The 121,896-nt window shown below is 38.7% G+C and overlaps 2 protein-coding genes and 1 pseudogene across 8 annotated transcripts; 1 reads left to right on the top strand and 2 right to left on the bottom strand.

The window, feature by feature from the left end:
• Positions 1-19,216: 19,216 nt before the first annotated feature.
• Positions 19,217-20,728, top strand: GPR151 (G protein-coupled receptor 151). Its single transcript, XM_003404828.3, has one exon. It carries the CDS (start codon positions 19,394-19,396, stop codon positions 20,663-20,665), a length of 1,272 nt encoding a protein of 423 aa, XP_003404876.3. The 5' UTR covers positions 19,217-19,393; the 3' UTR covers positions 20,666-20,728.
• A 2,936-nt stretch (positions 20,729-23,664) lies between these two features.
• Positions 23,665-88,691, bottom strand: TCERG1 (transcription elongation regulator 1). Of its 7 annotated transcripts, XR_010319705.1 has the most exons (24): positions 88,572-88,691; positions 82,390-82,615; positions 79,637-79,789; positions 78,117-78,624; positions 73,397-73,639; positions 68,993-69,055; positions 67,699-67,899; positions 66,657-66,769; positions 65,592-65,680; positions 52,473-52,633; positions 51,102-51,158; positions 50,891-50,957; positions 49,687-49,737; positions 48,186-48,321; positions 47,281-47,370; positions 40,829-40,947; positions 35,849-35,999; positions 31,410-31,574; positions 30,814-30,996; positions 28,501-28,680; positions 27,734-27,817; positions 25,881-25,981; positions 25,010-25,103; positions 24,625-24,735 (listed from the first exon to the last, which is right to left on the bottom strand). XR_010319705.1 is itself a non-coding variant. In XM_064277846.1 (23 exons), exons 1-23 carry the CDS (start codon positions 88,628-88,630, stop codon positions 24,534-24,536), a joined length of 3,402 nt encoding a protein of 1,133 aa, XP_064133916.1. In that variant the 5' UTR covers positions 88,631-88,690; the 3' UTR covers positions 23,665-24,533. The 7 variants fall into 7 exon arrangements, 6 of the variants coding, with proteins under 6 accessions (XP_064133916.1, XP_064133924.1, XP_064133919.1 ...); XM_064277846.1 differs by lacking the exon at positions 25,010-25,103 and having other exon boundaries at positions 23,665-24,735; positions 88,572-88,690; XM_064277854.1 differs by lacking the exons at positions 25,010-25,103; positions 88,572-88,691 and adding an exon at positions 88,114-88,295 and having other exon boundaries at positions 23,665-24,735.
• Positions 88,692-116,843: 28,152 nt separating this feature from the next.
• Positions 116,844-118,391, bottom strand: LOC111751729 (heterogeneous nuclear ribonucleoprotein H-like; annotated as a pseudogene).
• Between the last annotated feature and the right edge of the window lie 3,505 nt (positions 118,392-121,896).

The following is a 121,896-nucleotide window of genomic DNA, read 5'->3' as shown; positions in this document are numbered from 1 at the left end:
TTCTCCTCCAATAATGCAAAAACCAGGTCAGGGGTTGGTTCAGGATCCAGCACTTCAGGCTACCAGTGCCCCCAGATCTCAACCTTCTACCCCCACTTGTCGCTAATACTACATTCTTCGCTTCTTCATTTGAAGCATTTCACTCCAATCCACTTGCTCAATGACCTTGCTTTATAGTAATTGTAACAATCAAAAACACCATTTTTTAATGAGCATTTACTATTTGCTAAGCATTTATCTTGCATTATCTCATTAATGAACTAATCACTGGATCCCTGACTCATATGTGGTAACTCTTGTCGTGGATTGAATTGTGTCCCCCCAAAATATGTGTCAACTTGGCTACTGATTCCCAGTACTGTGTGATTGTCCACCACTTTGTCATCTGATATGATTTTCCTGTGTGCTGTAAATCCTACCTCTATGACACTAATGAGGCAGAATTAGGAAGCAGTTATATTAATGAGGAAGGACTCAATCTGCAAGGTTAAGTTGTGGTTTAAATTAATCTCTTTTGAGATATAAAAGAGAGAAGCTAGCAGAGACACGTGGGGACATCATACCACCAAGAAAGCAGTGCTGGGAGCAGTTTGCATCCTTTGACCCAGGGTTCCTGCACTGAGACGCTCCAAGACTAGGGGAGGATTGATGACAAGGACCTACCCCCAGAGTAGACAGAGAAAGCCTTCCCCTGAAGCTGGCACCCTGAATTCAGACTTCTAGCCTCCTACACTGTGAGAAAATAAATTTCTCTTTGTTAAAGCCATCCACTTGTGGTATTTGTTATAGCAGCACTAGTTAACAGTCTTCATTAAACATTAGTGATGATGGTGTAGTGGGGTTACCATAACAATAATCCTATGAGGGATACACTAATACTATTCCTGGTTTGCAGATGACAACTGAGGCACAGAAATGTTGCTCGCCTAGCTCATAAGTGGCAGAATCAGAATTCCAACCCAATTCTACCTAAAGCTAAAGCCTATGGTCCAAACTCTCCTGACACACTGCGTGCCAGAGCTTCTAACGCTTTACTGCGCCGATGAACCAGCTGAGGGTCTCGTTGAAATGGAGATTCTGATTCAGAAGCTCTGGGTTGGTGCCTGCGATTCTGCATTTCTTACAAACTCCCAAGTGGTGTGATATCGCTTGTCCTCAGACTACACTACAAGAGAAGACTCACAGCTCCCCTCTCGCAGGCACCTTTAACCAGTTTTTATCTATGGGTTCATTTCACTTTGTCTATAAACATTCATTCTTATCCTAAGTTTTAAAAATGCCAATAGCACTGTCTATGTCCTTTACAATGAGCGTCCTTAGCTTTCATTCAACTTATACTTTTTTGTGATTCACAACCACCAACTGCCTTTAAAACACTGCATTCTGTCTTTTTTCCATCAGCCAAACGACAAGTATTTTGAGCTGTCACAAGGGGGCATTGCCTGTTAGCCAACAGTTCAGACTGCATCACAGGGGCTTTATATAATTGTGGAGCTGTGCAAGCACATGAACATATTATGAAAAATGACTAGAAATTGGGAAAATAAAATTACAGGTGGTGAAAGAAGTATGGATCTCAAACATAACAGACTAAAATAGCAATAGACGTTACTAAGCGTGCTGAAATGAAAATGAAAAATATTTTTGCCCTAATGAGGCTTTAAGGCAATCAACTATGTTTGTTTATGAAAGACAAAAACAAAATTAAGAACCTGTATGATTCCAGGGAACAGATCAAATATTAAATTTAAAGATACGTTATTATTGGGGATTTTAAAATATTTATGAGGTCACGGAGCTCTAGCTCATCTTCCCCCACAGGTCACCTCTCCGCTAAGAGAGATTTAAACAAGATCCAGAGTCTTATAACACCTAAAATGTGCAGGATACAATTGAAAATTACCCACAATGCCAAGTTAAAATCACGACTTGAATGAAAAAAAGACAACCAAGAGATGTCAACGCTGAGATTACATAGATGTTGGAATTATCTGGTAATAATTTTAAAGCAGCCATCATGAAAATGCCTCACTGAGCAATTATGAATGCACTTGAAACAAATTTTAAAAAATAAAAAGGCTCAGAAAATTAATAGAAAATGTAAAGAACAACCAATGGAAATTTTAGAACGAAATAAATAAACATCCAATCTTCATGGATTGGAAGACATATTATTACTAAGATGGCATTCCCCCCAGACTGACTTATGGATTCAACTCAATCTCTATCAAATTTCAGTAGGCTGTTCTGCAGATGTTGACAATCTGATCATAAAATTTATATGGAAATACAAAGGATCCAGAGTAGCCAAACCAATCTTTGAAAAGAAGAATGAAGTTGGAAGATGTGCATGTCCCAATTTCAAAATTACTATAAAGATACAGTAATCAATGTTTGATACCAACTGTTGTCAACACATAACTTGTCTTTAGACCAGGAAATTTGCAGATATACTGACTGGGATGGAAATGCAAATTCTCAGCGGGGCCGGGGGGAGGGGGTCAAACCAGAAAGAACTAGTTAAAAACCCTGCTTTAGACTTAATATTTGATCTATTTCCTAGAACCATACCAAAAAAAAAAACCAAATCCAGTGCTGTTGAGTCGATTCTGACTCATAGCGACCCTGTAGGACAGAGTAGAACTGCCCCATAGAGTTTCCAGGGAGCGCCTGGCAGATTCGAACTGCCAACCCTTTGGTTAGCAGCTGTAGCACTTAACCACTATGCCACCAGGGTTTCCCCTAGAACCATACAGATTCTTAATTTTGCTTTTGTCTTTCATAAACAAACATAGTTAATTGCCATAAAACCTCATTAAGGATAGACATATATTTTTTTTTTTTATAGATCACTGGAACAGGATAAATTCACTCACATAAGGTCAATTGATTTCTGACAAAGATCCCAGTCTATAAAACAAAAAATGTGATAAACTATTCTTCAAAATTAAAAGCTTTTGCACTTCAAGTGAAGCCATTAAGAAAATAAAAAGATAAAAGACTGAGAGAACATATTTGCAAATCACATATCTGATAAAGGACTTATGTCCAGACTATATAAAGAACTCTTACGATTTGATTAGAAAACCAACAATTCAATTTTAAAAAAAGGCAAAATATTTGAATAAACATTTTACCGAAGAAGATGCACGCTAAAGGCACATGAAAAGATTCTTAACATTATTAGTGGCTAAGGAAATGCAAATTAAAACCACACTGATACAGCACTTTACACCTACTAAAAAGAGTTGCCATCAAGTCAATTCCAACTCACAATGACTCCGTGGTGTCAGAATAGAACTGTGCTCCGCAGGGTTTTCAATGGCTGATTTTTCAAAGTAGATTGTCAGGCCTTTCTTCCAACATTCCTCTGGTAGACTCAAACATCCAACCTTTTTGTTAGCAGCTAAATGTGTCAACTGTTTTCCACCACCCAGGGACTCAAACACATCCACTGTTGTTGTTGTTAGGTGCTGTCAAGTCAATTCCAACTCATAGCAACACTATGTACAACAAAAGGAAACACTGCACAGTCCTGCCCCATCCTTATGATCATTGCTAAGTTTGAGCCCATTGCTGCAGCCAGTGCATCAGTCTATGTCGTAGAGGGTCCTCCTCTTTTTCAATGACCCTCTACCTTACCAAGCATGATGTCCTTCTCCAAGGACTGGTCCCTCTTAATAACATGTCCAAAGTACGTGAGAGGAAGTCTCGCCATCCTCACTTCCAAGGAGCACTCTGGCTGTACTTCTTCCAAGACAGACTTGTTCATTCTTCTGGCAGTCTATGGTATACTCAAATTCTTTGCCAATGCCATAATCCAAAAGCATAAATTCTTCTTCAGTCTTCCTTATTCATTGTCCAGCTTTCGCATGCATATGAGGTGACTGATAATACCATGGCTTAGGTCAGGCGCACCTTAGTTCCCAAAGTCCCAAAGTGACATCTTTGCTTTTCGACACTTTAAAGAGGTCTTTTGCAGCAGATTTGCCCAATGCAATGCATCTTTTGATTTCTTGACTGCTGTTTCCATGGGTGTTGGTTGTGGATCCAAGTAAAATGAAATCCTTGACAATTTCAATATTTTCTCCATTTATCATGGTGTTGCTTATTGGTAAACATATTGGTCCAGTTGTGAGGATTTTTGTTTTCTTTATGTTGAGATGTAATCAATACTGAAGGAAGTAGTCTTTAATCTTCATCAATAAGTGCTTCAAGTCCTCTTCACTTTCAGCAAACAAGGTTGTGTCATCTGCATAACAAAGGTCATGAAGGAGTCTTCTTCCAATCCTGATGCCCCGTTCTTCTTCATATGGTCCAGTTTCTTGGATTATTTGCTTGCATACAGATTGAATAAGTATGGTAAAAGGATACAATCCTGACACACGCCTTTCCTGACTTTAAACCACACAGCACCCCCTTGTTCTGTTTGAACGACTGCCTCTTGGTCTATGTACAGGCTTCTCATGAGCACAATTAAGGTTTCTGGAATTCCCATTCTCTGTAATGTTATCCATAATATGTTATGATCCACGCAAATGCTTTTGGGTAGTCAATAAAACACAGGTAAACATCTTTATGGTATTCTCTGCAATGATATCCCTCATTCCCTCCAATGATATCCTTCTTCTGAATCTGGCTTGAATTTTTGGCAGTTCCCTGTTGATGTACTAGGATGGCTATAATAAACAGGATAGGTAATAACGAGTGGCTTTTAGGAGAAAGAGAAACACCACCAAGGAAGGGAGCTAGAACCAGGTTTCATCCTACAACATAAGTTACAGGTATGAAATGACACCAAGGCACATTCAGCCAACACCCTCCCCTTTTATGGCCACATAGGGTGATTAGGAACTTCATAATGCTAACCCTAAAACATTGGACCTTCAACTAATTGAGGAAAGACAACTAAGAAAAGTGAACTAAAATATTCCGAAGAGATTTTTTTACATCAAGAGAAGAAACAAACATGCTTTTCCGAAGATTATCCACATTACCCTCTCTTTATATTCTAATTAAATTAGGTTTTTGCTATAATCCTGCTATAAACAGTTGAAGAACAAAATACAAAATTTTAAAAAACAAGGTTGAAAGCCAAATGTTTTCACTGAATAGTTCTTGGACGTTGGTTCCATTACTATCCTTGGTCTGTTTATTCCAAGCAAGGAAGGGTGGGGGCTTAATGGAAGGCCTGACCTGCGGCTGCTTTTTAAAGGAAGTTTACAGTGGAACATAAAAGGAGCCCATTCAAAATTCTACGTGTATATAATTTATTTGTAAATATGCAGAAAGATATCTGGAAGGGTATTCAGCAAACTATTAACTAATTAAATTGTTTTAAAATTCTTTTTACAGGTAGCAGGGCTATTGTTGAGAGGAGACCCCAGTGAGGAGATGCCTGGGTTCAAGTCAATATCAGAGGTGAAATAACCACTTCACATTACAAACACAATGTCCTATTATACACATAACTACCACTCGCCAATGGCTGATTGCATAGCTCCCTTTGATAACTCATTACCTAGTATTACAGTTATTGGAAAGAAAGTCTATTTTGGAGATAGGTTAATGCTTTGGAGCTCAAGTGCCAAAGTCAGGCCACTAACCTGGCTTCAAATTCCCGGCCTATCACTAGCCATGTGACCTTGAATCGGTTACATCACTGACTTCTTTTCATCTGTAAAACAGACACAATAAAAATGCCCACAACTTAAGGTTTGTGTGAAAGATGAATTTAAGGTACCTGACACTTAGTAAGCACTCCATAAATGTGGCCCTAGGATAATTACTATTTGAACAATAATAATTTTAAGAGACTGCTGAAGACCTGACTGCTGCTTATACAACCATAGATGCTGTTTTATTAATCACTTTGTTCAAGATTGGATGGAAAGAAGCTTGAATAGATGATGTGAAGAAATCAAGGAGTCCTTGTGCCCACATAACACATAACACAGGAAATGCAAAAGGCTGTAGCAAAACTTAAAGCCAATCCAGTGATCCCCAGTAACACTGGCGTTTACAGGCAAGGATGGCTCTTTCTAAAAAGTGGTTGCTCAGTCTGATTCTGGGTAAAGAATATACCCAAGTGTTACGGATTGAATTGTGTCTCCAAAAAAAGGTGTGTCAACTTGACTAGGCTGTGATTCCCAGTATTGTGTGATTATCCTCCATTTTGTGATTCAGTGTAATTTTCCTATGTGTTGTAAATCCTACCTCTATGATGTAGGATTAGAGGCAGTTATGTTAATGAAGCAGGACACAATCTAAATGATTAGGCTGTATTTTGAGTCAATCTCTTTTGAGATATATAGGAGAGAAGTGAGCAGAGAGGAAAAGGACCTCCTACCACCAAGAAAGAAGAGCCTGGAGCAGAGCACCTCCTTTGGACTTGGGATCCCTATGCTGAGAAACTCCTAGACCGAGGAGAAGACTGATAACAAGAACCTTCCCCCAGAGTTGACAGAGAGGGAAAGCCTTCCCCTGGAGTTGCCTCCCTGAATTTGGACTTCTAGCCTACTAGTGTGTGAGAGAACAAATTTCTCTTTGTGAAGCCATTCACTTGTGATATTTCTGTTATAGCAGCACTAGTTTACTAAGACACCAAGGTTGACTGGAATGGCTTGGCTTAGATCAGTGACATGACATCCTAAATGACACCTCTTCCTCCCTCGCCTACACCTTGCCCCCTACACACTTAAAAGAGAACACTTAGCCATTTTAAAGATATAAATACATCTTGATGACACAGAAAATTACTCGTGAGAATAAAAAGCAAATTTATAGTGGCATCTAGTAGGATTATTTCAAAATTATACATATGTATAAAACATATTTGAAAATATGTATATGAAGATACCTGGGAGATATCACATCTCACGTTTCCCATGCAGCCTTCACTGACAAACCCAGAAATTCCCCTGCCTCTGAGCTCCTAAATCCATCTCTAGATTCTTTCAATGTTTTGTACACCCTAGAATTTCAGGGAGGTACCTTAAGGACCACAACAGTAAGTAAAGCGGACCTCAGAGAACAGGACTGCTTCTACTGCAATTCTTGCTTTAAACCCTATTTTAAAAAAAAACACTACACCACCAGGGTTTCCTTAAACAGTATAGCTCCCTTTTTACCTGTTGCAGATATTGAGCTTTCGAAAATGAAAAGTTTTCCACAAAGTAAGAGTGAACAACATTATATGACTCATAATATCCACTTGGCATTTTCCTTACAATGTCTTCAATGGTACCCTCCCCCCACAAAAAAAACATTGCCATCCAGTCCATTTCAACTCATAGCAACCCCATAGGACACAGCAGAACTACCCCATAGGGTTTCTAAGGAGTTCCTGGTGGATTTGAACTGCCGATGGTTAGCAGCCATAGCTCTTAACCACTATGCCACCGGGGTTTCCTTTGATGGTATAGGGTCATGCATAATTACAGATAACCTTTTCACCAAAGCAATCCTGTCTCCCCAAACAGAGTAGCTTCAAAGACTTGACTGATTCATAGCCCACTTCCTTGATCTTCCCACAATTTCTAGAGTGGCTTCATAGATTTCCTTGAATGATTGAAGGGTTCTTCAACTTACTTGGTCAACTATCTTTCGGAGAGATTGCCAGACTTTAACTAAGACTCAATGGTGTACCAAATTCCCATTGGATCCTCACATAACACTTGGAATCCTGTTTTTAGTACTACCCTATTTTTTCACAAATAGTACACCCACGTAAATAATGCATACACGTATAACCCGAGGAAATGATGAAATCGTGTAAAAATATTCTGGCATAACCGCACCCATGTATATACTGCGCATGACTCATGACATTTCCAGAAGTGAATTTTGGGCTCATTCACCCTTATTCAATAGCTTGAAAATGTTTCTTTTTATCATATTTAAGTCATGGATCGAGTTTGGTAGTACTTCCAGTAACTGTTCAATAAACAATTGAAACTCTACATTTTTTCCTTTTAAGTTTGTAATTATACCCTCATCGTTTTTGAGTCATAACTTGGAACTTTGAACCTACTGAAGCCTGTCCATAAATTACACCATCAATTGGAAGCATAAACGAAGAGAAGCCTGCAAAGCCACTGATGGCAAGGGGTAGCTATCAACAGGAATCTCGATTCAGTCTGCATTGACGTAATTTTCACAGTCCTCTGACCCGGGCTTTTAATTGGAGGAGTAAACAAAGCAAAACTGATACTCGATTGCTCTTGGCTCAACAATTGGATGCAAAAACCTTATCAGATCATAAGCGAAACCGTTAAGCTCTGTTAGGTTGCTTGCTTCACAGTCTAATTATGTCCTATTAGCGCCAATGTCTTTGATCAATGATCGTAAGTCGCCTTAGTGATATGCTTGCAACCATATAAAAAGACCCTTGCTTCTTGTACACTTCACATTTGAATTTGCGATCTCTTTACTAGAACCAGCCAGTTATCAATTCTATTGTGCACATTTTTTTCAGTTTATAAATCTAAATCTCGTAACACCTTAGGATCATGGCAGGAATTAAATACAAGTCCCACACTGCCAACTTCAAACTGAAAGCTGTTGCAAGGGCAGGAGAAACAAGCAACAGAGCGGTAGCAAGAGAGTTCGAGATTGGAGAATAGTCCATTCGCTGATGGAGAAAGGAGAAAAAGGAGCCGGAGAAAATGAATTCCGGACAACACGCACATTACGGCCCAAAGCAAAACAGCGTGAGTTGGAGAACGAACGGCTTGAAAGAGTGGGTTTTCTCAAAGAGAAAAAAACCAAACTGTTTCTACTGTCGCAATTCAGATCAAAGTGAAGCTTTTGGCAAACGAAAAAGGAAATCTCAGATTTCAAGATGAGTTTCACCTAAACCTCTAAATTTATGAAAAGGAATGACCTTTCTGTGAGAATGACAATCACTGATGATGATAATGAATGAATAAACTAAAACGGCCTATTTTAAGATGAAAACAATTTCTTCTGGTGACTTTTATTTGTTAATTTCAAAGACTGATTATCAAAAGTTATGTTTCAGTTTAAGATTTATGAAAGCAATAAAATATAGCCAACATCTTTTTCTTGTAGTTTTAGGCCTATGATCATTTCTAACTAATTTCTAGCTCTACCTACATTCATACTCTTTGGTTTCAACATGGCATCCCATTCCCATCATAAGCCCATTCAGTTCACCATTGGTTGCACTTGATTTAGGAAAATACCTACCTTAAATGAAGTTTTCATGAGATCAGTTTTATCCCAGTAACATTAAATCCATTGGACAGAAAAAAAATTTGAAGTCAGCAACATGTAAAAAAATATTGGTATGGGGCACTTATGAAAACAACGTGTTGGGGGTTGCATGGTTTGCAAAAAAACATGCCTTATCTGCGTAAAAATACAGTATCTCCCACAACAAAGACATTTTTTTCAGAATTTTCAAAAACTTCCAACAACCATTCTTCAAACAACATTTGATACTAATTAATTGTTTCATTCTGTTGTACACAGGGTTGCTATGAGTTGGAACTGACTGGATGGCACCTAAAAACAATAGTTGCCAAATACTGTACTATGCTCAGAAGTAAAGGACTTCAGTTTCTTCATTTAATAAATAGGAGTAACAGGACTCCTTAGTATCGTCATGAGAATAAAATGAGACCATACATATAAAACTTCTAGCAAAGTGCTTCTCAAATAGTAAAGTCTCAACAAACCTAAATTATAGCAATATTATTTGTAAAGGTTCCAAGGACTCCTATTTAACTTTGTTTAGTTCAGCATTTCCTAAACTTACTACCACCAAACTTATTTACCGTATGTACAGACAGGACAAAGCTTCCCCATCCCCAAGATACGTGTTGTAATCCCTGGAACTTCACATGGCAAAAAAGAATGTTGTAGCTGTGATTAAGGATTTTGAGATGAGATCATCCTGGGTTATCTGGGTGGGTCCAATGCAATCACATGGGTCCTATAAGGAGGACACAGAAGGGTTAGAGTCAGAGATAGGATGATGGAAGCAGAGGTCACAGAGACAGAGATTTGAAGATGCTACCTGCTGATTTTGAAGGTGAGGGAAGAGGCCATGAGCCAAGGAATAAAGGTGGTCTCTAGAAGCTGGAAAAGGCAAGGAAACAGATTCTCCTCTAGAGCCTCTGGAAGGTACACAGCCTGTGGACACATTGATTTTAAGACTCTGACCTCCAGTACAATGATAAATTTGTATTGTTTTAAGACACTAAGTTAGTGGTAATTTACTTCCACAGCAATAGGAAAATAAGACAGAATGTTTGCAAATGGTCCATTGGGGGACTGCCCTGGTGGAAAGGTCTGGAACGGAAATAGAGTATCTGGGGTCTATCTCAGCTCAGCAACTAACCAGCTTTGAAACTACTAGCAAGTCACAAGCTCGGGGAGGTGGGGGTCTCAGCTTCTTCTATAAAATGATCATATTACTACCTCTATCTAACTTATAATATTTTTATGAAGGTAACAGTAACAGAGATACCTCATGAGAATAACTTCAAATTTGCATGATACTTCAATTACTCAATCACAGCTACAGATCAAAAGGACAAAATAATGCAGGAAAAAAAAACTCTTTGCCATCGAATGGGTTCCAACTCATATTGACTCTGTAGGACAGTGTAGAACTGCCCCCTTTGGATCTCCAAGGAGCAGCTCTGGTGGATTCGAACTGCCAGCCTTTTGGTTAGCAGCCAAGCTCTTAACCACTACACAACCTGGTCTCCAAAAATGCAAAAAGCAGAAAATTTTACAAGAGAAATTTTAGAGTAATTTCCTGTACTTTCAATGCTTTATAAAACAAGCATGTAACAAGGGGGCGGGGAACATGTTTGTTTTTAATGCCCTCAGCAGAAAGCTGGTTGATAAACATTTTGTACCCTGGTTGAAACATTTGAAATCAGGTTCTAGTCTCCTTCCCCTACCCTCAAAACATTTTGAAAACCCTGGTGACGTAGTGGTTAAGTGCTATGGCTGCTAACCAAGGGGTCGGCAGTTCAAATCCACCAGGTGCTCCTTAGAAACTCTATGGGGCAGTTCTACTGTGTTCTATAGGGTTGCTATGAGTCGGAATTGACTTGAGGCCAATGGGTGGGTGGTGAGGTGGGTCAAAACATTTTTTCTTTCAAGAATTTCGAGTAAGATATTTTCTTACGGGAATGTTAAAAACAAACAAAAAACAAACCTTCCCCCACTCCCTGAGGTAAATAAACATGAAAGACAAAGCCTATAGACCACAAGAGCTACCTTTCCCGTTTTAAAAAGGAATGGACTTGTGGAAGGCCGTGTGCCGCCCTTTCGTAGCATGACACCAAGAAATCAAGCTAGCACTGGCTCTCGGTACACATCTTCTCCTTGTTCATCCAGTCCTGGGATGTTGGAGACCTGTGTGAAGATGCCCTGCCACCTACTGAGTTTGGTAGGCATGGAAATAGCTCTCTTTAATCAGTGCTAAGGAGAACACCACAGCTACACCGGCCACTCAAGATGGGTAAGAATGTGAAAAGAACCCCTTATACAAAGCAGTAATGGCAACTGGAGCCTTGTTGTTTTTGTTTTTGTCTTTTTTTTAACAACTAGGTTTTCTGCTAAATAATGGATGGAGCAAGTCACTCAGGAAGGACCCACAGCAAAAGATACTCCACCAAAACAAGATACCTATGCCAAATCAAACCCGTTGCCATGGAGTCGATTCCAGCTCATAGTGAGCCTACACATCAGAGTAGAATGGCCCCATAGGGTTTCATCTTTCTCCTGCGGGGTGGCTGCTGAGCTCAAACCACCGACCTTTCAGTTAGCAGCTGAGCACTTAACCACTGCACCATCAGGAATCCTGCCAAGAGAGCTATAGCCAGGGTTCATTATGTTCAAAGCATAATTTTAATCATTCTGTGCCCATGTGGATATTTGAGTGCTTTATTTGTTGAAAAGGTTTTATTCTCCTAGGGCAATGTGCCCCCACAAAATAGTGATCCCTATCTTCCCTGGCGACGCAGTGGTTAAGCGTTTGGCTGCTAACCAAAAGGTTGGCAGTTCGAAACCACCAGCTGCTCCTTGCAAACCCTATGGGGCAGTTCTACTCTGTCCTATAGGGTTGCTATGAATCAGAACCAACTGGACGACAACAGAGAGAGAGATCTTCCTTTTAGATGCCTGGATGGTGCAAGTGGTTTGTGATTGGCTGCCAACCTAAAGGTTCGCAGTTTGAACCCACCCAGCGCTCCATGGAAAAAAGGCCTGGTGATCTGCAGCCATAAAAATTACAGCCAAGAAAACCCTATGGAGCAGCTCTACTCTGTAACACACAGGGTTGCTCTGAGTTGGGGCCCGATTTAGCCTCAGTAACAATAATGCATTGTGGTGAAATCAAGACTCAAGACAGTTCTTTCTAGGGCACTTGCATTACATTCTAATAAAAAAGCATAGATACAATGACAATTTACATTATAGCAATGAGAAAAGCAAACCCTTGCAAAGAAAAAAAGGAAGTAAAAGAAAATACATCAAAATATTAACCACGGTTGTGTTTGGTTAGAATTATGAGTAACTTTTTTCAAAAAAAGAAAGTTGAAAGTTCTACATAAGCTGGCAGTCAGCCACCTCCTTATGTTCTTATCATTCCTTTGCTTTTGAAAAAGCCCTCACATCTATGCCAAGATTTTATCCGCCACAAAGTCAAAACAGGCAGTTACTAACAAAGGCTAAATCAAAGGCAGGACAGTGCAAGACAGTGTGGAAAACAGAATCAACCTGGCAGCCAAAATTGCTAGACTTCATCCACCAAAAAACCAAGTAACCAAAGACAAGACATTTACACTTTCTGAGCATCTGTTTCCACATCTGGAAAATAAGGCTTTGACTGAGACAACCCCAGAGCCCCCTCCCAGATCTGACACTCATTTTCAGGGACAAGAGCTTAGAGTCCCTGACTCCTAGTACCTGGCTCTAACAGACCCAGTCCTGCGGCTTAAAATATACAGGGTGGCCAGCAAGTCTGGAAGCATTAGCAAATACATAATAAATGGCTTGTTGATATTACATAAGATGACAAAATAATAATCTTTGTTTCAAACTTTATAACTACTTTGTAACTCACAGCACCATCAGTCTTCTACCATCTTCCCTAACGGTGAGATGCAGTAGCTACATGACTGTATCATAGCAGAGTACTACAAACTGGGTGGCTGAAAACAATGGAAATTCACAGTTCCAGAGGCTAGAAGTTCAAAATTAAGGTGTGAGCAGAGCCATTGTCTCTCTGAAGACTCTAAGGGAAGATCCTCCTTTGCCTCTTCCTAGCTTCTGGTGGTCCTGGGAATCCTTGCCATTTCTTGACTTGTAGATGCATCACTCCAGCCTCTGACACCACCTTCAGGTGGCTGTTTCCCTCTGTGTCTCTCTCTGTGTTTCCTTCCTCTTTTATAAGGACACCAGTCATACTGGATTAGGACCCACTCTACTCTAGTATGACCTCATGTTAATTTAATTTATAACATCTTCAAAGCTCAAAAGCTCGCAAGTGGCCATCCAAGGCACAACAATTGGTGTGTATTTGCCTGGAAAAATAGAGGAAGAAGGAGAGTCAGGGATAGGAGGAGAATATGGAATGTGTGGCTAATTGTATCCGTGAACAATTGCCTCCTTTGCCATGAGACCAGAAGAACTGAATGGTGCCTGGTTACCACTACGGAACACTTTGATCAAAGATTCCACAGAAGAATTCTGATCAAAATGGGGCCAATGCAGAGAAGAATTTTAAATTCTCATGGGCTCCAGACATCCCGGAGCCATGAAGGTTGGATGAACCCCTGAAATTATTGCCCTAAAATAATCCCTAAACTTTATACTAAAAATATCTCCTGAAGCCATCTTAAAACCAAACAATAGTTTAGCTTAACTACTAGCAAAAATGTCTGCCTTGAGCATCGTGCTCTTTTAGGAACTATCTATATGATATCAAAGTGACAACAGCAATTTGGAAGATTAGATAGGAACTTTCCAGGGCAGTGAATTTATACTAATGGAGCAACTCAGAAAAGGAGGATGAGAATGGTTACACAACGTGAAGTAATCAATATCAATTGTACATGTAGACACTGTTGAATTGGTGTATGTTTTGTTATGTATATTCTCAACAATGGCAACAAAATAAAAATTTTTTTTTAATTAAAAAAAAAAAAAAAAGATTATAGCCAAGAAAATCCTATGGAGCACAGCTCTACTTTGGAAAAAAAAAAAAAAAGAACCACTGATAAAGACCGTCTTGGTCATCTAGTGCTGCTATAACAGAAGTCTTGGTCATCTAGTGCTGCTATAACAGAAGTACCACAAGTGGACGGCTTTAACAAAGAGAAATTTATTTTCTCACAGTCTGGTAGGCTAGAAGTCCATATTCAGGCATCAGGTCCAGGGGAAGCCTTTCTCTCTCTGTCAGCTCTGGAGGAAGGTTCTCCTGGACTAGAGCTTCTCTGCTCAGGAACCCTGAGTCCAAAGGTCATGTTCTGCTCCTTGTGCTTCTTTCTTGGTGGTGTGAAGTCTCCAGTCTCTGCTTGGTTCCCTTTCCTTTGATCTCTTGTAAGACAAAAGGTGGTGCAGGCCATACTCCAGGGAAATTCCCTTTACACTGAATCAGGGATGTGACCTTAGTAAGGGTGTTACAATCCCACCCTAATCCTCTTTAACATAAAATTATAATTACAAAATGGAGGGCAATCACACAATACTGGGAATCATGGCCTAACAAAGTTGACACATATTTTGGGGGGACGCAATTCAGTCTGTGGCGTAGACCATGCTCCCTCAAATAAGTAACAAAGGAGGAAGCTGAGGAAAAGAAGAGGAGAAAGGGGCCTGGTAAGCAACAACATGTAACAATGTGGATAGGGCACATAACTCCTGGGATACCACAATGACAGTGGCCATGAAAAAGATTTAAAAAATTTTAAAAGACCCTATTTCCAAGCAAAACCACATTCACGCATACCAGAGGTTAGGACTTCAACATATTTGGGGGTGGGGGAGCGGGGAGATACACAATTCAACCCATGATCATAAGCAATAGCAAAGAATGGGGACCTTTCTTGATGAGCAGACCCAATCAAACACTTACCTCAGAGATGGATTATCTGTCAGCTTGCACCTGCAGCCCAGAACAGCACTCCAGCACCAGACACTAAGTAATGGGACACAGTACCCAGTAAGGGCCACAACAAAAGGTCCTCCACAAAACCCAGAGGGCTCTAGTACAAAAAGGAGCCCAACCAAGGGACTGGCCGAAGGAAGCCACAGTGAAGCAAGGCAGTCAGCAAAGAAAGAAACACTAGCCATACATGAAGGCCTTTCTATTAATACTGCAGGGTGAGAGAGAAGGGGAGAGCAAAGAAAACTGCAAAACTGAGGTCTAACCTGTGCTGTGCCCGCGCAGAGAGGAGCTGAGCTTGCCACAACAAACTCGCCCACCTGCTAACGAGCTGCAGCTGGTCAGTGAAGCCCAGCCTGGTCCACTCTGTTCCACCTGGAGCTTAACCTGGAATTAACCTCTCAGAGACCTGGAGTAAACCAGGCTAATGTCTCCGATAAGAAGCAGCTCTTTTGTGGTGTGTTTAACAGGGACACTGTTATGGATTGAATGTTGTTGTTTTTGGGTGCAGTTCAGTCATTTCCAACTCATAGCAACCCAATATAACAGTAGAACTACCCCATAGGGTTTCCTAGGCTGTAATACTTACAGAAGCCAGTCGCAGGGTCTTTTCTTCTGCAGAGCTGCTGAGGTGTTCGAACTGCTGACCTTTCGGTTAGCAGCCAAACATTTAACCATTGCGCCACTAGGGCTCCTTATGGGTTGAATAGTGCCCCCCCCCAGCAAAATAAATATGACCCTGTTTTGAAATAGGTGTTTTCTTTCATTATGTTAATGAGATCATACCAGGGTAGGATGGATTCTAAGCCTTCTGAGTGGTGTCTTATAAAAAGAGTAGAACAGACACAAAGACACACACATACCTGGGGAGATGCTAGGTGAAGACAGACGCAGATGAATCTAGAAGCCCAAGAACACCCAGGGTTGATGATGGCTACTAGAAGATGACAGAGACAAAGAAGGACCTTCCCCAAGTCACACCCTGAATTCGCACTTCTGGCCTCTTGAGCTCTGAGACAATTGATTCCTGTCCTTTAAAGCCACCCATTTGTGATGTCTTTTATTATGGCAGCACTAGGAAACTAAGGTACTAAAGACACAGCAATAATGAGCTCCAAAAAGGCTGTTGCAGACTCAACAGCAAAAAATAAATTCCTTTAAAAAAAAGTCTTTTGCAGAGATGACGGGTCTCAGTTTAGGAAGGTCAGGAAGCCTTTGCCTGACCTTTCCCTGCACCCAACTATTGATCTGGGTCAAGTGAGCTTCCAGGCACCCATGACAGTCATCCTCTTGTAACTCTGTCATTGAAATTTCTTGCTTGTTTGTTCATCTCTTCCACAAGGCTGTATCCTCAAGCAAAGAGACCCTTGTACCTGTGTCTAGCACAGTGTTTGGCACAGGAACTGCCTCAGCATATATTCACTGAGAGAATGGTACAAGAGCTGTCCGCCTCTGCCTGTGTGCTCCTCAGCAACAATTGGCTTTTATCCACCTTTATACTCCCAGGACCAAAGGACTCAATAAATGTTTGCTGAACTGAACTATGCCAATTTCCCTATCTCATTGCTTAAAGAATAGTACTCCACATCTGCATGGGTTCTTGTTCCTTTAGTGGGACAGAATAGCACATGGCTTATGAACACCAGGGCTGGAACCCCATATCTGGAGTCAGATGCACAGGGGGTTCCTATCCGAACTTTGTCGTCTACCAGCCGTGTGAGCTTGGGCAAGTTATTTTATCCCACTATGCCTCCATTTCATCATCTGTAAAAAACAAAAAAAAATGGAGAGTAATAGGATCCCAAAGGGGAGAGTAGTAGGACCCCACAGCCCTGGTGGCACAGTGGGTAAGAACTCAGCCGCTAATTAAAAAAAAAGGTCAGCAGTTTAAATCCACCAGCTGCTCCTTGGAACCCTAAGGGGCAGTTCTACTCTGTCCTATAGGGTCACTATGAGTTTACAGTCGACTCGAAAATGGGTTTGGTGGGATTTTTGTTTGTTTGTTTGTTTAATAGGATCCTTTTTTTTTTCTTCAGAGGTTGTTCTGAGGATTCAGTGTTGGTTTTCTGGTCCTGAACTAATCTGTTCCACAGACATCAGGTAGAACTCTCTTGTCATCTATGATTTGCAAAACATCCATTTGCTCTAAGTGGCACTTAAAGATGTTTCTCTGCACCCTTTCCTCCCCTCCCCCCACTTTCTTCCTTAGAAGATGGTGTAGGTCTCTTCACCCCTCTCTCAAAGTGGTGCTGTTTAGTTTGAAGGATATTTCATTGCCTACACTAATTGGAAGACACTGTGCATTATTAAAAGGAGCCCTGGTGTCGAAGTGGTTAAATGCTTGGCTGATAATCGAAAGGTTGGTGGTTTGAACCCACTAGCCACTCTGTGGGAAAAACATGTGGTGATCTGCTTCTGTAGAGATTTACAGCCTTGGAAACCCTATTGGGCAGTTGTCCTTAGTCCTATAGGGCCGCCATGAGTTGGAATTGACTCGATGGCAACGGGTTTACGTTTTGTTTTGCTGGCGCATCATTGGGACACTTATAGTTAGGGGTGTAGCCTTTCTAGTCACATGGCATTGCCCCTGATTTTGTTTCATAGGTACAGCTACTTCCCAACAAGAAAGGGAAGGAAAGGAAAAGGAAAAAAGAAAAAATGACATCACCGACAGCTTTACCGATAACTATATCGGCCAGTAATTTTTTATTGAGTTCTGGGACTTTGAGGAATTTTTTAAAGTTTTAAAATTTTCAGAGAAAAATTGGTGAAAGTGGAATTCGTACCAGAATCCAGATGCCTGACTCCACCGTATCACACTAAGCCTTTCTAGCTCATCCACACTCAGAGGAGGACATGTCTTCGTTTAACCCACAACCCTTTCCCTGAACAATTCTAGCTCCTCTGATTTTCAGAGTGCCCACATGGAAACCCTGGTGGCGTAGTGGTTAAGTGCTACAGCTGCTAATCAAAGGGTGGGCAGTTTGAATCTGCACAGGCAGTCTTTGGAAACTCTATGGGGCAGTTCTATTCTGTCCTTTGGGGTTGCTATGAGTCGGAATTGACTTGATAGCAGTGGGTTTGGTTTTTTGCCACTGCCCCACTATAAAACTTCAAGACTGATCCTAGAGTCATTTTATCCTAGATTTTTTTTCTTTTCCCAACTTTAAAATGTCATTTTTCTTTAAAATCTCTTCAATGTTTTCCACATAGAAATTGATTTTTCTTTGATTTCTCGTCATAGTAAATCTTTTAGGAATTATTCTCCCTGAAAAGAAGCTTAATTCATCATTTGGTTGCCTTCATCACAGTCACATGTTGAAAAGTCTTATTAGTATGTAGGCCTGTTCTAATTCAGAGCTCGAAAATCACCTCTAAAAAGCTCACAACAGTCACCTATAATTAGATTTTTTTTTCTACGAAGACTTCTTTCCAGCTCTCTTTTTCATTATTCAGTAGTGTTTGGTATCAGCCAGCTGTTGATGGGGCAGGGTGGTGGTAAGGGTTGGGTACAAGAAGAGAGAGCTCGTCTCTGCAGAGGGGGAAAAAAACAGCATTGATTTAAATGTTTCTCAAAATGTAGTCTCCCTAACATCCAGCATCAACATCCCCTGGGGACTTGTTAGAAATGCAAATTTTCGGGCCCCATCCCACAAGTACTGGATCAAGCTATTCAGGTATTCTGATACATGTTCAAGTTTAAAGAACTTGGTGGCTCAGATGTAGTGTTTCCTGGAGTATGGACCCCAGTCAGGACTCTAGAAACAAGTGATTGAAAGTAATTCCATTTACTGGCTCTAGTGCCCTCCAAGAGTATATCCCACCTACATGTATATTTTCCTCATTTATCATTTATGGGTATACTGAATCCACCAGGCACTCCTTGGAAACTCTATGGGTGCAGTTCTACTCTGTCCTATAGGTTCACTATGAGTCGGAATCAACTGGATGGCACTGGGGTTTATTTGTGTTACTCCACAGGGCTGACAATTTGCTATTAGACTTGCTAATGAGCAGCAACCATGGGCTCCTGCTGTCATTCAGTGCAGTCACAGTGCACTCTCGCCTGTAGCAGAGAGCTTAGCATTCAACCTTCTTCCACATGCTGCTCTCAGGAACTAAGGGGAGGGTCCAGTGGCGTCATTTGACACTGACTGACGACAATACTTATTTCCTATGTAAAAGAGCTAAGGCAGGAAGACAAGCCTCAATAAGAAGCTAACTGTTATTAAGAGAAACTGGATGGAAAAGGTGATGTTGGCAGCTCACTTTGCAGACTTGAACTTCAGCACCATGAATGTGTCCTTTGCTCACCTCCACTTTGCAGGAGGCTACCTGCCCTCTGACTCCAAGGACTGGAGGACCATAATCCCGGCTCTCTTGGTAGCTGTCTGCGTGGTGGGCTTTGTGGGGAACCTGTGTGTAATTGGCATCCTCCTTCACAGTGCTTGGAAAGGAAGATCATCTACGATCCACTCTCTGATTCTGAATCTGAGCCTGGCTGATGTCTCTCTGCTGCTGTTTTCTGCACCTGTCCGAGCTATAGCATACTCCAAAGGCGTTTGGGATCTGGGCTGGTTTGTCTGCAAGTCCTCTGACTGGTTCATCCACACATGCATGGCAGCCAAGAGCCTGACAATCATCGCAGTGGCCAAAGTATGCTTCATGTATGCAAGTGACCCAGCCAAGCAAGTAAATATCCACAACTGCACCATCTGGACTGCACTGGTAGCCATCTGGGCTGTGGCTAGCCTGTTACCCCTGCCCGTATGGTTTTTTAGCACCACCAAGCATCACGCAGGCGTAGACATGTGCATCATGGACGTACCAGCTGTGGCCAAAGAGTTCATGTCTATGTTTGGTAAGCTCTACCCTCTCCTGGTATTTTGCCTTCCGTTACTCTTTGCCAGCTTTTATTTCTGGAGGTCTTACGGCCAATGTCAGAAACGAGGAACTAAAACTCAAAATCTTAGAAATCAGATCCGCTCAAAGCAACTCACAGTGATGTTGCTGAGCATTACCATCACCTCTGCTATCCTATGGCTCCCTGAATGGATAGCTTGGCTGTGGGTATGGCATCTGAAGGCTGGAGGTAAAACCCCACCACAAGGGTTCATAGCACTGTCTCAAGTTCTAATGTTTTCCATCTCTTCGGCAAATCCCCTCATTTTTCTAGTGATGTCAGAGGAGTTTAAGGCAGGCTTGAAAGGCTTATGGAAATGGATGATAACCAAAAAACCTCCAACCGCCTCAGAGTCTCAGGAAACACCAGCTGGTAACTCAGAGGTCCTTCCTGACAATGTTCCATCTCTGGAGTCCCCAACCTCCACACCAGGGAAAGAGAAACCTGGCTCTCCCTCCTCTGGCAACGAGAAAACTGAGAAAGCAGAGATTCCCATTCTCCCAGATGTAGAGCAGTTTTGGCATGAGAGGGACACAGTCCCTTCTGCACAAGACAATGATCCTATCCCTTGGGAACATGAAGATCAAGAGACAGGGCATTGTGATCAATAGATTGTTTCAATGCAAAAGAAATAGTGATTATTATCTTTACTTGTACTGCTGCTTATCAATATTGCTGAAATTACCGTATAAATGACAAAATTGTTAGAAACTACAAAAATGCTTCACATTCTGCATTTTCAATATGTGTAATTTGGTAAGTAGAACACTCTGTTAGGAATAATAACTGTTTTAGAATTATAATCTGGCTTTCCAAAGAATTCATTTTAAGCACTCTGTGTGAAACTACTTGTCATAGATGATTGGAGAGCCCACTATTTGTCACTTGTTCACAATGGCTATTTTATGAGGCTCCCTTAGGATCAGCCCTGTACTGGCTGGCGTGAATCTATCAACCAACATATTTTACTGGGGGCTGAACCCCTTTTCCATCAATTTCTTCCTGAGCTGACTAGCCCTACCTTCACCTAATTTTATTTTACATAACCAAAGCCCAAAACCTTCCACTTGAGATTTTCCAACACACTGATGAATAAATTTTAATGTTATCTTCATTTGCTTAGTGTTAATTTACTTAATAAAAATTCACATAAGATTTTTTATAACAGAAAGGCTGCAGAAATTGAAATTCTGGGTTAATTTCAAACCATAGCTATTTTTGGTTAAGTTAAATAAATTCAAACTCTTCTTTATGCTAAAGCCTGCTTTACTGATCTTTTTAAAGCCACCTCAATGAGTCTCCAATTTGAGGATTTTCTGACTTTCTAAATTCTGATTCAGAGAAAGAACTTTAAAACCCCTCTTTCTTCCCCAATAGCCTATTCTTCCAAAATGCAGTACACCATTCTTACTTTCCTACAAGCTGAAATCTGTTCTTCCCAGTTATCCCCTTTCTCTCAATATTCTAAGTTATGGTTAATGATAGAGGTTTTACTGACTGAAAGAAACCCTCAAATAGAAAAGTGGGGATGGAGATCTTTCTTGTCAGATGGTATTACACTTACCCTGAACACTGAACCTGAACTCTGCTCAGATTTTAGAATAATTCAGGCCAAGTTATAAAAAGGATCATGATTAATAAGAGAAAAAAATAAGATTAATATGGAAAAGAGGAAATTCAAATGGCTGTAAGACATAATTTGGCTAAAAAGAATAGAAAATAAAAAGTGCAAAGGCAATGCAGAAAGCAAACCAATAAAATAAAATTCTGTGCTCCCATACAGCAAAATTTGTGTAACACCCAATGATCATTTTCAAGCAAGGTAAAGCATACCCAGTAAAACAATGATGATAATACATTTCTTCCCCTACTAAAAAAGGTAGTAAGGATATCTATCCATTATCTCTGATTACTGTATAATGGACCTCTCGGGTATTTTCACTGAGAAGTTCCCTCGGAAGAAAATGCCTTTAGGGCAAGCATTGGAGAGTCTGAAATCTAAAGAACATGCTGTGGAAAGTCGTTTTAATGTTCAGTCTGTGAGCTTTTTTGGTTTACATAGTTTGCTTGTCTAACACAGAAAGTAGGACTTTTCTTTTAACTTGGTTCATTGCAAATTCTGAGGCTCACGAGATGAAATGAAGTACAATTTAAACCAAGTAACCAAAGTATTGTTTTCTGATGAGATACTTATGCATGGGGGTTACCTTTAAAGTTGTCTGTGATGAACTATTTGATTATAAAGATTGTTATGTTCACTATATATACTAAATGTAGAATGTACCCTGCCAGTGGTTAACACTAACTTGTAAACAAATAAAAACGCTTATGTGTTACTTCAGATGTTTTTGGAAGCTTAACACTGTCTTTGTCTTGAATTATCATCATCTGGCACAATGGGGAGGTCTGACCACTGGCCCAGGTCTCAGTGCAAGCTGAACCACGTATTTTCTAAGACTTGGGTAGTGAGCACCCGATCAAGATGCCGACGCGGGAATGCAGTGTAACTGCATTAACTCTTTCATTACGAACCTGATATACAAAGTCCTGACTTGATCCCTTAGAAAAACCTGCAGAGAAAAGTAGATTCATACCGCGTGTGAATAATCAAATCCAAATACTCTAAGAAAAAAGTAGGAAATTAAAATAGTTATCACTAAAGCCATTTTCTTCTCACTTCTCTACTATTTGAGACAGTACTGGCAAACAATATTATGTGAATCCAGGATAACAAGATAGGCATTCTAGAAACTGCACCTCTGTAGGACAGTCGTATGTCCGTAATAGCTGTATCCTTTTCAGCAAACACTTCAGTTTCACTCTTAATACAATTTAAAAATCACTCAATGAATTTGTAAAAATGAACTCTGAAAAAAGAAAAAAAAAAAACCATAGCCATATAATGTTAATTAGCAGTTTTACAGGTTAAGAACTTAAGTCTAATAATCAATTCCAGGTCTCTACACAGCGTTCATGTAATTTCTATAGCACTTGCTATATCATCACTCAGTAATACAGATGTGAACGTGAACGTGCCTCTGTGTGTAAAACACATACAGATTTGTTCATTATTCCCTCTTTCTAAAAGCTTTGTTGCAATCATAGTTATGTGTGACGTAAAAGGGAAAATAAATTATCCTATTAACATACATATTTTCTTAAACATTTTATTTATGTGGCACTCTAAAAGCAGGTATCTATGAAGGGATGAAATAGAAGTATCTTTTTTAACTGGGGAGGTAAGGTTGGAAGAACAACTTCAAAGGTAAGTTTCGCGGTGTGATGTGTATGGCACATGGAAAGGATGCAAAAAGGCACAAACCATCACTATTAATATAAACCACAAAAACAAGAAAACAAAAAAATCAGCATCTTCTTGCTATGAAGCAATAATATATTGCTAAGAGACTGAACACCAAATGGTTCTTTACAAATTCCTTCCCTTTTACAGTGCAAATAATTTATTATTATAGTCAAGTCTTTAAAAACTGTGCAAATATTCAAGACTTAAAGTTACCTTCCTTCGTGCAAAATGCATTTGCTACTTCTTTTAGGAATAGTTTTAAAATATTTTTATAAATTATTTAACAATAATCATATACAATCCACATATATAAAAAGAGTTGGTTTATTGTAGTTCAAATACATAAACTGAACATTCAAACATCTTAAACTTTAGGAACAAAAGTTTAACATTCAAACAGGAATATAGTAGTTTACAGGGAACACCCAGAAAGGTAATTTATTGTCTAATTCAGAATATTGATAAAGATCACTTAATGGTGAATAAAATGTGTTTAACCAGCAATCCTATTCTGGCCAACCTGTTAGTTAATGACTATGGTTCAATGCCTGAGAAGAAATTACTAAATAAGATCTTCTCTTAGGCTAAACAAGAAGATTTGGCCTGTAATTTAGAGGGAGTAATCAAAGCACATAAGTAAACAAACAAAATTCAACTGTTCTTTAGAGACAAAGGTAAAAGTATGTTCATTATAATCATCTTAGGCTCTGGAAGATAAGAATTCAATTTTCAGTGTCTTCCCTTTTACCCGCTTTAAAAAACAAAAAAGGAGGGGAAAAAAAACTCAGCTAAGGTTTTCTTGGAGTCTGTGGTATTTGTATCTTTCAAGTTCAAACCACAAATGCCTTTACATCTTGCATGTATTAACACTGCTAGAAGGAACGTCACCAAGTCACTGACTTCCACACCTCATAAAAGGATGATTTTTAGCTTCAAGAGTTTAGATTTACTAGAGACAGCCTATATTTGAGTATGTATGTCAGTCATGCCACACAAAGAAAAGCATAAATATTTCCAAAGTGTTCTCTGTTCAGACACTGTTCACAAATGCTTCTCCTTCTGTTCGTCAGATGGTTTTGCAACAGGTTGACTAATGTACATATACGTAAAAATCTGAAATTGGCTCATGCAAGCGTTTTGAATTAACAGATACCCCTGTGGAAGAGTATTCAGAATTATTTTGTTGATCGTCTTGTGGGCTCTGAGGCTGTGGGGGGTGGGGGCGGACCCCGGCGATCCAGGTCATCAACATATGCCACAATCAGTTTACGTCTCTCCTCTGGCACACAGTCCAGCACTAAATACCGTTTGTCGTTCTGCAAAATTTTTTCTACATCTTTCAGGTGCTGATCAGATTCTTGGATTAGCTTTTTAGATCTGAAATAAGAGAAAGAAGAACAAGAATTACTGACTGCTGTTCACAGGTCTTGCAGAAATGAGCTGGAAATGTCCATCTAGCTCCTAATTGTGTTTCCATTTTTTTTTTTTTTTTAAAGAAAAATTTCACTGCAGTGGTCACCTTTGTCAGTCGCCTCAGCAAAGACTCCAAGGAGTGAAAGGGCCTCAGAAGCTGAATTACCCTCCCACCCCTACTGGTGGTCCCTCCAGATCAGGGCTGAGGGTGGGTGGGTAAATCTTGCCCGTGCTGTACCTGTTCTGTGGATGAACAGAGGACTTCAGTCTGCAGGGCTGCCAATCCCAGCATCTTTCACAAGCTTTCACTTTCACATCTTTCACTAAATTAACTATAAAAATGTAGAAAGAAGTCTTACTTCACAACTAATTGAAAAGCCCAAGCTGATGCAAAACATTAAGGATCCTGTCCAAAAAATCCAAATGACAAAATACCTAAAAACCACACCCTCAGCACTATCTATCCTCCCATGCACATACGCTTTAGTAAAATGTTCCAAATTCTTCTTTTAAAGGAAGAAAAGCAGTAGCCTGAAACCAAACTGGCCCCTGCATACTGACTGGTGAGCGACGGGAAACTGTTTTCCTGATGATAAATTGTTGGGGGTCAAAAACTACTGGGTATGCTACAGAGAAATCTTAAGACTCATTTTATAATTAAAATTTTTTCAAGTACCCAGCACACTGATTTCCTCTGAGAAAAATGTTTTTGCTGAGCTTAAACAGATTATTTCAGGCTTTAAAATGGTTCAGCCACACTGAATACCCATCAAAGGAGGCAAAGGTAATTGACAGTGAAAAATTTTAAAAAGTCTCTTCATGAAATATAATTCTTAAACAGTTGAGGGTACTCCTAAAAAAGCAGTGAAGTAAAAATAAAGGTATGTTTAAAAAACTGGATGCGTGGGTAACACAAAATGAGAATTGACATCTGGGCCCTTTCTTTAAAAAAAAAAAAAAAAAGGTAGATATGGGGTGTACTTGGCTTCTTCTTATGCCTAAAAATTAATAATGTCAACATGTGTGTGAATGCAAAGTAGGCTTTGGCCATTAGAATAAGGACTAGTAAAGACAATGACTGCCATTATGAAACATTTCATTGCACACACCTGTATGTTATAAATTTGGTCTCTTTCAAAAGCGTCCTGAAGTCAGCTTTGGCGGTGATGTATTTGTCTCTGATGTATTCTTCAAACTCCCTTTGTTTTTTCTGCAAAAAGACAGTAAGATTAGGGGAAAAATCTACCAATTCCAAAATTAACATCAATTACCTACTAAACTGTCAGTTTATAAGTCATATCATAAAAAATTCAAAAGAAAACGCTGAAACGCACATCTTTAAGGCAAAAAGAAAGCAATGAGGAACTACACAACGTACTGCATTACTGTGTGCCGTCAAGCTGATCCCGACTCATAGTGACTCTACAGGACAGAGCAGAACTGCCCCATAGGGTTTCCAAGGCTATAATCTTTATGGAAGCAGATTGCCACATCTTTCTCCCACAGAGCGGCTGACAGTTTTGAACTGCCAGTATTTTGGTTAGCAGTCAAGCCCTTAACCACTGTACTACCAGGGCTCCATATAATGTATTACTAGTGGCTAAAACTTGAGGGCTTGCTTGCTATATGCTACACTGAGCTGAGTGTCTTCTGAGGGTCATCTCCTTTAATCTTCATAACAACCTCAAGGGGTAGACACTCTTAAAAAGTAAGGGTTAAGTGTTCAATTCCTTAAGACACTGTTGTTGTTAGGTGCCACAGAGCCAATATTCGACTCATAGCAACCCCACGTGACAGAGTAGAACTGCCCCACAGGGTTTTCTAGGCTGTAATCTTTTTGAAAGCAGATGACCAAGTCTTTCTCCCGGGGAGATGCTGGATGGGTTCAAACCACCAACTTTTTGGTTAGCAGCCAAGCGCTTAACTGTTGCAGCACTAGGGCTCCTTACAAAGACATTTATGTAGGGTTTTTTTTTTTTTTTTAAAGTATAGATACACCAACTATAACACTCAAAACTTAAGTTATACGGAACATTTAGCTTTCTAGTAAAGGAATGGTACTGAGAGCTATGAACTAACTAGGCTAAAACAGGTATTACTGGCAACAGGCAGAAAAGTCAGAAGCTGAGACCTGAGTGGGTTTCAGCTCTCAAGCTACCATTCTTTCCCAGTCATGCATCTTTCAGGGCCCATATGTCTAAAACCTAACTTACTAGGGTAGGAGGGAGAGAAATATTAGATCTAAAGGTTTTTGGACTCCAAACCTAAAGATATTAACCAGGAAAAAAGAATAATGGGACAGGAGAACAAATAAAAGGCCAATGGATGGAAAGGAATGTAGTAAACAACACTTTCCTTGACATCATTCACTACTTCAGACTTTGGGTGAGTCTGTTTCCAATGCCACAATCTCTGGGACATATAACAACTAGTATCTTATGGTGTTCTGCTAGCGTGGTTTTAGAGTTAGACCCTCTGATAGCCTGGTACCAACTGTCAGCCTAAGTATGTCTAGTGGAACCCGGCTAAATCTATGCTGTTAGTTACCATCAAGTCAATTCCAATTCACGGTGGCCTCTCGTGTGCAGAGTAGAATTGCTCCCTAGGATTTTTAAGGCTGTGACCTTTCAGAAGCAGTTCACCGGGCCTGTCTTCTAAGGTACCTTTCGGCCAGTAGTCGAGTGCTTAATTGTTTGTGCCACCTTGGGAGCCATGGCTTCATTAAATCTCTAAGATCCCAAAATATCAGCTTAACCTTAAGGATTAAAATTTTTAATTTTTTACTGTGCTGTCTTGTTTATATATCACGCAAGAATATATGAACTTAGAATTCAGGCTCATTTCTCATATGCTTAAAAGTAATTCACTTCAAAACATCAACTTCATTTTGGTGAAGATACTAGCGGTTGTTAAGCACCCAATTTATAATTGCAAGTAGATCTCAGACCCAAAATCCTCTTACCCTGTCACTGGAGGAGAACTTAATGCACCGGGGATCTTCCTTAATGATTTTCTTAACTTCTTTCCAAGTGGACGTTAAGGTAATCTTTGAAAAGACAAGGAAATGAAAAACATAAATACAACTCACCTTATTTTAGGGGGTCAAACTGCAGCACATATGGTACATAATATTACACACTGACCTGGGATCTCCTGTAATGCCCAAGCGTAACTGGACTAGTTAGGGACAGGGAAGCAGCTTTAACACAATTTCTTTTTGTTGGCTTGCCACAAGAGTTATTTTCATGGCCATACTTTCAAGGTGGCCTAAGACAATCACCTGCAAACCCTGTATTTACATGGGCAAACATCATAACTTCTGAAGAAACCATCACCAAAAAGAGAGCAGATAAATAGGCACAAAACCTGGATAACACAAAGTGTACAAACTACCATACAAGGGGGCCAGAGTACCAAATTGACAATAGAGCAAAAGAAGGAATCCAAATCTATCATTAGGAGAGGATCACTGATCATACATAAAAAAAAGGACATTCTGAATTACCACAGGAGCAGATATGAATTTGAAAACTATAAAAAGAAGCAATTTCTAAACAGAGAATGGTGTCAACATTTTACTTAAAAAAATCAAAGAAAGTGACACAAAACCCATGAATTCCAGTAATGAATCTAAAGACCATGATACTAAAATCATATTAATGTTTTACTTTTCAAAATTATTAATGAAGACTCATTTAGATTAAAGTAGGACAAAAAAGAGACTCTTACCGCAGAAGTTTCATCCAGAAGTTGCCTAAAATGCTCCCTCTTCTTTTTGGTGAGTGCTTCGATGTGCTCATTAAAAAGCTTCTCTTTCTCCTCTCTTTCCAATAAAGATCCAGATTCCCAGCGGTGATCTTTTCGGAGAGTCCTCCGAGTATCGGACCATGACACATCTGAAGAACGTACCTAAAAACAGACAATTATACATATTACCAGAGAGACTTAACTTCTCATATTTCAACACTAAAAGGCTCATTTATTTGGATTAGGAATGATACATTTAATTTTAAAAGGTAGGGTTACCAATGACCTAGAAAAGAAGCATCTGGTGGACTCCACCTTCGTTAAGAAATCACTGAAAACCTGCTTCTATGAGCCTGAAATCTTGCCTCCCAGTGCTTACCTAAGCTATCAAATATAGATTCAGAGGTGGCACAGGTTGAAGAAAAGATATCTCTCATCAGCTATGGTCCTTAAGAATTTTAATAGAACTTAGGTATTCTATTTAACACCTTACCAACTTCTAGTAGAAGAAATGGATAGGAATAAAAGAAATTTTTTTTGTCTTATTGTAACACTAAGGAAAAAAAAAGAAAAATACTAAACCTATCTTGGGCTCATAAATGGACTTATCAACTACATACTGGAAGTGACAGTTCCAAGCATAAGCAAGAATGAACATAGTGAAGAAGATAACAAAAGACATGACAGGTGTGGCTGGTTTAGTACCCAGCAGTAAAGTGTGACTGATTGCCAGTAATGACATTAAAAGTTAAGTCACAATGCTGTCAAAGCTATGGGAGACTAAACAGGCAGAAAGGTAAGAAAGAAGAAAAATATAAAAACATTTACCATATTTTTACGCAAATAACACAAGCCTTCTAGGTTTGTCAATGCCATCCTCCCTCGACGTATTTTGTGAGCATGCTACGCTAATTTGCTTGTTTTACAGTAACATGTAAAAAATAATTGGCGTAGCACCGTTTAGGAAAGCACCTCCCAGAGGGAGGGCAAAAAAAACATACGAAGCATAAGTTATTTTCGTAAAAATACAATATTTAACCAACAAAATATCAAATATTTAAAGCATGTGCCAGGTAAATACTCTGCTTGGCACTGGAAATACAAAATTAGTAAGACCCTATCCCTTTCTTCAAGCGGCTCACTTTTTAATGGAAGACAAGCATGTAAGCAAATAATTACAATAGCACGCAATAAAGGTTGCAGGGGTAGGAAAAGGAATGGTGAAATCAAATCTACCTAGGTGGGCTGGGATCAACAGAATGAGAAAATTTGTCACTGTGGTGGGAGTAGTTTAAAAGCATTCTCAGTGGAGAGGCTGGCTTGTACAATGGTAAGATGGTATGGTACATTAAAGAGAAGTTTAGCAAGGCAAGAGCTTAGCCAGCAGGTGAAGACATAAGTGATAAGGTGAAAAGAAGGCAAAACTCAAGGAATAAATGGATTTTCATATTATGCTAAGTAGCTCGAATTGGACTTGTAGTCAACTGCTGGGAGTGGAGAGAAACCCCACTCGCTACAAGTAACCAGAAGAGTAGTGACAAGATTAGGTTTGTTTTTACCAAGATTTTTGCGATTGCCATAAGGAGGATAAATTTAGGGGAATACTGGGGCAGGGAGAGAAATTAGTGAACTACAGTAATTGTCCAGAGAGTAGAAGAGGAAAGAGAACAGAAATCAGCAGAGGCAAGGGGAAAAATAAGAAGTAACAGAAGTAACAAGAAAACAAACAATATAGAAAAAAGATGGTGACACAGGAGAAGGGGAAAAGCAACAACAAGTAGTACAACATAGCAGTCTGGGGGCATTCAGTGTAGGGACAAAAAACCCTACATACCTCAACAACCCTGAGGGGTAATGCGGAAGGATTTTCAAGAAAGTTCCAGGGTATCTCCTGGGGTCAGTACACCTCCAGTCCTACATTTCATACATCTACATGTACAATAACTGATCATCACAATGATGACCCTAAATCATCAAGAAAAAGGTTAAATTATGTTCAGCACACTTTATTTATGTGTGTAATAGTTTAAGATGACTTCCGTGAAGGGCAATAAAAAATAAAGTTTTGAGACTAAAAGATTTTAAATTTTCATATATGCAGAACATGTAACTTCTGAATATGCTAAATACCAAGGTTTTCCTATTCTAACAGTGCTAATACCAAGTGCTCAATTTTATAATACCTTAGAAATAACTTAGATAGTATGTCTCAGAGTCAATGCAGAGAACATTAATACAACAATGGATTTCTAACATCTAGTGGTTTAGAGAAAAAAATAAGTGATTAATATTCACCATGTCAGACAGAAGAGCCTTGAAATTCTGAATAGCTTCTTCTCTTTTGTGTTGCTCTCTCTCTCGATCTATTTCTTTTGTTTGTTCTGAGCGAGCTTTTTGGACCTCTCTTTCTCGTTCTCGAAGGCTTGCCTCAATGCGGGCTTGCCTTTCAAGCTCTTTTTCTTTCTCCGAGTCTAAATTCTGTAAAAGTAAAATCACATTATCCTCCTTACCAACACTATCAAAATATGTTTTTACAGAATAACTAGCTTGCTAAATAAAAAATTTCAAACCTGGTATTTACCAAGAATGTACCCAAACACTGTACCTCATCTCCAAATCACGTACTAGGGATAACATACAAATACCAACAATGTAAACTTCAAACAGCCACAAATACCCTTATAATACAACTAAAAAAAAAAAAACAAAACCAAATCCGCTGCCATCAAGTCTATTCTGACTCATAGTGGCCCTATAGGACAGAGTAGAGCTGTCCCATAGGGTTTCCAAGGAGTGGCTGGTGGATTCAAACTGCCAACCGGGGATCCAATGCAATTAATGATTTTATTATTTCAAGGTAACACTAAGAGTAAATAAACACAAATGGTTACCTTGGCTATTTTTTCAATGTACTGCTTGAAGAGGTCTTCTCTCATTGATGAACTATCCACTGCTTTGTAACGTGGATCACTTTCTACTTTGTCTTTTACTTTGCTCCATCGAGACTGACTGTCCAAGTGATGATTAGATAACAGTTCAAAGAAGTCCGATTTAATCTATATTTTAAAACAGGTGGTGGGATGGGAGGGAAATAACGTGCCATAAGATATTGTTCAAATCTAAATGTTTACAACTAGAAAAAAAATACACATACCTTAAAGATGAGAAGAGTAACTTTTCAATGCACTTAATCTGAATGGAATCAATTTTAGTAAAAGACAATTGCTCTTTTGTTAAAAAATTATAAAAATTGGCCAAGAACATAGGCTCTCATTTAAAATTTGCCAAATTGAAGACAAATCATATTCTTTAAAGAAATGTTTTCAATATATACATCCAAAAAAAAATTGTTTTAAGTATGCTGCTTCTCATCTCAGAACCATCATGTTTTCATAGTGAATATAAATTTGTACTGAACTGTATTTATTTCTTGCTAAGATTCAGCTTATAAGCTGGCAGTGAATACTTTAAGATGGTAATAGTGATTTTTTTTAAACTGATGGATAATATTTTTGTTTGTTAAAATTAAACAGGAGTTTAGAACTAGTTGAGCAAAAATAGGCAAGTGTTATTCATTGCAAACCTGGAACTGTACTGTCAAATGTCTAAAACCTCCAAAAATAGGGTAAAATGTTTTATTTTTAATAAAATAAACCACAATGTTTGTACTTCGATATCTAAGTATTTACGAACATGGTTAATCATTACTTAAAAAAGCTTTAAACTTTTCTGTACTTTTTAGCCATCAGAAATATATTACTGTTTTAGAACTCAGAATGTAAGTGCTTATGAAATAACATACTTAACAACTGAAGTATCAAGGTAGTAACACTATACAGAGGTATTAAATATTAATCCTTTAGTGTCAAAATATACAACTACTTAGAACCTCTCTCCTGAACTGTGTTTTTTTAAAAAGAGGAGGAAAGGCATAAAAAAGTGTCCGTCAGTTTGTCATACTGTGGGGGCTTGTGAGTTGCTGTGATGCTGGAAGCTACGCCACCGGTATTCAAATACCAGCATGGTCACCCATGGCAGAGAGGTTTCAGCTGAGCTTCCAGACTAACACAGACTAGGAAGAAGGACCTGGCAGTCTACTTCTGAAAAGATTTAGCCACTGAAAACCTTATTACCTCCAGGGAAATCTAATTCTTCTAAAGTTTAATCTCATTTTACATTGTACTGCACTCAGATCATAGAAGACACACAACATAGCCAAAGTCACTCAACAAAGGATTCTGATCCTGTCAAGAACCTCTCCTCACAGGGATTAAATATGTTGCTTTCCCACTTGATGGGTGAGTCCCCTTGATACAGGGAATGAGAAATCAGGAATTGCATCAGAATTCAAATACAAATCAATCTTTCCTTCTGCTCATTTCAGCCCTATCACTTCCCCCTACAACCTCATTTCTCAAACCAGGATTAAAAGGGAGGTTGATGTCCTTTCTGGCCAACATTTGTAATGTTATAAGAAACAGTTTCTTCATGACGGAATTAAAAAAAAAAAAAAAAAAAGAGCTAATCGACTGTGGATTTCCTCACTACTGAACTTTGGCTCTTGACTTTGGATTAATGAAAAACCATGTTTCTAGACAGTGATTATGAAACCACCTGATTTAGTGGTATAGCATAATTTTTCCATTCATCTTGTCTACTTTGTCTCTGACATGAACACCCAAAATCCTAGATGCACTGGATAACAGTTACACCAAATTTATAAAATTTATGTTAAATAAAACATGCAAGTTGTATCAAACAAGAATCTTTCTAAGCCATAGGAATTTACATAAAAACAGCTTTCAAATATTAGCCATTAAGCCTATAAAGTATAGATTATCATATAGTTTTATGATATATAAACAAAGTACGCTTTATATAAAACTAAACTCCAACTTCCTTTCACTGCAGGTATTTCTATGAGGGGCTATAAATGGCTTACCGCGGCTGCTATTTGTCTGAGAAGAACTGATGACTGCATAAATGTCAAATGTCATTTACCATTAGCCACAATTCAAGGCCTTATACTCCCTGTTTTCTTCCCTCCAAAAAAAAAAGTATATAACTATCTATGATGTTTTGTTTAACAGGGGGAAAATAAAGTTTCCTCAGCCTAATGTATTGCAACAAAAATACTTAAATTTCCTGCTAGACGAGTTAAAATAAAAAAGAACATTTCCAATTTAATAACAGAATTAAGTCCGTTATGTGCAACTTCAAATACTGTTCCAAAATTAAAGTATTTGAACCCCAACTTAATACTGGTTATTACATTTTATAAATAAAATTTTCTGAGTAGCTGCTTTGGCAAATTCATACACGTCTTTTAAAGCAGACTTTTTAAGCTGTTTTTATAAAATGGAAAAACTATCAATGAAAATGATCATCATACCCTTTTTAGCTTGAAAATGGCTACTTAAGGGAAAAAAGGGATTTCATCAGAAATCAATGTCCATCAGTTTCTGACCTAGAAAGTAATTACTTTTAAACCTTTACTATTCAGCTATTGATTCAACTACCTCAATGCTATAAAGACCAGCTAGAGAATCACGAGATCAAGAAAAAAAACTTCAAAAATACCAGGTTCATATTATTGTTAATGAACTTACCAGCCAATTACACAGTTATAATGTGATTAACAACAAAAAAAAGTATAGATAACAGTTCAGAAGAACAAATACACAGTAAAAGTCATGAAGGAACATGATAGAAAACTTCATTAACCAAGTACTTCTCAGAATACGAATATAAAATCTACTATATAAAGATTTCCACTTTGATAGCCTAGCTAGCAATTGATTTTACATTCTCTAAATTGGCTGAGAAAGCTTCACTTGAGCAATTTTCTGCCTTTTTTTAAAGTTTAGCAATGGTACAAAGTCAAACCTAGAGAAAATTAACAATTTTAAAATCAAAATAAATAAAGCTGACTATATTAGGTTTATTTTGATGTAATGTCTATTCCTTTTTTTTTTTTTTTAGTTAACACATTCTGGGTACAACTCTGATCACTGAACAAAGAGTAAACTAAAAAAATGTAAATTACCGGAACTGCAGGAGGCTAAAATCACCACCCAGAGAGATACCAATTGTTTCCTCACTAGGAATCGCATAATACTTTGCATGTCAGTGATTGACAGCTGTCAGAATGAACTGAATGACAGGCCGCACAGCAGAAAACTGTAAAGTCTATCTACTTGTTATAAAACAGAATACATAAAATGGTTAAAAAAAAAGGTTCCTAGAAAAATGAATATTAGTTTCAAATGCAGAGAGAAATACATTCAATTTGTCTAAAAGCAATCATACAATATTAAGCAATTGTTTATTTTTTGGTTTTCTTTAATCAAATAGTTCATTACTAAAAATCAAAAGTAGTAAACGACTCCATTAATCATTCTATTTCAACATATGAAATGCTTACATGGAACTCCATTTTGCACATTTCCTCTGAGAAGCATAATCATTTGCCAAAAATAAATGTTAAAACGAAATAATTCTGGAAGATTTACTTTGAAGCCCAATAAAGCAGATAAAAACTCATGTATTTTCAACAGAAGTTATTTCCCCTACTACAGTTATTGTGTGAAATCAAAGAGGCTTCTTTCCAGTAACAGTGTATTACTTTCTCTCCATTTCTTAATACAATTTGAAATATGTTAACTTTCTAGAATAAGAAGCAATTTTAAATGTCAAGAATCATTAGGCTCCAGAGGTTATTTTTCTCCATTCACAAAGCACACAATGGCACTAAGGAGAGTGGCTGCATGTTTTGATGGTTCACACACTGGTGCCTTCTCCCTATCAGCCTGCCTCTCCAGTGCTGAGCGCCTCTCCACTCCTGATGCTGCTATCAAATGACATTTGGGATTCATTAATCTTTAATAGCCGACCTTTAATTCTGATAAGCAATAATTTATATGTAAGATATGTTTACTGAAAGATTAAAAAGTCACTAAAATGCTATCTTTTAGAAGGAAAAAAAGATAATGAAGCTCTTTGAAATTTAAATGGTACCATCTACAAACAGTGTTGAAATCTTATTGCTACCACTGAGCTGGCAGGTCTCAACCTAGGGTTTACCAGGCACCTTTAAAAAATGAGCACTAATAAAATTTAAAGCAAGCCTATATAGTAAGTGAAGCTACTTATATAATATAAGCATTATGGAAGTGATTGATAGACTATATACATTTAAACAACTGTAAAAGTTAACTTAAAAGGCCAAACAGTAAATGTGATTCCTGTACTTAGGTCCATAAATGAGGTTCGAAATGCAGTTCCAGCTTAGTCCCTTCCCACTCACACGCCCATCCATCACACCACTTACCTTCTCACCTCTGGTCTTCGAATCTTCTTTCTCCTTCTTCCTTGCAGCTGCCACAAATTCATTAAACAAGGCTTCTCGATCTTTCATCTTTTCAATTGCTTTGAATCTTGAATCTTTAGCATGCTTGGCTGCAAATTCGCTAAAAGTAGCTCTGTAACAAAATGGCAAGTGTGCTAACTTTGGTTGAGCTATTTCTGCTTGTAGAAAGGTAGAGTAGAAAATACCATTTTTTCAGCAAGAATGTATGTCAAAGAGACACTATGTTCCAGCGTTTACCTGAACAGTGAATAATAAGCTACAGAAAGAGACGAAGGTTTACACAGAGTGAAAATGTGGTCAGAGATCTGCATGTCATCAGTATGGTGGCAGGGAAGAATATCTTAATCTCACCCAAAGGATATACATTTATTATAAAAATGCAAGAGGTAAAAGAGTAAAGAATTTATGTGCTTAAAGAGACTTAAGAGCCTATCTTTTTCATTCATTTTAAGATGAGGCTGACTCCTCTTCCTAGCTATGATGCAGTAACTGTTACTGAATTAGTCCCCCTTCTATATGCAACTGTCAAAGTGGAAAAAATATACGAGCAAATGATTTCAAGCAGTGAACAAGCAGGGCAAAACTAAGATCTCTGAAAGATGGCAAATTCATGAAGGAAGCCCCTCCATCTGCTTCCTGGAGACAATTTCCCAACTGTGTTTTTGTGATACACAGAACTAGAATCTATGCAGAGCTCAGTGGTTCCAATGCGCTGTAGGTGTTCAGAGTATTCAGAGTAAAGGTGCTGAACTGGCAGAGGAAGAAGCGATACAGAGAGGGGGCCTTAGAAGTCTGCACAGGAATTCTCCCCATATCCATGGCCAAGGGCCAGGCTATACAAGAGCAGGGAAAGACCACTCAAGGCTTACCAGATACAAGCTGCTATGGGGTTAAGAATGAAAAGGAGGTACCAGAGACTGAGTAGTGCTTTATCAGGACAATAAAGCCCCAAAAAGATCCACAAGGGAGACAAAGTTTGGAAGCTGAGTCCTCAAAGTTAGAAAAGCCTAGCAAACACCTGGCACTTTTTGGAAATTCACACTAACAAACCTTATAATCAAGTCTGAAATCAAAGTGCTCAGCCAGTAACTGAACAAGAATCAACACTCTTCAGGCAGAAGGTAACAGAATCCAGGTTCTCTATATATTATCTACAGAATTCGTTAAAAAAAAAAACTAAACACACAAAGAAACAAATGTGATCTACAGCATAAAAAAAAAGTCCTAGAAATTGACCCCAAGATGCCCAGATGATATGTTAAGTAGACAAATATTTCAAAAGCAACTATTGTAATTACATTGAAAGAATTAAAAAATATATGCTCAAAGAATTGAACACATAGTCTTAATAAGTGAACAGACAGGAAGTTTCAGCAGAGACGGAAAATATAAAAAAGAACCCTAAAAGTAACTGAACAGAAAAATTTACTCAGGTTAACAGGTGAGTAAAGATACCAGAATAGTCAATGACTTTAAGTTTTATCAATAAAAAATTATTTCATCAGGAGACTGCAAAAAAGACTGGGGGGAGGGGGGGAGAAGAGACAGTCTAAGCAACCTGTGAGATATTATTAAACATCTGAATTGGGGCAGTAAAATACTGGCTGAAAACTTCCCAAATTTAATGAAAAACACTGACTTATGGATCCAAAAGGCTGAGCAAATACCACGCAGGGTAAGTAGAAAGATGAGGACTCTGAAGGATAACGAGGCTAGGTATAAAAAGTTTCTCCATAACAAAAAGGCATTATAAAGGTTTTATATATCTTTGGTATATTTTTCAATATTTGAAGCTCCTACCTTATGTAATAAGAATCTACTCTTATAATAAACATACCCACATTTACAGCACATTCTTGAGGAAGAAAAACAAAGGTTACACATAATGAACTATTCCAGTGCAAAAACAAAACACATTCCCTTATGTGCTAAAACAAAGAATATATTACAGCTTTTATTATAAAGAAAAGCTGACTGGTTAACTTTAGAATTCAGAATCGAAAACATCAAACTAAAGATCAGAATACAATTCAGAAGCCAACAATCTGTTGTTTAAACTCTGCTAGCCCAAACCAAGAAACCCTGGTGGCGCAGTAATTAAGGGCTACAGCTGCTAACCAAAAGGTCGGCAGTTTGAATCCACCAGGCGATCCTACTCTGTCCTATAGGGTCATTATGAGTCGGAATCGACTCAACAGCAATGGGTTATGGGTTTTTTAGCCCAAACCAGGTTCTAATAATCTTTTGTGTGTAAATGGTATTACTCACAAACCAAATTTCATTAATTCAATATTTTAAACAATTGTTACAAACCTGGTTTGAACAATGGATCAGCAATCATAATAAAACTTTAAGGTAAAAATAAAAATATATATCCCAGAAAAGGGATCTTCACATTTAGTCCATTAAACTGGTTTTCTTTTCATGATAAATTTAGTACCTTGCTTTATAATTTTAAGATAGTAAAGGCAGCTATTGCTATAACTTAAAAATAAGCCTTTTAAAAAATATAAAATCAATGTGTCAAGTTGAATTAATTATTTATAATAAAATAGATAAAATGTTTTCTATTTTTAAATGAGAAAAGACCAAAATCAAGTTTTAGCATTAGGGTCCCAGGAAGATGTTTTTATATGATTCACCTTCTTAACTCTGAAAAGTGCTATTTTTAAACTGACAAGGTAAGAATCCTTTTGGCAGGTGGGGAGCAGAGTTGGTGGTCGTGGTGGGTTAGCTGCAGTCGAGTCCGCTCTGACTCATGAATGCCACGTGTGCAGGACAGAACTGCTCTACAGGGTCTCAGGGCTGTGACCCTTCAGCAGCAGATCACCAGGCCCATCTTCCAAGGCATCTCTGGGTGGGTTTGAATCACCAATCCTTCAGTTAGTAGTTGAGCACTTAACCATTCGTGCCACCCAGGACTGGTGATAGTGTGGGAAGACAGTATTAACCATGAGTTGACCAAGGGAGGTATGTCTGAAATTCCCATTAAAAGAGAAAAGATATAGACGAGAAAGGCACTAAACTTAGGTAATTACATTCTCCCTAGTCACGCTTTCCTCCTAGAACAAACCCCAGCGCTCTACTAAAGAGTTTTGTGACAGTGGTCTTTTCCCAATTCAAAAAGAAAATTAGGTCAATGGATGGTATTTTCTCAATTTTAAGTTTTTTCTCCTTGTTTTCTTAAAAACACTTGATAATAGCTAAGACTTGATACCAGCTTTAGCTTTTCAACTAGAGAATATTAGCATGTAAAAAAAATACAAAGTGGCAAGAAGATATTCAAAAAAAAAAAACCTCACAACGGCCTCGTTTTGAGGTTTTCTGCTACCTAGTAAAGTTGCTCCTAATCTGTATGCTCGAGTTAAATGTATCAATACAACATGGCACTACAGCACAAAGTCCTAAGTGCCAAGGCTTCCAGGCAAGTGCACAGTGACTGTTTTCTTAAGAAACTGGTAAAAAAAAAAAAAAAAATAGTACAGATAACCCTAATTCTGTCTGTTCCAAAAGAACATCAGTACAGTACTGTGATATAGAAGACTCTATTAGCCAGAGCTACAGAAGGGAACTCTAAATCTCTGTGGCATCTCAATTATTCCCACAGAGCATAAAGGGCTTTAATAAATAGATACATTTGCTGAACCTTTTTGAAAATAAGTTGCAGACATCATGAGGCCTCATCTATAAATATTTCAACATGCATCTCCTGAGAGTAAAATCTTTCTCATCCATTACTACAATACCCAAGAAAACTAATTCTCTAATATCATCTAATATTCAATCCATACTTAAATTTCCTCAACTATTCAAAAAAAAAAAAAAAAAAATCTTTCATAACCCAGTCCAGTCTCAACATGATCCTGTAACTCACTCTTCTGATTATGAAAAAGCCTGAGACACTCTGGAGATTCTTAAGCTCTGCTATGCCCTAAAAAATACTACTTTCTTCATGGCCAAAAATATTATCTTTATTTTCTAAAACTTGTATTAATACCACAGTAGGCGTCATATTTCAAATATGAAATTGTAATACCAAACATACTTTCTCAAACATCACTCTTTCCTAACTCCACTGACAAAAATCACTGTTTAAATAAAAAAATAAAACAACCTTTTAAGTAAAGTGTCACTTAATCCACATACCCTATAATTCTACCCTACAGTTTTAGAAATTTCTCTATGTACTGAGGTATTCATATCAACTTAATACCACTACTGCCACAGCTAAACTGTAGGAAAGTAATTCTCCCTGTCTGGACTATTCTGTGCAATACTGACATCAAGCTGAAATTCCTGCTTCACTTGGACCACTTGCTTTAATCTGTTTATGTCTTACTTTCCTTATCATAAAATACTTAAATCACACAGTTGTTCTGAGGACTGAATGACGTAATACAAATAAAGTGCATATAAGCACATAAAATATCTAATAATTATTGCTACTGTTGTTATTACAAAGCTAGGGACACAAGTCTCATTTTCTTCAGCCCAGACATGCATTCAATACACACTAATTGACTGAAAATGTCATACAAAACCCTAATTTAGACACTTAAAAATTCTGAAAGATCCTCGACCACTTCAATTTAATCAAAATAATGTTCCTACTCTGCAATGTATTATGTATAAAACTTAAGAAGACAGGAACAGGCTTTCTATCATGTACCAGTTTCTAGAGAAGGAAACCACAGGGAACTGTTCCTAGCAAAGCTGCTCTTCTTGAAAACAAACACCTCTCAGGTAAAGTACCTGGGACTCCGCTAAAGGAAACATATTAAGAATGAAGGATAGAAAGACAGATAATAAGGAGCTTCTCACGCCCAAATATAAAAATGATAGTTATATATATATACATATATATGTATTTTTTAATCTAATGTTAGGAAAAATATATATACACACACACACACAGATATCTGACAGTAATGAACCACATACCTTGGATTAAACTTGGCTTCTTCCATCATTTTTTTGAAATCTTCCTTGGCTTGCATTATTTTGTTTTTCTTTTCTCTCCGTTCTTCCTCTGCCCTGGTCTTTACATACTGATCAAACACCTATCACAAAACATAAACCAATTTGACAAGTCAGTCAATTCATATAGGTATTTCAACTACTAAATAACCAAATTTATTAAAAAAAAAAAAAACAACTAAATCAACTTCTTTGACTAAACTCTAATAGGAAAAATATATTAATTATAGGTAACTCAATTACATGCAGAATGCCTACAGCAGGTCTCGTTTTAACACTCTGGCTGACAGAATTATATAAGCCTACAGCCCTCTGCTTAGACTTCCAGAACAACAAAAAGCCGAAGGTTCCTTTAATTTTTTTTCCCTTGATACAAAGTGAATACGTTTATTGTAAAACTGTCAAGAAATTCAGAAATGTATAATAAAATCACAGGCCGCCATAATCCTTTCCCTTAAAAAAAATCAATTAACATATGGAATCTATAGTTTAATTTTCTTCCAAGCATCTCTTAACATACAATTATTTTCATCAAAATATAACCATTCTTTCCATCTATTTGTCCCCACTTAATAAAAAAGGTGATAAACTGAACAGGCACACACATCCATTTTCCACCTTCCTCAAACCCAAATAATATGTCAATTCAAGAATTTCTTTTTAAAATTACAAGCCAGTGTAATAAAAACAGGGAAAAGGGAAAAACAGAAACAGCAACTCTGGAACTTGAAAAGCAGATGGACAAAATGGTAATGAATTTGGCAGACAGGGAAAACTGAACCTAACCAGCAGTAAAGAAAACAAAGTGGTCACATTCTTTTACTAGACAATCTTCATATAGTAACTGAAAGCACCAGGCACCTCTGGAAGTGGTGATGGGATACAGCTACAATAGGGAATATCTGTTGAAAGGTTGTTTACAAAGCAGTTAAATACCTAGGACCCCTCCCCAACTTCAGTATCTGAGGCACTGCCACTCCCCAACTCCAATAAATGGCATGGCAAGTGGTCATTCTTTAGAGCAAGGGCTGGCAAGCCACAGCCTGCCACCTGTTTTTGTATAGCCCAAGAATGATTTTTACATTTTTAAATGGTTAAAAAAAAATCAACAAGATATTTCATAACACATGAAAATCGAATAAAATTCAAATTTCAATGTCTATACATGAAGTTGTATTAGAACACAGCCACACTCCTTTACTTATGTCTATGGCTACTTTCAAGGAGCCCTGGTAGCGCACTGGTTAAACCCTTGGCGGCAAACCAAAAAGTTGACAATTTGAACCCACCTAGTGACTCCACGGAAACCCTGGTGGCGTAATGGTTAACTGGTACGGCTGCTAATCAAAGGGTCGGCAGTTCGAACCCACCAAGCACTCCTTGGAAACTCTACGGGGCAGTTCTACTCTGTCCTCCTACAGGGTCGCCATGAGTCGGAATTGACTTGATGGCACCGGGTCTGGTTTTGGTTTTAGTGACTCCACAGGAGAAAGGCCTGGTGATCTGCTTCTGTAAAGGTTACACCCCCTGAAACCCTATAGGATAGTCCTACCCTGCTGTGTAAGGTCGCTACTGACTTGATGGCACACAACCACACAGCTGCTTTCACACTACAACAGAACTGCACAGCTGCAACAGAAACCACTGGCCCACAAAGCCTAAAGTATTTCTTACCTGACCCTTTACATAAAAAACTTGCCAACCACTACTCTAGAAGACAAAACAAAGTGTCTCCAGATTTGAGGAACATGAATTGGGAATGTCTACCAGTCTGAGAACACATGTTTTAAACAAACATTTATATACCAAATATTAAGACAGTACTCTTAGAACCAAAGCAGCAAGCCATGTCCCCTCTGGTGGGAAGACTAATGGTCCTTATCAGGAATCTGTTCAGGCTCAAAAACCACTCTACAGCTTAAATGACTCCAGCTTAAATCACTGTACAGCAGGGTATCTCAACCTCAGCGCTACTGATGTTTTGGCCCTGATAACCACTCTCTGATGGTGGACGGGGTAACCAATGCACTGTTGGCCCTTTAACAGCAACCCTGGCCTCTTATCCACTAGATGCTAGTAGTACTCCCTTAGTTGCGACAATCATAAATGTCCTCTGGGGGCAAAACTACCCCTAGTTAAGAATGACTGCCCTACACTAAAGCCCACAATCATGAGGGCCCACCCAAAGACTCAGAGGGCCCAAAAAGCATTTTAGTGCCTCATTCCTAATCAGGAAACCTTCCAACAGGAAAAAGAGGGCCCAAGCAGAAAAACTTAGAGGAAACAGAGACTATACAGGAAAATGAACATTTACAAGAAAAAAAATCCTACGTGTAAGGTTAAGAAAGATACTGCAACCATGAAACAAGAAAAACATTCAAAGAATAAAAAGGAATACTTAAAATTTTAAAAAGATAGAAATAAAAAATTTAATTGATAAGCACGAGAAATTCACCTAGCAAGTTAGAAAGATAGAGATAAAGAACAGGAAAAATAATAAATTTTGAGGACCAACCCAGGGGGGCAAATTCAGTCTCAGAATGAAAAAAATACAGAAAACAGTTGGAAGCAAATCAAAAAGTAACGCAAGAGAATTTCCCAGAACTGAAGAACGTTGCTTCCGGATTAAAAGAACCACTGCCATGTGCCCAACACAATGGACACTTACACGAGGACATACATGACAATGGAATTTCAGAACACTAAGGACAAGGGAAAACCCTATGTGCTTAAAGAGAAGTGAAAATAAACAAACAAGTCCACATACAAAGGAGCAGGCAATGGGATGGCTTCAAAAACACTGACAAGTAGAAGCAAAGCGATGGCTTCAAAATCCCAAAGGAACAAGATTTCAAGCCTAACAGCTATTCAGCAGGTGTTAAGTGGCAACCAGTCCAGACTGAACTAAGTCAGGAGACCACTGGACAAACTTCTTCAGAAATGTTGTGGCAGCACTCTCTTTCCTAACATAGGTTATAAAACTATTCAGTGCTTTAAATATGTGTATGAGCATATTTGAAAAAAAAAAATTAAGCTTAAAAAAAGTTTAACATATCTTAGGTATCTTTCCAGGTAAATCCATATATATCCACCTTGATCTTTAAGAACCTCGCAGAAATTACTTCAATCATCTATCTAGCCAGTCCCTTGCTAGACATGTAGGTCATTTTCAGTACCCTAACACTGCAGTATAAGATATGACAGCATCTGCATGCTTAAAGGAGGAGGGAAGAGAGTTGTTTCCAACCTCTGTCTCCTTTTCTCACCTTATACTTATTTTTAAGGGTATGAAATGCTACATAAAATCCAAGTGAATTTATATTAATTTTCTTTTGCGAGCTGGAGAGAACTTCATATCCTCTCCCCTGGAATATCCCAGATCAAGGTTAGGCATCACCCTGAGATGAATACCTCATAGGAAATTAGGAGTTTTCCTAACTGAATCATATTCCCAGTACACTTGGCTTTATGGTCCCTATTTTACAGTTATTTTTGATAGCTTCAACTCATGAATAAAATTTTACAATAAATACCATGAACATAAATCTATTTTGAAAACAATGTCAAGTTTCATTTTATAAGCAAACGCAAAAAAACATAAGGGCTATCATATCCATGCCTTCAAAGGGGCTTCTGGGGAACTAGGAATGTTCCATTTCTTGATCTAGGTTCACTTTGTGAAATTTCGCTGAGTTGTACACTGATGATTTTTAGATTCTACTATATGTATAGTTTTTATCCAAAATTTAAGTTTACTAAAAGTATGGGCATCCATTATTTGATTCTCATAAAACTTAATTCAGTTTACAATTTGATATTGATTAGATGAACAGTGTGACCTAGATGAACTGCTGGCAATCACAAGTAATTATTTTTGGTAATGCACTACCACACTACAATATTGCCAATCTTAAAAACTGTGAATAACATACATTATATTAAAATTCTTATACTGAAATAAGATAACAATTTGAAGTGTCAGCATAACTACTCTCTAGAGTAACATCCTTCATGAAAACTGTGTTTTTAAAAAAATGTATGAAATGTATGACCCCTTAAGTGACTTTTTATTCAAAAAGATCAGATAAAGTTCCCAGCTAAAATTAATGGCTACAATAATATAAAAATACACCTTTTATAATGATGCAAAACATGCAAATCTACATGTAACTAGAAAAGGGCAGAACTAAAAGAGATGTAATTTTAGACTACGAGGCATTTTCAGTGATGTTGTTTTTTCAAAATCAACGTACAAATTTCAGACATAAAATTAGAAATACAAATATATAACAGCCTAACACTTAGCTGGTTTCTCCTTGATTTTATATACCCATATGAATAATAAAAGCAAGTATTCAAATTATTAAAAACATTGAAAAAAATTAAGGCCAAATGTTAACTTCTCCCTTCTCTCAGTTCTACTCGAAAGGCAAAAGATTCTTTAAGCAGTGCTTTTATTTGAAACAGAATAGTATTTGATACTTTTCTCTTTTTAAATGGAATGCCATTAAGGAGACATCGCCATCGACTTACAGGATGCCTCCAAAATTGGCAGAGAACTTTAGTTCTCAATGTTACTTACAATTTCATTCATTTAGAAACTAAAATACCCAGTGGCAAGATGGAGAGTAAGTCATAAAAGTTTTAAATGTCTTCAGGGCTACTTAGGTAAGGCATTATTTCAGGTACTACGCATAGAGTGATTAACAAAACAAAGTCTCTGTCCTCATAGAATTTATACTCTTTGGTAGAAGGGGGAAATCCTGGTGGCGTAGTGGTTAAGTGCTACGGCTGCTAACCAAGAGGCTAGCGGTTCAAATCTGCCAGGCGCTCCTTGGAAACTCTATGGGGCAGTTGTACTCTGTTCTACAGGGTCACTATGAGTCGGAATCGACTCGACAGCAGTGGGTTTTGGCGTAGAAGGGGACAGATAATAAATGAGACAATCTTAGATAATTAGGGCTATGATACGCTATGAAGAAAATAAAAAAGGCAAAGGGATAATATTGGTGAGAGGATGACTATTTTAGATAGGTGGATCAGAGGAGGTACTTTGGCAAGTACCTGAATGAAATGATGGAGCCAGCTACGAAAACACTGAAGGGAAGAACATTCCAGGCAAAAGAAATAGCAAGTACTAGAATGTGCCAGGCTTGCCAGCACGGCTAGACTGAATGAACATAAGAGCTCCAAGAGGTATGCAGGGATAGGTAAAACATTATATGCTATGATAAAGTTTCAATTTTATCCTCAATGTAATGGGAAGCACTAGACAGTTTTAAGCAAGAGAATGCTGACTTCATTTGATCTCACTTAAGCTTTAAAGTAAGTCTAGCTGCAGCATTAAAGAGGAGGAGCAAGAATGGAAGAAAGATCAATTAGGGGCTACATAGATGGAGAGATAATCATTCACGGTGGCTTGGACTAGGGTGTTAGTGAAGGAAATGGCAAATAGAGTCGGATTTAGAAAAATTTTTGGAGGTAGATTTGCTGAAAAGACTGGGAACGGGTAGTAAAGAAAAGTAAAGAATCAAGGCTGATTTACAGGTTTTAACAAGGCCATCAACTGAGAAGAGGAGGAGACAATTACACACAAATAGTTTTTTAAAGACTACCGTACTTGAAATCCATACACAAATATGATATGTGGAAAGCTATGCCTATTATAAGTACTAAAATACACGTCTAAAACACTGTATATTTTCTCTCTTCACTAAAATCCATGATTAGGCCTACTATTCCAACTACCAAATTATAAATATGGAAGATGGACACTATTACCAAATGAAATCTTGTAGCTCAACAGCACTATACCAAGTGGTTCAACATACTCACCATTTTACAGAGATCAGTGCTGGGATGGTCCAAGTAATTCAGAAATTACATAGGTTGGAATTGTGCAATGCTTTAGAGACAGAAGCAATCATCATGAGATGATATGTGTCACTGAATCATCATGGGAATAAATGGCAACTCTATAACAAGGCAACTCTAGTTTGTGCTGATACCATCAGCAGAGACCCTGAAGTGTCTGTCATTTCTCTAGGTTTATAATAAAAACAGATGCTACTTAAATGTGAATTTTGTGTGTGTGGTGTGTGCGAGACATGAACACGTCTTTGACTGTGTCTATATACGGTATGTGCGCACGCACACACAACATGCACACACAGGCACATAATGTTCAGGAAGGCTATAAACCAAAGTGTTCAATGGCGGTCCTACCTGCTGGATAGGATTATAGATGGACTTTTTCCCCTTTTCACTCATCTGTGTTTTGCAATTTTTCTACCCTAAATTTGTTTTTTTTTTTTTTAATGTTAGGTAAGAAAAAACAAAGGTAACTCATTCCTTACAATTTAAAAATCATCCTGGCAACGGATACACATTTCTTAAATAATATTATCCCTTTTTACCTGTTTTCTCTCTTTAGGATTGAGAAGTAAGTACCGAGGATCAAAAACTATCTTGTGCAACTCCTTCTCCCATGTTGAAAAAGCAGACACCTTTAAAATAAAAAATGTATTGCCTTATAATTAAGCTCGCTCTAAACACTTAAAGGTCATAAAATTTTACTTGAAATCTACAGGACATCTGTTTAAAATGGAGACATAATAAAAACCATACTGAAGTTTCCATCACTAATAAATGACAAGCAGTGGGAGGTTAGCAATAGCAAATTTCCACACTAATTGGCTCTGAACATTTCTATATTATATAGAAATAACACACCCTTAATTACTCATTAAAAAAAACACTACTGTGTGACATTTTAAAAATCAGCACATCAGAAAAAGCCTTGAAGACCTGCATTTTAATTTCCCATGCTTGCGCCAATCTTATGCACGATGTTGTGATTTAAAATTGAACAATTTTACTTATTCAAACGAATCTGTGCATATAATCAAAAGGCAGAAATCCCTTCCCAGTTAAGTGTCATTAATAACAGTATCATAAAATATCAGTTCTCCTTTAACCGGAAACCATTCTGAAGATATTAAAGGAAGAATCTTGTATACCTTACCTATCCCAAGTAGTCCGCCATTCTGTAATGTTAAAACTCGTCTTACATTACTCACCAAAATTTAATGACCCAATAAAAGTTAAATGTTATTTGTACTTAAAAGACAGTAAGATGGCATTTAGATAAACATGATTTGCCAAGAAGAAGGCTGTTTCAAAAAAATACAACAATTTAATAGGCTTCCCTTGTCCTCCCCCCCACAACAAGGGCACTAACCTGAGATTTGACCTTTTAGCAAGACATATTTATATTACTTATACAAAACAGAAATATCTCCCCCAAAGATTGTTTTCTGACCCCTCTCTCTAGCAGCATGTCCTTGAACTGCTTCATTCGGGCCTCCAGAGGGACAATGGCCCTTTCTCGGGCAGCTTTAATTTCAGCTTCCATGGCAGCTTCTTTCTCTGAATCAATGTCTTTATTATCATCTCTCCTATAAAAAAATAAAACACAGGCATGAAATGACAAAATAATAATAAGGAATCTTATTAAAATCTTAAAATCAATGGAACTTTCAAGACTCACTACTGAGCAGCACGTTTTTGGCAAAAACAAATTATATCAAGGATTTCAAATGAACTCTAAAGGGTAAGCAACATTTATTTTAACAGTAATAAAGCTACAATGAGCTTCTAACAATGTTACAACAGCTACATTGTGGGGGGAGAAATACCTTTAAAGTGCTGTCTCCCCTTGATGCTAGCTGATACACAAAGTGAACTACCTTACTTAAAAATAAAAATAAAATAAAATAAAAAAAGCTTATCTAACATTGCAAATAAAACTCTATGTGTTCGAATTAAACAGCACAGAATATAATTTTTGTAGCTCTTGAAATGACAGGAAAACCAATATTTTCCTAAATATTTTACTTTATAAATGCATATTTAAAAACATCTAATAAAAACTGGTATAAGTCTTAGTAATTTTGAAAATAATATAAAATACCTGCAAACTTGGCCATGTGGATATGTGAGATATACCTTACCCACCTGACATTTTAATTACTCACTTTCTGGGTGATAGGTTGAGATTTAAGTTGAAGGACTGGTCTCAGAGAGCAATATGGGCCCGGAGTAGTTAGGTAGAATTACAACTGTTTGTTCATCAATGACTAAACTACTTCTTGTTCCTCCAAAAATGCAAGTCAGGGCTGAGAGGCAACCCTTCTGCTGTGTGGTAATTAAGTGAAATCGTAAACAGGAAATCAAGTCACCTCTCAAATACCTGTGCTATGAAGGAGGCCTAATCGTGTGAATAATCCAAAAAAGCAGGCAATTCAGTAATATTCAGGTGTATTTGTACAGATTTTCCTTCCCAAATATGATCTACTAAGTATAATAACATTGGTTCATATTTCCTATACGAACAGGGGAATCTAGAAATTTAAAGCACGCTATATGGGCAAGTGAAGGTAGCCTAGGAGATTTAAATGGAACTAAGGCTAGTTCCACAAACATGGTAAGTGAGAGGTAATCAGTAATTTAAGTAATGAATCAAAAGAAATAGAAGACATAGTCCGTGACCTGCAGGAACTTAGCGAGATAGTCTGTGACCTAAGATATGCACAAAACAAACAGGTAAAAGCAATTTGCCAAACAATATCCCCTCTTAAAATAATTTATTTAAGAACTATTTAAAGAGTTAAAAGACATCAAACAAATACAACTAATGAGAACAAATAAGCTTTGTAGAATTATACTAAATAAAAATGTCACATTACAAACTATCACTATCTATCTCAATAAAAGAAATAAAGAAAAACTGAGCCAGGAAAAATAGGCTTTTAGCTTTGTACCTAAATAGAGAAGCTCGGGCAATCCACATAAAGGACTTCTTTGACATTCTCCTGATAAAAGCAGTTAAAAACCTTACAAAGTTGTCTATAAGAACAAACAATTAAAAACAACCTAAAAGTTTAACATCATAGGAACATCCAAAATTATGGTACATAAACAGAATGAATACAGTCAGTAATAATAATTAAGAAAACAAATGTCTTATTCTAGATGGACTACTTTAAAAAAAAGAACACAAAACCACTTTTATTACAACCAGTAAAAATACTTATATATTTGGTCAAGAACGAAAAAGTCAATTGCAAAATCGAGAACAGCTGTGTTACAGTGGTAGCTTATGAGTGGTTTTCTTTCACATATTACTTTCTTTAATGTTGTTGCCAATTAAGAGATTAAAAAAAAAAAAGAAGAACCACTCTTCATAGAGGTTGTTTTACTGATTTCATTGCCATAATTTGGCTGCATTCAATCTGTCCTTTTCAGATAAGGAACATGATCAACCACTCCTTAGTATCTTCAGACTTTCCTTTTTGCTGCTAAATAATGGTCCCATTTCCCCTACACACCCCTCCTCCCCAACCCTTCCACACACAGACCCCCTCCACCCCACACCCCCACCCCCACCCCCCCCACAGTAAAAGCAAAAGTCACACTAACATTTCACCCAACTCTAGAGCACTGATCAAGCTAATGCTTCTGCTTACAAAAGTCCCTTCCTCTCTGAGCACTTTCCAAACTCATGAACTCCCTTCTCAGCAGATAGTAATGACCACAGGTTCAAAAGTACTAGGTAAGTGACAAGATTAGTACATAAATACGGACAGAAGTCTATATTTGTGGTTATGGGATCTATGGAATGGTGTTTGCTGTGGCCTGTATTAGGGAGAAAATTTACTTTTTATAAAATTCAGGCCTAATGAATTTCTGAAAATAATTAATCAACTCATAAAATGTCATTTGGTTTCACAATACATATTTGTATAACTAAATTTTTTTTTTTTCCAAATTCAACAGAAGGGACACCATTTCTACATTCTAAAAGCAGTATACATTAAATATTTTATCAGGCCTAAAAGAGATCTATCATGACTGTCTCCTAGCATACACGTCACCTGGCCCTTCTAATCGTGAACTGACCGCATCCTAATCAACTTCTAAAAGGTAAAATCTACCTGAATTACACAAACTATATATATGACTTACTTCCGTTTTTTTGCTTTAACAGGCTCATCTTCATTAATTTCTTCCATTAGTTCTTGTTCTTCTTTAACTGTAGGATAAAATTAAATTTTATTAGTATAAAAACAAGCAAGCAACAATCATATTTAGGCATAAATCTTTCTACTAACCACTACCAGCACACTTGCTTTAACAGTATTAGAAAGAAGCTGCAATTAGTAATTAGTTCACTCACTTGCACTCATAGAGAACTGCCACTTTTGGATGGACAGCATTGTTGGTGTCGGGTGCCCTGGCAAAAATATTTCAAATATTGTTAAAAATATTTGTTAAGATTATATTTCACAATCTCTTCTTAAAAAAAATATATATATATATATACACAGTTTGTATAAAATATCTACCCCTAAGATCCACCCATTTATAAAACATTAAAGTGTAATTCTATAACTCCTCTATTTATTCAACATTTATATTACATTTTCACTTCATTTTGAAATGTTTCTTACTCAAACCTTATACACGGTGCCTTTTTACAACGCATGTTGATATATATATCAAATAAATGGGCCAAATATATGAAAACAGATTCATAAAAAACAAAATCAAATCATATACATTCTTGGCATCATTCAATACTATGGTTATAAAGTATTATTATCATACCTATAAAACAGATATTGGTGAAGAGAAAAAACTGATGCCTAGAACCTTCGGCACCCAGAAGACAAAAGTTTCACTGATTTAGAAATCACTTGAAAGCAGAAAATGTTAGTACCACATATATACAATCCATAAAAATCTCTCAATTATTATAAATGACATATATTAAGATTTGTGTCTTAAAGACAAAAGCCTATCAACACAAGGGCAAATTACAAATAAATACACTATAAAAATTACGTACAAAATTTGTGCTGGTTATATATGTTGGAATGTTGTTGGAACATGAGGTAATCTCTTTAAAAAGTTTAGGTCTCTCTCTATTCTCAGGAGTAAGGTTTACCCTCTCCAACTTTCATCTAGTTGAAAGCACGATTTTAATTAACAATAAAATATAAAAAGCCATTATTTATTACCCATTACCCACTGCCATCAAGTCAAATCCCAACTCATAGCGACCAAAAAGAACAAAGCAGAACTGCCTGTAGGACTTCCAAGGCTGTAAATTGTTACAGAAGCAGACTGCCACATCTTTCTCCTGCTAAAAAGACACACTCTATACAACTGTGATTATTTCCAAAAATATATTACTAGTCACAAAAGTTGTTGAAAGCTCACCAAAGAGTGTTTGAGTATTACTAACAGACATCAAGCGAGCCTCAACAGTACCAACAATTCTCAGACTAACTAAATCTTGATAAAGACTGTAAGTTAAAAAAGAAAATGTATTTTTACCAAAGACAACCTTATCCAAAGTCTCTTTAATTTTTCATCTCTACTAGTGGACCCAACCTAGCATAAAATTTATTTTTCCAGTTTATGAATTTCTTATAGTCCTTGAAAAATAAAGTTTTTCTAAATAGCCCCCAAATCTTCTACCAAAATATTAAAAGAATGTTAAAAAAAAAAGAAGAAGAAGATAAATTTCTAATTTAAAACTTACTTAGTTTCTTTCCTTCTTCCATTCCTTTTTTATGAGGGGGTTCCTGAATAATTTTGTCAACATCTGCCCTTCCAATCAGATCATCAGGTCGGTCCCACATAGAAAGACGAGTGGTGGGATTATAAAAGAAGACACGCTCATCACCAGTCCAAACAACACACCTAAGGATTGATTCAAAATATAATTTTCTTCTGTTATGGAACATAATTTACAGCTAAGTCTTTTACTATTACCCTGTCAAAAAGAAGGGTAAGGAGGGACATCTTATTACCAATATTTATTTATATATAGAGACTCAAACATGGTTTTTAGTGTAGAGGAAAGCTTGTTGGTAAAGGTAAAAACAGCAGGTCACAATATTACTTGAGAAAAGCAGTGAAAGTAAAGCAATTTGAGATCAGACTGCAGAGCGCTCAGGAATTTAGTCTGGCACAGACAACTTGGGAACGCTAAATTTTAAACTATCACAAGGAACAATTTTAACAGCAGTAAATAATAATATTAAGCAGTGCTAAAGCTAAAGAATAGACCATACATCAGAGAAATTATTCATTTAACACTCTATTACACAGTAGTTCTTAATATTTCTTAATAAACCAGAATTACAAATTCAAATGTAACCTTCTATGAAGCCCTTAGTAACTTGTATCATCTGGTATAAAAAGTAAAGCAAAGTATTGGCTACGCTACGACAGTACAACAACTAAAGCTCATTGTTTGCGCTAAATTACACACACACACCTGAAGATGCGGTAAAGTTTAAAAAGGAAAAAAAAAAACAGACAAAAAGATGGAGAATAGTCAAAATTTATGAAGGGACTATAAGGGGAGTGAGTTTCCCAGTTCTCCCCAGTCCTGGCTTTGTCCTGGGGATGGCCCCTAGTCACACAGCAGCATGGTGGTGGGAGCACAGGCCAGCTAAAATCCCAAAAGAAACCAGGTCTTTCTAGTCAGATAATCAAAGTCATTCAACAGATGCAAAGCCCAAGACAACTCAGACACTGAAATTATCAGCCAAAGCCTCCTATGTTGAAATTAAGTCTTTCTATAGCTTTAACTGTAACTAAGCTTCATGAAATTAAAAAAAAAGAATTGTTCAATGTTATGCTTTATAACGATACTGATAATAAAAGGCAATAATAATGAAAGCTAAAAGAAAAAGAGGTTTTCAACTTCCATCTGAACAGACTCATGACAGTTGTTGGAATGAAGCCCCATCATAATTCAAGGACTACTAGGAGCTAAATAGTACACATATTCAGTGGAGTTTTTGGGTGACACAAACAGTTAAGTGTGGGCTACTAACCAAAAGGTTGGCAGTTCAAATCCACCCAGAGGTACCTCAAAGGAAGCCTTAGATATCTGCTTCTCAAAGGTCACAGCCATGAAAACCCTACGGAGGCCAGTTCTACTCTAAAACACATGGGGTCGCCATGAGTCAGAATCAAGTGGACCACAACAGTTTTTTTTTTTTCTAATACATATTCAAGAAGCTCAGTAAACCCAAAACAGGATACCAAAAAAAACCCACTGCCATCGAGTCGATTCCAACTCATAGCGACCCTAGAGGACAGAGTAGAACTGTCCCATAGAGTTTCCAAGGAGCACCTGGTGGATTCAAACTGCTGACCTTTTGGTTGGCAGCTGTAGCACTTAACCTCTACACCACCAGAGTTTCTGAACAGATAAACTTGTTAATCAAACAGACTCAGGAGGGGGACTTTAATAGCAGCTAGGGAAAAAAAGGCGGCACAATTCCAATGACTGCGAATTTCTTATCTGTGGCCATAGAGGCCAGAATACAGAACAACATCTTTGAAGTTCTGGAAAAAAGAACTGCCAACCTAGAAGCTACATATCCAAAGAAAATAACCTTCAGGAATAAAGATAAAATAGATACTCTCCAGATGAAAAACAGCTAAGAGGTTTCATCTACAGCAGACCTGTTCTACAGAAAGTTCTTCAGGCAGAAAGGAAACGGCATCAGACCTTTAGGAATGAAGTCAAAAAAACAACAGAAATGGATACACATACAATATAAAGATATTTTCCCTCTTAAGTTCTATATTAAAATGACATGTGCAAAGAGCTGGTGATAAAAAACCAAAAGGGAAGAACACGCTCGGCATTTCTCAAGCTGAACGAACTAAAGAAAAAATTCAAGCCTAGAGTTGCAGTACTGAAGGATTCTATGGGGAAAATATTCAACGACACAGAAGCATCAAAAGAAGGGAGGCGGGGACAACATGGCGGAGTTGTCAGATGCTTCCTGTGGTCTCTCTTACAACAAAGACCCAAAAAAACACGTGAATCGATTATATATAACAATCTAGAAGCTCTGAACATCAAAGGCAAAGCTGAGGGATAGGACTGAGCAATACGGGGAGGTAGAGACGGTTCAGAAGCAGCGAGGAATTGCCAGACCTGACACAGTGGGAACAGGCACCCTGCAGGCTGGATTCACTTGTACCAGCACGGAGAGGAAAGCAGTGGCGTTCAGGACGCGTTTTCCACATCGGGAGAGACTGAGCGGCAGAGAGTCCACTAACGCCTCCAGAATCAGCAAAAAGTGGCGCTCAATCAGCAAAAGATAAGTACATGCGTCTAACATCCCACACGGATCAAAAAACATCCCTTTGGGGAAAACACCTCTCCCATTACCCGCCCCCTTCCTGCTCTGCACTGGGTCTGAGCCGGCTTTAGAGACTGTCATCCCCTGGGCGGGAAGTAGGGCCCGCCACATGCCTCAAGCCATTCTCCCGACCTTGGAGAGGGAACAAATTAACAAAGAGGAAAAAATAATCTGCCCGCTCCTCTAAGCCGGTGGACCCATTTCAACAGCTGTGGACCTGTGTGGACCCATTTCAACAGCTGTGGCAAGTTTGTGACATTTGCTACTGCTCTATTAAGCAAGTTCCTCACCTACCCACATCAGGGGCTGGAAGACTGGTAGCTCCACCCACGCCATCTAGCTAGAATAAGCAGTGCCTCCCAGTCCTTATAGCCAACAGAATTGGGTGCCCACACTCTGGTTGCAAAACCCACCCACCTACGTGCTCTAAGGAACAGGGACATGCTTTGGGACACGCTTTCCGCCCAGACACCCAGAGGCAGCTGTCAGCCCCCTGCCTTGCTCAGTGCGTGACCCCCTACTGCAGCCAGACGCCTGTGCCTACATCGATCACCCCTGCCCATCAAGGACTGTAAGTGAGAGCATGCAACACACACTTGTTGACAGACTACCTGGACACCTAAGCCGAATCCATACAAGAAAAGTAAACAGAGTCCTGGGCTCACATACCTAGTAACAGCTCTAATCACCTGGTAACAAGACATTAGAGCTTCAAAGGCACTAATAATCACACTAGCTCAAACGAGCAGCCTATTTGGGTACATCAAAACAAAACAAAACAAAAAGCTAGGACACAGTAAGCAAACATAAAATAAATAAATGTAATACCTTATTGATGGCTCAGAGACAATAGTCAATATCAAATTATATAAAAAGGCAGACCATGATGGCTTCAGCAAGCTCCCAAAACGAAGATTTGAGAAATGTTCCAGACGAAGAGAAGTTCAGGAATTACCGGAGGTAGAATACAAAAGGTTAACATACAGAATTCTTCCAGAGATCAGGAAGGAGGATCAGGCAAAACGCAGAACAAGCGAAGGAGCACATACAGCAATACAGGCACTTAAGAAAATCAGAGAAGAACTTAAGGACAGATTTAACAGGCTGCAAGAATTCACAGAGACTGCAAACAGAAATCCAGAAGATTAACAATAAAACTGCAGAATTAGACAACCCAATAGAAAGTCACAGAAGCAGAACTGAGGCAATGGAAGTCAGAATTAGTGAGACTGAGGATAAAGCACTTGACACCAACATATTTAAGGAAAAATGAGATAAAAGAATTAAAAAAAATGAAGAAACCCGGAGAATTATGTGGGACTCTATCAAGAGGAATAACCCACAAGTGACTGGAGTACTAGAACGGGGGGCATAACAGAAAGTACAGAGAGTTGTTGAAGATCTGTTGGCAGAAAACTTCCCTAAAAGATGCTCACCGAACCCCACACAAGGTAAAAAAGTAGATTCCAAAAATCCTCACAACTGGACCAATAAACAGCACCATGATAAAAGGAGAAAAAATTGAGGTTGCCAAGGATTTCATTTTACTTGGATCCACAATCAACACCCATTGAAGCACCAGTCAGGAAGAAATGAAAAGAAGCATTGCATTGGACAAATCTGCAGCAAAAAACCTCTTCAAAGTGCTGAAAAGCAAAGATGTCATTTTGATGACTAAGGTGTGCCTGACCCAAGCCATGGTGTTTTCAACTGCCTCATATGCATGTGAAAGCTGATGATGAATGAGAAAGACCGAAGAAGGATTGATGCCTTTGAATTGTGGTGTTGGCAAAGAATATTGAATACACCATGGACTGCCAAAAGAAGGAACAAATCTGTCTTGGAAGAGGTACAGCCAGAATGCTCCTTAGTAGCAAGGATGGCAAGTCTACATCTCACATACTTTGGACATTTTATCAGGAGGGATCAGTCCCTGGACAAAGACATCATATTGGTAGAGCAGAGAAAGAGAGGAAGACTCTCAACAAGATGGACTGACACAGTGGTTACAACAACTGGCTCAAGCATAACAATGATTGTGAGGATGGCGCAGTACCAGGTAATGTTCTGTTCAGTTGTACACAGGATCGCTGTGAGTTGGAACTGACCTGACGGCACCTAACAGGTTCTGTAAAGCATGCGCGGAAATTAAACATATGTATGTAAGAAGACCAGGTGGTACAGTGGTTAAGCAACCAGCTGCTAACTAAATTGTTGGCGGTTGGAACCTGCAAGCCGCTCAGAGGGAAAAAGATGTGGCGGTCTGCTTCTGTAAAGATTTACAGCTGTGGAAACCCTATGGAGAAATTCTACTTTATCCTATAGGATCGCTATGAGTCAGAATTGACTCTAGGGTAAAAGGTTTGGCTTTTCTGTGTTGTTTCTGTTATATGTATGAAAAAATTATAACACTGCCTGGTGGGGTTCTCAGTGTATACAGCTGTAATATATAACTATAAAGTCAAAATAAGAGAGGGAGGGGGGTTAATACCATATTTTTATGCAAATAACATGTGCCTTCTACATTTATTTGCCAACTGAGCCCTTGCTCCGGGAGGTTATTTTTCATAAGTGTTAAAAAAAAAAAAAAAAAAAAAGCATAGTGTGCATACAGAAATATCTGGGCGGGGGGGAGGGAGGCACAAGGTTGGCAAACAAACAGTGACATCGCACATTACTTGCGTAAAAATACAATATATGGTCATAAGGTTTCCACATTTTACTTGAGGTGGTATAATATTAACTCTATATAGACCGTGAAGGGTTCAGTATGTACACTGTGATCCCTAGAGTAACAGCTAAAAAATAATAATAATGCAGAGAGGTATCACAAAAAAGCCGACAGATGAATTAAATGGAATGCTAAAAAACATTCAAAATAATTCAGTAAAGGGAGAACTGAGGAACAAAAAAATAGAAAAGACGAACAGAAAACAAATAGTAGAAGACCCAAATCCAACGGTACCAAAAATTACATTAAATGTTAATAGTTTAAACATGCTAATTAAAAAGCAAAGATTGACAGACTAGAGAAAAAAGCAAGATCCAACTGCACACTGTCTTTAAGAGATATACTTTAAATAGAGAGGATGAAAGTAAATGGGTGGGGAAAAGATATACCATGTAAACCGTCAGCATAAGAAAGGAATAGCTATCTTAATAACAAATAGAATAAACTTTAAGACAGAGTATTACCAGAGATAAAGAGGACCATTTCATAACGCTAAAAGGGACAATTCATCAAGAAGACATGATAATTATAAAATATATACGAGACTAATAACAGAGATTCAAAATAGATGAAGCAAGAATGGATCAAATTCAAGAAACAGAAAATCCCACAATTACAGGAGATTAACACCACTCTTTCTCAGCAACTGATAGACCAACCTGGTCCCCAAACAAACGAAAAAACCAGTAAAGGCACAGACAATCCAAAAAACACTATCCACCTCTTTGATCTAATGGATATTTATAGAACACTCTGGGAACAACTGTAGAATACACATTCTTTTCATTTCCTTTCACGGTACTAAGACAGACCAAATGCTGAGCAATAAAAAGACTCAACAGATGTAAAACTATCGAAACCATATAAAGTGTATTCTCAGACAACGGGGTAATTAAATCAATAACAACATAAGCAGAAAAAAAAAGCCAAATATCTAGAAATGAAACAAAAGACCTCTAAAAAAGTCATGAATCAAAGGTAAAAATCAAAAAGTAAATTTTAAAATAGTGTGAACTGAATGGCAATTAAAATACAACACATCACAAATTTGCAGGCTACAGCTGAAGCAGTGCTTAGAAGGAAACTTATGGCTGTAAATGCTTGCATTAGGTAAAAGCTAGTAATAACAGCCTAAGAGCCCACTGTAAGAAACTAGGGAAAGCATAAAGTTAACCTAAAGTAGAAGGAATAAAGAGCAGGAATCAATTTTAAAATAAACAAAAACAGAATAACCAGCCCAAGGTGGTTTTTTTTCCCAAGACCAACAAAATTAAAGTTACAGCTAGATTGATCAAGTTAAAAAGAGAACACAAATCACCAATATCTGGAATGAAAAAGGGGTATTATCAGAAACTGTATAGACATTTATGATAATGGTATGAACAACTTCATACCAACAAATTCAACAACTTAGATTAAATAAATTTCTTGAAAAATATAACTTACCAAAATTGACACAATACAAAATCTGAATAACCCTTTCTGAATAACCCTACAGCTATTAAAGAAGCTTAATTCATTATCAAAAACCTTTCCAAAATATGAAACTCTAGTCCCAGATGGTTTCATTTGTTAATTCTACAAAATATTAAGGAAAAAGCTACACCAATCTTATAAACTTTTTCAGAAAACAGAGTAGAGATCAATCACAACTCATTTTATGAAACCAGCATAACCCTAATTCCCAAATCCCACAAAGACATCATAAAAGAAAAAAACTACAGATCATTATCGCATGGGAATATATATGCAAAATTCCTTAACAAAATATTAGCAAATCGAATCCAGCAATATATAAAAAGGCTAACACACTACGACAAGGTCTACCACAAAAATGCAAAGTTATTTTAACACTTGAAAATCAACGTAATTCACCATATTAAGAGAATGAAGGAGAAAAATTAGTTCAATACATGCAGATTTACAATAAAAACACTAAGATGGAACAGAAGGGAATGTTCTCAAGGTTGCTATGCGTCAGAATCGACTCAAACTTGAAGGCAGTGGGTTTGGACCAGTGGAAAACTTACAGCTAATATATTTGATGGCAAAATACTGAACTCTGTCTCTCCCCCGCACCATATCAGGAACAAGGCAAGGAGAAATGCTTTCACTTGTTCTATTTAGCATTGTATTGAAGGTTCCAGCTATTGCATTAAGAAAAAGTAAAAAAAGCTTAAAAGGACAAAAAAAAAAAAGAAAGGTGCCCCTATTTGATGATATGTTTGTTTACACATGAAATCCCAGGAAATCTACAAATCTAAAAAATTGATAAATTTAGTAACATTCTAGGATGCAAGGTTAATGAAATCAATTTTATTCTTACACAGTAACACCAATTAGGAAATGATTTTTAAAAAATACCTCATTTGCAATAACACTGGTAAAATTTTGAGAAAATCTAGCAAAATACAGCCAAGATTTTCACACTGAGCATTGCTGAAAATATTAAAGACCTAAATAAATGGAAAGATAAATAATGTTCATAGACTGGAACACTCAATATTGTGATGATGGCAATTCTCCCCATCTTGATCTATAGATTCAGTACAATCTCAACTAAAATGTCGGCAGGCTTCTTTTTGGGAGAAGGGGGTAAGAAAGTGACAAGCTGATTCTCAAATTTACACAGAAATACAAAAAAACATTGTGTGTGCATGTTTAAGAACAAAGTTGAAAGACTTATCCCACCCTATTTCAGAACACTATAAAGCTTCAGTAATCAAGACAATTTGGTACTGGTGAAAAGACGGACGTAAAGATCAACGGTACACGACAGAGTCCAAAAACAGACTCACACGAGGTATTTTTGACAAAGGTGCAAAGGCAATTCAATGGAAAAAAGAAAGTCTTCTCCACAAACGGTGCTGGATCAATAGACTAGCTATATAGGCAAAAACAATGAAAACAGACCCTTACTTCACCCCATGCAGAAAAAAATTAACGCAAAATCAATCTATAGGCCTTAATGTTAAAATCTAAAGCTATAAAACCTCCAGAGGAAAAGAAGAAATCTTTGCAACAGTGGGGCTGGCAAAATTATCTTGAAACACAAAAAGAACAAACCATAAAAGAAAAAAAGATGTCAAGTTGGCCCTCAAAATTTAAAACTTTTGCTCTCTGAAAGCCATTGGTACGAAATTAAAAAGACAAGCCACAGACTGGAGGAAAATATTCACAACAGATGATATATCTGTTCATATGTTCTTAACAGCTTTATCTGTAATTTATTTGAGTTGTTTCCAGTTTTGGCCATTACAAATAAATCTGCTATGAACATTCTTGTACAAGTCTTTGTGGAGACATATGTTTTTGTTTACCTTGGGTAAATAACTAGGAGTGGGATGGTTGAAAACTGGAAACCCACATGTGCATCAACAGGTGACTGGATGAACAAAGTGTGGTATATTAATACAAACGCATACTACTCAGATAAAAAGGAATTACTGATACACACAACACAGACGAATCTCAAAATCATTATTGCTGCATGACAGAAAGTAGGCAAACCATCACAAAAGGCCAAATATTGTTATGATTCCATTTACATGACATGTCCAGAACAGTTAACTCTACAAAGAAAGTATATTAGTGGTTGTCGTCCCTGGGTGGAACAATTAATGCACTCAGCTGCTAAATGAAAGGCTGGAGGTTTGAGTATACTCACAGGTACCTAGAAAGAAAGGCCTGGAGATCTACTTCTGAAAAACCAGGCACTGGAAACGTTATGGAAGCACAGTTCCGACACATTGGGTTGCCATGAGTCAGGATCAATTCAATAGCAACTGGGTGGCGGTAGTGGTAGGGGTGGAGAAGTTGGGGAAATATGGGGAGTGATTTTTAATAGGTATAGTTTCTTTTGGGGGTAATCAAAATGTTCTAAAATGGATTGTGGTGATGGTTGTGCACCTCTGTGAATACATTAAAAACCATTAAATCATACACTTCAAATGGATAAATTATATGGATTATGAATTACAACTCAGTAAAGCTATTATGTTGGGGGAAAAAAAAAGGCTAGCCTAAAAAAGTACAGGTAGTCCCCGATTTACAATGTAGTTGAGTTACATCAGTAAATCTAGAACACTGAGTCTTCCTGGGAGGAAGTTACGGGAAAATGCATGCGGCGAATATGGAAAAAACTGCTGAGTTATGTGAACACGCTCCCAGCACTTGATTAGGATAATATGACGGAAGAGATCACTGGAAAAATTGTCCACATGGCAAGAACGCTGAATTCAGAAGCTGACACTGTCGATGATATTGCCAACGTGGAACAACTCACAGATCACAAAGAAGAGGAACTGACAGATCAGGACTTAATGGGTTTTGAAGAGGAAATAAATGCTGAAGAAAGACATAATGAGGAAGAGGAAGGGGAGAAGTTGTCAAAAAATTTTAAAAGTGAAAGGATTAACTAGAGTTTTTTCTAAACTAAATCAGGGGCTTCAGCTGCTTCAAAACATGGACACAAATGCTGATCACTTTGCTAAGTCGACAGACAGGCAGATTCTGTAAGCTGTGAGATATTACCAGGAAATATGTGAAGAAAAACAAAAAAGGCCCACACAGACAACTCTCACTAACTTTCTGACTAGAAATGCCATCCCTTTGCCAGGGATCATCTAGATGATCCAGAACCTGTCACAAGTGGAGTTATTACTGAAACTGACAAAATGCCAATGGTGTCTAACTTTTCTTCACCGTTGGAGTAAATTTTTATGATTGTGTGTTTTTTTGTATGTATATATACATTAAAACTTATTTGTAAGTTTATGTTACGTTTCCAACCCCCAAAGACAAAGACGGGATTTATAAAGATATTGATAATAAAGAGCAATAATGATGAAAACTAAAAAAAAAAAAGAGGTATTCAACTTACATCAGAACCAACCTACAACAGTCATCAAAATAGAATCCTGTCGTAAATCAGAACCTGTATACACTGATTCTTAATACAAAATTCTAGAAAATATAATCTATAATAATAGAAAGCAGAAGGATGCTTGGGGTAGAAAGAGGAAGGCTGGACTACAAAGGGATACAAGGAAATTTTTGGAGGTAGTGGAAATGTTATATTGATATGGCAATGAACTTTAAATATATGCACCTTATTTGTACTTCGAGAAAATATAACATACCTCTAAACCTAAACTCTTTTTGTGGAAACGATGGAATAGGTGCCTTTTTTTGTCACGGAATCCAACCAAAAACTAAGGTTTACTGATCCCAGGGTACATGAAACACTTCTAATTTTGACCTTTGTTTACCATTAATTTTTTAAAAGGAGGTACGGGAGGACAATGTTATAGATTTTCTTCTAAGTATTTAGTACAGAATTCTGTTTAAGAATTTCATTTAGAACCATTCTGAGACACTTGTGTCATCTTAAGCTGTCAAGATGTTTAAGTTTATTGGGGGAAAAAAAGTAGGTCTAAATTTTTTATGCCAGTTTCTAAAACACTGCTTCATTTATATTAACAGGAGTAAATTAAAACGGAGATGCTATTCTACTAAATCATGTTACCTTCAAAATATCTAAGTTTGCCAATAAACCTCTCAAAAAAGTCAGAAATTCCCTGCTGAGGTATGCCATCTAGTGGTAAATGTGGAAAAGCTATCAGAGAAACAATGGACAAAATTTCTAAAACTTTTTATGTTGTATTTTTTATGCACTCATGTAACTTTATAATAATCATTAATTCTTATTAATTCTGAAAACAAAATAACCTGAACACAGCTTTCCCCTACTCCCAACCTCAAACTACTTGCCTCTCCTGAGCCAAGGAGCTGCTGAGATCTAGAAATTACTGAAATCTTGGGCTTTCCTTGGGTCTCAACAAAGAGAAATGGTCCAGGCCTTTTCTCCGGACTGGGCAAGCGACCAAAGAGCAGCAGATTCTGAGAAGACCTTGGCATTCAAGCATATGTGGATGTTTTGGGGGAAGGAAGCACTGACCCATAGCGAGTATCAGGTATCCCTGGCCTATGAAACACTCAGTGCAGCTTTATGGGTACAGAGAAGCTTCACACAGGTGCCCTAGCATACAAATGAAGCATGCTTTTATAATCTAGGCCCATACAAGTAGAACTGAACTCCAGCGAACCAACACAGAAAGGCAATAGCCTATCTAAGGTAAGGGAACCCAGAAACCAAAGAAAGGGGGTAAGATAGAACTGAAATATATACCAAATTTAAGAAAAATGCCAAAGAAGACATACAAAACATAGCCAAATAATAAAAACCCCTAAAGAGATTCAAAAAAAAAGAGATTTTTTTAAGAGATTCAAGAGCTGTGAAAACAGAGAAATATCTATAAAACTTAAAAACATGATTTTTTAAACTAAGATATTCTGAGTAGAAGAATTAAAGACGTAGGTCCTAAATTAGTGGTTTAGAATATCAATAAATAAATAACTCAAAGCAGAGCATAAAAACTATATATACATCACTAAAAAATAATAATACAGGCATGGAGAATAATAGATCCAAGAGAGCTATCATGCATTAAAGATAATCCAGAAAAGGAAAAAGAAATAGATGAAGAGAAGCAATAATTCTAAAAGAAAATTTTGGTGATCTGAGCTGGAAAGCTGATTAAAGCCTCCAAGCTCCACTGGAGGGGTAAAAACGGAGGGCAGGTACTACCTTCTCAGCTACAGTACTCAAAGAAATCACAAACCACGAATATATTCGCTGACTTTGGAATCAGTAAGTATCTTCCATAATTCATAATTATTAAACAAAACGAATCTGTGTATCAAGTTTGTAGCACAACTACATAGAAAATGACTCAAGTGACTTTAAAACATAATAATTTGTCTATACATCCATAGCAGCATATACCCTAAACATAAAAAGAACTAAAAAAGGAAAGCTTTAACTGTCCACTGGAGGGCAAAACTGCCACTGATTGAGAACTACTGACGTAGGCAACAATCATCAACGGCTGCTATCATTACAAAAACGTGACAACTAGATGCATCCCGAGGCACATGCACACCATCACTCATGAACTAATCTCGCCAAAAAGATCAAACCTGAATCTGATCGCACATCTAGATCTACTCACTCGTTTAGGAATTTCAATGGAGGGCCCTATTAAAGAGCATCAAAGGGACACAATAATAAAATTGAGACTGTGGGACACTACACGACAAAACATATTTATTTCTCAACTTAAAAAAAACAAGGAAAAAGCTGGGACAAATAGTTGGAAGGGAACGTATACTTTGAGACTTAAAAGGCAAGCAAACTCATTGCAACGTGTGTGGACTATATGAATTAAATGAGCTGGAGCAGGAGAGGAGGCAATGGTGTGGGGAAAGAAAGGAATGGGAGAACCAAGCGAAAGAAGATATTCAGTATTTAGATAAAAAGGCTTGAATAATTTTACATAGTTCTACTAAATGTAGCCACATGCATGTATGTACATATACACACACATACAACAACAAATATTTTAAATGTTAAAGGCAAAATAAAAAGTAAATGAAGGATCTCGCAATGGTTCAGGTCCACAACTATGAATGATAAACATCAATGGACAGTGCTGTGAAGGAGGAAAGAATGTAGCAATTGAGTTTTAGGTTTGAACACACTAATACAACGATCAAACTATTTAGTAATAAAAAGTATATATCAAAACATAAATTTGATATTTCCTTCTACAGAATAAATGATGTAACAATCAAGTAAAACCCTATGGAGACAACAAAAAAAAAGAACAAGCAATTCACTGATTAAGTTACCTACCAAGGAGTACCGGGAATAGGTGTAGTAGCTACTGGCTTTGCCTTCTGGGCAGCCTTTTCTTCTTCAGTCATCTCCTCTTCTTTGGGCTCCTACGAAGAAATGATATTATTCCCATTTAATTACTACAATAAAACTTTAACTGAGTATTTCACGGACAGAACATCACTATAAATCTTTCAAAGTGCAACCTACCTAAGGTCTGTTGCTAGAATGTGGAGAGGCTCGAGTCTTAGAGTAGGAATTTCTAAGTTCTAAATACTACTTGCCCCTAGACAGAGCCTTAAGGAACCCTGATGGCACAAACAGTTAAGCACTCGACTGCCGACCAAGAGGATGATGGTTCAAACTCGCCCAGCAGCTCTGCAGGATAAAGACCTGGCAATCTGCTTCCCTAAAGATTACAGCCAAGAAAACTCTATGGGGCAGTTCTACTGTCACATGGGTTGCTGTGAGTCAAAAACAACTTGACGGCCCCTCACAACAACAGAGCCTAATTCCACAACAGCAGAAGCCAGCTGGTGCTGTCTCACAGACTCACTGGCCATCTGCTTAGGAGAGCTGTAGTACAGAAAATCAGAAGCCTCCTCTTCATTTCAGGTTCTCATTTCTCCTAACGTTCCTACTGATGAAGCACGGCAACCACTGATCCCTTAGTGAATAAAGAAAGCTTCCAAATATCAGAGTTCTTTTAGGTCTCTACAGGAATCATTTAATGCCAGGACACGCAGTAGGAGAGGACAGACGATACATAACCAACATTCTCCAAATGTGAAGTTGCACTTAAAATTTTAATATGTACCAGTCTAGAAGTCAGGACTCGAGATCAGGTCCTGGCTCTGGTCCAAAGCCCTTTCTTGCTGTGGACCTCAGTTTAGTTTAAGAAGCAATTTAGTGAAATATTCAAAGGAAAACCTGAATTAGAAACTTCAAGCAATGAACCCTAAAATTTCAGGGGTCAAATTTATGACAATTACTCAAAAATATATCAAATAGATTTTCAGTTACAAGTAAACTGTACCAAACAATTAATGCTGGCATCCTGGTTAACAGGCCAAGGCCCTTTACCTCCTTTATCTCTTTTATAGGCTCTTCTTTAAGATCCTCCTCTTCTGTCTCCATTGGCAGTGGTTCTTCAGAGGGTTCTTTAATTGGTTCTTTAATCTTCTCTTCTAATTTTTCTATTAAAAAATTAAGATAATGTAACTCACTGGTTTCAATATAATTTTCCAAGAATTTTCAGAGACTAAGCAGCTAAGATACTCCAATTTCTAGTTATTGACCATAAAAATATCCTTCCTTGTAATAGTGATTTGAATCTAATGTAACACTCAACTTCAAATACCTTGTTTTACCTATTGAGAAATTATCTTCAGAGAAAAACTAGTTAAACTTCAGAGGGACCTAAAGTCTTCCAAGTCACTCATATGTCATTTGTAGCAATCATTCGCTTTACTAAAAGGGATACGACATTAAGATACTTAGGAACAAAAACTAGGACTTGTGATATAGAAAATGATGTCTTCTTCACCTTGGACTCCAAGGGCCTAAATATTTTCTTCAGAACACATACAATGAACACCTTCCTTCCTGGTCAGTATCAGTCTCAATAAGGATAATAATAATTACATAATTTCTGACAACAGTGAAAAAAAATTTTTTTTATTTCTTCAGATGAACAAAATGATGATAAACTAAGTAGAAGGAGCCTTGGTGACGCAGCGGTTAAGTGCCTGGCTGCTAACTGAAAGGTCAGCAGTTCAAACCCACCAGCAGCTGCTTCGCAGGAGAAAGATGTGGCAGTCTGCCTTCATAAAGATTTATAGCCTTGGAAACCCTATAGGGGCAGTTATACTCTGTCCTATAGAGTCGCTATGAGTCAGAATCCACTTGACGTCAACAAGTCTTTTGTTGGTTTATATGTAAGCAGTATTTCTAAACAAATAAAAAAACAAATACATACTATCAATTTAGTAGAAACAACCCAAGAACTATGTAATTAGAAAATCTCTCAAAAGTGTTAAAAAGGAATTCACTCAGAATTTCAAATAACTTTCTATTTATAATATCATAGTTCATATTCCCTCCTAAGTCATTAAAACAACTGTACCTTTTTCCTTTAGTTCTTGGGGTTTTTCCCAGGTTGATTCTAATGTTCTATTATTATAATAGTATGTCTTCCCATCTGCTGTTTTATATTCAGTCCACTCAGAAACTGCTGTTGCTCCAGCTAAGGTAGCAGGGGAAGCAGCAATAGCAACTTGGGGATGTATCATGGGTACAATAGGAGGGGCCATTCCTGGCAACACACCTAAAAGAAGAAGAATAAAAAATGAGATTCAAGTATCAAATTGAAATACAAAGCAAAACTTTAAAATATGAGCTTAAATCTACTAAATATTACATTCATGAATGAATGAACCAGTAGGAACAAAAAAATCATAAAAAAGACTTAAATATTACTTAGTTTTATTTCGCTGGTTTTTTGGTTCTAATGCCTAAATTTGATTAGCTTCAGAAATTCAACCCAAGTATTTTAAGAACTGTCAGAAACTTGGGTCTCACTGATCAAAAAGCCTTAATGTACTAAATTATAAAACTTATAGCATACTCTCTATTTACGGATACAAATATATTTTTATAAATGTAATTTCTCAAATTCTCATGAAATCAAGGCAATAAAGCATATTTCCTAAGACGAAATTACTTTCTAGTTAAGACACTGAAAAAAGATATGAATAAAATTCTCAGTTTTAAAGTAAATGATAGAGTTTATCAAATCTTTAATATAGTAAATGATTAAGTCAGGTATCCCTATAAAGTCTTTAATTTAGTATACTCTTTTCCTAAAAAATAAGCCAAGTTTTTTTTAAACAAACTAGTACTATAAAATAAAGATACATGAATCAAATTTGAAAAAAAAGACTCAAATCATATACTAGAATTTAAGTTTCCAGTAGTTACCTTACTTCAATAACTTTAAAATATAAATTCATACTATACACAAAAATATTCACACACATATACTCACTGGCATGCAAGCATAAATCACGTCACTTTACACATGGAAATGATTTTTTTATATTTAACTTAAAAACATACATCAAAAATAAAATTAAATGTTATGAATATGAGAATGAAGTTGTTTACACTTATTACATAAATTAAGATATAAAGTGATCTGACCTTATTTGCTTTGTGAACCAAAGAAGCTAATACTACAGGCAATTGGGAAAATTAAGTGTTGGCCAAATATGACAACTGCATTTATACTGCTCATTAAAAAGAAAAATATAAAAAAATCCACTCACTTGGGCAAAATAAATAAATAAAAGGATAAACAACAACATTCACTACCATGCCAACTTACAGACAAAACAAACTAAGATGGTTTTAAAAATTACCGGTCTTGGTGGTAGCGACTGTCTTTACATACGGGCAGCTGACTATTTGCATCATTGCTACACCTGTAAAATGGATAAGCAAGCATATGTTGGAAAGCTGCCATTGTATGTCAGCTACCACTGGGATTCAGGGAAATAAATTTACCACTACAATTTAGAATGCTATTTCCAATGAAAAAGACCAAGAATGGAGTAAAATTTCTTTTTGACGTTTTGTGGGAAGTGGTGCCAAATTCAATGATTCTAATTCTAAATTACAGCATCAATTACCTTTTTATCAAACCAGCTATGACAACATTTGAAGGAGTCTCAGAAGTTTAAATTCAATAAAGGGAAGCCCCTTCATTACATGTATGTAACAAGTTCTTATGTAGGGCATTTTCCCATAGGACATCCAACCCATGCTGCTGTTGCTTAGATACCAGTGAAAGGCAGATGCAGCATGATACTGACATAACACTCATCTTTCTTTATGCTGCTGCTAAGCTGGAACTACGTGCAGGAGCTGAAGCACTGACCACAACCGTGCAGAGGAGATAAGGAAAAAAGATAGGACAAAGAGGGGTAGAAGGGAAAGGAAGAATGTAAGATATGGGATGTATCCAAATATTCCATTGCAAATTATACTTTCAATTTAAAAAAGGGCAGAAATGAGAACTAATGAGAAAGCGTCCACGTTTAATGCCTGCTTTATGGAATTCCATGAGGTAGGTAAACTGTGGGGGCAGGCTAAAGCGTTAAGAAAAAAACAGAGTCCCTTTAAAATCACTTAAGAACCATTAGGGCTGATGGCTGCAGAAACGTCCACCATTTAAACTGAACTAGCTCAAGTAGTAGCACTTGTATAATAGAATGGAAATCACATACAGCTCTTAAAAGAATGAAGGCTCTTCATGACGTACTGCAATGATGATTTTTCAAAAAGGGAATGAAAGAAAAAGTTGGAAAACTAAGGCTGGTTAATTAAGGAAATTCAAAATGGAAGGTCAATTAAAAAAATTTTTTCAAGAAAAGGGCTGAACATGAAGAAAGAGTAGAAGTAATAATTTTTACTTTTGGGCTGAAAAACCAAACTTAGTTTGGCACCCAGAAAAATTAAAAATAATAACAATAATAATTACTTTCTCCACTAAAGGACAGGAAAAGAAAACTTTCCTAATTCAGAGACTAAAATTAAAATTAAACCCCTGGATTTATAAATAATGTAATTATGTTCACTCACACACACACAATAATACTGCTGATTTCTGAAACATTTTTTTATTTCCTAATTACTAATTAACAGAGAATATTAAAGCTGAACTATTTACTCTGAAACCAGAACAAAAGCAATGAATCATCCAAGCATGCTGAATAAAGTTATATATATGGTTTTACTGTCCCTAATGCTTAAAGAAATAATGGAAAAATCCACTAGGCTCAGAAGTTATAGCATGTATTAAGTTAGTATAAACACTACCATGTGCAGAATCACTGAACTCATTATGCCAGCACTAGAAATTCAATTATTAAAACACATGAACTCTATTCTCATCACGACTGTTCTCCAAAATCATCCTCCAATAAATAATTTTTAACATACAAACTAAAGAAAGGAAAATATGTGTGCTTAACTGTCACTGTTAAAACCAACTGGGCCAACACAGAACTCTTCTATTTGACTATCAATACAGAGACCATTCTGAAAGGTCATATATGCTTCTTCTCATGGTAAAAAGATAAACTTAAGGTTTTCTCTCTCAGTGACTGCATGCGTATCATGAAGAATCATAAAATAATCACATATCTAAATTTTTCATTTTTTTTTTAAGGGAGCATTTAATTTTCCTACAACTCTGTCCTATTAAGCAACTAGAAAACTACACTAAGCATTTTAGATGTTAATGTTAATGACACTAAGCTTCCTAAAATCCAAACAAAATTTTATAGTTTTAGAAGAAATCCTATAATCCTAATCCAATTTACTACCTTCAATATCCACCTCTTATTTCTGGATTTACCTAATTCTTCCATTCCTTTCCTTCATCTTGTTTGACTGCCCCTTTCTTAATCATCCTCACTGAAGCCACACAATGCTATTTCAAACAGAAGTTAAGGCTTCCAGATAAATTACATTCAAATCCATCCTGTTCACCTTGCTGCCAAGTTGAAGTAAAGAAGGCAAAACAGAGAGAAACAGATCACAATATACATGAAACCTAACGAAGATTTGAGGAGGAGAAAACAACTCTTCTTTTTCTTTCTTTTTCACTAATGCATCTTGGAGGACTGAATTAAAAGGGAAAATGAGAAAAATGAATATTAATATCAAAAATGCCTTAATATATAAACAAATATTAATACCAAAGATGCCTCTGTTACCACTAGTTTCTTCTCCAAAAAAATCTTGATATCTCAGATAAAATCCTACAGATTCTCTACGTTCTCTTCCAACTGACCGACAAATACTGTCAGTGACTGCCATTTAGTGAATGCCTTTTACTGCCAAACACTTCACTGGTACCACTTCATTTGGTGATCCAATTAGCTGTCACCACCTGCGCTAAAATTTTTAATGATGGGGGTGAGGATCAGGGAAGACCATGACATCAAAATGCAGGGATAGCTAGAAGAATTTTACTGTGACAAAGTTCCACTTGCTACGGAAATGACTACTCTATACCATTCATTCACTGTTGAACCTCTGAAATAAAACTAGTCATTTCAGAGGATACCCTTTCAAATACTTGAATAAAGTTATCTGTCACGCTACCTCTCAGTCTTCCCTGCAGAATTAACTATCCCAACTCCTCCATATCACTCAGAGTTAAGGATCTAATCTTAACACCATTCTTGACCCGAAAGCAAAGCCCTGGTGGCACAGTGGTTAAGAGCTCGGCTGCTAACCAAAGGATGGCACCAGCTGCTCCTTGGAAACACTATACAGGCACTTCTACTCTGTCCTATAGGATCATTATGAGTCAGAATCAACTCAACAGCAGTGATTTTGGGTTTGGTCTGACCCTAAAGTAGACCAAAATTGGAACAAGAATAGGTTATGATGAATGTTAATCTATTCTCCATTTATCACTTAATTTTCTCCAAAAAGTATATGCAAAGGGGGAAGTACCCAGCTGCTTGTCTTAAAGGGATAGCCCCTAGTTTTAGAGAAAACATTTTTGGTTTTTTTCTTAAAGGACTTGAGTTTCTTAAACATCACATACTGGAAACATAAATTACCTAATATTACACCAACAATGCGTGAAGGGCATTTTTTGAAATTTTTGGGGTTTTGTTTTTTCTTGCCATGAGTAGTATCTGAAAGTATCCTTTCAGATACCTTTCACAAGGAAAAAGACAACTAGGGCAACAGTGATACTGTATCATAACCCTATTCTTAAAAAGAAACTAGTATAATAAAGTGGCAATAAATAGTGAAACGAATGTAAAATTGGGAGACAAACCTTGGTTCTGTTTATCTTCACTACAAACTAGCTCTGTGATCTTGACCTCTCTGAGGCATGAATAGTTTAATCTCTAACACAACGAGAACGGACCAAGGATCCCTTACAGAAATAAAACTCATTCATTTTAAATATGCTTAACAATAGCGAAAGCAGTCAAATTAGGATGCCCAACGCTATAACTGTTTAATCCCTACAGGAAGAATTCTACTGCACAATCTTTTAGCTCCTTCTCTAGTCTTAATCATTTCCCCTAAAGACAATAAAATGAATTCACCATAATTATGTATTTAAACTTTTAATTGGTACATGTTAAACTGTACTTCATAATCATTACAAAGGAAACTTCTGGCTTCTGTTTGATAGGAACTTTTTTTTATAATTCAGTGACTCACAGTTTCTTCCCCATATAACAGTTATTAGGAGCAAAGTATCCAGATCTGGAGTGACCAGGGTCAAATTCCAGCACCATCACTTAATAACTACGCAACCTGGGCAAGTAACTTAACCTGTCTATGTACCTACCTCATAAGATGATTGTGAAAATTAAATGAGTTAATACATGTAAAGTGTTTAAAACAATATACAGTATATAAATCACTCAACTTGTATTAGCTGTTATGACTTGTGATTTTTCAACTCCATAGACTCGATCCCTTAAAAATATCGCATTTAGAACATATTTACACAAAAATATGATCATTTTTAATTCATTGAGGCCATTATCCAAAATAAGTGTAGTTTTAAATGTGACTCTAATTTTTAGACATGTAAACAACAACAAAAAAAGGACATTTACCAAAACTTAAGAGAAAATATTGCAGTTAGCCATGAATCTTTCAAAAACATTTCCAACAGGTGAGATTCAAGGCAAATTTCAAATGTAACAGACACATGAGAACAAACTAACTGACAATATGGAAAACATAGCTCCAAAGACTATTATAATCTATTGGTTTACCTGGAAGTGGAATTGGCATGCCAGGAAGGGGAACACGAAACGGAGGTACCATTACTGGCGGAAAAGCAGGTATTGCTGCCGCTGGTTGAGGTACCGAATGAGGAACAGCAGGAGGTAACGTCTGGGGGTGCGGCTGGGGAACAGTTTGCACAGGTGTGGCTGTAGGAGCAGGAGTTGAAACACTAACTGTAGGCGTGGCAACTGAAACAGCAGAACTTGGGGTCTGATCTTGTGTTGTGGGTGCTGACAAAAGATAAAAAAAAATGTATCATTTCTTCATAAACAATGTTTCTATACTGATTCATTCATTCATTCATTCAATAAGTATTTATGGGCCCAAACCATGCACTGCAAGGTATTTGTAAAAAGATCTCTGTGTTCAAGAAGCTTAAAAATAGTTAAATAAAATATACAAAAATAATGAAAATACAAAATGAATGGGATAAACGTATAAGAGTAAATCAAGACCTCAAGACCATTTCCAACTGTGAAAGGGTACAGAAAATTTTACACTGGGATGATGGGCCTTGAAAGATTAGAATCTCAACAAGGAAAATGGGGGAGTAGGAGGAGGAAATAAGTAAGTGGTAGAAAAAGTACAAGTAAAGGCAAAGAGTAGAGAACATCAAGGAGCTATTTAGAAAACAGAGGGCAAGCAGTCAAGTAGTGAAATACTGGGTATACCAATAGAACCAGTGAGTTATGGCTGGAAAGAAGGCCAAAGGCAGAGAGAAGGCCCTGAACAGAATGCTAATGAGCCTGCACTTCACTGGGTAGAAAAAGGGGAAATGTATGTAAATGCAAAGAAAATGATATAGAAGAATACACACCAAAATACACTAACAGAGTTGCCACTGGCTAAGACTCGCTTTTTACTATATACGCTTCGTTAGCGTTTGATTTTCGTTAAGGATGCATTTGTGGGTTATTTGTGTGATTTCATTCATGTAAAAAAAAAGGGGGGGGAGCGGACTAAAGATTCTTGTATGAAAGAGTAACAATTAGTGTTCATCTGATGAATTAACCTGCTAGACGCATAGGAAAGAAAGGAAGAACAGCAATTACCACATTACTGGAAATGTCCAAGCAAGGAAGAACAGAAAAAAAAAGTTATGTGGTTAACTAATGACTGACTGGATGTGAACAAATGGAGCCAAAAATAATTCAGGTTTCTCTACAATTACTGCAAAACAAAAAGTTAAAAACAAAAAACACCTCAGGTTTCCATTGTGAGACCAGGAGAATATGAAATTCAGGATAATTTGGACTCTCCTAAAACATTATTTCTAAAAGTCAAAAATAAAATGTTTCATCCCTAGCAATCCCATTTAAAGTGTGACCAAAAAAAAAAAAAAAAAAAACCATATTCAATACTTTTTTTAAAGTTTCAATTTTCAACTATTACTACGAAACATTTTTGTTATTTGCTCATAACAAAACTCATTTTGTTAACTCACTGGTAACAAATACTTCATCTTTTTCTTGATGTAAATAAAAGACAAAGCGTCAAACTCTACCTATACTGCTCTAAGAATAAATTAATCAAATTAAATGAAATAAAAACAATGGTTTCCCAAGTTTTTATACCAATTTTCATCTAAGGGAAAGTGCACTGTTTAATACAGACCACCCACTAATCCAAACTGACAATACAATATGTCAGTATCTGGACTTTGTTTTTCCAGCTGCTAATAATGAAAAACTCACTTAGGCTGGAAAGATGTGAGCAATTTCATACTTGTTAATAAGGGACTCACCTTGGCTAAATAGACAGCAGGGCCAAACAAGTATCTTCAGGGGCCCAGGAATGAATTGTTGGTCTAGCATAGACCTAGCCTTAGGGTACAGTATCACATTAATATAATTTTATAACAGTGTGAAAAATACAAATTACATGCAACATTTGCCCAGTCCCACACATATACCATTTAGCATTTATAACCTAATGGCTGAAAATATAGCTAAATATTCTTCACAATTTCCCTGAGAGGTAGGACTGCATCATCATTTTTCACAAACTTACACAAGATAAAATAAGTTTATGTTCAATGAGACTAAAATATAAATAGTTAGATTTTTAAACCCATTTATCCGTAGATCTACACTGTAGTTCACAGAATTATATTATTAAAAAATAATATTTAGATATAATTACTAAAATTATAACCCAAAGTACTATACTCAGGAAAATAAAATGAGTTAAATTTCAGGTAGAAGAAAAGATGGCAAAAAGTATTCACTCAACCCATTCCTCTTATTCACTCAGGATTTTCTGAATTTGATTAATGGTTATAAGGAAAATGCAATGAAAAATTAATGGTAAACTAGACGAATGGTATCTAGGACTTCAGGGGGTAAATTCCTACTAACTCCATTTGCCAAAATAACTAGTGAAGCACTAGGCCTCAAAATATACTCTAATCCAAATTAAAAAATGCAGACTTTCAGTGCTGTTGTTTTAGCAACTATATCAACATTTTCTCTACTACAAGAAATCATTTTTAAGGAAAAATTTTTTTAACTAAATGGTTTTTTGCTAGCCAAATCACAGCTAGAAGTGTTTGGAGTCTAATATTTCAAATAAATAGATTGTATCCTAAAAAAAAAACTCTAGTCCAGTCTCAGATCTTAACTAAAAAAAACCAAGTAATTAAATAACAGAGGAGAAATATTAAGACTGCAGTATGGCAATGCTTCATAATACTGAATCAAGTGAAATAAAAAGGTTTGTCAGGAATACTCAGAAAGACAACATCAAAGCTGATGTTTAACAGTCATTATGTTACTGTTTTGTTCTTAGAATAATGGCCTCCCAATCACTGAAGGACAGCGCAAAAAATGGTGAGCAGGGTTTCTAAATATAGTAGATAATCACAAGATAGCTGGGAGCTACTGACAGACCATTCTGATAAAGAAAATGTACAGTATAGTTAAAGTATCTGGCTACCCACTTTTCTTAAAACAAAATGCAGCATAACTACACCTCCTTCCTAAGAAGGAAGGGAACAAAACGTAAGTGAGACAGAGCCTCCATGCAGACCAGTATTGCTTTCATTCATCCCTTTCTCCCATCACTGCCACAGGTATCCCATGAAACCTTGCAGCTTTCTGCCTTGCCATAGAGGTTTCAGAAGGACAAGTCTATAAAATGGCAGAGAACCTCAAATAGTAGCTAGTACTACTGTTACACTTCCACATCAAACTTGACCTTAGCTATGAGAAAAACAGACTTGTATTTACATTTTTCTATTTGGTACACTTCCAAGTTGTTTAAAAAACATTAAGTAGCTTAAAAAGAAAAGAAAAAAAAAAAACCCCCTCCATGTTACATGTATCTTGCATCTTCAGTTTCTTATATAAATAAAATGAATTCAAATTTGAATAAACTATGATGAAATTTCCCTCATATACATATTTCCCACAGGGCGACAATAAGCATTTATATACTAATAAAAATTCCCAAGCTCTCTGAGCTACCAAAAAACTTCCAAAAAAACAAAAAAGTCTTTTTTGTTTTTTCTTATTGTCCAGGTACTAAAACAAAAAAAAAAACCTAATTACTTTTAAGGATAGCTATAAATCCTTAGATCAGTATCATAACAAATAATCAAGTCAAAAAAAAAAATTCATTTAAATGTGTGGGCTCACTCTCAGCCTGCAGGATAAGTGGCAACACACATACACAAAAGAAGAAACAAACAACAACAAAAAAAACTAAAGCAGTGTAGATATTACTGACAATCTTCTAGGTGTATTAATAGATTCTTCTCTCTTCATCCACAAAATCTGCTGGTAATTGATTCTCACATTTTTAGAAACGATCTAACCTTTCAGTATCTGTGACTTTAAAATGGAAAGTTTGCTTGTTGTTCTGACTGCTTCTATCTCAACACCCCATCTATTTCATCTGCCTGCATCCCATTCTAGGCCATACCCACCTGTAAGATAGATTACTGAAAAGTTCCTACTGTCTCTGATTTCAACACTGCCCACAAAGCCAGCACCAAAAAATATTTTCTAAAACAGTGCATTTATTCAGGCCCCCTGCTGCCTGCCTCACCAACTGGCCTGTTTTCAAGACTTTTCATAACCTGGTCTCACTCTTATCCATTAACCAACATAAACCCTTGTGCCTCAAGAATTTCCTACACAATCCCATGAACTACATTATTCTCATCTCTTGACCTTTGTTCATGCTATTCCCTCTACCTGAAAGCCCCGTCCTCACTTGCTGGCCTACTCAAATCCTACACGACATCCTTTATGATCAACCTCAATACCCACGTAGTCCACCTACATCTCTCCCTTTCTTGAATTCAGAAAACCTTTTAATTTCGCTATATAATTTTGTACACTATCCTGTAGTTACTTCACATGTATTATTCTTGCCCCCTCAGAAAAACTGGAAGCTCTTTAAGATGGGGGCCAAGTCTTATACTTGTTTTGCAAAATCCGCAGCATTCAGCATTACTGTTGGCCAATTTGAACAGCTAACTGCACTTCCCCAGATTAGTTTCATGAACTGCAATTGGGTAAATATTTTCCTCTATTAATGTAAACTTCTGTTCTTCTCTAATCCAAAAGTCCTAAAAACAAAAACGTATTTTGAGAACATCAAGGACAATACCAGAGACACTAGGATCATCTTAGAATGCAACGCAGTCCCTGCTTGTTCATTTCTCTAGCCCTTAAGTAAAAATACATGCTGGCTGGTACTCACTTGATACTGTCTGCGAAACCGAAGTGGCCGTTGTCGTGGTAGAAGTGGAAGAGGATGGGGTAGATGATGATGTTGAAGTGGATACTGCAGACGTTGGGCTACTTGTTGTAGGGGTGGAAGTTCCTACTGCTTGTGCTTGCACTTGGGCCTGGACTTGGGCCTGGACCTGGGCCTGGACTTGGGCCTGGGCCTGAGCCTGGGCCTGGGCCTGGGCCTGGGCCTGGGCCTGCGCCTGGGCCTGGGCCTGCGCCTGCGCCTGGGCCTGCGCCTGCGCCTGGGCCTGGGCCTGGGCCTGGGCCTGGGCCTGGGCCTGGGCCTGGGCCTGCGCCTGCGCCTGGGCCTGCGCCTGGGCCTGCGCCTGCGCCTGGGCCTGGGCCTGCGCCTGGGCCTGGGCCTGAACCTGTGCCTGGGCTGCAAGCATAGGTGTCAGTTCTGACTGCTGAATAACTTTAACTCCATCTGGCTTGGTCCATGCAGATTCACGTGTCCGAGCATTATAATAATAAACCTGCAGAGAAAGCAAATTATTGGTATCGTAGAATCTGTCACTATCAATAAAAATGATAACGCAAATATATTTTGTCTTAAAAGGCATCTAAAAAACAAACTTAAAAAAGAGAAAATACATCAAAATTAGTTGCTCATATATTATGGGACTATAGGTAGTTCTTCCTTCCTCTAATTTGCTATAATCGACATGATAGTTTTTAATTCACACGCATACATACAAAAGGAAAACCAATGTTATGTGTTGTGCAGAGAAGAGTTAACACAGCAGGCCTGAGACTGCTATCCTTGGAAAACGTCTGCTTGCAAAGCTGGCCCTCGGATGGCATCTAGGAACTTGGATTTCAAAAGGGTTATCCCCATTTCCTAACTGATAATGGCTCACTGTACCTAAACTGCTTACACAATATGGTTTACGCTGAACAATTTTCCTTCCGGGAGTCGGGAGGTACATGCTCTCGCAGAGGGTGCCCACGTAACCAGGCCCCAATGAAAATCCTTGACTCCTAGGTTCAAGTGAGCTTCCCTGACAGACAACTTCACATGTGTTCTCAGAACTCCATGCTGAAGGAATTACGCACATCCTATGTGTGTCTACAGGAAAACAACTCCTGAAGTTTGTACCTGGTTTCCTCCAGACTTCACTCATGCATCTTTTCCCTCTGCTCACTTTGTATCCTTTTGCTGTAATTAGTCTTAGCTGTCAGTACAACTATATGCTGAGTCCTGTGAGTCTTCCTAGTCAATCACCAACCCTGGGGGTACTCCTGGGAACTCCCAACACATATCTAAAATCCAAGCTTCCAAAATCATAGGTAAATGTATGTTAGTACTCCAGACATCCTTAAGTCACCAGAGAACTCCAATCCAGTCAGCTTTTCCTAAAGTTCTACCCCACCCCTTGCTTGCCCTAGGCTCATTCTTAACTGGCAAGGATGCTATAGTTAGTATCTCAATCTGCCAGATATCTAAGCGATCAAGAAGATAACAACTTAAATTATTTCATAATTTACCTTCCCATCTGGAGTTTTATTTTCAACCCATATTTCCTCAGTAGGAGGCAGTGCTGGAGTACCAGGAGCAGTCACTGGAGGCATTCCTGGTGGAAACATCATACCCGGAGGAGGAGGCATGGTTCCCATTGGTGGAGGCATGAAAGGTGGTCTCTATTAATGCACAAGAACAATAATGGCGACTTGTATTTATCTTTTTTCCTTCAAATTATTACTAAATTATACCCAGAAGTAAAGCACTGTAAGCAAAGCCAGTATTATAGTCTATTTAAATACATTTGTCTAGATTGTGTAATGAAAGTTTCTAACAAAAATGATTACTAAACAAACTGAGGGAAGAAATACATCAAATCATTAACTACAGTCATTTATCGGTTATGAAATTATGAGTGAATTATTTTATCTGCAGTTTTCATATACCGAGTAGTGTGTTACTTTTTTTAAAAACTTGTTTTTATATCCTCCTCAGGGCTAACTAAACAACTGAACTAAAAAATTAAGACCTACTTTAGTCCAATGAAAAAGTTTTGCATAACAGAATTTGGTCTTTATCATCTTACAAAACATAGCAACAAATACAAGCTTTTCGAGAGCCTTTGTTCAAGGAAGAGGACACAAGCCCTCGCTAGACACACCAATATCTCCGGAGCTCACCAATAACACATACCAACCATACTAGAAACACTATTTTGCAAACAAATACAGTGATATCCAAAAAAAAGAAAAATCAAATATACCTAACCCTTTATTTTCCTACAAAAGAAAAATGTATTGGGTAGGAAAATACTGACCATCTATTTTTAATAAAAAAACTCCTTATGGCTCAGTGGTTAACCAAAAGTGCTAACCAAAAAGTCAGCAGTTCGAATCCACCAGCCGCTCCTTGGAAACCTTATGGGACAGTTCTACTCTGACCTACAGGGTCACTATTAGTTGGAATCAACTTGATGGCACCAGGTTTGGTGTTTGGATGGTATTTTTAATATCATAATAATACAGATCATCAAAGACAAGAATATCATAAGTTAAAAGACATAGTGAAATAATTACCCATTCTACTCTTACTAGAACATCAGAATTCAACTCAGGATATGCTATTTTAAAAAAAATTTCCAAGAGCCAATACCAATTCTCCCCAATCTCTAATACTTCCTCCACTGCCATTCTTCAATGATTGCTGCAGCAAACAATTCAACTGCAACCACTGTATCTTACTTACTAAAGCAAAAAAAGCGGTCTGACATTTTAAAAACAGATTTTGAACAGTGATTAAAACAGATTTCCTCTATAATGTACAAGTTACATTAAAATCCAATTATCCAAAGCACTTTACTCTGGATAACGGAACTGACACTATACTAATAATGTGGAGCCATGTCTCCTTTTTCTAAAAATTTTTTCTTTCTCCAACTTTTTTGTATTCAGTTTGGTGTCCTTCAAGCATCAGCACATGTTCTATAAAATAATCCACTGTCGTCAAGTGGATTCCAACTCATAGCGGCCCTATAAAATATCCAATCCAAGTATGTCTCATGAACCATTAGCTGGAAATCACTTGGATTTACTGTGAAACCACAATTATCCATCAAGACCAAGAAAAGCATCACAACATTATAAAGTATCCCATTACAAAATTTGATCTATTTCCACTAGGGGGTTATATTACGTTTTATAATGTTTTGAAAGTAGGTTTAACTCTTAACGACACAGATTAAAACATATTCATACGAACCAAATTATGCCAGAGTCAGTTAAATCAAAAGCTATTTCTTATTCTAATCTTGAAGAAAATATAAAAACCATTCAGCAATTTGTTTTAAAACGTGGGAGGGACTATTCATTACTAGGAAGGCACTAAAATTATTAAGCAAAGTATTAAAACCATATATCTTTACCATAAACACACCGCTATCTACTAAAATAATACACCATCTGTCTCTATTTTTAATATAGTTAATTCTTGGTTATCTAAGCTAATGGAAGGCAGATGATACCACTGTATTTACTTGGTGTCAGAACTGTACAAACTGGATAAACTAAGAAAGCACAGATACATACTCAAAAAAATATGTAATCCTAAAAGTAAACAAACATTTGAGAGTCAATACCTTTATGACCTCATTTCAGACGGTGAGTCTAGATACACTAGAGGGAGAAATGCCCCACGTTAAAATACCAGGAAGGTTTTCCATTTGAAGAAATTCCATAAAAATCCCTTTCTTAAATGGTAAAATAATCCTATTTTCTATTTTTCTTCCTCCCGGGGGACAGAAAAAAATCTATGTATTATGTTCATAAAATGTTTGCTGTCACCTTCCAGGATCTACCCTAGGCATCATTTCTGAAAGCATTTACTCAGGAATATATATGCATACGTATTTACATTCATTGGCAACATATATCATTGAAAATAAATTTCACCCCCTCTACCATAAGATTTCAAACTTTATTTCCCATAAAGATGACAGATTACTAAAGATAATCTTCAAGGATAAAGGCAGGTAAAAATTACCCTACTTAATCCTAGTTTTCTATGTATACTTCTCTACCATCATCTCAATTCCTGTTCTGAATTTCTATATAATTAACACTACCGCTGCTTCGGGAGCAACATGTTAATATATGGATGTTTTCTTTAGCTCCCATTTTCCTATATAGTGAAATTATTTCAGAAAAAATGTTTTTAATGTAAAATCCATACATAATATCGATGCTGATGCCAACAAAGAAATAACAACCTCTACACTGTTTACCTGGAGGTGTGGAGGGCCCATAGGTGGAGGAATCCCTCCTGGAGGAGGCATTGGTGGCATATTAGGATCAAAAGGAGGACGTCCAAAGGGGGGCCGAGGTGGTGGAGGAGGACCTCGCATCATGCCAAAAGGTGGAGGAGGTCTCATGAGAGGTGGTGGGCCGCGCATGACTGCATTTGGTGGGGGAGCCGGGCCTCGGAACCTCAAGGCCTGCTGTTGAGCCATCCTGTGTGGTAAAGCAATGAATAAATTTTCCTTTCTCAAAACTCCAAAACTGTAGTTACCGACCTCTAATTACATCAAATTTTAAAAGTGCTTACAAAAGAGCAGAGTTGCAAATTCATCATTTTGCGGCCATCATGGTAAAAACTGGATCAGTAAGAATGATCAATGAATGCTAAACCTATGAGGAAGTTTCAATGAGGAGGATATATGGATGTCTTAGAATATCTCCCCAAACCCAAAACCAAACCCAGTGCTGCCAAGTCGATTCCGACTCATAGCGACCCTACAGGACAGAACAGAACTGCCCCATAGTTTTCAAGGAGCGCCTGGAGGATTCGAACTGCCAACCCTTTGGTTAGCAGCTGTAGCACTTAACCACTACGCCACCAGGGTTTCCAGTATCTCCCCACACGCTGCTTATTAGTTGCAAGGCAGGATTTAAAAAAAAAAAAAAAGAGACAGACTATATAATGGAGAAATCAGGCAACACTTTGACCAGGTGATCAAAATTAGTACCATGTAAGGACAGATGGACACTGTGTGCTTGAAAGACACAGTATCACCTATGCAGTATCCCTGCCAAGAATATAACTTTAATCTAGTAATAAGTAACATTAAACAAATATAAAATAAGAAGTGTTCTATTTAAACATTTATGGGGGGAGCTGAGTTCTTCAGAAAGATCAGTATCAGGAAAGACTGTAGAAATGTTCCAGATTAAAGGAGTTAAGGAGACACGACAACACAAAACTAACTGTAGACTGGGTCCTGTACTAGAAGGAAAAAATGCTAAAAAGAACTTTGTTGGGTCAATTGACGACACTGGAAATATGGACAGTAGATAAGACAAAAGTGTTGTAATCAACGTAAATGAAAGTTGATAACTGCCCTGTGGTTAAGCAACAGAAATCCCCATTCTTAGAAAACACATACAAGTTTTCAAGGGTAAAGGGCAATGGTTTACGTATCTTACCCTCAAATGGTTCAGAATGACACAGAGCATGCATGCAAATGAAAAAGCAAAAGAGGTAAACAGCTAACAGTAAGCGTACTATCTTTATTTTTGCAATTTTTTTATAATCTGAAATTATTCCAAATACAGTTTTAAAGAGGAGAGGGGCAGAGTTTAGGAGATTACTAGAACTCGCTGAAGGAAAGCCTTCCCCCTTTGACTACGCTTCCCCTAACTCTCTAGCTAAACACCCTATTTTCTCCATAGCATTTAAGCAGTTAAGTAATATCACATCAGATGGTATTATCTTGTTTTTTTGTTTTTGTTTTTAACCTATCTCCTCCCACTAGTGCTGTTTTAAAATTTTTACTAACCGTTAAAAGTGCTTACTATATGCCAGGTAGTGCCCTTAAACTCTTTCCAAATATTAAGTCATTTAATCATAGCAACCTTATGAGGTAGACACTTATCAACCTGCAAATAAGAAAACAGACTCTATCAAAATAAGCAGAAGGTCTTTTTCAAATTATACGTACCCCTGAAATATAAACTGCCACTGTTACTAAAAAAATGTCTTAATTTGGGGGGCAGAAAAAAAACTAACCACCAAGGAAAGATTGTTTTAGTCTTGAGTTAACAATTTGCCGGGCTCTTAGATTTCCTTTTAATCTGTCTCCTCCTTTTCAAAAAAAATCTGTAGGATCGTTGGAATTTCAGACTTCCTAGCAATAGCTTAAGGAGCCTAGTAGTTCAATGGTTAAGTGCTCAGCTGCTAACTAAGAAGTCAGTGTGTCAAACTCACCAGCTGCTCTGTGGGAGAAAGATGTGGCAGTCTGATTCCATAAAGATTACAGCCTTGGAAACCCTGTGGGGCAGTTCCACTCTGTCCTATAGGGTTGCTATGAGTTTCGGAATCAACTCCACAGCAACAAGTTTGTTTTGGTAATGGGTTGGCTACAGCTTGGAGTTAAGAGTTTGGGCTCTAGGATCATGATAGAGTCAAATAAGTGATCTGTCATTTGATGTAAATAAGTGGTGAAGAGAAATAAACCTACCTCATCTCTGTTCAATGAGACAATTCCCATGAGACCCTTAAAATAGTATCCAGTACACAGAAAACTATTTCAGCTATTACTTTTATTCCCAACAAAACCTAGCACAGTGCTTTACCTGTAAAACGCACTTTGTTGTTAATTTGATTAGGTGACTTTTAAAAGTCTGCCACTAAGATGGTGACAAAAATTCACACATTTCCTTCTCTACAGCCTAAAGCTGCCACTTCCTGATGCCAGGTGTGTTTACCTATGAGCTACCTCTTTATATCCACTGCATTTTCACAACAACCTTACCAGACCTGAAGTAAAGATTAAATAAGTTAATATTTACAGTACTTAGAATAGCACCTAGCACATATAAGTATTAGCTATTATTACCACTATTACACCATGCTTGGTTAAGTAGAGGGTCAGCGAAAAAGAGGAAGACCCTCAATGAGATGGACTGACACGGTGGCTGCAACAACAGGCTCGAACGCAGCAATGATCGTGAGGATGGTGCACAACTGGGCAACATTCTGTTCTGTTATACATAAGGTTGCTATGAGTCGGGACTGACTAGATGGCACCTAACAACAACATTACTACTGTTGTTATAACATCAGTAGAGTAATATTACAATTGTTAAAATGATACTAATATTAGTGTTAGCTATTATTATTATTACTATAATAATTAGTATTGGCCCTACATGACCTGGTCCTTGTTGACCTCTCTACAGACTCTAGCTTTCTTTTTGATCTTCAAATACTTCGAGTTCATTACTCCCATGAAAACTATGCACTTGCTGTTCCCTCTGCCTGGCATGCTCTTCTCTAGATCTTCACATGGCTGGCTCCTCATTACTCAGTTTCGGCTTCAATGTCATCTCAAACCCCTTCCCCATTTCCAGCTTCTCAGCCCTTCTGTCACATTACCCAATTTGAATTTTCAATTATAACTGCTATAAAAAAGTAACTCACTTATTTGTTCACTCATGTATCTCTACCCACTAATACATAGTTTCCCCTTAGTATACCGCTGCACTTGAGTGCCCAGGATGGCAGGGGCTCAAATATTGTTTTAATAATAATAGCAAACACTAAGTATTACTGTATCTATACTAGGCACAGTTATATGGACTTTGTGTTAACTCTTTTAATCCTCACAACTTAGCGAAGTAAGTTTGACACCATTTTTACAGAGGAAACTATGGTGCAGAGAAATAACTTACTTAAGACAATCAGAAGTAACACCAGAGTATTCTTATTCCTATTTTTACTACTGAGGAAATTTAGACTGAAAGTACCTTGTCATAAGTCAAAGTACTCACAGATAAACAAAAGCCCTGGATAAAACATCTATATAAATCTGACTGTAAAAGTTACATTAATGGCACTCAACCATAAAGGCATGGATGGCATTTGGATTTCCGATTCAGTTCTGTCCATTGTAGGTGATTTGCATTCCTACCACTTAACCACCTTTCTGAAAAACAAAATCCTACTTGCATGAATAGAAAAACACACACACAAAAAGAAAAAAAAAAAAAATTCACAGGAACACCATGGAAATACAAATGTAATGCACTTTCTCTGCAAGTACTCTGGCTATGCAATCCTCCACTTGTGAAGGCAAGGCTGTAAACACTTTAATCTTGGTGGGGGGGGGAGTGGGAGGTGGAAAGATCGGATCCTCTAATCCTATCTATTGATATATGGAAGGCAAATTATGTAGATGGTGAGGAGACCTAGGTTTTAGTCCAGACCCTGCCAACTACCCAATGACCTTGTATAAATCACTTCACAACTGCAGGCAGTGATGTGATTCGTTTTAGAATTTAGATCAGTCTTAATTAGAATGGAAGCTCCTTGAGTACAAGGGCTTATTTGGTCTGGCTCAAGGCTATACTGCCAGCACCCAAGTCAGTGGCTACCATGTAGTATACACCCTCAGTAAATCTTGGCTTAATCCAGCAACCATGTCTAAATCTTCTATCTTCATTTATTTATCATGTATCTACTGAACACCTTACTTGCCAGGCACTGGGATAGATACCATGAAAAGCACTCTATAAGAATATGAAAACTAAGCCCCAATTTCTGCCATCAAAGAGGGAATATAAATAGCTAATATTCTATAAATCATGAGAAATGCTAAAATAAAGGTCTGTACAATATCCTCTAGAAGCAATTTCCAATCCAGGAAGTTAAGGTATACACTATATTTGCAAAACCAAAAAATCCAAACCAAACCCGTTGCCACTGGGTTGATTCTGACTGATACAGACCCTATAGGGCAAAGCAGAACTGCCCTACAGGGTTTCCAAGGTTGTAATCTTTACAGGAGCAGAGTGCTACATCTTTCTCCCACAGAGCGGCTGGTGGGTTTGAACCACAAACGTTTTGGTTAGCAACCAAGCTGAGCACTTAACCATTGCACCACCAGGGCTCCTTGTATTTGCAAAAGAACACTTAAGTCTAAGAGGCTATTCATTGTAGAGCTGAAGAAAAATACTCTCTAAAATGCATACTAATATTCCCTAATAAATCCATGTGAGAGTAGCTAAGTGACCTCTTGAGATCAGACTCAAGAATAAACTTTCCGTCACTAATACTGAAAGACCCTAACAATGCACTTTGATCACTCCTTACTATCGTGTATTAAGTGGGGTTTAGAGGACTTGAGGTTCATCTCTGAAATAAGATTTCATTTCTGCCAAAATAGATTTTTTTGGTGACAATTCGGGATCTAAGACAAATTATTTTCTTCTAAAATCTTGGATAACAATTCCCATTTCCTTATACAATTTCATCTTTTTAATACACTCTAAACAATATTTCTTTTAAACAATATTACAGGATCCTCATAACCTACACTGTTCTCTTTTTCATTTTTAAATGCTGACAACGGCACAATTCAAAATGAGAATTCGAACATCTGAAATGACATTTTTCTCAACCAGAACAAAATATGTTAAATGTACATAAAATACAGTGCCTCTTTTTCATCAAAAAACCACTGACGAAGACAGGATTTTTCCAGGACACTTTTACTTTATCAAATTTTAGTTAAAATTCCATAGGCATGGAGATTCTAGAGGAAGAAAGGTCACTGCAGGGCGTGAGAAGGGAACAAGAGCCACTAAGACCGTCGGCCCTGGAGCCTGACTGCCGGGTTTCACGGCACTTCCTGGAGCCACAATTCCACCTATGCAACCTCTACGTGGCTCAGCTTCCTCACCTGTAAGATGGGCAAGTAACTTAACTGGAGAGTCCTAGGATCTGTGGCCTGTAAGATGAGAATAGCAACTACTTCAGAGCGTGGATGTGAGGATTAAATGACACAATCTACTTTAAGTAAAGGGCTTACTGGCACATAGGAAGCACCTAACAAACAGTTACTGCTAGTTATTGTTATTCCCAACTATAATGACAAGAAAAAATTAGAGAAAAGAAAAAAGCCACAAAGTTAAAAAAGGCAACGGGTAGGAGACGAAAGAAAAGGACAAACCTGGAGACTCAAAAGGGCTGAGGAGGGCGTGAAGGCACCCAGCTGTGACGAAGGGTCCCGGGGAATTAACTGCAAAGTGGAGGAGCCACGAAGAGGAAAACTGGGCCCGCGGCGCAGAGTGGCCGGAGGGGAAGGCTGAGGGCTGCCAAGTCGGAGGCGGCACGCGGCTGAGGCTGGGCCCCCAAGGCGGGAGCGTCGGGCTGCCGACTGCGAGGGCGGCGGGGCCCCGCAAAAGCCGCAGGGAGCACCCCGAGAACATGCAGGGGAACGCAGCCCAGCCCAGCCCGGCCCGGCTCTCTCATTCAGCCGCCTGCCCCTTCCCCCTGCTTCAACCCCATGCGGTCCCGGCCCCGAGGGGCTGAAGCTCCGCTGCCCGCCCTCAGCCCCGGATCTCAGCTCGGCAGGCCTAGCCCCTAAGACTCGGGATCCGAAATGTGAGGGAGGGCAGCGCCCCTTACCTGAGCTCCCCTGGGTTGAATCGTTCACCGTCCCCCCCGTCCCCGCCACGCTCCGCCATTACAGAGGGCCGCGTTCATCCACCCGCCGACCCGGCGTCCCCTATTGGCCGGAATAATCGTCAATCCCGTGAGGGAGAGGCGGAGACAGCGGAGAGCTATAAGGTGATTGGAAACAGTTTCCATCAATCTTCGCGCTGGACTCTTCCACCTCCCTATTGGATAAAGGACCCGCCGACTTTGAAAGCGGTATGGAGACAGCCCGTTGATTGGTGGTCGGTGGCTTTATGGGAAATGAGACTGTGGCAACTTGGGGAACCGCCTGCGCCCTCTCGCGGAAAGCAAAACTAGGTCCTCCCACGTACAGCCTGGCCTGCGCTAGCCACGTGTCTGCCCGTTTTCAGGAGAGCCAGTAATGGGCCGACATTGGTCACCACAACTGCTCAATCCGGGACCATTTCTATTGATTGAGCCAGTAAAAAATCGGCCGGCGTGGCACCTAAACCAATCACAGAGTTGCTGGGGAAATGAGCTATTTCCCGGTTTTACCGGAACAGGAGTCTTAAATTACCGCCCGGTTATATCCATGTTATTAAATAATACTTTTTTTTTTTTTTAATTAACTACAGGAATACCCCCACCAAATTGTACTAAACAATTAGTTGCAGGCTGATGGGTTGCTGCATGAAAATAAGTTAGTTGGGGAAGGCAAGCCTTTCCACACTTTACAGTTTAAAACATCTCTCCATCAATTTCAAAATATTCTTATCAGAAATCAGCACACTATTACACAGAATTAAAGGCCCGGACTGCTAACCGAAACGTCATTGGTTCAAAACCACCATTGGCTCTGTCGGAGAAAGATGTGGCAGTCTGCTTCTGCAAAGATTTACAGGTTTGGAAACTCTATGGGGTCGCTGTAAATTGGAATCTACTGGTTGGCAAGGGGTTTAGGTTTTTGGTTTTGGATGCCCAATAGGAATTCTGAGTTTTTTTTTTTTTTAAAAGAAGCAAAACTTTGGGCTCTGGTGTTTCAAAGGCACAATAAAGATAAACTATCATTAAAGAACTCAAAATACTGTTAAAATAATATTAGTTAAATTTTACCCTAACTATATATATACCAGGCACTGTTCTAAATAATTTCCATATCTTACATCTTTTAAACCTCACAAAATGCTAAGAGGTAGGTACTGTAATTAGCCACAGTTTACAGATAAGGAGCCTAGGCACAGAGATGTTGAGTAACTTGCCCAAGGTCACACAGCTAGTAAATGCCAGAGCAGTTAAGCCCAAGGCATTTAAACCCTGGCCTTAAACCTAAGGCAGCCTGATAGCAAAATCCGACTCTTAAAAACCATGATCCAAGAGAACTGAAAACATGTCCACGTGTTTTCTACCAAATATTCAGAGAAGAGCTTACAGCAGTACTACTCAAACTATTTCAGAACAAAGAAAAGGAAGAGATACTTCTGAATTCATTCTACGAAGCCAGCACAACCCTAATACCAAAACCAGGCAAAAACACAACAAAAAAAGGAAATTGCAGACCAATATCTCTCATGAACATAGATGCAAAAATTCTCAACAAAATTCTAGCCAATAAAAATCAGCATCATATTGGAAAAATGATACACCACCACCAACTGGAATTAATGCCAGTTAAGCAAAGATGGCTCAATGTTAGAAAATAATGTAATCCACCACATAAATAAAAGAATCACATGATCATCTCAATCAACACAGAAAAGACATTCAACAAAGTCCAACACCCATTCCTGATAAAAACTCTCAATCAAATAGGTATAGAAAGAAATTCCTCTACATAATAAAAGGTATATATATGAAATCAATGGCCAACATCAATCTTAATGAAAAGAGGCTGAAAGCATTTCACTTGAGAACAGAAACGAGACAAGGATGCCCTTTATCACCATTCCTATTTAACATCGTCCTGGAAGTCCTAGCTAGAACAATAAGGCAAGAAGAAGAAATAAAGGGCATCCAAACTGGTAAAGAAGAAGTAAAATTGTCCCTATGTGAGGCTGATAGGATACCATACATAGAAAACCCAAAATACTCTACAAGAAAACTACTGGAACTAATAGAAAGATTCAGCAGAATAGCACGATACAAGATAAATGCACAAAAATCAGTTGGATTCCTATACACCAATAAAGAGAACGATGAGAAAGAAATCAGGAAAACAATATCATTTATAATAGCCCCTAAAAAAATGAAATACTTAGGAATAAACCTAACCAGAAACGTAAAAGACCTGTACAAGGAAAACTACAAAACACTAATGCAGGAAACCAAACAAGACCTACGTAAATGGAAAAACATACCATGCTCATGGATAGGCAGACTCAACATTGAGAAAGTGTCAATTCTACCCAAAACAAAAAAAAACCCAGTGCCGTCAAGTCTATTCTGACTCCTCTAGAACAGAGTAGAACCGCCCCATAGAGTTTCCAAGGAGCACCTGGTGGATTCAAACTGCCGACGCTTTGGTTCGCAGCCATAGCACTTAACCACTACACCACCAGGGTTTCCAATTCTACCCAAAAAAAAATTTTTTTTTTTTACCCAAAGCAATCTACAAATACAATGCAATCCTGATCCAAAAACCAACAGCATTCTTTAAAGAGATGGAAAAACTAATCATTAACTTTATATGGAAAGGAAGAGGCCCCAAATAAGCAAAGCACTATCAAAGAATAAAGTAGGAGGACTTGCACTACCAGACCTCGGAACCTACTACACACCTACAGTACTCAAAACAGCCTGATAGGGGTACAAGGACACACACTGACCAGCAGAACAGAATTGAGAACTGAGATGTAAATCCATCCACCTATGGTCACCTGATACTCAACAAAGGGCCAAAGCCCACTAAGCGGGAAAAGACAGTCTTTTTAACAAACAGTGCTGGCAAAACCGGATGTCCATCTGCAAAGAATGAAATAGGACCCATACCTCACATGATACACAAAAACTAATTCAAAATGGATCAAAGACCGAAATACAAAACCCAAAACAATACAGATCATAGAAGAAAAAATAAGGTCAACTCTAGAGGCCCTGATACAGGGCATAAACAGGATACGAACCACAACTAACAATACACAAACACCAAAAGATAAGCTAAATTACTGAGATCTTCTAAAATTAAACACTTATGCTCATCAAAAGAGTAAAAAGAGAACCTACAGACTGGAAAAAAATTTTTGATGTGACAAATCCAACAAAGTTCTAATCTCTAAAATCTACAGGAAAATCCAACACCTCTACAACAAAAAGATAAATAATCCAATTAAAAATCGGCAAAGGATGCGAACAGACACTTCACCAAAGAATACATTCAAGCAGGTAACAGACATATAAGGAAATGCTCGTGATCACTAACCATTACCCCCCCCCAAAAAAAATCATTGCCGTCAAGTCAATTCTGACTCATAACCCTACAGGACAGAGTAAGAACTGCCCCATAGAGTTTCCAAGGAGCGCCTGGTAGATTTGAACTGCCAACCTTTTGGTTAGCAGTACTAGCCATTAGAGAAATGCAAATCAAAACCACGAACTTTGGAGAGACTGTGAGGAGATTGGGATTCTTATGCACTGCTGGTGGGAATGCAAAATGGTACAGCCATTTTCGAAATCGAAATGGCACTTCCTTAAAAAGCTAGAAATAGAAATATCATATGACCCAGCAATCCCACTCCTAGAAATGTATCCTAGAGAAATAAGAGCTGTCACAGGAATAGGTATGTGTACACCCACGTTCGTTGCAGCATTATTCAAAATGGCAAAAAATGGAAATAACCTAAATCCATCAACAGATGAATGGATAAACTATAGTAAATACACCCAATGGAATACTACTCAGCAATAAAGAACAATGATGGACCTGTGGAACATCTCACAACTTGGATGAATTTGTAGGGCATTACGCTGAGTGAAATAAATTAGAAACAAAAGGACAAATATCGTATGAAACCACTATTATAAAAACTCATGAAAATGTTTACACACAAAATAAACAATCTTTGATGGTTAGGAGGGATGGAGAGGAAAAAACACTAAATAGATAGTAGAAAACTGGTAACTTTGGTGAAGGGTAAGACAGTACACAACACTGGGGAAGCCAGAACAACTTGACCAAGGCAAGGTCATGGAAACTCCACAGACACAACCAGACTCCCTGAGGACCGAAATCTGGGCCTGAGGGCTGTGGAGACCATGGTCTCAGCAACATCTAGCTCAATTGGCATAACATAATTTATAAAGACAATGTTCTATACTCTACTTTGGTGAGTAGCGTCTAGGGTTTTACAAGTCTGTGAGCGGCAGTCTAAGATACTCCACTGGTCTCACCCCTTTGGGAGCAAGGGAGAGTGAAGAAAACCAAAGACACAAGGGAAAAATTAGTCCAAAAGACTAATGGATCACATCTACCACGGCCTCCACCAGGCTGAGTCCAGCCCAACTAGATGGCGCCCAGCTACCACCACCGACTGCTCTGACAGGGATCACAATAGAGGGTCCCGGACAGAGCTGGAGAAAAATGTGGAACAAAATTTTAACTCATAAAAAAAAAAAAGACCAAACTTACTGGTCTGACACAGACCAAAGAAACCTCGAGAGTACAGCCCCTTGACACCCTTTTAACTCAGTATTGCTCACTCTTGAGGTTCACCCTTCAGTCAAAGATTAGACAGGCTCATAAAACAAAATGAGACTAAATGGGCACACCAGCCCAGGGGCAAAGGCGAGAAGGCAGGAGGGGACACGGAAGCTGGTAATGTGGAACCCAAGTTCAAGAAGGGGGGAGTGTTGACATGTCATGGGAGTGGCAGCCAATGTCAAAAAAAAGCATGTGTATTAATTGTTTAATGAGAAACTAATTTGCTCTGTAAACCTTCATCTAAAGTACAACAATAAAAAAAATTAAAGAAAGTGTGTTAGAGGGTCTCAAAATTGGCACTTAATAAATCCCACCCCCTGATATTAACATCCTTGTATAATCCCCACCCCTTGAGTGTAGACTGGATTTATCGATTTGTTTCTAGTGAATAGAATTTGGTGGAACAGATAAAATTTGATCTTCATCAGTAAGTGCTTCAAGTCCTCTTCACTTTCAACAAGCAAAATTGTGTTATCTGTATTTTGCAGGTAGTTAATGAGTCTTTCTCCAATCTTCATGCCACATTCTTCTTCGTATAATCCAGCTTCTCAAATTATTTGCTCAGCATATAGATTGAATACGTACGGTGAAAGGATACAACTCTGATGCACACCTTTCCTGATTTTGAACCATGCAGTATTGCCTTGTTCTGTTTGAACAACTGCCTCTTGATCTATGCACAGGTTCCTCATGAGCACAATTAAGTGTTCTGGAATTCCCATTCTTTGCAATGTTATCCATATTTTATTATGATCCACACAGTCGAATGCCTTTGCATAGTCAATAAAACACAGGGAAACATCTGTCATGGATTAAATTGAGCTCCCCAAAAATATGGGTCAAACTGGCTAGGCCATAATTCACACTATTGGGTGATTGTCCACTATTTTGTCATCTGATGTGAATTTTCCTATGTATTATAAATCATACATCTATGATGTCAATGAGGCAGGATTAGAGGCAGTTATGATAATGACACAGGACCAAACATACAAGATTTCATTGTGTCTCAGCCAATCTCTCTTGAGATATAAAAGAGAGAAGTGAGCAAAGAGACATGGGGACTTCATACAACCAAGAAACAAGGAACCAAGAGAATAGCGTGTCCCTTGAACCAGGGGTCCTGCGCTGAGAAACTATTCGACCAAGGAAGATTAATGACAAGGACCTTCTCCTAGAGCTTACAGAGAAAGAAAGCATTCCCCTGGATCTGGCACCCTGAATTCAGACTTCTAGTCTCCTAGACTGTAAGAGAATAAATTTCTCTTTGTTTAAGCCATCTACTTGCGGTATTTCTGTTACAGCAGCACTAGATGACTAAGACAACATCTTTCTGGTATTCTCTGCTTCCAGCCAACATTCCTCTGACATCAGCAACAAAATCTCTCATTCTACATCCTCTTCTGAACATGGCTTGAATTTCTGGCAGTTCCCTGTCAATGTACTGCTGCAACCATTTTTGAATTATCTTAGCATGATTTTACTTGCATGTGATATTAATGGTATTGTTTTCTGAATTCGGTTGGATTACCACGTGTCTGTCAGTTTGTCATACTGTGGGGGCTTGCGCGTTGCTGTGATGCTGGAAGCTATGCCACCGGTATTCAAATACCAGCAGGGTCACCCATGGAGGACAGGTTTCAGCTGAGCTTCCAGACTAAGGCAGACTAGGAAGAAGGACCCAGCAGTCTACTTCTGAAAAGGATTAGCCAGTGAAAAACTTATGAATAGCAGCAAAACATTGTCTGATGTAGTGCTGGAAGATGAGCTCCCCATGTTTGAAGGTACTCAAAAGATGACTGGGGAAGAGCTGCCTCCTCAAAGTAGAGTCGATCTTAATGACGTGGATGGAGTAAAGATTTTGGGACCTTAATTTGCTGATGTGGCATGACGCAAAATGAGAAGAAACAGCTGCAAACAGCCATTAATAATCAGAACCTGGAATGTACGATGTATGAATATAGGAGAATTGGAAATCGTCAAAAATGCAATGGAACGCATAAACATCGATATCCTAGGCATCAGTGAGCTGAAATGGACTGGTATTGGCCATTTTGAATCAGACAATCATAGTCTACTATGCTGGGAATGACAACTTGAAGAGGAATGGTGTTGCATTCATCGTCAAAAAGAACATTTCAAGATCTATCCTGAAGTACAACGCTGTCAGTGATAGGATAATATCCATACGCCTACCAGGAAGACCAGTTAATACGACTATTATTCATATTTATGCACCAACCACTAGGGCCAAAGATGAAGAAACAGAAGACTTTTATCAGCTGCTACAGTCTGAAATTGATCAAACATGCAGTCAAGATGCATTGATAATTACTAGCAATTGGAATGTGAAAGTTGGAAACAAAGAAGAAGGATCAGTAGTTGGAAAATATGGCCTTGGTGATAGAAACAATGCTGGATATTGAATGACGGAATTTTGCAAGACCAATGACTTCTTCATTGCAAACACCTTCTTTCACCAACATAAACGGCAACTATACACATGGACCTCGCCAGATGGAGCACACAGAAATCAAATTGACTACATCTGTGGAAAGAGATGATGGAAAAGCTCAATATCATCAGTCAGAACAAGGCCAGGGGCCGAATGTGGAACAGACCATCAATTACTCATATGCAAGTTCAAGCTGAAACTGAAGAAAATCAGAGCAAGTCCACGAGAGCCAAAATATGACCTTGAGTATATCCAACCTGAATTTAGAGACCATCTTAAGAATAGATTTGACACATTGAACACTAGTGACTGCAGACCAGATGAGTTGTGGAATGACATCAAGGACATTATCCATGAAGAAAGCAAGAGGTCATTGAAAAGACAGGAAAGAAAGAAAAGACCAAGATGGATGTCAGAGAAGACTCTGAAACTTGCTCTTGAACGTCGAGCAGCTAAAGCAAAAGGAAGAACTGATGAAGTAAAAGAACGGAACAGAAGATTTCAAAGGGCGTCTCGAGAAGACAAAGTAAAGTATTATAATGACATGTGCAAAGAGCTGGAGATGGAAAACCAAAAGGGAAGAACACGCTCGGTGTTTACCAAGCTGAAAGAACTGAAGAAAAAATTCAAGCCTCGAGTTGCAATAGTGAAGGATTCCATGGGGAAAATATTAAACAACGCAGGAAGCATCAAAAGAAGATGGAAGGAATACACAGAGTCATTATACCAAAAAGAATTAGTCGATGTTCAACCATTTCAAGAGGTGGCATATGAGCAGGAACTGATGGCACTAAAGGAAGAAGCCCAAGCTGCTCTGAAGGCATTGGCGAAAAACAAGGCTCCAGGAATTGATGGAATATCAACTGAGATGTTTCAACAAACAGATGCAACGCTGGAGGTGCTCACTCGTCTATGCCAAGAAATATGGAAGACAGCTTTCTGGACAACTGACTGGAAGAGATCCATATTTATGCCTATTCCCAAGAAAGGTGATCCAACTGAATGTGGAAATTATAGAACAATATCATTAATATCACACACAAGCAAAATTTTGCTGAAGATCATTCAAAAATGGCTGCAGCAGTATATTGACAGGGAACTGCCAGAAATTCAGGCTGGTTCAGAAGAGGACGTGGAACCAGGGATATCATTGCTGATGTCAGATGGATCCTAGCTGAAAGCAGAGAATACCAGAAGGATGTTTACCTGTGTTTTCTTGATTATGCAAAAGCATTTGACTGTGTGGATCATAACAAATTGTGGATAACATTGCGAAGAATGGGAATTCCAGAACACTTAATTGTGCTCATGAGGAACCTTTACAAAAGATCAAGAGGCAGTTGTTTGGACAGAACAAGGGGATACTGATTGGTTGAAAATCAGGAAAGGTGTGCGTCAGGGTTGTATTCTTTCACCATACCTATTCAATCTGTATGCTGAACAAATAATATGAAAAGCTGCACTATATGAAGAAGAACAGGGCATCAGGATTGGAGGAAGACTCATTAACACCCTGCATTATGCAGATGACACAACCTTGCTTGCTGAAAGTGAAGAGGACTTGAAGCACTTACTAATGAAGATCAAAGACCACAGCCTTCACTATGGATTACACCCCAACATAAAGAAAACAAAAATCCTCACAACTGGACCAATGAACAAGATCATGATAAATGGAGAAAAGATTGAAGTTGTCAAGGATTTCATTTTGCTTGGATCTACAATCAACAACCATGGAAGCAGCAGTCAAGAAATCAAAAGATGCATTGCATTGGGCAAATCTGCTGCAAAGGACCTGTTCAAAGTGTTGAAGAGCAAAGATGTCACCCTGAAGACTAAGGTGCGCTTGACCCAAGCCATGGTATTTTGAATCGCATCATATGCATGTGAAAGCTGGACAATGAATAAGGAAGACCGAAGAAGAGTTGACGCCTTTGAACTGTGGTGTTGGCGAAGAATATGGAATATACCATGGACTGCCAAAAGAACGAAAAAATCTGTCTTGGAAGAAGTGCATCCAGAATGTTCCTTAGAGGCAAGAATGGTGAGACTGGGTGTTACATACTTTGGACATGTTGTTGGGAGGGATCAGTCCCTGGAGAAGGACATCATGCTTGGTAGAGTACAGGGTCAGCAGAAAAGGGGAAGACCCTCAACAAGGTGGATTGACACAGTGGCTGCAACAATGAGCTCAAGCATAACAAAGACTGTAAGGATGGCGCAGGATCAGGCAGTGTTTCATTCTGTTGTGCATAGGGTCACTATGAGTCAACAACAACAACCTTTCTTTGGAATGGGCATGTCATGGATTGAATTATGTCCCCCCAAAAATGTGTGTATCAATTTGGCTGGGCCATGAGATTTTCCTATATGTTGTAAATCCTGCCTCTATGATGTTAATGAGGGAGGATGGGCGGCAGTTGTGTTAGTGAGGCAGGACTCAACCTACAAGATTGGATTGTGTCTTGAGGCAATCTCTTGAGATATAAAAGAGAGAAGGCAGCAGAGAGACAGGGGGACCTCATACCACCAAGACAGCAGTGCCAGGAGCAGAGCCCGTCCTTTGGACCCCAGGTCCCTGCACAGAGAAACTCCTAGTATGGGGGAAGATTGATGAGAAGGCCAACAGACAGAGAAAGACTTCCATTGGAGCCAATGTCCCAAATTGGACTTTTAGCCTACTTTACTGTGAAGAAATAAATTTCTCTTTGTTAAAGCCATCCAGTTGTGGTATTTCTGTTATAGCAGCACTGGGTGACTAAGACAGGGCACAAATATGGATCTCTTCCAGTTGGTTGGCCAGGTAACTGTCTTTCAAATTTCTTCACATAGACAAGTGAGTGCTTCCAGCATTACATCCATGCATTGAAACATCTCAATTGGTATTCTGTCAATTCCTAGAGCCTTGTTTTTTGACAATGCCTTCAGTGCACCTTGGACGTCTTCCTTCAGTACCATCAGTGCTTGATCATATACTACCTCCTAAAATGGTTGAGTGTCAACCAATTCTTTTTGGTACAATGACTGTGTATTTCTTCCATCTTCTTTGTATGTTTTCTGCCTCATTCAATTTTTACCCACAGAATTCTCCCATATTTCAACTTGAGGCTTGAATTTTTCCTTCAGTCCTCTTCCAGTTTGAGAAATGCCAAGGATGTTCTTCTCTTCTGGTTTTCTAACTCCAGGTCTTTGCACATTTCATTATAATATTTTACTTTTTCTTCTCAAGCAGCCCTTTGAAATCTTCTGTTCAGCCCCTTTACTTCATCATTTCTTTATTCACTTTAGCTACTCTACATTCAAGAGCAAGTTTCAGAGTCTCTTCTGACATCTATTTTGGTCTTTTCTTTCTTTCCTATCTTTTTAATGATCTTTTACTTTCTTTGTGTATGATGTCCTCGATGTTATCCCAGAACTCGTCTGGTCTTCGATCATTAATGTTTAATGGGTCAAACGTATTCTTGAGATGGTCGCTAAATTCAGGTGGGATATCCTCAAGGTCATACTTTGGCTCTGGTTGAACTTGTTTCAATTTTCTTCAGCTTCAGCTTGAACGTGCATATAAGCAATTGTTGTTCAGTTCCTCAGTCGGCCCCTGACCTTGTTCTGACTGATGATATTGAGCTTCTCTATCGTCTCATTCCTCAGATGCAGTCTATTTGATTTCAGTGTATCTCATCTGGCAAGGCCCATGTGTATACTCACCATTTATGTTGCTGAAAAATAAGGTATTTGCAACGAAGAAGTCGTTGGTCTTCTAAAATTCTATCATTCGATCTCTGGTGTCATTTCTTTCACCAAGGCCATGTTTTCCAACTACTGATCCTTCTTCTTTTTTTCTAACTTTTGCTTGTCAATCATCAGTAATTATCAATTTATCTTGATTGCTTGTTTGATCAATTTCAGACTGCAGAAGTTGGTAAAAATATTCAATTTCTTCATCTTTGACATTAGTGGTTGGTGTGTAAATTTGAACGATAGTCGTATTAACTGTTCTTCCTTGTAGGTGTTTTATTTCAGCATACATCTTGAAATATCTTTTTGATGATGACTGTGATGACTCTTGAAGTTGTCGTTCCTGGCATAGTATACCATATGATTCTTTGATTCAAAATGGCCAATACCAGTCCATTTTAGCTCACTAATGCCTAGGATATCAATCTTGTAGTGTTCTGTTTCATTTTTGACAACTTCCAATTTTCCTTGATTCATACTTCATTCATTCCACCTTCTGATTATTAATGGATGTTTGCAGCTGTTTCTTCACATTTTATTTATGTCTTTGTTTCTAAGGTGTGTCTCTTGTAGACAGCATATTGATTTTTTTTTTAATCCATTCTTTCACTTCTCCGTCTCTTTATGGGTGCGTTTAAGCCATTTATGTTCAGTGTGATTATTGACAGGTGGGAGTTTATTGCTGCCATTTTGTAGTGCTTTTTCTTTTTTTTTTTTTTTGTGGTGCTGACATTTTCTTTGTTACTCTTACTCTCCTGTGAATTCCTCATGTTTGTGATTTTTTTATTTCTTCCATTTTTGTAGATTTTGTGTTTACTGAGCCTTTATTTTTTTCTTCTTTATTTTGATGAGTAGCTTTGTTAACTTTCTTAGTGGTTACCTTGAAATTTACCCTTATATTCCTAAGTTTGAACCAGTCTTTTACTACTTAATATCACCTTGACTTCCTCTCCGTTTGAATGTTCTATACCTACACCATTTATTCCCTCTTTTATTGTTCTGATGTTGTCATTTACAGATTGACTTCTCTGATTCCCTGTTGTAAATCTTTTAGTTTTGTTTTATCCTTGAGAGTTCATTACCTAGGTTGTGATCTGGCTGATGCAGTCTTGCATCCTGGATTCAGGCTGTTGTCTGATGTTTTGGTTCTCTAATCAAAGAGCTCCCTTTAATAATTCTTGTAAGTTTGGTTTTCACATATTCCCTTAATTTCTGTTTATCTGGAAATATCCTAAATTCACCATCATATTTAAATGAGTTTTTGCAGGATATATTATTCTTGGTTGGCAATTTTTTTCTTCCAAGGTTTTATATATGTCATCCTGCTGCCTTCTTCCTTGCATGATTTCTACCGAGTAATCAGAGCTTAGTCTTATTGTTTCCCCTCTGTATGTGACTTTTTGTTTTTCTTGAGCTGCTCTCAGGGTTCTTTGTCTTTGGTCTTAGTAAGTCTGATTATGATATCTCTTGGTGATTTTCTTTTGGGATCTATCTTATATGGGGTTCATTGAGCTTCTTGGATGATGTCATGGACTTATGTCACCTTGGCAAGGTCATGATTCTGAGTATTGTGTGATTGTACACCATTTTGTCATGTGATGTGATTTTCCTATGTGCTATAAATCCTATCTCTATGATGTTAATGAGATGGGATTAGTGGCTGTTATGTAGACTCAATCTACAACATTGATCCACAGCTTAAACCAATCTTTTTTGAGATATAAAAGAGAGAAGTGAGCAGAGACAGAGCAACCTCATACCACCAAGAAAGCAGTGCTGGGAGCAGAGTGCCTCCTTTGACCTGGGATTCATGTGCTTAAGAAGCTCCTAGACCAGGGGAAGATTGATGACAAGGACCTTCCTCCAGAGCTAACACAAAGAGAAAGCCTTCCCCTGGAGCTAGCGCCCTGAATTCGAACCTCTACCCTCCTAGATTGTGAAAGAATAAATTTCTGTTTGTTAAAGCCATCCGCTTGTGGTATCTCTGTCATAGTAGCACTAGATAACTGAGACAAATGGTTGGTTTTTCATCTTCTATGATATTAGGGAAGATTTCTGTCAGCAAATCTTCAATGATCTTTCTGTTTTCTCCCCCTGTTGTGGGACTCCGATTATACGCAGACTTTTGCTTTTGATTGTATCCCACGTAGTTCTCAGGGTTTCTTCATTTTTCTTTGTTCTTTTCTCTCATTTTTTCTCAAACAAAGTGGTATCCATGAATTTGTCTCCAATTTTGCTGATTTTGTCTTCCACTATTTCACATTTGCTCCTCAAACCTTCTATGACACTGTCCATTTCTGAAATCTTGTTTATCTTTTGGATTTCTAATTGTTGTTTTTGTATGATTTCCAGTTGTTTATTTTGACATTTTGTTCCTGTGTTATTTCCCTGAACTCTTCCATCGTTTTGTCTGTCTTTTCCATAATTTTGTCTTTTTTCCTTATTTTTCTCTACGATTTCCTTCATATCTTAGAAAGCCCTGAGTATTAGAGTTTTTTAATTCTCTATCAGGTAGTTCTGGTGCCTTTTCTTCTACAGGAAGGTCATTTAGTGTTTCATTTCAGACCCTTTCTGGAGCCATCCTATCCTTTTGTTTTAATATGTTTGGATATTGTCTTCTGTCTTCAGGACATTCAGGACTTATTCTCTTTGTTTATTGCTTGTAGATTTGTTCTGCTTTTCTGTTTTATTTGGTTATGTCTGGGCAGGCGGGCTGGGTTTTCTTTGTTGTTTGCTCATCTGTGGGCACAATACTTCTCACCACCTTGTCCAGGTAGGCGGGGCCAGTTGCTCAGCTATGATGCATCAGGGCAAGTCCAGCGGAGGGGGAGGGGTGAGGATGGGTTGTTTGCAGCATGTGCTGGGGCTGACAGGATGGGGCTCTTGGGCAGTGCAGGATGAGGTCCAGTGATTCATGTCTGTGCCACTCGGGTGTGCAGTGCTCAGTGCACAGTGCAGATAGGCCAATGGGTAAGGGGAGGATGTGATATGTTGAGCTAAGTGGGTGTGGGAAAGAAGAGAGAGAAACAAAAAAATGGTGTTGAAGGAGCCTGCCACTGGAGTGGCATGGCCCTGGGGAAGCCATGTGTTGGTGGCTTTCTAGACAGGTGATGTGGCACACCCATCAAGAAGGGGTGGATACAGCACACATAGCTAGGTAAGCAGGAGAAAGGAAAGTAAGGAAGGCAGAGAAAGATAAGAGACTAAAAGAGAAAAGGATACACAGCCATGTGGTCAGGAGAAAGGAAAGGAAGGAAGGTTGACAGAGATGAGAAACTGAGGGAAAAAAAAAAAACCCTGAGGGAGCCCACCAGTGTGGTGGTGCGGACTGGAGAAGCAGCTTCCCAGCTTAGCAGCGCAGCGCAGCCCATCAAGAAGTAGTGGAGATGGCAAACAGCACCAGGAGGTTGGGAGAAAGGAAAGAAGGTAGAGAGAGACAAGAAACAGAAAAAAATGCCCTGAGGGAGCCCACCAGTGCAGCAGTGTGGACCAGGAAAGTGGCCCCCCAGCTGGATTGTGGGGTACAGCCCATCAAGAAGGAGGGGAGATGGCATACAGCACCAGCTGGGCAGGAGAAAGAAAAGGAAGGAGGTGAGAGAGAAAGAGAGAAGAAATAAAAAGAAGCCAAAACAACAATGACAACAAAATGGCACTGAAGTAGCTGGCTGGTGTGGGCAGGGTGAATCCAAGTGGCAAGGAGACAGCATCTCCCTGGCCAAGGTACTGTGACCTGCTGGAAAGTGGCAGAGGCTGTGCAAAGGAAAGAAGGGTGGGGGAAGTGTAAGTGAGTTTCCCTGGTAACCGGATGCTCTGTCTCCTTTTGGGAGCTCCATGAAGTTGCTTCTCATACTCCCTATCTGCCGTTCTTGGTGGCTGAGGGGTCCAAGATGGTGAACCCGTGCTGTATTAGCTGGTAGGGGACCTCCACTCTGTATCTCTCCTCATTCTCTGTTTCCTGTCAGTTTCTTATTCCATTCAGTGCTTGGCTGAGTTCTTTACCCCCACATTTGATGTTCAGGTTCCAGGATCGATGCAGTGCTTCGTTCTGTGGTACATAGGGTTGCTCTGAGTCAGAACCAACTCGACAGCAGCTAACAACAACATGTGCATGGGAAAGCTGCACAATGAATAAGGAAGTCTAAAGAAAAATTGATGCCTTCAAATTATGGTGTTGGAGAAGAATATTGAATATACCATGTGTGATGGTTAAGATTGTGTGTCAGCTTGGATGGGCCATGATTCTCAGTGTTTACATGTGATCACTCCCATGATGGAATCTGCTGTGAGTAGCCAATCAGTTGAAGGGGAATTTCCTTGGGGGTGTGGCATGCATCCAAATATAAGCAGACATTCTGGCTTTTTGCTTGCTCTGGATCATGCAGCTGCCTCCTGTTCATCTGACCTCCCATTCTTGGGACCTATAACCAGACTTAAGTCCCAGCGAGTGCCAAAAGGTGAAGTACAAAGTGTGACCCAGGAGGAAGTATGTTACACTCTGAAAGAACTGCTTGACTTCTCTAATATGTACAAACAGAAACCTGGGGAATATGTGTAGGAATGGTTACTAAGGGTGTGGGATAATGGTGCAAGGAACATAAAGATGAATCAGTCTGAGTTTATTGATATGGGTCCACTAAGCACAGATTCTTCATTTAACATTTCAGCTCAAGAAGTTAGGAAAGGATCTAATAATTTACTTGGTTACGTTGCTGAAGCATGGATTATGAGGTGGCCTACACTAATCAAGTTGAAGTACCAGACTTGCTTTGGTATACTGTAGAAGAAGGTATCCAAAGGCTTAGTGAAATTGGCATTGTAGAGTGGACTTATCAGGCTAGACCCACAGACCCACACATGGAGTGCCCAGAGGACACACTTTTTACCACAACTGGAGGAACAAATTTGTGAAGGGAGCCACAGCATCCCAGAAGGCTGCTGTGATTGCTATTTTATATAAATCAGATTTGACATGGGTACCGCCCTAACTGAATTAAAATAGCTAACTACAATGGGGCTGATTGGACCCCGTGGTAGTAGGGGCCAAGTAGCTGCACTCAATTGACAAAGACAATGTGGGCATGGTTACAGTAATGGACATGGGAGTCAAAGCAGTGATCAGAATAGTCTGAGTCATAAGGACTTATGGAGTTGGCTACTTAGTCATGGTGTCCACAGGAGTGAAATAGAAAGGAAATCTACTAAATATTTACTTGATCTGTACAAATGGACAAATTCTAGGTCAGGTGAACAGCAGTCTAACTCAAATCGCCAGAATAGAGAATGGCGGTCTCTCAATCAATTCCCAGATTTGAGCAAGTTTAAACACCCACACCACTTGAATGAAGGGGAGGCCAGGTCCCCTTGAGGAAGGACTCCAACACACTGCCAAAAATTTTTTACTGTTAATCTTTCTCCCAACATTCCCTAAAGGGATCTAAGGCCTTTTATGAGAGTGACTTTTCACTGGGGAAAAGGAAATAATCAGACTTTTCAGGGATTACTGGATTCTGGCTCTGAACTAACACTAATTCCAGGAGACCCAAAACATCACTGTGGCCCACCAGCCAGAGTGGGGGCATATGGAAATCAGGTTATTAATGAAGTCTTGGCTCATGTCCGCTCACAGTAGGTCCAGTGGGTCCCTGGACCCATCCTGTAGTGATTTCCCCAGTTCCAGAATGCATAATTGGAATAGATATACTCAGCAACTGGCAGAACCCCCACATTGGATCTCTGACAAATAGAGTAAGGGCAATTATGGTAGGAAAAGCCAAGTGGAAGCCATTAGAACTGCCCCTATCTAGGAAAATAATAACCTAAAAGCAATACTGCATTTCTGGAGGGATTGCAGAGATTACTGCCACTATTAAGGACTTGAAGGATGCAGGGGTGGCAATTCTCACCACATCCCCATTCAGCTCACCTATTTGGCCTGTACAAAAAGCAGATGAATCTTGGAGAATGACAGTAGGTTATCAAAGACTTAACTAGGTGGTGACTCCAATTGCAGCCGCTGTTCTGGATGTAGTTTCACTGCTTGAGCAAATTAATACATCTCCTGGTACCTAGTATGCAGCTATTGATCTGGCTAGTGCCTTTTTCACCATACCTGTTTTGAAGGACTGTCAGAAGCATTTTGTCTTCAGCTGGCAAGGCCAGCAATACACTTTCACTTGCCTACCTCAGAGCTACATCAACTCTCCAGCCCTATGTCATAATTTAGTCCACAGGGAACTTGATTGCCTTTCCTTTCCACAAGACATCACACTGGTCTGTTACATTGATCACATTATGCTGATTGGACCTAGTAAGGAAGAAGTGTCAATGACTCTGGACTTATTGGTATAACATTTGTGTGCTAGAGAGTGGGAAATTAATCCCTCAAAAATTCAGGCACCTTCCACCTCAGTGAAATTTCTCGAGATCCAGTGGTGTGGGGCGTGTCAGGATATTCCTTCTAAAGTGAAGGATAAGTTATTGCATCTGGCTGCTCCCAAAACTAAAAAGGAGGCACAACACTTAGTGGGCCTCTTTGGATTTTGTAGGTAGCATATTCACCATTTGGGTGTGCTACTCCAGGCTATTTATCAAGTGACTCAAAAAAGCTGCTAGTTTTGAGTGGGGCCCAGAAAAGGAGAAGGCTCTGCAACAGGTTCAGATTGCTGTGCAAGCCACTCTGCCACTTAGGCCGTATGATCCAGTTGATCCAATGGTGCTTGACATGTCAGTGGCAGATGGAGATGTTGTTTGGAGTCTTTGGCAAGCCCAAATTGGTGAATCACAGTGCAGACCCTTTGGATTTTGGAGCAAAGCCCTGCCATCCTTTGCAGATAACTACTGTCCTTTTGAGAAACAGCTCTTCGCTTGTTACTGAGCATAGTAGAGACTGAACGCTCAACCATGGGACACCAAGCCACCATGCAGCCTGAACTGCCCATCATGAACTCGGAGTTGTCTGACCCACAAAGTCATAAAATTGGACATGCACAGCAGCACTCCATCATTAAACAGAAGCGGTATATACAAGATCAGGCCTGAGCAGGACCTGAAGGCACAAGTAAGTTACATGAGGAAGTGTCCCAAATGTGCACGTTCTCCGCTTCTGTCACATTACCTTCCATCTCCCAGTCTGCACCTATGGCCTCATGATCAGTTGACTGAAGAAGAGAAAACTCATGCCTGGTTTACAGATGGTTCTGATGTAGGCACCACTCGAACATGGGCAGTAGCAGAACTACAGGCCCTTTCTGGGACCTCCCTGAAGGTCAATGGTGAAGGCATATCCTCTCAATGGGCAGAAACTCGAGCAATGCACCTGTTTGTTCACTTTGCCTGGAAGGAGAAATGGTCAGATGTGCAACTATATACTGATTCATGGACTGTAGCCAATGGTTTGGCTGGATGGTCAGGAACATGGGAGGAACTCGATTAGAAACTTGGAGACAAGGATTTGTAGGGAAGAGGATGTGGATAGACCTCTCTGAATGAGCCAAAGAAGTGAAGCTATTCATGTCTCATCTGAATGCTCACCAAAGGGTGACCTCAGCAGAGGATGATTTTAACAATCAAGTGGATAAGATTATGCATTCTGTGGAAAGCAGTCATCCCCTTTCCCCAGCTACTTCTGTCATTGCTCAATGGGCTCATGAAGAAAGAGACCATGGTGGCAGGGATGGAGGTTATGCATGTGCCCAGCAACGTGGACTTCCACTCACCAAGGCTGACTTGGCTACAGCCGCTGCTGAGTGCCTAATCTGCCAGCAGCAGAGGCCAACACTGAGTCCTCAATATGGGACCAACCCTTGAAGTGATCAGCCAGTAACCTGGTGGCAAGTTGATTACATCGGGCCACTTCCATCATGGAAAGGACAGCATCTTGTCCTTACTGGAATAGAACCTTACCCTGGATATGAATTTGCCTTCCCTGCACACAATGCTTCTGCCAAAACTACTATCTGTGGACTTGCAGAATGCCTTATCTGCCATCATGGTATCCCACACAGCATTGCCTCGGATCAAGGGACTCACTTCACAGCAAATGAAGTGCAGCAGTGGGCACACAGTCATGGAATTCACTGTTCTTACCATGTTCTCCATCATCCTGAAGCAGCTGGCTTGATAGAACAAAGGAATGGCCTTCTAAAGACAGTTATGATGCCAGCTAGGTGGTAATACCTTGCAGGGTTGGGGCAACGTTCCCCAGGAGCCTGTATATGCTCTAAACCAGTATCCAATATATGGGCTATTTCTCCCATAGCCAGGACTCATGGGTTCAGGAATCAAGGGGTGGAAAGGGAGTTGTACCACTCACTATTACCCTAGTGACCCACTTGCAAGATTTTTGCTTCCTGTCCCTGCGACCTTACGTTCTGCAGGTCTAGAGATCTTAGTTCCAAAAGGAGGAATGCCCCCACCTGGAGACATATCATTGATTCCACTGAACTGGAAGCTAAGAATGCCAATTGGCCACTTTGGGCTCCTTATTGTGCTGGATCGACAGGCAAAGAAGGGAGTTACTATACTGCCTGGTGTGACTGATCCTGATTACCAAGAGGAAATTGGATTGATATTACATAATGGAGGTAAAGAAGAGTATGTCTGGAATGCAGGAGACCCGTTAGGGCATCTCTTAGTATACCATGCCCAGTGATTAAAGTCAATGGAAAACTACAGCAACCCAATTCCAACATGACTACTAATGACCCAGACCGTTCAGGAATGAAGGTTTGGGTCACCCCACCAGGAAAAGAACCACAACCAGCTGAGGTGCTTGCTGAGGGCAAACCAAATATGGAATAGATGGTGGAAGATGGTAGTTCTAAATACCAGTTACGGCCATGTGAGCAGTTGCAGAAACAAGAACTGTAATTGTTATGAATATTTCTGCTTTGTAAGTGTGCATCAAAAATTTTTGTTTTCTTCACTTATAAAGTATAAGATGTAAACGGGGCTACTGTGTTTTCTGTTGCACATGTGTTAGTTGTATCATGTTAGGCACAAGTATGACTTTATAATTGTCTTTATTCAGACATGGATGGTTTAAGGAGATGTGGACATGTGCCAAGCTGACAAGGGGTGGACTATGATGGTTAAGATTGTGGCTGGGCCATGATTCTTAGTGCTTACATGTGATCACTTCCATGATAGAATCTGCTGTGAGTAGCCAATCAGTTGGAGGGGAGTTTTCTTCGGGATGTGGCCTCCATCTGAATATAAGCATTCTGGTTTTTTCCTCGCTGTGGACCATGCGGCTGACTCCTATTCATCTGACCTACTGTTCTCGGGTCTTGAGCTATCAGCTTATCTGCCGATCTTGGGATTCATTGATCTTCACAGCCTGTGAGCTGAAGCCCTGACCTCCAACCAATCTTGGGTTCTCCAGCCCCTGCAGGTATGTGACTCAGGAGAAGCCTTGTGGTCTTGCCTGCCAACCTTGGAATTTGTTGATCTTCACAGTCCGTGAGCTAAAGCTCTGCTCTCCAACCTGCCGATATTGGGTTCACCAGCCATTGCAGCTACGTGAATCAAGAGAAGCCTGTATCCTGATCCACAGACTTGCGACATTCCAGCCTCCACAATCTTGTGAGCTGCTTCCTTGATATAAACACATATATAAATATATATTTATATGCTCTACTGGTTTTGCTTCTCCAGACAACCCAGCCTAAGACACCATGGACAGAACAAACAAATCTGTCTTGGAAAAAGTATAGCCAGAATGTTGCTTAGAAACAAGGATGACAAGAGTACAGCTCACGTACTTTAGACATGTTATCAGGAAGCATCAATCCCTGGAGGAGGACATCATGCTTGGTAAAGTAGAACCCAAAAAACCCAGTGCTGTTGAGTTGATTCCAACTGTAAAGCAGAGGGTCAGTGAAAAAAAGGAAGACCCTCAAGGAGATGGATTGACACAGTGGCTGCAACAATGGGCTCAAGTATAACAACTATTGTGAGGATGGTGCGGGACCGGGTGGTGTTTCATTCTGTTGTACATAGGGTAGCTACAAGTCAGAATCTACTCAATGGCACCTAACAACAACAACAAATTATACACATAAAAATGTTCAATTAGCAAATGTTGTATATGTTTTTACAATGATAAAAAATTGTTACTAGGTTCAAAGAACTGAGATAAGAAAGGGGAATGGATCGAGATCTGTGTGCATGAATGTGAGCATGTGTGTCAGAAGAACAGAAGTTAGGGGAAAATAGGAGACAGAATTAGTAAATGGAATATCCTCACGCTATTTGGAATTCCATGTCATCTTGGGTGATGGGCCAGAGACAAGGTAGTGCACGGACTTCAGGATCATTCCGATCTGGGTTAAAAAAGGCTTCTGAGCAGTTCTACTCTGACACATGGGGTTGCTATGAGTCCGAATTGACTCAATGGAACCTAGCAACAGTATACTTATTTAATGTATTGCAAAGGAGGCAGTAAAGTAAGGAATCCACAGAGGCCAAGATGAAGTGATAGCCATCTTCTCAGCATCTCCTGAACTCAGCGATCCTGAGTTTCTGTTCAGATGGCTGTGCTGCACACAGGGGGCAGGGTGAAGCCCATGCCACGTGAGGTGGCATGCACCATAGGAAGCTGGGACTTTGCCAGTCTCTACCATCAGTGTGAGGAAAGATAAGAAATAACCCTCCCAGGAAGGAACCTACCTCTGTAAGGTTCATACTGTGGAGACAAAGCATTTTACCCCTAGGAATCTGAAACCTCAGCCTGGTCCTTTCCAGGGATTTGAGGCCTGTATTCACACTGTGTGTGACCCCAAAAGAACCACAGAATGAGAGTTTAGAGTCTTGGGTTGACCATGTCATCAGGCAAGTGAGAGAACTCAGTTTTGCTTCAGAATTAAATTATTTAGCTTATGGATATATATTTAGCTTGTACGAATATACAGAAAAGCAAGGGAGTAATTATTACAATTTCCCAGAAAATGGTTTTAACTTTAAAAGGGAAGGAGGGGTTTGTTATTAGAAAGGGAACTTTTGGGGTGCTGGAAATGTACCATTTCTTAGTCTGGGTGGTGGTTACCTAAGTGTTTGCTTTATGATAAAATTTTATAAAAAGTTCACATAAAAATTCTAAAAAATTTGTTAGTTTTAAAAAAGATACTATCTAAAACAGCAATAAAAATAATTATCTAGGAATAAATTTGGAAAAAGATGCGCAAGCCCTTATGGAGAAAATGATAAGACATTATTGAGAGACATTTTGAAAGACCTAAGTACCTCCAGCCTAATCTTCATCCTGCTCAGAGTTTCAAACACATATGCTCTTGTTAGGCCTTTTATGGGTTACCATCTCAGGCGAGTAAAAAAGAGAATGTTCTTCCCAAAGCCAATTCTTCAGACAAAGATTAGACTGGACTATAAGGCAGAAAATGATACTCGTGAGGAGTGTGCTTCTTCGCTCAAGTAGATACATCAGACTAAATGGGCAGCTCTTGTCCAGAGGTGAGACAAGAAGGCAGAAAAGGGCCAGGAGCTGGCTGAAATGGACACGGGAAATCCGGGGTGGAAAGGAGGAGTATGCTGTCACATTACAGGGATGGCAACTAGGGTCACATAACAATGGGTGTATAAATTTTTGTATGAGAAACTAACTTGAACTGCAAACTTGCACTTAATGCACAACTAAAAAAAAAAAAAGGCTTCCACTGATCACTAGCTGCATGACCCAGCAAAAGTCACCCCTTCCCTGAGCCTCAGCTTCCTCATGTGAAAATGGGACTCACAGTAGTACTCACCTCACAGGGTTGTCATGAGAACCACAAAACAGGTGCTTGGCATGCAGTCAGCCCTCAATAGATGTTATTGTCCTTCTTTTTCAGTGTTCGTGTGCTGGCAGTCAGCTAGATTAGTAACTTCCTCTGAGTAGGGTCTTCATATCATATTCCTGTCTTCCCCCCACCCTGGTTTCCAGGACCCCAGCACAATGCCATGCTTATCATAAGATCACAGGGATTTTGGGCTGTATGTTGAGTGCATATTAAAGAGAAAGAAATAAAAGGAGAGAAAGAAAGGCGCTGGGGACTGGGGCTGGTAGACATATGGGGTATGTCAAAGGATTGTCAGACAGATGGCGAGCAGGGCGATAGCTCAAAGTGAGGAGGAACACCTGGGTGCTATGTAGCAATTAGCTGACAGGTGGGTCAAGAACTGGAAAAGGTAGGAAACAGTATGTTGTTTATTTCTCTGAAATAGAGGGTGCCTGAGGCCAGGTCAGAGCCCTCCCGGTGCAGTGGTTAAAGCACTTGGCTGCCAACCGAAAGATTGGCTGTTTGAAACCACCAGTGGCTCCATGGGAAAAAGATGTGGTAGTCTGATTCCATAAAGATTTACAGCCTTGGAAACCCTATGGGGCAGTTCTACTCTGTCCTATAGGGTCGCTATGAGTCGAAATCATCTCGATGGCAGTAGGTTTTGGTTTTGAGGCCAGGTTCACCAACACCCCTGCCCCCAACTCCTCCTAGCAGAGGTAGTACAAGAAAAGATGCTCCATTTCACCTTGAAGAAGCCCTGGGCCAGGAGAAGGGAAGCTTTGCTGACAGTTTAGAACCAGGCCTCTCACAAAAGGCTCTGAGCCACTTTGGCCTCAATGAGCACTCTATTTCCTTTGGTCTTATCTTCCCTGGACTCATACACAGCTGGGAAAGACAGCTCGGTGCCCTCACAGTCGCTGCGGCTTCCTCAAGCCACGACTCGCTTAGTCTTTTATGAGCCTGCGGGGCTGTAATTCTCTTTGCTTGACATTTATGGGCGATTTCACATTAGCAAAAGGCTGCACAGCTGCTTTTATGAGGAATGTCTCCCAGAGTCCTGTCAGATGTAATCACTCTGACCGTGCAGCAGAAAGGGGAGCAAGGTGCACAAGCGAACTGCCCTCACCTGCTGGCCCACGAGGAGCCAGGTTACCTGCGGATGACACTTCTCTTGTCAGAGCTGATTTTCTTAGCCCCATACGACTAGGTAGCTCTTGCTTTGCTCTTCTTCCCCATTCAAACCATCAGCAGGTCCTGCAGGTGTAACCACCAAAGTCATCTCAAATGCGTATGTTTCTGTCCATCTCCATGGCGTCACTCTAGCCAGTCCTGGCAGCCCCTCCTCTCGTTCTGTTTCCGACTCTTGTCTCCTTGCTCTGCAACCCATTGTCCACATGGAAGACAGAGTAATCCTCTACACAGTTACTTATTTAATGTACGTACTTTTTAAACTTTCTGATATTTCTTGGGAAGTCTTTACTGATATCCTAGGGCAAATATATACTGTTGTAAAGAAGTCTGAAAAAAAAAAAAAAAGTAGCTCCTTCTGCTGAATCGAATCTCCCAGAATAAAATTCCAACACCTTTCCAGGCTATGGGCCCTTGATGATCTGGTTCCTGTCCGCCTCTCTGGCCTTCCCTCCACACTGGCCCCGGCTCCTGCGCTGGCTCTGTGCACCCACCAAGCTCTTCTCTGTCCCCAGAGTTTACAGTCACCTCACCTTCTGCCAGGGTTCCTGGGTGGTGCAAATGGTTAATGTGCTTGTCTACTAACTGAAAGTCTGGAGGTTCGAGTCCACCAAGAGGTGCCTCAGAAGAAAACCCTGGTGATCTACTTCCACAAATCAGCCATTAAAAACTCTATGGAGCACAGATCTACTCTGACACACATGGGGCCGCCATGAATCAGAGTCAACTTGATAGCCAACTGGTTCTCCTACTGCCTGGATACCTCTAGGGCCCGCTCTCAGCACAGCTGGATTTGTCTCACCCTTTCAGAGTCTACTCACATGCACCTCTCACCTGCTAAACCTTAAGTGGCCCCTACCCCCACCTTACTTTGTTAATTACTTTTAGAGCATTTTGAACAACCTTAAAGTGCTTCTTACTGGTTGACCTATGCAGTCTGGCTCCTTTGCTAGAATTAAGCTCCATGAGAAGAGGGGCCTTGTCTATGCTTTTTACCACTGTACTCAGTGCATAGACAGAGCCTACACACAGGATAGGTTCAGTAAGTTTGTGCTGAAACATTAAATGAAGGATGAAGCAATCAGCTGAAACATATCTCACCTTTTCAAACCACCTGCTAGTCTCCATTATAACCAGTAGAGGGCAGCAAATACTCTGCATTGCCTCTTCCAACTTTTCTGGATTTTATGCCAGAAAACTTCAAAAAACTTACTACTCCCCTTTGCCAAGTAGCAGACTCAAGGTTTCCAGGAATTTTGGAAAAACATTCAACCTTACAAACTCTTCCTTCTTACTCCTAGAGCGTTCTCTAATCTGAATCATTTACAGGATATTTAATGAACAAACAAAAAGATTTCAGGCTGACAAAACTCCTTGGGAAATAAAAGCAGGTGCTGTATTGAGGAAGCCAATAAGAAACCCAATGGCCTAGAGCCTGTACCTTCCTGCCTGACAAGTCAGTGTGGAAAAAAGGCTATCAAACCCAACAGCTGTTTGGGACTTAAGGACGTACAGCTCTTCCTTATGGTGTGCGGGGAGGGGCAGGTACCAGCTAGGCAGCTGCTGTTTATGTTTCCAGCATTTGCAAGAGCATGTTTTGTGTGTGTGTTCGTGGTTCTGCCTTCTGTTTTCATCTGTTTCTGCTTGTTCCACCTTGTTGTTTAACAACCTCCCAAAGGTAAGAACCTCAGCTTCTCCTGCCTTTGTAGGCTCCCATAGTGCCTTCACCAAGAATGCTCACTGATCCAGGTAATCAGCGGTAGAAACAGGGTCCACACAACCTTACGATGGTGTTTTCATTCACTCTCTATCAGACAAACCTGAGTCCCACTATGTGCCAGTCACAGGTCTATGCTCTGGGGGTACAGGTGTTCCATTTTGTTGAGAGGACATGGCACTATTGACATTTAGGGCTGGATAATTCTTTGTTGTGGGGGGGCTGTAGGATGTTTAGCAGCATCGCTGGCCTCTACCCATTAGATGCAAGGAGCACCAAGTTGTGATAATCAAAAATGTCTCCAGACATTGCCAAATTTCCCCTGGGTGGCAAAATCCCCCTCTACCTTGAGATCACTATTTTGAAGAGAGGTGGATCCTTTTAGAGCATCTTTCCATTCTCGTCTATTGTGACCTCAAGTTCATGGACTTGGTAGATTGGACACCTGACTCAACTTAGGCCTCACGGTTTCTCTCCTCTGGGAACTTGAAACGGGGGCTTCGGGACCGACTACCATGCAGATTTTTCGTGGAGCCAGGACTTTAAAGCAAATTCAGGAGGTGTGAGTCAATGTATTATAACATGGGGCCTGGGAAGCAGAGACATTCTTCTGCAGAGAGAGGAATGAAACACATCACAGATGCAAGGGACGGAGAGAAGCCACCTGGCTTCCAACACTTTCTAGTTCTAGTACTACCTAAAGCCTGGCTGAGCTTCCTACCTTGTATTGTTTGAGGGATGTACACTTGTAACTAATTCCCTTTTTGTGCTAGAGCAGTATTATTATTAATATTATTATTGTCATTATCATTGTAATTATTATTACTATTCCATTACTTGCAAATAAGTTGTCCTGATAACTTACATGTTGTCTGGAACTGAAATCGTAACTGGAAATCATCAGGGACCCACAACGTCTAGGGTCCTCACTCATCTCAGCACACGTGCTGCATTCTCCTCCCTCTAGCAAATATCTTCATCTCCCACCCCATCGTGTTTCTTCCTTGTCGTAACTTGGGTTTGTACATGACCTTGCCTTGCTGTGGCCTCGACTCAGCTTCTTGTTGCCCTTTTACCCTCACCTTACTTGCTAACAGCAAACTCAGGCCACGATTCCTGGCTCAGATTCCTGAGCAAGAGAGTCTAAATAGCTCATGTGGTAAACACTGTCAACTGCCCTTCCACCAACCACCTCTCCTCATCAGTTTTGTTCAGGTGAATAATCCCAGGTGATGAATCAACACTGGTTTGTAAGGGCAATGAGATGGCAGGGGAATCTTCTGGGGGCTTATGGGAAAGAATTTTTCTCCCTGATACAAGAGGGCAAAGCGTGAGGAGATATTAGGCCATCCCCTTCCTGCCTCCTTTGGATGGGTTATGTGAGGACATGATACATGAAACTGGCATAGCCATTTTGCAACCATGAGGTAAAGCCAAGAGAACCACAGAGAAACTGGAAGAAGAGGGCTTTGACATCCTTGAGCTGACAAATTAACCAACCCAGGAGCCATCTTCCTCTGGGTTTCTTGTCACATGAGATCATCAGGTATCCTTACTGCTTAAGCCACTTTGACTCAAGTATCCTGTTACCTGAAGCCAAAAGGACACTGAAAGATAGAGTACAGTCTCATCTTTTCAGTCCGGGTCACTCAGGTCCTAGGTTAGCCTGTGGAAGGACTGCCCGGGAGTCAGGCACCTACCTCCAAGCCATGTGGATGGTTTTTTCCACCAAAGTTTATTTTGAAAATTTTTAACTTACAGAAAAGTTAAAAGAATAATAAGGTCCTTTAGAGTGTTTTCTATTTTGTTTTATCTTATTTTTGCCTTTTTCTTTGTTTTTACCTAGGATTCATGAAGAGTCTACACTGTTTTAATGGCCACATCTCTATAGTCTGCTTTAGTCTAAAGCAGTTCTCTTCCTTTGGTTTCACGTTTTATTGTCTTTATTTTTTGTTTGTGGGTTTTTTTTTGGGGGGAGTTTCATTTGTTTTTCCTGGCACTGACTTCCAGGCCAGTTCTTTTATAGAACGTCCCACAATTTGGACTGTCTCATTATTTCCTCAGAATTAGGTTTAGCAAGAATTTTTAGGAAGAATATTACTAAGGTGAGGTTCGATCCTTTTTAGCATATCACATCAAGAGGCCAAGGGTGACAGTGTGACATATTACTGGTGACAAGGAGTTTCATTAGTTGACTAAGGTGCTGTCTGACAGATTTCTCCATTGTAAAGGCATCTTTTCTGCCTTCATAATTAATAAGTAATCAGTGGGATGTGAGAATATCTTGAGATATTTGAGAATGTGAGATATCTTTTTCCCCAACAACTTTCACCCAATGGTTGAGCATCCATTAATAATTCCTACTGAATCAAATATTATATTGGCAATCACAAAAATTGTTGTTTCTACTCTTATTGGCTAGCATTCTATTATTTAAGAAAAAGAGCTTTCTCTTCCTTCACAGTCGCTTTTTATTTTTGTTATGTACCATTATGAACTCAGATTATTCATTGTATCCATTTTCTTTCTGATTCTCAATTTGTCTCAGATTTGGCCATCGGAAGCCCCTATCAGCTGGTCCTGTGTCCTTCTGACATATCTCCATTAGGTTTGTTTTGTTTTATCTGTTTAGTTTTTAAAAGGGAGATTTGACAAATTTAATTTAGCACAATACACATAAAATGAAACCACACTACAATGGAAGATTTAATACGGACCTTAGGATTCCATACAAACACCAAGACCAAATCCTAAAATGTTAGTATTGTGTCTCAATTTTCCCCGTTAACTTTTTTTTAAAAAAAAAACTTAAACTTATATGCCTTACAGGTTATCAAACGAGACTAGAATTAAAAAATATGCCAAATGTTTCATTCTTAATGGTAGACCCAGCTCCTAGGTGTAAGTTTTACAAAAAAGCATGTCTCTCAACATGCATCCAAACAGTGCTGTCATGTGATATAACAGCAACATTTAACATAATGGAGCTGCTTTAGCCTACATACACACTCCTTCAGCACATCCTACAACATAACTAACTTGAGCAACACTGAAAACTGTTCAACAGTTACAGTTTATTAAAGCTTCATTGTTACACCTTGATAAGTGTGTTCAAAATTATTCAACCCAAAAATTTTAAAGCAATCCTGATTTCCACTTAAAACCCTGTTGCCCTAGAGTCAATTCTTACTCATAGTGACCCTATAGGACAGAGTAGAGTTTCCAAGGAGCGCCTGGTGGATTTAAACTGCTGACCTTTTGGTTAGCAGCCATAGCACTTAACCACTACACCACCAGGGTTTCCTCCACTTACAAAGTAAGCATAAATCATAAGCTTGTATTGCAAAACTGTTAAACTTAAGTCTTGTTTCTTCTGTGAAAATGTAGACCAAGAGTTCAGTGATCAGGATCAATTCCATTCCCCATCCACCACTCACACTGGACATCCCTCCAGTTGTGCTACTCCCGTAGATGCTGCTTCCACTACTGTAGAAGCTGCTGTTCATTGCTCCATGGCTACCTATGCAATATTTGACTGAAAATCACTGGAGTCTTCCTGTAAAACTTGCTCCTATCTGCTCATGCTCTTCTCACCACCATAGCTGCCTCCATATCCACCACTCAGCTGCTGGCTAGCTGGGCCACCATAACTGGACTGCTTTGACAAGCCCATGCCTTCCCCAATTTGGCTACCATAAACACCGCCACTTGCTCCTGCTGTAGAATCCAAAGGTTCTACATACCTGTTTTGCAGATTTGCTTTGTCTTTTGACATCGCTGCCAGAGCACCTTCACAGGTAGCAAACTCAACATCTGCTTCACCAGTTACTCTGCTGTCAGGACCAATTTCAATATTTACTCTCACATGTGAAGCAGTGGAAAAAAATATAAGTATCATTCTCAGGAGCTCTGTAAGATATTCCCCATATGTGTATACAATGTTCTTTTGTAGTCTTCAAAGTGGAGCCAGCATTCCCATATGTGTGATCAAACATTCCTGAAAAACAGTAATTGCAGCCTCTTTCAAATGTATCTGACCCAAATCCATAGCCGTCATTATAGCCATTATAGTCATCATAGCCTCCATAGCGTCCGCCATAGCCACCATGCCTCATCCTTTCAAAGCCAGCTCCCCTGTAAATGCTGTTATAGCCTCTCCAGCCCCATGTTCGTTAGAGGGACCTAGCTGTTGCATGGCCATAAGCTTGTGAGGAGGGTCATAGTGAGTTCTAACTTCAGCTTGGCTGCACTTAAAGGTTTCTAGGTACCTGTGTCCTATTCATTCCTTTGGTTTCTTTAGAGCTTTTTCAGCTATTTTCTGTGAAGCAAGCTACATGAAGGCCTCTCCAGTACTTTCCTCTTGGAAGTCCAAGAGCAATGTTATCCCATTCTAAAAAACTTCCAGCCCTAAGAACTGAAAGATTTCTTCCTTGCTACATCCAAAAATGAGTCCTCTAAGTCATACAAAGCCATCATTGCCCTTCCCAAGACTATTCGAACCAGCATGTTTCAACACCCAACCTATTTCAACATTGTTTGACTTGAATACTTCAACATATTTGTGTCCTATATTTTCTCTACCTTTTTTCAGGGCCAATTTGATTTCATCTTCTGAATCAAGTTCAACAAAAGCTTTGCCAGTCAATAAATGAGCAGCTCCTGTCTGGAGGTGAAATGAGAAGGCAAAAAAGGACAGAAGCTGGTTGAATGGACATGGGAAATCTGGGATGGAAAGGAGGAGTGTGCTGTCATATTATAGGGAGACCAACAATATGTGTATAAATTTTGTATGAGAAACTAACTTGAACTGTAAAGGTTTGCTTAAAAAACCAAGTGCCATTGAGTCGATTCCGACTCATAGCGATTAAACTTTCGCTTAAAGCACAAAAAAAAAAAAAAAAAAGAATTGTACCTAGCCAAAAAGAATTTTGGAAGTTCTTCTCATCTTTGGAACATTTCTGACACTCTAGTCAAAATGTTACCTCAATTTGCAAATCATATATCCAATAAACTTCAATTTCTAAAAAGAAAAAAAAGCTTTGCCAATTGATCCGCCTTCCCAGTATAGATGAAACAAATATCCCAAGCCCCACTATGAATTTTGCAGTCAAGAAAAAACTGCTGCACTTCATTGGCCGAAAAAGACCAGGCCAAGCCCCAGAATTTCACCATGAATCCCTCCCTCCCTTTGATGCCCGAGATAATTACCCTTTAAAGGGTCCTGACATCTAAATAGACAGGGGTCTGGTAGTGGCAGGCAATCCTCATAAAAAACTGCTTCATGGGATTGGGGTGGACTGCTAGGAGGTAAACAAGCACTTACCTGGACCTGTCCATGAGTTTTGAGCATTTGTTCTCTAGGAGAAGAAGTTCAAGACTCATCTTGTACTTTCCTTGATCCAGACCTGGATCCAGCCATTTCTCCAAGGAGTCTTTCATTTTAGTGGGAAATAGTTCTTAACAATCAGTATCTGGGAGGTAGGTGTGACCATTGCTATTGAAGTGTCATTGCTTTTCTACCATTTCAGTGGACAGAACCAGGCAGTATATTTTATTAAAGATCATGAATTTATCTTGACAGCCCAACTCTAATACAAGACCAAAGGGTTCTTCCTGCCTACCCCTCCCTTCATCCGCCCACAGTCCATATTTGTATCTCCTTTTCATCTCACAACGAGAACCCTGGTTCTCACCAATACAATATGTTTACTCATTTGCTCCTTCCTATGGAGCAATGGCACCCTGATGGCTCTATTGTTAAGAGCTCAAGCTGCTAACCAAAAGATCGGCAGTTTGAATCTGCCAGCAGCTCTTTGGAAACCCTAGGGGGCAGTTCTATTTTGTCCTATAGAGTCACTATGAGTCAGAATTCACTCAACAGCAATGGGTTTTGTTTTGTTTTGTTTATGGAGCAATAGTATACAACTATTAGTATCCAAATTACTACATCAATACCACCATCAACAATAAACCCATTATACTCAAGATTTTTTTTGCAATTTTTTAAAATACTTAGAATATATCCCACTAAAAATAAAGGTCTCTTTAAAAAGTTACTTGGAATAGGTTTATTTGTTTCTCTTTATATTCAATATTAGAGTTTTCCCATCATTGTTGATTTGATTTTAAATATGTAAAACAATAATATAATTAAAAAGTAAAAATTATATGAAAGTGCCTTAGTTATCTAGTACTGCTATAACAAAAATACCATAAGTAGATGGCTTTAACAAAGGGGAATTTATTCTCTCACAGTTTAGGAGGCTAGAAGTCCAAATTCAGGTGCCAGCTCCAGGGGAACGTTTTCTCTCTATATCGGTTCTGGGGGAAGTTCTTTGTCATCAATATTCCACTGGTTTAGGAGCTTCTCAGTGTAGGGACCCTCTGTCCAAAGGATGCACTCACTCCTGGCTCTTCTTTCTTGGTGGTATGAGGTCCTTCTCCTCTCTGCTCTCTCTTTAAATCTCAAAAGACTTTAACTCAAGATACAACCTAATCCTGAAGACTGAGTCCTGCCTCATTAACATAACTGCCTCTAACCCTGCTTCATTAACCTTACAGAGGTTAGGATTTACAACGCACGGGATAATCAGATCACAAAATGGTAGACAACCACACAATACTGGGAATCATAGCCTAGCCAAGTTGACATACACTTTTAGGGGACACAATTCAATCCATAACAGAAAGGCAACTCAGAGTTTCCTTCAACCCTGTATATAACTAATTTTATTGTTTCTAGTTTATCCTTTCTCATTTGCAAAAATAAGCACACACACACACACATATGTATATTCTTATTTTGCCTTCTTATTCAAATTGTAGTATATTATGTATACTCCTTTGCCCCTTGCTTTTTTTCGCTTCTTACTGTTTTATGTTATACATATGCAAAAATTTTATATTGTCAGTTTTTTTGCTATATGATCTATTTGCTCTCTCAAATATATTTGGTATATACAAAATTTTTATTTTTGTTTTAATGCTTATTTTTGTATTAATGCTAAAATCACCTTAGTCCCTGCATCTTCTTTTTGTTATTTTCTGTTAGTTAATAATTTCTTCTTCCCTCTTTCCTCCCTCTCCACTACCATCTGATTTGAATAAATATTCCTTTACCTCCAGTTAGTAATTACAAGGCTATTGTTATGGATTGAACTGAGCCCACCCTCAATGATATGTTGAAATCCTAGCCCCCAGTACCTGTGAATATCACTTTTTTTTGGGAAATAGCGTCTTTGAAGATGTTATCAGTTAACATGAGGTTATACTGGACTAGGGTGGGCCCTAATCCAATATGAGTGGTGTCCTTATAAAAGAGGAGAATAGACACAGAGAGACAGAGGGAAGGCAGCCATATGAATATGAAGGCAGAGATTTGGAGTAACACACCTGCAAGCCAAGGAATGCCAAGGGTCACTGGCCATCACTAGGAGCTAAAAGAGAGACATGGAACAGAGTCTCTCTTAGAGCCCTCAGAAGGAATCAACATTGTAGATACTCTGATTTTTGACTCTTAGATTTCAGAATTGTGAGACAATAAATCTCTGTTCTTATAAGCCACCCAATTTGTAGTACTTCGTTATGGCAGTCCTAAGAAACTAATACACCAATCAACAAGCATATTCTACTTTTCATTTCTCTTGCCATTCTCCCCCTTTTTATTGTTATGTAGTATCTACATGGGCATATATTCTTTTTATAACCATAATAGTTTTACAGGTAAATATATAATTAATGCTCACCACATTTTTTGACAGTGTTGTTCTATT

This window comes from Loxodonta africana, chromosome 2 (assembly GCF_030014295.1).
Source record: "Loxodonta africana isolate mLoxAfr1 chromosome 2, mLoxAfr1.hap2, whole genome shotgun sequence".
Classification (NCBI taxonomy): Eukaryota; Metazoa; Chordata; class Mammalia; order Proboscidea; family Elephantidae; genus Loxodonta; species Loxodonta africana.
This window is presented reverse-complemented; position numbering and strand designations above follow the sequence as displayed.

What these genes read in the sequence shown, in the direction of transcription:
- TCERG1 (XM_064277846.1), bottom strand. Translation starts at nt 88,630, where the DNA reads ATGGCGGAGCGTGGCGGGGACGGGGGGGACGGTGAACGATTCAACCCA. An exon ending in CCAAGAACTAAAGGAAAAAG is followed by an intron (nt 66,770 to 67,698) that starts GTACAGTTGTTT and finishes ATTTTTTAATAG; the next exon opens with AAAAATTAGAAGAGAAGATT. An exon ending in ACATGCTGCTAGAGAGAGGG is followed by an intron (nt 47,371 to 48,185) that starts GTCAGAAAACAA and finishes TTTATTTTAAAG; the next exon opens with GTGTCTGCTTTTTCAACATG.
- GPR151 (XM_003404828.3), top strand. Translation starts at nt 19,394, where the DNA reads ATGGAAAAGGTGATGTTGGCAGCTCACTTTGCAGACTTGAACTTCAGC.